Consider the following 144,179-nt stretch of genomic DNA (forward strand, 5'->3'; position numbering starts at 1 on the left):
GAAGAAGATTACCAAATTTCTGTGATTTTTAGGTTATCATTAGATAGGTAAAAGATGGACAAGATGTCACAATGTGTTTTTAAATTATGTTTTGGAAGAGGTAAAAGTTTTGAGAGTGTTTTCAATTTACTTCAGTTTTGATAGTGGATATGTGAGCTGGGCTATATGGAGATAATTAGAGCTATTTTATCCTGCTCATTTTTTGGTGAATTTGAGATTCAAAGTTTGTCTACCAAATGTTTTACAACAAATTGACAACATTGGCTAGCTTGCTGCTTGAATATGCATTAGCTCTTGAAACTTCACCACTTATGGATTACCAATGGAGAATAATAGCATATATATGGTTAGATATTTTATTTTTCTTACTTATATTGTTACTGGTCTTGATGGTGTTGTTTTGGTTGTGGCGAATTTTAAGAAGAATTGATCACGCTCCTTTGGAAGTGCCAGCCCTTGATGCTCAGTTGTGATGTAAAATATAGGAAGATAGAAACCTTTGCATTGTTGTATTAATAATATGTTGTTTTTATTGACTTTTGGGACTTGAAAAAACTTGTTTCCTTCACTGGTGAGAATATTAGAAGGATAATCTATGACAAATAGTGCACAGGACATCGTTTACACAAAATATTTTGCTTATACTACCCTTCACTCTGTTTTTTTCTATCTCTAAAGGCGTTTATCTATCATCTGTATTGAATAAGGTACCACAGGGAGGTTGGTGTCCCTTCCTAGTTGCAACAATTTTTCTGACCATAATGTTCTCTTGGAACTATGGAAGGCAGAAAAAGTATAAATATTTAGCACGGAGAAAACTCAGCATAGAAGGTTTGAATGGATTGCTTGCCATGGTGAATTCACGTGTACCAGGAATTTGTTTCTTCTGCAGTGACCTTATTTCCAGCAATGTTGCCTTATTTCATATCATAATGTACTGATATTCAGTATATAATGAAAATTGTAAGCATTTACCATGTTTTAAATATGCATTCATTTTTAAATTTATGGTAGATTATCTATGCTTTTATTTAGCAGACATGTTGCTCATCAATCTAGGGTGGAGACTAATGAGCATGTATTACCTTTGAGTCTATATAGACCATATGTATGAATCACGATTTGAAATCTTGGCATTGTAGAAGAAGATTACCAAAGTTCTGTGATTTTTAGGTTATCATTAGATAGGTAAAAGATGGACAAGATGTCACAATGTGTTTTTAAATTATGTTTTGGAAGAGGTAAAAGTTTTGAGAGTGTTTTCAATTTACTTCAGTTTTGATAGTGGATATGTGAGCTAGGCTATATGGAGATAATTATATCTATTTTATCCTGCTCATTGTTTGGTGAATTTGAGATTCAAAGTTTGTCTACCAAATGTTTTACAACAAATTGACAAACTGCTTGAATCTGCATCAGCTCTTGAAACTTCACCACTTATGGATTACCAACGGAGAATAATAGCATATATATGGTTAGATATTTTATTTTTCTTACTTATATTGTTACTAGTCTTGATGGTGTTGTTTTGGTTGTGGCGAATTTTAAGAAGAATTGATCACGCTCCTTTGGAAGTGCCAGCCCTTGATGCTCAGTTGTGATGCAAAACATAGGAAGATAGAAACCTTTACATTGTTGTATTGATAATATGTTGTTTTTATTGACTTTTGGGACTTGAAAAAACTTGTTTCCTTCACTGGTGAGAATATTAGAAGGATAATCTATGACAAATAGTGCACAGGACATCGTTTACATAAAATATTTTGCTTATACTACCCTTCACTTTGTTTTTTGCTATCTCTGAAGGCGTTTATCTATCATCTGTATTGAATAAGGTACCATAGGGAGGTTGGTGTCCCTTCCTAATTGCAACAATTTTTCTGGCCATAATGTTCTCTTGGAACTATGGAAGGCAGAAAAAGTATAAATATTTAGCACAGAGAAAACTCAGCATAGAAGGTTTGAATGGATTGCTTGCCAGGGTGAATTCACGTGTACTAGGAATTTGTTTCTTCTGCAGTGATCTTATTTCTGGCTTACTGCCGATTATTGAGCATTATGTAAATAATGTGGGGTCTCTGCATGAAGTTCTTGTCATTGTCACCATAAGAAGGGTTCCAGTCAAGACAGTGCTTTCGTCAGAGAGATTTATGGTTGGAAAACTAGAGCCAAAGGGTGTATATAAATGCATAGCTCAATATGGTTACAAAGATGCCCCAAACATGGAAGGATTTGAATTTATCAACCAAGTTGTTGAAAGCATAGAATATTATCTCAAGCTTAGAGGAACTCATTCCTCCTCACATGGCAGAAGTTATGCAAGAAGAAATATAGTGACAGAAAGTAACTACTGTGTAGATGAGGAATTGCAATAGCTTGAATTGGCAAAGAATACAGGGGTTGTCAACCTTGAAAAAAGCACTGGAAATCAATTCATGAGCCTTGCATCAGATACTAGATTGAAGTTTTTCAGTATGCAAAATGGTGGAAATGCTATCAACTCGAAGACAAAGGAATTGCTTGAGAAGAGTGAAACGACTCAGAGTTTTTTTTTTATTGTTGTTATGATGGGCACTTGTATGGTGATTGGTTGGAGCGCTGACTATTGAAATATCAGGTCTTCCCATAAATGAATCTCAAAAAATTCTTTCATGTCAAACTGGTATCAGCCTGGCACCTCAACTCAATGCTCCATCACACATGTTGATTTTGTTCCAAATTATGATGCTTTTTTTAATCCTGCAGTGTTGTCAGCTGTGCAAGGAATTCAGTCAAGGAACAGTAACATGAGCCAAGGTAAGATGATACAAGAATGCGAAGTAGACACTATTAGCTTGGCTTCCATGAGTATATTGGGATGTAATCAAGTTTTCCAGTATGTGTTAGTTTATTTGAAGGAGGGATGCAACTCCCTATCATAAACATGATATCATCTGTGTGTATAATGTGAATTATGGCATCCCACTTCCTGACATAATTTATGTTTTCGTATGTTAACTCATGCAGGCGTTGTTGTACTCGTGTCATTTTTTTATCCTGTTACTACTGTTCCTTTTTCAAAAACTCGGTACAAGTTAACTTCATGTTCTCACCCATAATGATTGCCTGGTTCGTGACCAACATCATGATAGGACAGTATAATATTGTGAAATATTATCCTGGAGCATTCAAGGCATTCAACCCATATTATATATACTATTACTTTCATGAATATCACTAATAAGGATGGGTGATGCTTGGAGGTGTAGTCTTATGTATAACAGGTATTGATTGATGATATGTGTCTCATTTTATCATATAGTATACTTGGAATTGTTTTCTAACTCAATTGATAAATCCATACCAATGATTTTCTCAAACACAATTCATAACTTCATCCCAATTATTTATGCTAAAGCTATACAAATAGAAACACTAACATCAGTTCTTTGTTTTGACTGGATCCAGGTGTCGAGGCCATGTTTGCAGACTTGGGCCATTTCAACAGGAAATCAATCCAGGTCCAAGCTATATGTCAAGGACAGAATTATTAGTATTTCATCATACCTGTGTGCTTCATCCTCCTTAAGTTTTAGTACCATAATGAGAAATTTGGGTTTTTTGTTGCAGCTTGCTTCTGTGTGTTGGTCTACCCATCTGTGCTTATCACATATACGAGACAAGCGGCTTATTTGATAAAAAACCCAGGGGACATAGGCTCTACATTTTACAAAGAAATACCATAGCCTGTGTATTGGTCAATGTTCATTGTTGCCACTTTAGCAGCCATTGTAGCCAGTCAAGCATTGATTACAACAACATTCTCAATCATAAAACAGTCCATGGCTCTTAGCTGCTTCCCTCGAGTGAAGATTGTGCATACCTCACAAAATTACGAGGGTCAGATCTATTCACCTGAAGTTAACTATGTTCTCATGGTTATCTACATTGCAATTGTCGTAGGATTCTGGGATGGAACACAAATTGGCAATGCACATGGTAAGAATATCCAAATTTATATCTGACAATAGAATTTGGTAGTTTTTATGGATTCTTTTGAGTTTCCAAGGATAATTTTAGGTATTTGGTGGTGCAGGGGTTGCAGTTGTTGGGGTTATGTTCATTACGATGTGCGTAGTAACCTTGGTCATGCTTGTGGTTTGGAACATATGCATGTTTTGCTTATACTACCCTTCACTCTGTTTTTTTGCTATCTTTGAAGGCATTTATCTATCATCTGTATTGAATAAGGTGCCACAGGGAGGTTGGTGTCCCTTCCTAATTTTCTGACCATAATGTTCTCTTGGAACTATGGAAGGTAGAAAAAGTATAAATATTTAGCACGAAGAAAACTCAGCATAGAAGTTGAATGAATTGGTCACCCGGGTGAATTCACATGTACCAGGAACTTGTTTCTTCTGAAGTTACCTTATTTCTGGCTTACCACCGATTATTGAACATTATGAAAAGAATGTGGGGTCTCTGCATGAAGTTCTTGTCATTGTCACCATAAGAATGATTCAAGTCAAGATAGTTCTTTTGTCGAAGAGATTTATGGTTGGAAAACTAGAGCCAAAGGGTGTATATAAATGCATAGCCCAATATCGTTACAAAGATGCCCCAAACATTGAAGGATCTGAATTTATCAACCAGGTTGTTGAAAGCATAAAAGACTATCTCAAGCTTAGAGGAACTCATTCCTCCTCACATGACTGAAGTTATGCAAGCAGAAATACAGTGGTAGAAAGTAACTACTCTGTAGATGAGGAATTGCAGCAGCTTGAATTGGCAAAGAATACAAGGGTTGTGTATGTTCTAGGAAAAATCACATTGAAGACTAATAAGAGCACTGGTCCTTTTGAAGGATTACTGATTGACAAGCTCTACAGATTTCTCCAAAACAATTGCAGGTTGACTCTGTCTACCTACCATATACCACCTGCGCATTTACTTCAAGTCGGAATGGTGCAAGAAATTTAGAGTTTGTTCACACAAAACTGTTAGAAGACAATGAAATCATAAGCTTTTACTCATAATAATCAAAAGATTTTACTCATAATAAAGCTTTTAGGGCCGTAAAGTTCCTGATCACTGGAAAATATGATATAATTTTGTACTATTGTTACTATTTTAATAGATTTAGAAGATTTCAAAATGCGAATTTCCGGTGAGATCAAAAGAAATGAGCATTGAGTTTTTTACCATGCATCTTTGCAATAAATCATGCATCATTTAGAGTGAGCTAGTACATACATGTTTTATGACTCGGTAGAATGGAAAAAAATGATAACAGTTCATTACATTTTAGTTTCAATCCTTCTTTTACAGTAAGGCTCTTATCTTTTGGTGAAATGCAGATCCTGGTAAATTAAAATTTTCAGGAAATCCCAAGTAGAGTTTGTTAAGAGGGTATTTTAAATTTTAATAGTAATTCCTTTTTATCCTTTGTCCTCCAAAATTTGTACACTCTCGAGTTGTCTGGGGCTAAGTACCAGTTCATGTGTTACAGGCCCAAGCCACCAAACAACACTTTTCCCATTTTGGGTCCCTTCAAATTCTGAATCTAAGAAGCCCCATAGGAGTAACAAAATGAAAATGATACCTAGAAAATCACTCTTCTTACCTAAGCCACCAATCCTAGCAAGGCTTAAGGAGGACCAACGATAATTATAAGGATCCCATGCTTCCACTATACTCTCTATTGCTTTATGATCCAATATGTTTCTCGTCTTATCTTTCCATTTTGTTTTGAATGTGGAGTCTTTACAGCCTACAATATAGTATGATGTAAGCCCCTGTAGCAATATTCAAAAAGTGGCTACATTTGCTTTACAGTATCTGTAGATGAGGGTATCCCCCCTTTGTCTGCTATGGCAAAGAGTTGGGCTCTTGCTATGAGTACCTCATAAAACTCACCCTCATATGTCAGTTGCAGTGTCTTATTTGGGGACAAGAACACAGGTCCTTGAGCTGCGGCCATGGTTTTAATATCAATCCACTTTTGACTTCTTCCTTTCTTGGTAGCAATTTACAGAAAACTCTGTACCCCAACAACCAGTATGTTCGAAACCTGTTCGGATCAGACACTAATATATCTAGGGTTTTCAAATGGGCATCTCTGAAATTTTGGAAAAGAAATTGAAGCATTTGGCAAGTTTTGGCCTACTACTCATAAACATCAATCCGAAAAAGGGGTATGTGTTGTAGTATTTGTAAATGAGTAAACATTTAAAATTTAGTTTTATATGCAAAAAAAATTTAGTATGACCAATGAAACATTAAATTAAAATAATAATAATAAAACAGTTTAATTCAATTTGTTATATTAATTTTTCTTTTTTTATATTAACAAAATTATAAACAATTTTTTAGAAAGGAATCATATTATTAATGATTCATCTTCATAACCATCAAAAGTTCATATTAAAATTTAATTAACATGTTTTAAATTTAATCTAAAACCTTACTATAATGGATATATTGTACTCAAGAAAAAGGGGTTTGGTGCAGTGATTATTCCCATTCTACCTAGCTCGCAAAACAATGAAGTTGTGTTAGGACTTCATCTGTAATACTGGGTAATTGGGTCTCTCAGCTGACACATTTACTGTATATGATATGTGGCCTTTTTTTGGAGTTGTGTTAGGACTTGATCTGTAATGTTGGGTAATTGGGTCTCTCCGCTGACACATTTACATTTACTGTATATGATATGTGGCCTTTTTTGGTATGTGATAGGTAGGGGAAGATAATATTCGTATCGTATGTTCTCGGATGGTGTCTTTTCCAACTTATTTCATCGAAGCAATTTTGTTATTGGTAGGAACTTTAGGCCTTGCTACCATGGGCTTTGAATGGAAATGAGTGGGCATAGGTTGCCAGTTAAGCTTGTGGTTGCCACTTTCTAGCATTATTTTTAATTATCTTTGAAAAAAGTGTATCTTTATGATACATTTTAGCCATCATATACAATCAGAGGTATAGATTTTCGATGATATTTCGACTTTTTATTTCATGCTAGTTGCTCTTTCTTGGGCAATCTCAGTATTGTCAGAGGGGTTTAGTTGAAGATAGATAAATTGGCAATTAGACAATCGTCACAAGTGTTTCTGCTAAGCAAGATTTGCTAAATAATGCAGATATAATTTGCATTGGTTGTCTTGAGCGTGTTCTGTGCCTATGTTCCTTATAAAGTTGTGGCTTGAACCATAATTTTCATTTCAAGCCTTTAAAAGTGAGCGTTACAGAACATGAATTGGGATATTAAAAACACATTCGAGGTTTTATCCAAAAGAAAGTTCATAACATCTCATATGAAGTTAGTAGTGAAAAATGTCATTTTAATAGAGTTTTGGCAAGTTAAGGAATTTGTGCATCCCTATATTTACGAAAATTTCACCGAGAGTTTGATTTCAGCGAGGAGTTTGATGGCATTCACTTGTATTTTTGGAAACCCCTAGTTGACAGAACCATGTAGTAGGAAAAGGACATTTAATTTTTACTCTCACGATGGTAAATCAAATTATACAACAAATAAAATCATATTTATAGTCAGTGGAATATTTTGTGACAGCTAGCAACCTTGTGTGCCCTCTTTAAAAGTGACAATTCATTCTTAAATATGTAACATATGGAAAAACAAAATCTCCAAATACAAAAAAAAAAAACTTAAAATAATGTACAAAAACATGTTCACATAAACAACAACTGCTACATGAATAATGGATAACCTCTATATGACATTAACTATAACTCATTATCATCCACCCTTGCTTTCAAGAATGTCCATTCACATGTTGCTATTCTTCCACACACTACTATTACTTATCCATATTCAAAACACACATAACTAATAGTTTCAAGTGTAACTCAATATCATCCACCCTTGCTTTCAACAATGTCCATTCACATGTCACTATTTTTTTACACACTATTATTTACAAAATATCTATATTCAATGTACACATAACTAACAATTTCAATTGCAACTCATTATCATCCACCCTTGCTTTCAACAATGCCCATTCACATGTCCCTATTCACTCTATGCCTTTTGGCGTTTCCTTTGCAACATCAGGTGCAAATGCTAGTATTTTTTTTAATGTGCAAAATGATCTCTTCCTTTACACCTCCATGGTCTAACCAAGATAATGCCTCCTTATACCATCCCACTTGATTCAAAAGTGGTTGTGACTAGACTTTGAAGTTATCTTAGAAAGCCTCTCATTGTCCATGTGGTTTAACCTTTTAATAGTCACGCTCTCAATGAAGAAATGATTTTCTTCCGTAAAAAGAGTAGAATAAAATGTTTCCTTTAATTTGGATTTTTTTTTTTTAATATGCTATATCTTTTTTCAAAACTTCCTCCATATCCATAATAAACTTTCCAAACTCTAATAATCTTATTCCCAATGCATAATTCTAGTTGAACTTGTGTTATGAATTTTGAAATAAATTTGAAATTCCTCAAAATATTGTTGGTTGTTATATATCCAAATATTATAAATGATTTTTTTTAAATTTAATTTTCATGATTTTCATTTTGTGAATATCAACAATCATACTCAAATCTTAGAAAATTCTTAAATGTGTATAAAGATGAATATTTTCCTCAATTTAAAAGGAAAAAATAGTGATTATATTTTAATGAAAAAGTATTATCAAATAAATAAATAAATAATTTGAAAATATATTAAAATCATATTCTCTTTAATTGTTTTTCCTTTTTCTTTTAAAATAATTTGATTTTTTTATTTTTTTTTAATTTATTTATATTTCAAAATTCGATGAAGTAATGCCCAATATTTTATATTTTAAAATTAAATTACAAATTTAAAAGTATAAAATTATTAAAATTGGTATGTAAAAATTTGACAAATATTTTAAATTAAACATAATTATGATGATGATGATGGTTAACGTCCATGGAGACCAAAGTTTGGTTTGTCAACTTAAAGAAACCAAATTATTTAGTTTGATTTAAGATTTTATTCCTATGCTCAAAAAGCTTGGAGAGAAGCCTCCCGAGCTCACTATAATTTTGACATCGTAAAAGGTTAGGAAAGTGAGTATTGCAACAAAGATTATGAAACTTAGATCTAATGTGGTTGTATGTCGGGCACTCTAAGAGGAAGTGATTTTCATCCTCGATGTTATATTCTCATAGAAATGGCAGATCCTTTCCATCCATGGTGTTTTAAGAACTTCCCAACCACCTATTTCACTATGAAACTCATGAGAGTTTGTTCTAATCTTGTTAATTTTTTTAATTTATAAATACAAAATATTTAACTATTTTAAATTAAAAAATTTAAACCACTTCCTCTTAGAGTGCCCAGTGTACAACCACATTAGATCTTAGTTTCATAATCTCTGTCACAATACTAACCTTCCTAGCCTTGTAAGATGTCAAAATTATAGTGAGCTCAGGAGGCTTCTCTCCAAGCTTTTTGAGCATAGGAATAAAATCTTAAATCAAACTAAATAATTTGTTTCTTTAGGTCCGATAGACCAAAGTTTGGTCTCAACGTTAACCACCATTATCATCATCATCAAAATTGAAAAATAATTAAAATAATTCCGAGTGATATAAATGATATTTAAATAATACTAAAATATTATTATTATTTAATTTTTAATATAATAAAATATTATAATTTATTTTTATTTTTATTTTTAGATAAATATTTAAATATTAAAATGTTAAAAACATACCTATTTAAATCTATAACTCAAAAAAATAAATAATTTTTTATTATTAAACCATTTAAATTATATACATTAAGATAACAAAATCAATAAGTTAGACACACAGTGTAGGTTCACGAAATTAAAATAAAAATAAAAAATTAGACGCTGGAGGAAAAAGCCCAGAGAAAGTTTATGAAATTTTAAAAAGTTCAAAAAGTTACACGCGCGAGGAATGTGGTAGAGGAAGTTTATGAAATTTTAAAATATTCAAAGAGTTACAGCCGGGAGGAAGGCGGTAGTTGTATCATTGGAGTGTGGATGTATCATTTCTTTTGAGTGCACTGTTAGTATCGACGGATTACGAGGCACGAAGTGCAGCTGGACGGACGGAGTGCTACGCAGACGGTACAATCGTCGAGGAAATTAGAAAAATCCGATTGCATCGCAATGTCAATGGGTATGTATGTGTATGACATACATACCCATGTCACATCACCCCCTCAAAGTCCCAATATAGACGACTCCGTTTTGAAATTCCGATCTTATTGGTCAGTGTAATATCTATCTACATATAATATCTTCTTGGTCAGTGTAATATGTATGTACATATAATATCTTCTTCCAAAGAGGCTGATTTTTTTAAAATTTATTTTATAAGATATTATATATATATATATTTGTTCTGGAAAAATTTTGTTCATAATCAATATTTAAATATTTTTTTGTTTATTAATATTTATTTTAAATGTCATGTGTCAATTTTAAAGTAAGTATGGATGAAATTATACATCACTTTTACAATGGGAAATTTAAGATTCCATATTTTAGTAATAAGATTTTGTTTTAATTTTATTTTGTAAAACTTTCATTATGATTGATATTGATATATTATGTATCAACTCTATATTAGACATATTACGATTCCTATACATATGTTGTAGAAAATACTTAATAATACAAAAATATTCTTTATATTAAAATTTAAAAATCACTATTAAATATAATAATAAATATATTTAATAATAAATTTAGAAATAATTGAACTAATTAAATTAAATAATTTAATATTTTAAGAGATATCTAGATAAATCCCCATAATAGGAGGAATACATTTACGGTATCCGTCACCATCTAAATCTTTTTAATAAAATAACTACACTGGTAATTGCCCCAAAGGTGCAAAGAGAGGCTGATAGGATTGTTAAATTGGAATTGTTGAATTGCAAAAATTGTACTTTGATTTGAAATAATAATTGTAAAAAAGGAACCCTCATCAAATGAGGGTGAAGGGAGTCCATTTTCATCATCTTCGGTTGATGATGAAGGAGAATGTGACAAGATATCTTGCAACATGCAAAATGACTTATACGAACAAAAATGTTTTTTCAAGAACAAAAAGCCCTTCTAGTAGAGCATAGGATGGCACATTACCATGCCTACAATTGCTGTCACAACTACATTAACAACAGTGTTCACCCATTCATCTTCAACTTATTTCCAGCCACTGCAGTATACCATAGAAGCAATAAACACATTTTTGGAGGTTCTATAGTTTAAATGTTGTAAGCAAAATAGTAGTAAATAACCAGGGTAGCTATAAATACTTTTTTGAACCAACTCTGGAAAAATATGAATAAAATGCTACCTGTTTCTCTTAAAAACAAAATTGTAAACTTTTCGCAGTATTCCTCCTCTTCATAACCATAATAAGAGAACGCACGATGAATTGCAAAACAATACTGAAGAGAGATTTCAGGTGGGAGCCTTAAAAGAGGTACCAAATGTTATTGAGTCAGATAGTGAGAGTGATGAAGACCCTGTTCAAGTGAGATTGAGGCTTTCATTGTCACAGAGGACACTGACTGGAAAGAGAAAGTTGAGATCTAATGTAAGGTAAATAATTCCTTTTTCCAAAACATTTCAATCTATATATGTATTGGTTCATTATGAAATGCAAGTTTTGGCAAATGTTTTTTGAACCTCATACTTGATTTGTGTATTCATTATGTAAAATTTGTTTCTTGTTTGGATATCTTACTAGGCACAAGAGAACTGCGCTATGTTAGTTAAATCTCTTGCATGTCAAGAAGCTAACTTCAGGTATAAGATCTGATTTGCCTCTGATGAAGTGGATTAAGTAAATTATTTAACTCTTTGTTAAAACCCTAGTTGTTTTCCTAACAACACTGTGACAACTCGGGAAGGCGTCAATTTGGGCACCATTTTTTCCTAGCAGATTCCACTGATGGAACTTTATTTGAAGGATATTGAAAGGAGATCTGATTTTCTGATGGTTTTGCAGGCGGCCTGTTGGCCATTTCCCTTGTTCGAGCACTTCCTCTTGCAATAGGTAATTTTGAAGGAGGGCATTCGTCATTGCTTGTTGCATCTAATCTCTAAAGTTGGTCTGGAATCAAATGAGACATGGCTACAGTTGTATGAAAGGAGTGGGGATGCACAAATTGGGTAATATGGGTTTGTTTGAAACAGTAACAGAGCAAACTAATTTTAACGAACGTGGCAGACCTTTGTTCGCCATGTTATTCACAGACATGTGGAGGCCCCAAGTATCAGTGTGGTGGGAGGTAGCCATTAAGAATGGTACCGCTCGTAATGCAGTGAATAGTTAGTGGAGTCACCCTCAACACCAATGGCAAGGCCGCAATAGATTCATATATCGCTGACGGTTTTGGCAAGGCAGTCGGTGCACTCAGATGGAGAGAATGCCAAATTGTAGTGTGCTCCCCCGTAGGCATTGGGTGAGCCCTGCTGCCTGCAAACCACAACTTGTATTTATTTTTTTTCCTGTTAAAAATTTTCATTCCAACCACAATGAGGCTTTACTGAACATTGTTAACACCACAACAAACATTTTGTAAAAGCTTCATAAGATGTCGTCTCTATTGGAGAGATAGAGAATTAAAATAAGAGGGAGCTTTTATTTGTATTGAAGATTACCTCAAGAGGTGATTAACCTTGTTGAGGTTGGTAGGTTTCAAACCCCAATTTTCTTTCGAGAAGTAGCTTGACCCTTGAAATGGATTTTTCTACTTCACATACTACTAATTTTGTGCATTTGAGAACATTATCTCATGTCGCGAATGCCATCTAGGGGAGCATCAATGACTTCAATGTCAATATAGACAGTCTTGCCGGAAACTGTGACTGAGTAGTTGCAATATAAGCCAAGGGGCTGTGAAGGATGACCATCCCATGCACGAAGAGTGATGGTGGACAGGGATAGGTTAGGGGAACCAAGTTGCTTCCAAACACTGGCAACCATCACATAGGTGGAGGAGCCTTTGTCAATGATACACCGCTGAACAGTGGCGTTTCTAATGGAGACTGGTATTTTAAATACAACGGATAAAGGTAAGGGGGGATTTTATGACTTGTCAACATGAAATAAAATCATCTGATCGTCTTGAGGATCCATGCCACCCAAATCAAATAGTATAGATTTCTATTGGGATGGGCACATTTAGAGGACTTCCAAAATTGACATGGCAACAGGAGACTATGCCAAGTCATCTACTATGCTATATGTAAGGGCGGCTTTGGCAGAAGAAACATTTCGACGTAATGGACCTTTGGGGATCTTGGGAATAACCTCGACCTTCGGCTGAGGGATCTGTAAGGTATATTTGGATGACGATAGAGGCTCGTTGGGACATAGTCATAGACTTAGCAGGTGGCTTGTTGTATTGGTGTGATTGAGTCTGAAGGTTGACTTGCTCGGTATTGACCTCATCGGAATTCATTATAAGAACTGATAATCATGGTGACCAGATGGTGGAGTTGGTTGAGTTGCCTGACGTTGTATAGGTTGGGTAGCTATATATCCTTTGTGAGGGAAAGGATTAGTAAGCACTGCAGATTGAGATGAAGTAGGAGAGGGAGGAGGAGCGGTAGGTTGCCATCCTTGAGAAGCTACTTGAACTTCCCATACCTGACGCATCTGAGGTAAAAGAGGACACTCATGGGTATAATGACCATATATGCCACAAAATTCACAAGGTTTGTTCGTACGAAGACCCTTGTTTTGCTTGGGTTGACTACCCTGTTGCTAGGTTGCGGGATTAGGTTGAGGACCCTGAGGGGAATTGGGTGGAGGACCCTAGTTGCCTTGATTACCTTGAGACTGTTGGTTCTGATTACCCTTCCCCTTGTTCCTTTTCTTTGGGTTAGGGGGATTGGGTCCACTCTACTAAGCATACACTTGACCTTGTGGAGGAGGTGGTTGTTGTGGCAGAGGGGGAGCAGGCATGGGGGGCTGGGGCGTTGGTGCCGGAGGGGATGGAGCGCTAGGTGATGCATACTGATAATAAGGAGATGGGGCAACATTGGGATAAATAGGCGGTGCAACAACTAGCCCTGGCATCTATTGATGTGGATGGGGATATGCATATGGTGTGTTGGGACCTGGATAACGGTTGCCTTGTGGAGGATTGGGGGAGGGATAATTGTAAGTGGAATTGGTCCCTCCCTGAGATGGACCATAACTCATATGAGGTGGAGCATATGGTTAAGGGTGAGAAATGGTTCCAATTATGCCATCCACAGATTATCTGACAGTTTTTTATTGTTGGTTGCAACAAAAGAAATGGCTAAAGAGTAGCTGAGACAACTTATCCACCTACATTTAGATGATTATTGTAAATTCAGAAGTGATGGAGAGGGGAAGTAATTAAATTTTGTTTGCAAATGATGGCCACTTTCAAGAAAGTTTTAAGGCATTTAAGGCACCACAATAGCCAGGACAAAAATACAAAAAGATTGTTGAAACATATCGTCTTCACACGATGTTTCTTGCAATGGTCGATATAAGGGATGTCTTGGTCAAAGTGGCAGACATATTTCATAACATGGGGATCTTGCAGTTATACCTTTTCAAGAAACAACAATTTTCTAGAGACAATAAATATTCTTTCTACTATGTTAGCCAATCAATTTGGAATCTGGTGTTGGAAAGTTGATTTAGAAGACCTCTGCTTCAAACATTTGAAATGAAGGAAACTTCAAAGAGATTTTTTCCAAGCTTGTTGAAGGTTTTAGAGAAGAAACTATCATGTCTCTAGTCCAAAAGTTGAATGAATCTCTAAAGAAGGAGAATATTTCTTATTATGATTTACGCGTTGGACCTAAAAGTCTATGTAGCGCCTACTAGGAGATGTTGATGAATAAACAAAGAAATAATAGGATCCCTGACCTGTGTGATCTTTGAATATTGTCTCGAATAAGACAGACTATTATGCTACACCACATATTTTTTCCATTTGTGGCCAAGTATTCCAAGAAGCTACAAGATTATATTAAGTGCCTAATTTTAAAAATAATATCATTTTTTTATATTTTCTTCATGCGGGTGATGATCTTCCATTGTAAATAAAAATGTTAATTAAAGAAATGCACCCCAAGCTTCACTACCATACCTTGCAAACTGTGTTTACAAATAACACATTGGGAGTTTCATAGGTCGCTGTCAGAAGTCACCATGGAAGACCTCAACATCTTTTATTACAAGCAAGGGTAAGGTTTTGATTTGTCTATAGTTGCATAGTGTTTTCACAAGAGCTCAGATGCAATTTCTTCATTGCTTGTATTTATTTTAAGAAGTGAACACCATGCTCTATTTGTGGTATTTTCTTGTGGTAGTTTGTTTGAAGATGATGACACATGCAATAAAAAAGAAGAAGAAATATGCTTGAAACAATCGAAACATGCTTTGGTAGCCACTGAGGATCCGAATGTATTCGAGAATTTGTAGGAAACAAAAGGAGGGATCATATCAATCCTTTTCAAGTTTGGTGGAATTAGAGATGAGTTGTTTGAATACCTAAAAGTGAGGCTTGTCACACAACTAATTATGATAGTGAAATTGCAGAGGTCATTTTGGGTCTACCAAGTGTAGATCTTGTTTGGGAGATGATCTATGTAGTTCTTCCAAAGCTCGTAGTTTTACAACAACAAAATTGCCATGCGTTGGCTACTTTTCTTGAATTGGAAATACAACTAAATATAAGTTTGCCAGTTTTTCTATTGGAATGATGCCACAAGGTTATATTATTTGTTATTCTTCATTCAGATGCAAAAGAATTGGTTGCTATAATGCAATTATATGAAGCCCTGACAGGATGAAGAGAGAGAAATAGGGAGTGTTAACCTTCTGCGGGTCTTCAAACCAAAATTTGATGGTTAACTCTATGGTGGATTATTGGTTACTATGAAAACATTGAAATTTTTTCAAAATTTGAAAATCTGAGACTGGCATTGTGGAAAACGATCAACAAGTCGGATATCAATTCTAGGGAAGAAATATCACTGGCAGAATGGTCATGAAGAATTTATAGGGGTGAAAAAAGGACCATATATCTCCAATTTTGCTTTGGTGTCTTGCATCATAGCAATGGGCTTCAATATTTCAGGGTTTGACTTTGAATAGCCTGGATTGGTGAAAATATTATTGAGATAGACATACAAGTGTAAATATAATAGACGACTCACATTGTTTCATACTCAGATCAACAAAAATTCACCGTGGCTTCAAGAATCCTCCTCTGGCCAAATTCATACAATCTACTAAATCAGAGAATATCCTTTGTTGTACTAAAACAAAACATTTCAAAGTACAACACAAAAAATTTGTATTTCTGCTGAAAGAATATTTTATCCAGTGAAAAAAAACAGATCAAACATCCCTATTCCTTGGTGTTTCTTAGCTGCAAACACCCACAAATTAATTACCAGTTTAAAAGAGTACACAATTTCTATCCGAGAGATAAGAAATTCCATTTTATAACTTCGTTATCTAGATCTTCATTAGCAAGAAAATGTACGCACATATGATACAGAGAAACTGAACTGGTAGACAAATATATAATGGTGGAATGATTATCCCAATGATGAAATGAGCATTTAACTAGTTTAGGGTAGGGACAATGCCTGATTTTGAATTCGGCTAGACCTTGTCAACGACATAACACTTACCTGTACTTGCTTCTCCCCTAGAGAAGCCTCTCTTTCATTTGCCATAAAATTCGCAGATGGAGAAGAATCAATAGAAATATCTTGGGAAACTGCATTTTGTATCACAGTGGACACCATGATTCTTCTTCAAGATCTTCTCTTAGGCCTGTGCACAATCTCATCCTCTGTTAAGAAACACTGCCCATGGTTCACTTTTTCATTTGAACTACTCATCTCTACTGGAGAATACTAAAAAATGAGGCTAACGTTAGGCTTGGAGATATGCTTCTAAGGCATGGGGCTATCCTCTAATGGGCTCAAAGGAAGGTCTCGTTTTTTAGAACATGGAGTTTTCTCTCACTGCCTTCGATGCCTTCCCATGAAGCTTTGATCCAGGTGGATTGGAGGCCACCCTCCTATTCCACTTGGACCCCCAACACTGTCTCTTTTAGTTTTTTTAGTTTCCTTAATTGTAGCACAATTTAATATTTTTGTAGTTTTTAGGGTCCTGAACTTCAGGAGTTGTTTTGAGGCCCTAAACGACGTTTATAGGGAAACAGAGAGACCAAAATTTTCCCAAAAGGAATGGTCCATTTTTTTCTGGCCTACTCTTCGAGATATTCAAAATGAGGTATTATGATAGCCAAATAGAGATCGTATCCCAAAGTTATGACCTCGGGAAATTGATGTACCAATTTTCCCAAACAAGACCCACAGTTTTGGCGCTTCATCTCCTAGGGTTAGGTTTCTGGACGTTTAGGGTTTTCCATTGTTTCTCAATAATAAATAGGCCTTGGAGCCTCATTGTAACATAGTTTAGAGGCATGTAGCTGCCACATCTCTTCTAAGAGATAAGCTACCATTGCCCGAGCTAGTCTTATTTCCATTTTGTTTGTAAGCATATTTCATTATTTGATATTAATGAAATGAAGTGTTATTTATGTTGCATCTTTGTATTTATGGTTATATTTGTAATTTGTTGTGTTCCTATTTAAATTCAGATCAGTGGTATAAGAGCGGTCTGCTCTTTCTATGTTTTTCTTTGCATGTCCCCAACGAGGTCGGGATATAAGGAGTTAGGACTTGAACTGGTCGAACCTTTGCAAGAATAGCTTCGCAAATCCCGACGACCTCCCATGGGGGAAGAAAATAAAGATGAGGGGGTAGGAGATCCTTTCAAAATCTTGCTCGAAGAAGCCCTCGAGCGACAGAGGAACACTATGATGGAAAACTTTGCCCAGATCCTTCACCGACTACCCAAGGGAAACACATCTACTTCCAGCAGCTACTCTGGAAGTGCCACACCCTTTATGGCACACGTTAACTTTGGCATTCACATATTTGAGGGTCAGATAGATGCGAACACCATAGATAAATGGTTAAATCTGTTAGAAGGATATTTTTCTGTTCATGATTTTTCCAGCCAAGAAAATATTATTTTTCCTCTTCTCAAATCCGCCCCCCACTTCAAGGACTAGTGGGAAACCTACTGTGAGCAGAAGGATGAAAGTACGCCCTCACTATTTTCAGTCGCACCCACTTGGGATTCGTTCCGAGATGCCATCAAGAACAGTACTACCCTGTCGGGAGGTATGAAGATAAATACATAAAATGGACCACACTGCAACAAGGAAGGGACGAAGACATGTTGAAGTTTACCAATGTTTTTCATACCCTTCATATGAAGTTGGGTATCGAGGATTCTGAGAAACATTTGGTATTGAAATGTCATGACTACCTACACAGGTACATACAGGATGAGATGGAGTTCCTGGACATCTCCTTGCTCGGTACGATGTACCGATACACTGTCAAGATCAAGCAAAATCTTAAACAGAAAAAGCGAGACTTTGGATCTGCAAATTCGAAGCAAGGGAAAGGTGCCCGCAAACCATAGAGAAAAGGGTAAGGCCAAGGCGGGGTGACCCAAGAGAACCCACCGAAGCCACAAGAAAATAACAACACCACAAAGACAAAGAAGGACACATGAAATTGGTGTGAGTTTCATAAGAGCTCCACTCACAACACAAGTGAGTGTCTGGCCAAGTAGTCACTGGTGGCCGAGCTGAAGGCTTTTGAGTCTGACGCATGTTCCGACTCTAAGTCAGAACCCGACAAGGGGAATGACAAATGGAAGCAATCATTGACGCTGAGCCCAGTGCCAATGTGGCCACCACCAAGATCTAGAAGAGGGGGAGCACCTATTCCACTCATAGATGTGGGTGAAGGGTTCTCCACTGTAGTTCATTATCGACAGTGGGAGCCAAAAGAACCTCATTTTAGCAGATGTCATGAAGCGGTTGGGCCTATTGACTACAACACATTCACAATCGTATACCATCAGGTGGCTTCATGAAGGACGATATCTTTGTGTCAGCCAACAGTGCCGCCTTCCCTGCAACATCAATCCCTTCACGGATGAGGTACTGATACTTATGGAAGTGGCATGCTGTATATGAGTCTAGACCTCACTCTGTTATTATTTCTTTGGGTACTAAGTTATACAGGATACCGGAGGTAGCCCCATCTGTTAGCCTCACTCTCTTAAAAATCGATAATAAATCCAATTATTAAATAAAATAAATAAAATCATGAGAATTCCTCAAACTAAGGAGTCTAGTTTGGATGAGAGATTCTCTCCAACTAGCTCTCCTAAATTAGTGTGTAAGTTGAGAAATTGTCTCAACCAAGTGAGTCTAAGATAGACGCACTATCTTAAGACCACTTACTCATGTATTTAAATGTATTATTAAATTTTTTGAATAAAGAGGATTACATGAGCATGAGAGACCACATGATGGCTCTCTGCCTTTTCCACCAGTTCAATTTTTGTGTGTTAATTTGTTGTGCATATGGTTATATCGATTTGTGATTCTTCTTCATGTAGTATCAGAGCGCGGTGAGATTTGTGAGAGCCCAACATGAGCTTAAGTTTTGAGAGTCGAAGAGTTGCGCTATTGTTAATGAACATCAATGGGGAATCTATACACTGGTGATAAATATTTCTTTAGAAATAAGTGATGCCTATGATACTTTGGATCGTGGATCGAAGAACATAATGGTCATTTTCCATGGAGCTACAGATGTGTTGGTGAATCCGATTGCGTGGAGCTATAGAATATTAGGGCAATCGACAACCTGCCCACAATTGATAAACAAAGCTGCAAATTGCTCTTCCGTGACCTGCTGATCAATGTCTGAGACATAAATAGTTCTCTAAATGTTGTCTTCTCGTTGAGCTCGGCTTGTTCTGCTGTTCAAATCTGTGTTTTTTCAAATCTTTGTTTTTCCTTACGTTGTTGGTTTTTTGTTTTATTTTTTATTTTTTTCCCGGGATAAGATAAGACGGAAGGCGATCCACGAACTGCAAGAGAAAGCGGAACAAATTCCTTGGCTAAACGATTCAATTTCGAGAGCAGATCAACCAATTCTCTCATGTTTTGGTTCAATTCCTTTGGAGGCTTGCCATTTTCCTGCACATCTAATCCATTTTCGCTCTTTTGCAACATTTGCTCTGAAATGTGTTGTGAATTGTTACAAGTATTTTGCTGCAAATTTTGTACACTCTGGTGTTTATTTTGTTGCAAATTTTTCTCTTTGCTGTGCTCATCAATGTGACGGACATTTTCAAGAAGAATCTGACTAGCATTATCCTGAACATTTTGATCGATGCTCTCATTAACATTACTGCTAACTTTTTCATTTTTATTATCATAATTACTCAACATATTATTTTCATGCTGAAGAATATTTTGCACTGAACTCTGCTCTAATTTCGGTGCACTTTCCTGGACATTTTTCTGCTCATTTTGAACCTTTCTGTGGGACTTTCACCTTCAACACACTTGCTAAGCAAGTCGTGGCAGTAGCTGTATTGTGGGGGCAACTGAAATCTGGTTAAATCAACACCAGGTTTCATGGATTTAAATAGGTTCCAAACCCGGGTAACGATATTTTGTTGCAGCTTGTCTCCTTGTCCATAACCGGATGTAACCTCAGGAGACAATGGAGGTGTGAGCACCACATTAAGGGGAACCAATGGTTGATCTACTGTATCAACAATTCTTGTTTGAATTTCTGTCCTCTATAAATGAAAAATATTAGCAGAAGGGCATCCTCGAATAGCCAAGGAAGACGAAATTTGTATTTCTAGCCATAGATCCTCTGCCTTCGAAAAGGATTTTACAGTTATTCTACAATAGGAACACCATAGAATGCGGCAAATTACAGCAACGCGACCTAAAATCTGGAGACTCCAGAGCACACTTCGTTCCCCAAAAGTCCAAAGATTTATACAAGTTTACATGTTTCTTTTTGCAACAGCTCTTTCCCTGCAATAATTCCATGCATTTTTAATTGCAGATCAAACAAATCGATGAAGATCACCAGACAACGTGGAATCTATTTGCAACATACAAGACCTGCAACGTGGAAGTGGCCTACGTCCAAGTCAAAGGAAAAACAATTGCATGAATAAGGTCGTAAGTTTTTTTTCAATAACGTAAAGTTTAAAGTTGGAAAATCATTTTTTTTAAGGGTTTAAAAAATTAGTTTAAAGTTTAAGGTGGACCTTTATTATGATAAGGAAAACTTTTACTTTATGTTAAAAGTGTGGAGGTAAACTTTTACTTTATGTTAAAAGTGTGGAGGTATATTTTGTTTTTAAGTGGAGTGATATGGTTATAAAGTGTGATTTTTTGAGAGATATAAAATGTGGAGAAATAGGGTATACTTTTTAAATTAAATGAGTGATTTTTAGGAGAGATAAGGAGTGGATAAAATATTTTTTATGTAATGGAGTAATAAGTGATTTTGTGGAGTGATAAGGTGAAATTATTTTGTATTTGGAGTGATAAGTGTTTTGTATTGGGAGTGATAAGCGATTTTTTGTTTGAGAGAAAGTCATTGTTGTAATCCAAAGTAATATTTTACTTTGAGAGAAATTGAGTCATTGAACATCTAGTTTTTGAAGACAATTTGACGCCAAGGAGTTCTCAGTCTATGCTTGAGATGCCTCACTAAAGACATTGTCATCATGATGCATATTGAAGGTTAATAAAAACATCTCTTTTTGTGGTGATCGTGTCCTAGATCCGCCCCAAAATCTAATAAGGGGATCATAGATACACTCTATGTCATGAATGTGCTTGCATGATTTGAGTCGAATTTATAAACCACTCTCTTTATTATGCTTAAACAAAACAACTACATGCACATAAGCAAGTTTAAGTATAAGAATTCTTATTCAAGCTCCTGAAATCAAAGCTCCCATAATCAATTAAGTTCATAAGCACAAAGTGTCACATCATCGACTTGATAAAAGTAATATTCCACAGCAACATCTCACAATAGATAATTCACACCATCAAGTTAAGGATGCTACAAATCAAGCATTTCAAGCCAAGATGACATCAACATCATCAACACTTTTTGTATCACTTGCAGATAAACATTTTTTAACTGAATTGTTTGGGTGCATTTTCGGTTGTAATCGACACCCTAATTTGACTTGTTAAGGTGAATACATTAAGTCAAGTAAGTCTTCAACTGAGTCATCAAGATTGAACTTGTCATTTGTATCTTGGGTGCATTTTCGATAGTGTTTGACACCCTTCCTTTTTTAAAATCATCACATTCAGTGAGTACATTCAAGCAAAGTAATCATCATCAAACAAGTGTGAATTCTAGTATTCTATTCTTCAAGTGAGAAATAAGCGATAAATCAAGCGAGCGTGAAAGAAAGCAAGTGTGAGTTCAAACAATCAATTGTTAAAACAAGTTCAAGCGAGCATGCAACAATCAATCAAACATCAAGCGAGCAAGTTCTACAAATCCAGTAAGTATTAAAAGAAAGCAAGCGTGAGTTCCAACAAGTTCACATGGAAAAAAGCATTCAGTTATTAACTATTATTAATAAATTGATCCTCTCAACTACTGAAGACATAGTGCACATCAGCAAAACCACTCTTGCTGACATTCAAGTGCATATTCAACATGCACATGAAACGATTGAGTTCCTTCAACTGGAGTCACAACTGCAGAGAAATGAGTTGCAAGAGAAGCATGTTGCTTCCAAGTTTTTGACCAATCCAGAGACAGCTGATCGTTCGTCTTCATTCATCCAACCAGCTTCCAGTGTTGAAGTTGTTCCAGTTCAACTTTCTTCCAAACCCATCATCAAGCCATGGGAAGAAATTCAAAGTAATCGAAATCGATGCGACTTAGGATATGTCAAAGATAACGAAAACTTACATATCCCTGATTGTTCAAATCCCATTCAGTTCGTCAGTGCCGGATTACTTGAACAAATCACCTCAGCAAGTTTTCAGCAACTTGCAGACCGACGTCAATGCACACAAACTGAAGTTGCAGACAAACATAAATACACACAAACTCAAGTCGTAGACAAACCGAAATGTTCTCATTGTCAAAGAACTAGTCATCTGTAAAATCATTGTTTTGATCTTCATCCTTGTCACCATTGTGGCAAGAAGAATAATTCATCAGAGAAATGCTACAAACAAGACCAACTTGCCAGATTAAAGATCAATTATGCATGGATTGATCCTTGGGAATGGTCGTCAACCGTAAAACGATTGTATAAGTTTTACAACAAAATTCAATCTCAACTCTTGCAGCCAACAATCAATTGAAGATGGTACTCTCATGCACCTGACAGTGGGAGTACACAAGTTAAACACTCCTATACCTATAGGGGGGGAGTTCAGATATCTTTTGGAGAAGATTGCCTCTCCTTTTAGCTGACAAAGGGGGGAAAATGTCAATGAAATTGACAAGTGGTTGTCAGACTGAAAGTCTCAACAACATCAACGAAGCAGCGAGTGGGCGATCATCATCAGCAAATACACCAGTGGGCATTCATCAAATTGTGACAGTGGACACCCGATGTTGTTTTTAAGCGAAGGAAAGTTGGATCCTTTTGTGGCTTGGCACATGATGGAGTTGTCAAGCGAAATTCAGAGATGAATCAGTCATGCAATTGACTCATGGTCTCTTCATATTGTAGTTTCTTCAACATCCAGCTTTGGTGGTTTTTCAGGAAAATGTTTTTTGAGGATCAACTTGAGAACTTGGAAGATGGTTCCTTGTTCATTTTGGATTTATCATTGGGGGGGGGGAATGTTAGCCTCACTCTCTTAAAAATAAATAATAAATCCAATTATTAAATTAAATAAATAAAATCATGAGAATTCCTCAAACTAAGGAGTCTAGTTTGGATGAGAGATTCTCTCCAACTAGCTCTCCTAAATTAGTGTGTAAGTTGAGAAATTGTCTCAACCAAGTGAGTCTAAGATAGACACACTATCTTAAGACCACTTACTCATGTATTTAAATGTATTATTAAATTTTTTGAATAAAGAGGATTACATGAGCATGAGAGACCACATGATGGCTCTTTGCCTTTTTTACAAGTTCAATTTATGTGTGTTAATTTGCAGTGCATATGGTTATATGGCTTTGTGATTCTTCTTCAACATCTACTGCCATCTCTTTGATCTTTGCTAAGCAATGTAGTAAGGTCATCTCCCAGACTGGGAAATTTGTTTTCTTTCTGATTCGCTCTCAAAGTAAGGGGAAGGTCGTAGCCACATCCATGGCCCCCGGGAAGGGTTCCTCCAAGCAGCAGAAGTAGGTGGATACGGTCGTGGAAGAATACAGGGACATCTTCTCCTCACCCACAGGGGTACCCTTGCATTTTCAGGTCAAGCATTCAATCGATTTGACTCCCGGAGCACCTCTACCCAACGGGCCAATATATCGTCGCTCCATTTTGGAAAATGAAGAGATCAAGTGGAAAATCCAGAAGTTGTTGCAGAAAGGGTGCTTCCGACCAAGTTCCTCGCCTTGTGGGAGCCCGATTGTACTTGTATAAAAGAAGGATGATACTTGGAGGCTTTGCATTGATTATCAGGCACTAAACAAAATCACTGTTAGGAATGGGTATCCAATCCCATAGATTGATGACCTGCTAGACCAACTCAAGGGAGCCAAGTATTTCAGCAAGATCAATCTGAAGTCTCGTTATCATCAGGTTCCAATAGAGCCCACAGATGTATGGAAGACCACCTTTGAATCCAAGGAAGGCCATTTTGAATGGTTGGTTATGCCCTTCAAGTTGACAAATGCCCCTACTACTTTTATGAGGCTAACGGATGGCATATTAAGGCCCTTCACCAACTCATTCGTGTTGGTTTATCTGGACGACATCCTCATCTTAAAAAAGAGTTGGGAAGAACACTTGCAACATATTCGACGGGTCCTTCAAACCCTTTGACAGCACAAATTGTGTGCCAACTTAGAGAAATGCACCTTTGGCATGAGCTAGGTCCAATACTTGGGTTACTTCATAGATGCATGGCATGCATGTGGACACGACCAAGATCCAAGTCATTCAGGATTGGCCAGCCCCGACCACTCTAACAGAGTTTCAGAGCTTTTTGGGACTTGCAAATTTCTATCAGAGGTTTGTGTTGGGATTTTGCCATATCACTTGGCCTTTGAGTCAGATTACTAAGGGTAGGGCAAAAGCAAAAATTTCCTAGTCTGAGTCCCAACAGAAGGTGTTCGTTGAGTTGAAGCACCACCTCTGCCCTGCACCGGTACTCACACTGCTAGACCAGAAACAACCATTTGAAATCGAGACAGATGCCTCAGAATATGTTATTAGTGCAATCCTCACCCAAAAGGGAATCCAGTTGCCTATCATAGTAAGACACTTTCCGATACAATTTAGAAGTAGCCCACCTATGATAAAGAGATGTATTCCATCATTCAGGCTTGACGATAATGGAAGCACTACATTATGGGGAAGGAGACGATCATCCATGCCAATCACCGACCTCTTCAGTTTATACATACACAAGGGAAGTTTTAGAATGATTTCCATCAGAAGTGGCCTACATATCTGCAACAATTCCACTTGAAAATTAAATGCAAAAAGGGTAGCATCGATCATGTTGTAGACTTCCTTAGTCGACCCCTAGTTGCAGCACTGACTATTGTTCTCAAATCTTGTGGTCACGAGACCTCTGGATGGCCGCAACTATACAAAAATGATCCAGAGTTCGCTTCAACATACCAAATGCTAGTAGTTGGCAAGCAAGTTCCTGATTTCCACCTCCAGGACACATTATTATGCTGGGCCACCTTTGTGTTCCTTCAAGTGAGCGTGCCAAGATGATTTGGGAGGCGCACTATAGTCGCGTCGCATGACACTTTGGTAAGGAGAAAACTACACTTGTACTACAAAAGTACTTTTATTGGCCCAAACTCCGACTGGATGTTGGGAAATATATCAGATCCTGCACTGCCTGCGCCATCGCCACACTGACCATCAATAAGCAAGGCCTGTACACTCCTCTGCCTACTCCCATCCAGCCATGGGAATCCATCTTCATGGACTATATGTATGACCTCCCTTCTACCAAGCATGGTAATGACTTTGTATTTGTGGTTGTGGACAAGTTTTCTAAGGTGGATATATTGGCGGCCTGCAAGAAGAGTATCATAACAAAGGGCACTACCAAACTATTCTTTGAATGAGTATGGGTACATTTTGGGATCCCACAGACCATTATATCATATCGGGATAGCAGGTTCCTAAGCACATTTTGGTCAAGCCTCTGGACACTATTGGACACCAAGCTCACCAAATCGACTGCCTTCCATCCCCATACTGATGGCTAGATGAAGGTCGTCAATAGGATGATAGTGCACATACTTTGCATGTACAACTCCAAGCATCCTCGAACCTGGGATGAGAGTCTTCCATATGTACAACACAGTTATAATATATCTCTCCATAGCTTGACTGGTCGTAGTCCCTTTCAAGTGGGTCTAGGATTTCAACCATTGTGTTTGATTGATGTTGTCATGCCTCATGCGACTACGCAGACAAAATCCACACATGTATTGTCCGAGGCTGATAAAGTGACCAGATTTATTGAACACATCCAACACATCCACCAGTAGGTTCATGACATCCTGGAGAAGTCAAATGCCAAGTACAAGCAATGACATGATCAACATCAGGTACCACACAAGTGTCAGGTGGGTGACAAAGTCTAGTTGCATTTGCATAAAGAACGCCTTACCTAAGCCCATTGGAAGCTCAGACCACTCCGAAATGGTCCTTATGCCATTACCAAGGCTATGGGAGACAATGGTTTTTAGCTCAACATTCCCCCATTCCTTGGCCTGCACCTAGTGTTCAATGTGGGCTGCCTTCGACCATACTTCCCACTATTGTTGGACACATCAAACATTGCAGAACAACTCACACCAACAGAGTTAAACCCATACTGCATGGAAAATGCTACAACTGATTAGATTATGGACACACAGGTCAAGAAAACTCGCCAACAAAATATCCAACTGTATCAGGTTGTCAAAGATGGCCAACTCCTACACCAAGGTAAATGGCTCACCAGGGACCAAGTTCAACAGAAGTTTCCCCACATCATGGATGCACTCAATGCAATAGGGACCATTCCTTCCTAAGGGGGGATGACTGATCCAGGTGGATATTAGTGGCCACCCTCCTATTCCACTTGGACCCCCAACACTATCTCTTTTAGTTTTTTTGTTTTCTTAATTGTAGCTAAGTTTACTATTTTTGGCAGTTTTCGGGTCTTGAACTTTCAGAGCCATTTTGAGGCCGTAAACGATGTTTTTAGGGAAAACAAAGCGATAGGAAAATTTCCAAAATGTAATAATTTTTTTGGCCTACTCTTTGAGATCTTCGAAATGAGGTATTATAATAGCCAAATAGAGATCGTATGCCAAAGTTATGACCCCAGGAAATTGATGTACCAATTCACCCAAACGGGGCCCATATTTTTGGCACTTCGTCTCTTAGGGTTAGGTTTCTAGATGTTTAGGGTTTTCCATTGTTTCTCAATAATAAATAGGCCTTAGAGCCTCATTGTAACGCAATTCAGAGGCATGTAGCCACCACGTCTCTTCTTAGAAATAAGCTACCATCGCCTGAACTAGTCTTATTTCCATTCTGTTTGTAAGCATATTTCAGTATTTCTATTGCATATTTGTATTTATGGTTATATTTGTAATGTATTGCATTCTTGTTTAAATTCAGATTAAGCTTGGATTGCTTGCCAACATTTTTGTGAGCTGTAGAGTGCGCTGCATAGTGCTCCAATTACCATCCTGTCTCGATTGATACAAAACCCTCTTTCCATCATGATCGACCCGAATTTCAGATTAGGCCATTTGAAGTTACTGCCGCCAGGTTCATCTTTGTGTTCTTCGTCATCTTGCACAAGATTCCAACATAAAGCATTATAAATCAAAAGGGCCTTCTTCACTAGTTTTATGTTTGACACAATAAATGCATCTCCATCCATAGCACGAAAAACCACCATTCCTTTGGTGTTGGGTTGTGTTATATTCTTTCCACGACTAGCCCACGTAGTTAATTGGGGGGTTAGAGGGGGGGCGGAGCCCCCCTTTCATTGCACTGATTGTGTAGCGGGGGGGGGTCACAGGGGGCTTGAGGTGTACCCGTAACCCCACTTTATGGGGTTCGGGGCAACGCCCCGGAAAATTTTGGTTTTGGACCCTATGTTAGGTTGGGTGGACCCACCTATGGTTTTGTGCATGATTTTTGCACATGTTTTTTGAGCGCGATGGTTTTCGGTCCATGGTATTGGACGCGATGGTTTTTCGGTCCATGGTATTGGATGCTTTAGCATGTAGAAATATGTATTATAACATTGAAAGGAACATAATGAAAAATCAAGCCGGTAGTCCCGGTTTTTGGATCTAGGGGAAAATCTCTGTATATATGTGTTTTATGTTTTATGCTGTCGCATTGTTTATTTTCTATGTTTTAGAATTCATATGTAGGTAATTTCTGTATGGGGTTAAAACCTACATTTGGTATCAGAGCAGTTTTGGCTTCAAGCGGGGGCCTTTGTTGCTTAGGGGTTTCGCTCGGGCCTGTGGTAGACCCTGTTCAGTGGGAGATCTGCGAGATCGATTCTGGTGGTGAAAGAAGACGGTGAGCAGTGGAAAGATAGAGCTCGAGAAATTTAATGGTTAGAGTTTTGAGTTGTGGAAACTCAAGATGAAGGATCTATTGGTGGATAAAGATCAGTGGATCGCGGTAGATTTGGGTACTAAACCAACGGGAGTGTCCGATGAAGAATGGAAGAAGTTGGATCGGAAGGCAAAGAGCACAATACGATTGTGTGTCTCAGATTCAGTATTGCTGAATGTATCAGGGGAAGCTACAATGAAGGCTTTGTGGGACAAGTTAGGGACTTTGTACCAATCTAAGTCTCTGATGAATAAACTGTTCCTGCGGAAAAAGCTATATAACCTGAGAATGAAAGATGGAGACTCGGTGATAGAGCATCTGAACACATTTAATACTGTGGTAAGTCAGTTAGCATATGTTGATATTAAAATTTCAGATGAAGATAAGTGCATCAATTTGTTGTGTTCTCTACCAGATTCGTGGGATACTCTGGTTATTGCAATAGGTAGCAATGCAACTGCCTTGCAGTTTGATGAAATAGTCTCATCCTTGCTGACGGAGGAGATGAGACGGAAAAATATGGAGAGCCAGAATGGTGATGCCTTGTCTGTATGAGGATAGTCCCAGAATAGAAACAAAAATAAGTCATCGAGTGGGAGATCTAAATCTAGAGGGAGATCTAAATCTACAGGAAAACCTGTAAAGGTGGTGTGCTGGAAATGCGGAAAGGAAGGGCACTACAAAAGGGACTGTAAATCTAAAGCTCCTGATAAAGGAAAGGGATCTGATGATGCTCCTTCTGCAGAGGTAAAAACCACCTTAGATGAAGGTGGGGATGTGTACTTGGCTTCTTCAAGTACACATGTAGATCATGAGGCATGGTTGATTGACTCAGGTGCATCCTTTCACTTCACTCCCCATAGAGAGTGGTTATGCAAGTATGAGAAATACGATGGTGGTGATGTCTTCTTAGGGGATGATAGGAAGGTTAGAATCATTGGTCAGGGAAAAGTAAATTTGAAGTTGCAAGGTGGAAGGCTTAGAACACTTCCGGGTGTTCTGCATATTCTTGCATTAGCAAAAAATCTGATTTTTGTAAGCAAGCTGGATGAAGCAGGTGTAAAAACAGTGTTCGAGAAGGATACCTGCAACATGGTTTGGGGAGCACTGGTATTGACGCGGGGAGTTCGAATTGGAACTCTGTACAAGCTGCAAGGTAGCATTGTTACTGATGGGTGCAATAGTTCTGTGGTTCCTGAAAGTGGAGCAGAAAATCCAGTGGTCTCTGGAGAGAAGACCATGTTGTCGCATCAAAGGCTTGGAAATATTGGAGAGAAGGGCCTTCGAATACTTCATAGTAAAGGTATGGTAGAAGGTATGAGTAATAGCTCTCTGGTTTTTTATTTCTGTGAAAATTGTGTATATGGGAAGCAGAATCGGGTGAGTTTCCCCTCTGGTAGTAAGAGGGCGAAACATATATTAGAACTTGTGCACAGTGATGTGTTTGGACCTGTGAAGGTTCCATCACTGGGTAAGTTTGTGTACTATGTATCATTTATAGATGACTTCTCAAGGAATACATGGATATATTTCCTTAAGAAGAAATCTGAAGCCTTTGATAGGTTTAAAGAATTTAAGGCTCTTGTGGAAAATCAGACAGAGAAGAAGATAAAGGTGCTGAGGACAGATAATGGTGGAGAGTTTTGCAACAAAGAATTTGAAGAATTTTGTAAGAAGTGTGGTATAGCACGACAGAAGACTACTCCATATACACCTCAACAAAATGGAGTTGTAGAAAGAATGAATAAGACATTGATGGAAAGGGCAAGAAGCATGCTCAGTGGTGCCGAGTTAGGACAAGAATTCTGGGTAGAGGCGGTGGATACTGCATGTTACCTGGTCAACAGGTCAGCTTCATCAACGTTGGAGGATAAGACTCCACAAGAGGTATGGACTGGTCAGAAATCCTCTCTTTCACATCTGAGGGTATTTGGATGTGATGCGTATGTACATGTTCCAAAGGAGAAACGAACCAAGTTGGATAGTAAATCTGAAAAGTGCATCTTTATTGGGTATAAGGATGGTTTAAGAGGTCATAAGCTTTGGAACCCAGTCACACGGAAGGTTGTGTACAACTGAGATGTGGTGTTCAGAGAGGCAAAAGATATTATTAAACATGAAGTCCAGCCAAAGGAACCTGAGAAGATAGAGTTTGAGCTTAAGGAGGAAGAATCAGACTCTACGGCAAAGGAGGAATCAGAAGATGAAGAGCCACAAACTCTGGGTGTGAGAAGATCAGTTCGAGAAAGAAGGCAGCCAAAAAGGTATAGTCCCTCTGCTTTCTGTTCAAATTTTGCTTTATCTATTACTGACGATGATCCCAGAACTGTGAAGGAAGTAATAGATTCAGAGGATGGAAAACTCTGGAAAGAGGCCATGGATGATGAAATGGCATCTTTGCACCAAAATGAGGATTGGGATCTGGTGGAGTTGCCGGCTGGAAGGAAACCCATTGGTAGCAAATGGGTGTTCAAGAAGAAGACAAATGCAGAAGGAAAGGTGGAGAAATATAAAGCTCGGTTGATAGCAAAAGGTTATTCCTAGGTGCCGGGAATTGATTTTGGTGATATTTTTTCTCCTGTTGCCAAGGTAACTTCTATTAGATTACTTTTATCTGTTGCTGCTACTTTTGATTTTGAGGTAGAACAGATGGATGTGAAGACAACATTTCTTCACGGGGATCTGGAAGAGGAAATCTACATGAAGCAACCTGAAGGCTTTGCGGTGAAGGGTAAGAAAGAACTGGTATGCAAGTTAAAGAAGTCCCTGTATGGGTTAAACCAATCACCAAGGATGTGGTATCAGAAATTTGATGCATTTATAGACTTGGCTTCACCAGAAGCAAAGTAGATCACTGTTTGTATTTTAAATTAATTGGTGATTGTGTTATTTATATGGTCTTGTAGGTGGATGATATGTTTCTGGTTGGAAATGACAAAGAAATTATCCAGGATTTGAAGACCCAATTGTCCTCCAAATTCAACATGAAAGATCTTGGTGCTGCAAACTGTATTTTGGGCATGGAAATTAAAAGAGATCGGGCAAAGAGGAAGCTCTGGTTAAACCAGAGGAAGTATGTCGAGACAATACTATAGAGGTTTAATATGCAAGATAGTAAACCAGTGAAGGTTCCTATTCCTGTAGGTGTGAGGTTATCTGTTGAACAATGTCCCAAGACACAAGAAGAGGAAGAGGACATGTCCCGTGTTCCATATGCAAGTGCAGTCGATAGCTTGATGTATGCAATGGTCTATATTAGACCAGACATTGCACATGCAGTGAGAGTATTGAGCAGGTTTATGTCAAAACCAGGGAAGGAGCACTGGACAGTAGTGAAGTGGGGTTTCAGGTATTTGCGTGGCACTAGTGATTATGGTTTATGCTACCAAGGAAGAACAGGATTGGACAGGGTGTTGGATATTCATGGCTTTGTTGATGCAGGATGGGTTGGAGATCTAGATTAGAGAAGACCTACAAGTGGGTATGTGTTTAACCTATTTAGAGGTGCAGTAAGTTGGATGAGTAGGAAACAATCTGTAGTGGCACTATCAACTACAGAGGCAGAATACATGGCAGCCACTCATGCAAGCAAGGAAGCAGTTTGGTTGCAGAGATTGTGTTCAAGTATGGGGTTAGTACAGGGAGCTATAAGGATAGACTGTGACAGCCAAAGTGCAATTTTCTTGGCAAAGAACCCTGCATATCATTCAAAGACAAAGCACATCGATGTTCAGTATCACTTTGTGAGGGATATGATAGAAGACAAAAAGGTCTTGCTGGTAAAGGTGGACACTTTGAAGAATATTGTAGATGCATTGAAAAAATATGTGAGCTCTGAGAAGTTCTCTTGGTGTAGAGAAACAATGGGCATTACAGGGCTGGATAAATGACTAAGCTCTCTTGTGGCCCCCTATGGAAAGAAAACAACAAGTGGGATAATGTTGGGTTGTGTTATATTCTTTCCACGACTAGCCCACGTAGTTAACGGGGTTAAAACCTACATTTGGCACTCCTATTGGATCTAGATTCTTAACCCCTCTTCCACTTTGCTCCATTTGATTCGGTGGTATCTACGACACTTAATTCATTCTTTGGATTTTTCAGGGTTTTGGGCTACTATCGCTCCTTGCTTCTCTTTCGGGGGTTGTAAAACCATCATTCTCACCAAAAACCTGACTCTTTGGCACAATTTGCTTTCTGGTATGGTTTGGAATGGCCGATGATCCATTATTTCCATTGTTTTTTGCTGTAGACTTTTTATGTGAAGAAACACTACCAGGATGTGTTGTCGCTTCTTGCCTGGAAATGGAATTAGAATTATTATTTTTTCCAAAGGTATTTGGAGAATTCTAGAATGCCCACTAGATCCGTTTCTCTTTGGAAGAAATATCTTGTTCCAGTTTTCTTTGAGACTCTGAAGGGTTGATTGGCAGGAGAGGAGGGGATGGGGTCATTGGAGAAAACGCAAATGCTGAAAATTGAGATGTGAAATGGGAGATTGGGGAAACGTAAATTAAAGTAGTTGGGCATGAGGCGGAGAATCCATGTGGAGGAAATACAAGCGACACTGAACGCAGAGGCGTAACCTATAAATATGGGGAAGATGAAGGTAAGGAAAATGATGGTTTTGGAGAGGAAATCAGGGGTGGGTGGTTACCCTAAACTTCCCTGGCCATTCTGAGCCATCTGATGGTTGATCAAGAGTGTTCGTGAATCCCAAGTGTCATATACAAACTGCAGTAGAATCAAAATTCTGAGTGTGCCAAGTAGGGTTCGAGATAATTCCGTGATGTTAAACAAATGTCCAATTATGAGCAAAAGGTGTCAAGGTGAGAGGAGAAGAGTGGGCATAAAAATGTGTGCCAGATGTCAAATGGAGAGGAGAAGTGTAGACAAAAATGAGAAGTGAACTGATTCAAAAGAAAGGCCTATCAGCCTAAATATATACATATAGTGAAAATGTGATGCTCATTCACATTTTATATCATTAATATATGCACAAATTTTTGTTATATATATTATTGAAATTTTGCATTGTTAAGAAATTCGGTAGTCCTCTATTTTTCCATCAGTTAGCTATCATCACATTAGATGAATGGTATGATTTATAAAAAATGGTTTATTGTAGGAATTAGTCATAACAAATGGCTAGGTTATAATTTTGTTTGGATGGCGAATTTCTTATTAGAATCAGCTGACAAATTCTTCCATTATGGGAGTATTTAAATATTTTTTTTATGGTGAAAAGTTAGACACCCAAAATCTTAAAAACTTACATTTTCGAAAATCTCCACCAGATTTTCTCAAAATCACCCTAAAATATCTATTGTTTTAGCGATTACCACAAGGAAAGGCATGACACAACACGACACCACGCCCAGTGCTAAGTCCGACCCTCCGTAATGTTTTGTCTATGAGCGTTTTGATAGTTTTGTTTTTCTAGCCATCGAATCTAACAATGTTTGATACGTTTCTGTTACTGCGTAGATTAAACAAGCTAGATTTTTGCTCAAAAAATGTTGAATTTTTAGGTGGTTTTTAACTTAAATCTGATTAAAATTAAGAAAAGAAAAGAAAAGAAAAGAAAAAAAAAACATTACCAGTTGTGAAATTTATACTCTCCTGTGATTTTTAATGACATTGAATCCATTTCAGTGTTAAAAATGTAATTAAAACACTAAAAATTTAAAAATTTGCAATCCAAAATTATTAAATTCTAGCCCCAAAAAATATACCAGAGAAAATTATCACCTCAACAATTACGAACACTATGTTGATGAGTCCTCACCTTTATATATAATGGATGGAATCTACCTTTTACTTTTGTACTTCAAGTGGAGACTGGTCAGGCAGTAAGGTTGCCACGTTAAATGAAATCATGAAATATTTGACAAGAGGAAACGAAATGCAAGCAAAAAATCAAAACACATCGAATAATTCCAAAAGCTAGTGAATGGAGGTGCCCAGGGGTTAAATTTGATGGTCCCCGGAGAATTTTTTAATGACAATTTTACTTTTAAATTGTACTTCACATGACTTTTGATATTTACTTTTACTCTGCAGAATATTTTTCATATAAAACATAATCAATAAAAAACCATCATTTTTATGTAACACTTAATGACAAATACAAAAATTTTCAATAAACAATTAAACACAACTCTATATATATAGGTGGCATTTTGTTTAGTATTGAGAAATATTGAAAGTTTCCACTAACATAAATATGTTAAAATCCAAAAGCATCAACATTAACCAATGGTTACTAAGATACAGGTTAACATAGTTTGGTAGAAATCCAAAATCAAGAGCAATAATCAATTATATCATTATAGGAGCCTCTTGGCATATTGTTGTGTCTGATTCATAAATGTTTAATTTTTTCTTGCCAATAGAATTATCTACAAAGAAATTTCTTAAAGCATCTTGACGAATACTTTTAATACTAATATGTTTTCTCTGTCATGGATTTAGGAGGATGAAGTAAACTCTACATTTATTTATTGTAATTGATGAGTGCAAAGTGGGCTAATTAACACAACACTTCATGCTAAACAATGATCATTGGTATTCACATCTATTTAAGCTTTTTGGGACTTCACCTTGGGAATCCTCAACTGTATGTATTGGTCTTTTAGTTAAGACAATCATGTAGTTAACGATAAAATTTAGGATTAAAAATGCATATTGATGCATAAATGTGGGAATCGTAAGACTGAAAATTCACGTTTTGATTTTATGGTAAGATAAATATACTATTCAAAGGGTAAAAAATCAAAAGAAGATGATTTAATACAATGATCATATCTTGGACTCCACACACAAACCACCAACGAGAGCTTCAATTTTTAATTAAATGCAAAAATTCTGAAGCGAATACATGAAATAAAGGGTTGCGTATCATTTGATGAAAAACATGAGTAATTTGGGACATGAGAATGAACTTTGAAATGAACTCGCAACTGGAGTTTTCGTTGTCTAATTAAAATGCAAAATTCCTATCTGACAAGATCTAAAGTAAAGAGTCGAGGCTTGTTTTTCCAAAAAATTCATTTAATTCGCCATAATAAATTAAGTTTGACATTGTTGCATACGAATAGAAGTGAATAAATTAAGTTTAACATTGTTGCAGACAAATAGAGGTGAGTTTGAGTACTTCAGAATTATTTGTTTCTCATTTCCGCAAATTTGATTTTAATTACTTGGAATATTAGGACACTTTTACGCTGATTTAAATTAAATTAAGAAAGAAAATATAACACACTACGATCATCTTAATATTTTGGCATTTTTACTTTTTTTTTTTTGTTTATATTAATTTATTTATTAATTAAAAAACAAAAAGTTTAAGCGGCTCCCACTTTAATTGACAAATTAAATTAACCTTCACAATTGGACATAATGCACATAATACCAGTCACAAACTAGCGTAACATAAGGAAGATATATATATATATATATATATATATAGATGCCAAACTAGAGAAATAAATAAAGCAATTCAGACCCTTTAAATGACAGTCAACTAACTCAATGCTACAATGCCAAGCCATGCCCTTAAATTCAATAAGATAATTGAAATGACAAAGGTAAAGTAATCACAAAATAACAATGAAATAATTGATTTCAAAGTAAAAAGGAAAGTAATATAAACAATTGTAATGTACTAAATAGCTCTCCATTTGGGCCTTCTGTGTTTGCCCTGAGGTCAAAAGTTTGGCCCGCACTTCCACTAGAAGAATCGAACTTGTTTCTCATGTACATGTAACACAAGATAAGCACTCTGCTCTCAAGAATGTAACCGTCTAACAAACCTCAACCTTTCCTTCTCCGCTACGCCCTGCATCTAAGAGAAAGTGATTCCTACCTCCAAATTCATATTATAGGCAGAACTGACACCTGAAGTCAAGTTATTTATGTATCCTCCATTCAAACAAAAGCAAGGAGAAAGGATAAACCTTTATAAGGATTTTCGATCTGGTTACACAATGAGACCAAGTAGAGTGCCCCTCGGATGCTTTCGTTGTCCACACTAAGATTTCCTTAGTCCCGAGGCGCCTACATTTTACAACCTGCATCGAAAGGAGCTAGAAACACACCAATGATTTATGTGGATTTCGTAGCAACAACATACACACTTGACACCAACAGGGGCTCACATTTTTCAAACACCAATGGCTCTTTCTAAAATATCAACACCCACAGCATATTCATTCATTGATCATAGTAACAAGAAGAACACCCCTTCATTCATTGATCATCCACAACTCCAAGAAAAACCTTCCTCTGGATTTGTCCAGCCCAAGCCTCAACAATCATCTTTCAAAAGCATACACATAGATGCCATATAAAGGAGATGGACATCTCTATGAGGAAACAAGGGTTTCCTATAGCTAGGAGTGCAGGAGGAACATGGATAAATCAGACTTGATTAGGGACTAATTGGATATAATATCAATATCATGTCTTTCTCCCCCCTTTAGGCCTTCCCATGAGGTGTATTATATCACCCCAAAACAATTTTTTCCGTTGGGATATAGTTAGGCCACGTGGTCCTGTAGGTAGGCTTCCGCTGTAACCGTAAACCCTGGCCATAAAATAGGGATTTTATATTTTTTCATATTTTAAATCATATATGCAGGTTGGGTATAGATGGACCCGTGTGTGCACGCATTTTTTGAAGGGTAGAGTCATGTATGGAATTTAAAATAATGTTTTTTAATAATTGTACCAAGTTTGAAGGGAAAGGGTTGCCCAAGGCCATGGCTCAGAGCATCAAGTATATAAGGGTGATAGATGATGCTATAACAGATGCCCCCTAATATATGAGGTCAAAAGGGGTACATGATGGTTTAAATGTATTAAGTGTATAGAAAGAATCATGCGAGTACTTGGGAGGAGATCACCAAATTCCAACTTGCCAAACTAGTGGAAGAGAGTAGAAAGAAAGCTCGTGTATGAGGCAGTCATACCCAAGCTCATAGATAGTAAAGCACGTCCGCATATCAAGTGTAAAGCGGATCCAATATGTATACAAGTACAAAATAAACTAAGAAATACATAGTGGATCATCTGATCATAGTTGCAAAAGTATATAACAAGGCCATGTCACAATATCACATATAAATGAACCGATCAATGATGCTGAAGTAGGTATTTGATCACTGATGTCACATAACTGATCCTCAAAATTACCAAGTCAAAAAGTGGAATAATGGTACTGCATGCAACTCAGGTGCCAACATATAGGATGTTTTGTGATGAACTACAACATATAAGGTGGATGGTGTCACTGGAAGAAAACTGGAGGGACTGACAAGTGAACCAACAAAATGCTGATACAACCCGAGGTCTTCATCGACCGCCATGGTACATTTCTACACTATGGGAATAAATGAGTTGAAGTGAACCATGTGAGAAATCATTTTATCATTGTTCATTGATGTATATCATTAACAAATGCGAGACAACTCACCAATAATGATGATGAGAGTCAAGGTACCCTAGTATATTCTAACAAGTGCAAATAAATGAGTTGGAGTTGAACACTTGAGAGAATCTATCAATCATGAGACAATGATGTATTCTCACTATTGATAGTGAAGGAGTCTACCACTAATGACTAGAAACCCTAAGATACTAAAAAGGGACTCTATACCTTATTCCCAGAGTAATGAGTTGGAGTCGATGGGAAAAGATCTACTGGAAGGAAGGTATTAAGTCATCCCACATCAATCCAGTGCGAGTGTAACCCGTAGGCCAATAATTTGGAAGGAATAAGACGAAGAAATATGAAGTAACCATATCGAAGCACGTTTCTGGTGTACAGAAGATGTGGCTAGCACATGATAAAAACCCTCAGAACCAACCAATAATGAAAGCTGACACAAAGGCAAGTTATCCACCAATAGGGTCAAATGGAAACCAAAGTACCGCTCGAATCCCAATGTGTGATAATGTAAGTTGATGTCAAACACAAGGGAAACCACTCAGTTAAAGACCCATGACACTGATCAATGCTGAGCACAAGGTCACCTATCAATGATGGAAATAGGGCCAGGGTTCGGTTCTAGGCCTACTCTTAGAGCAATGTGTCAAAGTCGATAAGAGAAGACCCGCCAGCAAGAAGTCATTGGAGACCTTCTTAACCAGCAAAAGCAAAGGACCAAGTAACTAATATGATACTGAACATAACTCTAACAGACCGGATATGGCCAACTAAAATTGAGTCAAGAGACACTGCAGAAAGGCCGACTTAGGTTTTCTTCCCTTGAACAAAAGCACAACTCAAATCTGACTATATGGAAGCATATGATAACTTTGTATAAGTTTGTTATGCAGGAGGTATAAACAAACTCTCCACATTATTGGAAGAGATAACCAACCAGAGGAGTACTAACTCAGTGACAGGGTTATGGCTCTCCTAAGTCTAAATAAATTCCATACCAATGGAGGAAAGACTTGCTTCGATTGCTTTGTTCAATGGTGACACAATTGACTCTTTCTTCCATCAATTATGGAAGTAAAGTCCCATTCCCTCTATTTTTGGAATACATAATATTTTTTATCTTTTTCATATTTGGAAAGCCTGAAAAAGAATAAAAGAATGCCTATGGTACAGTGGAAAGAACAAGTGTCCAAATACAGATGCGCTAGTTCTTGGGAGGGGAACATTCCTGTGCTCAATGCAAGGTGACGAAACAGGTCAATGAAACTCAAAGGAATGTTCTTTCCATGGGCATAAGGTGTCAAGTTGTAGAGGCTAAGTGATTGCAATGTTGATTTTGCAGAAAGTCATGGTGAAAAAGTGGCTTATACATGAGTCCAAGTGAAGCCGGCTTAAGGCCAAAAGGTACAAATAGTCAACATACAATACAATGGTACAACTCAATATGAGGGAGCCTCTAGGGTATAAATCCCTAAAGATAGTGAAGTGAAGAAGGAGCATGAAGCTTCATCGCAAAAGTCATGGCGAGACTAAAGAGGACTCTTGAGCCTACTCAATCTTTACAGCATGGGAACATATGTTAACGAGGATCTAACTAGGAAGCCCATGTAAAGGAATGCTCTACCATCATGTCATGATTTTATAAGTCAGCGAGTGAAAATGGTTTAAGAATCATAACACAATGGGGTCAAACCTATGGCAATATATCGCAGTATGGAGGCCAGAATGCATAATGCAACGGAAAAAGTGATCTTCCCTAACCTATATGCCAGTAATGAAAATGATACTTGCCATGACGAGTCAGTGGTCATGGAATCAAAGTGGTAGAAAAATTCTCAAAGTCTTCAATTGAACTTGAAAGACAACCTATCCCAGAACTCAAAGCCAAAAGGTCACAAAGTTTATAAAATTAAAGATAAAACATAAACTTTTCAAAAGTGGGTTTTTAAAAGTTTTTGAAATTACAAGTTATAAATAGACCTTTTGACTCAACAAAACTCATTTTTGATTTGAACAATTGAGTGAAAGAGCTATGGAGAAAAAACCGACAACCATAATCCACCCCATTTCTCGGCCCGAACAATTACCAAACTTCCAGGTAATCCTCAAATTCGATTTCTTAATGAATTTTTATGCATTTCAAGTATTTTTTAAGAATTTTACTGTGATAAATTTGTTTTTAGATTTTTATTCTATGCGTACACGGGTTGGGAATATCGAAGTGGCGTATCAGTAAGCCCTATATGCGACTGTGTATGGAGTAAACCCGCGTGTGCGCAGTGAAACATTTTAAATGATGAATTTTAATGGATAAAAATGCTTGAATTGTAGGATGACTATCACATGGAAGGAAAGAGAGCACAATGAAATTGATAATGAAGTAATGAATGACCCATTAGCACTCGATGCACTGAGAGGGTGTGGATTATTGAATATTTTTAAAATTCCAAATATGAAAACCAACACAAGGTTTCTAGAAATGCTTGTGAATTACTGGGATCTAGAAGAAGATGCTTTTATGATTGATCAAATGCTCCTGAGAATTGAAGTAGAAGACATATACTTCATCACTGGACTTTCCCAGAGAGGAGAGCCAGTTAATTTGTAAGGGAAGGCCCAAGGAAGCCTCAGTGTAGATGATTACATTCACATCTATATCCCTAGAAACAATGAGAAGGTAGGGACACATATCTCAATAAAAAATGTGGAGAGTCCGCCCATCAGAATTCTCCTTTTTACCATTGTGAGGGTAGCAGGTTCAAATTCCTTACACCAAGCATCACGTGTTATAATGAGCCTAGACGTTGATTTCCTCACTACATCCTTTGATTGGTGTATAACCCTCCTAATCAATCTGAAAAAATAACTCACTTCTATTAAGAAGAGTAATACCAAACATTTTGGGTATGGTACTATCCTTTGCACTTTCTTCTTTGAGAGGCTACGAGGACTTTGACCAAAAGTAATGTCCACCATTAGTAGCCTGAGAGATCCACAGATAGGTAAATGGGCTGACTTGATGAAGAGACTAGGGGGTGGTGAGGTCCTTAGAATGACATTTGATGACGAGTTTTTCCTTTGGTGGGAACGACAAGTCATTGACATCGAGGACTAACCCTATTTCGGAACCGATCCAGATCTAGTGCTTGCACGTGCGCTGAATTGGGTACCATTGGTAAAAAAAAATTAAGAATATTGTTATTTGATATTTTTGGATTTCAAAATTATGAATTGAAATTATTTTTGATGAAACAAAAATTCTTACAAAATTGTTTGATCATGATATAGATGTGGGACTGGTAACACATGAGGGTCTACCTAGGCATAGGCGTCATGGAAGAGATGTAGAGAGTGTCGAAACTAATAATGAGAGAGTCCTTCATACCGTACATAGGAACTTGGAGAGACTGACTCATGAGGTACCTATGGCAATGATAGAGGATCTACTAGAGGCTATGCTGAGATGCGTGGTAGGAGTGTCACAAGATTGGGTGCACTCTTCCGTCGGGTGGCTATTCCCATCATCTTTTTGCAAGATGCACATCTAGGGTTAGACCCATAGATATAGATTATAGATGTCCAGATCCTTTAGTAGACATGATTGGGCTTAAGCCCTAATTTTGTAGGACATTTTGTCTCGATTTTGTATAATATTTTTAACATGAAACTTCTATCTATATATAGACGATTTCATGATGTGATGATCATATATACAGAAGATTTTTTATTATTTTCTATTTTAATGTGATGAATGATTAATATGCCAATCTAATGTTTGATTAGCTATGGAATCAATGAATGAATTTTCTGATTGTGGAATATGAATAAATGTGATAAAATTAAATGATCTTTGTAATAAATGCACTCTCAGAAATTGGTGATATAAATAAGGATCTCTCACACGATAGATGTTATTTCACTAAGACACCACCTGTTGTGAATCCAAGTATACCACTAACAAATCGATACCAAGAGATATTTATTCAGATAGTAGATTAACAATAACAAATTATTCGACAACATTGTTTGAAGCAGGGATGATACATATGCCTCTTGAGACCAACAACTGACTGGATAAATGGTAAATCACCCAATCCATGGAAGACAAATTCCGGGTATGTCGACTAGCACCATCGGTGAACCCTAGATATACCAGATCATCCATCGATACCTGCCAAAGCAGATAAAAAATATCGATATCACTATGAAACCTATAGAAATATATGCACAAGTATATACAATATCTACAAGAAATAAAATGTTAGGCAAAAGCCTAGGCATAATACTTCTTAAGATAGAGCACATTTCTGAGCTCCTCCAGTTCGTTTCCATCAAAATCTACCAATTCGTAAGATCCTTTTTTCAAGACCTTTTTAACGATAAAAGGACCATACCACATGGGTTTAAAATTACCTGCCACCAAGGCATCTTTGTCTTGGTTATAAACCAAGACAAGGTCACCTTCAGAGAAAACCCTAGGACGCACAACCTTATCATATTGGACCTTCACTCTCCCTTTATAAGATTCGTTAATTGTGGTTGCATCTCGACATTTCTTGTCAAGACGTTCCAAATAAATGAGGCGCTCTTCAAGACTGGAAGTGTCTGGAAGAAGTTCTAGAACTAATTTAAGAGAAGGAATTTCACATTCCACAGGAAAGATCGATTCCAAACCATAAACTAGTTGAAAAGAAGTGAAACCCATAGTGGTCTTAGCTAACCTCCGATATGTCTAAAGTGTAGGATATAACATGATATGCCAATTGGATTGAGCCTTATTAATTTTCCTTTGCAGGATAACTTTCAGGGATTTATTCACAGCTTCCACTTGATCATTGGCCCGAGGAAAGTAAGGAGACGAATGCTCCTGCTGAAAACCCAACTTGAGAGCCAATTCAGCCATCATCTTGTTATGGAAATTGATGAGCCCCAATTTTGGTACAATTTGGGCTCATTTTGGCCTATTCTACTTGCTCAAAACCATTCATTTTTATTGCTTATGCATGCATTTCTTAGTTTATTCATGTTGTTTGTAGGAAGAAGGTTAGGCACTCTCTCTACGTGACTAATGCATTATGATTCCAGGTTTTGGCACTAAAGGGGAGCAAAAGACAACGAAAAAGGAGATAAGGAGACAACGAGGTGGCACTGCAGGTTTCTAGGAGAGGATGTCCACGGTTCTAGGGACATCCCTCGTGATTCCCATCAAAAAATCCGAGCTCTAATCCATCTCCCCTCCGAGCTTACAAGCAGCCAGCTGTTCTACAGGAACAACAGTTATAAACTGCTCTACAGGAACAACAGTTATGACCATCCTACAAGATCAGCAGTTAAACTCTAGTTGGACAGCCGAGCTCCTAAAATCAAGGACACTTGTTGGATCATCGTTTTTGTATAAGTATGGAGGCCTTAGCCTTAGATAGGTTGTTGAAACTCTCGTATTGCTATTGTAATTTTGGAGCACAGTTCAGTTTTCGTTCCTTTTTGTAAGCCAATTTGGCATGACATCAGATTATGAATAAAGAAGGCAGTTTGTGATCTAGTTCTGAGTTTCTTAAGGAGACTATAGCTCTCAGGTTAGGGCCCAACCTGAGAGCCATAGATCCCCTCTGCTGTAGTGTTGTTTCCATTTCGTTTTCAGCACTTTGAGTTTTCATTTGCACATGCAATTCGAATTACAGGTTGTTAAGTTGGTCTTTTTCATGAGTTAGATAGGATTTGCTTATGGTGAGTTTGTTTACAGTTGTTTAGTGTAGCAGAGGATAGATATAGTCCATTGGAGCTCCAACAAAAAGGTTGTTAAGGCTCACTGCCGTCTCATCTGGGATTGGAGTGAAGTCCATGACTAACCACCAAAAATACGCATTTCTTTATTCCATGATTGCTGCAAACACAGTCACATTATGTTAGATGCTTCCACATGATTCACACCTGCACCACACTCCCTTACCATAGCTTCATGCACATTCTCCTTCGCGTTTAGATTGCTGCTCATTGAATTTACAAGCACAGGTAGTTTAGGTTAATGCATTTTTGGTTGAGTGACAGTCATAAGCATTTGTTTCATTTACACTGCTCTCTCTCTCGTTCTATCACTTCGTCCTCCATCTTGATCACGCATGCAGACATATCTTTGACCCCTACTCCGCTCTGTTATCTCCCAAAGTCTTTCACTCCTCACGTACTCCCATTCTCTAGCCCTTTCGTTGACATAGCCCTTTACCTTCCAACCTACTCCCTACACTCACTTCCCATCCTATTCTTCCACTTCCATAGCCATCACCAGCCTCATTCCTACCTTACACATCTCCCCCTACCATTCCATTACTCCTCCATCACTCCAAACACTCATGGTAGGTCATCCTGTAGCCATTTGTAGACATCCTGTAGAAAACAGAGTATCCTGTAGGATCCTCTGCAGGGTTCCTGTAGGAGGCCGCTCACTCGGTTGCCGAGCTTCTGAATGTGAGGGACCTCTGTGGATGGATGCTAAGGATCCCTAGGAACCTCTCCTAGCCTCCCCAACCTATCCCACGCTTTCCTTCCTTCTCCATCCCATCTGCACAACCAAACCCTAGTTAGCACAAGATCACAATCATTCCACACACTTAAAGGAAAAATACAAAAACATAACTTTCATGATGCAAGTAGTCTAGATCCATGCATTTTCATTTATTAGAGGTAATGACAGCATTGGTAGAAGTTGCATTTACATTCCTTGCATTGTAGAGGTCAGACTAGTTAAATTAGGGTTTCCTAGGTTTACATGCTTTGATTTGCTTTCAGTTCATTTTTGTCAAGTAAAGTAGCTTTCCTTTGAGATTAGCTTTCGTCCATCAATTAGCAAGCTTCTTCTGAGAGCCTATAGAAGTTGGCTTGAGCCCTAGCGGACTTGTGCCAGCTGACCAAGTGACAGCTGCGACAAGAGCTAGTACTTGTGCATATAGCACCGTCGCTTCCAAGTTTGTACGAACTACCGGGTTGATAAAATGAGAGACAGGAAGCCCCAGGAGTTGTAGCATTATTGCTACAATACTGGAGCTCACCAGAAATCACTTTCATAGTCAGTGAAAATCTCCTTTGGAATACGAAGTGAGAAATGACTTGGTTGAATAGAAACAGGGTTGTTGTTTCACCATCATTACTAACAGTGGGCATAGCTTCAACCCACTTAGTAAAGTAGTCCACTGCTACAATAATATACTTATGATGCTTTTTTGAAGTCTGGTTACAAGTTGTAAAATCAATGCCCCACTTTGTGAGCAAACCAATGGTAATAATAGAAAAGGGAGGAGCTCGATGAGCGTGCATTTTCTGAGTATAAACTTGTCAAGGATGGCATTTTTTGACTGCCTCAACACAATCTTTGAAAATCGAAGGCCAAAAATACCCTGCATGCAATATTTTTTGGGTTGTAGCAAGCCCAGATAGATGACCACCATAAGCTCCACTGTGGAAATAATTTAGCACTGACTCAACTTCTTCTAAGGTTAAGCAACACCTAAGGATTGAATCAACCCCGTGACAATATAAAGTGTCATCAATAATAACATAACTTTTGGCTAAGTTACGCAATTTTCTTCGCTTATCCTTTGAAAAAGTGAGAGGAAACTTCGAAGTCTGAAGATATATTATAATATCTCCATACCAAGGATCTTGTGAAGAAATGAGGAAAAGATGTTCATCAGGGAATGATTCCTCATAAACCATTTCTTCTTCACAAGGAAACTCTGAGATTAATTCCACAGATACTAAATATTTCTTAGATTTGGATAACAAGAACTCGAGATTGAATTCTTGTAAAATAACAATGTATATGTTATATTTTCCCCCAATCACTCGCCTATGGAGAACAAAATGAAATGGGTTGACAGCTGCTAAGACAAAATTTTTCTGAGCAAAATATAGTGTCGAAGTCACTGGACAGCATGAACAGTTGTGAAAGCTAATTTCTCTACAGGAGAGTATCGTAATTCAGGACCCACCAAGCCTTGACTCAGATAATAAATCATGTGCTCATGGAGAAGACCGTCTTCCTAAACCAGAACCATACCGATGGTTGATTCTGCCGCTGCAAGATATAAGAGGAAATCCATGCTATAATTGGGTGGACTCAGTAAATGAGTAGAGGTCAATAATTTTTTTGAAGCATCGAACTAGCGCTGAGTGAGATCATCCCATAGAAATGGAACTCCTTTCTTCAGCAATTTTTTAAATCCCTTTCTAATCTGAACATAATTGACGATAAATCTCCTCAAGAAATTGTCTTTTCCTTGGAGACTTTGAAGTTGAAGGATGGTAGATGGGGGAGGCAATTGAAGTATTGCCTCAACCTTGAAAGGATCTACATGAATCCCTTCAGTAGATACTATGAATCTAATAACCGATCGGATGTGACATTGAAAACACATTTATTCAGATTCAACCGGATTTTATAATAACAACATCATTCATAAATCAATCGAAGATGATGATGATGATCAATTATCTTTCGAGAACGAGCAACTAGGTCATCCAAATAAGCTTCGATGATATGTTTGATATCGTGGAAAGTGTAGGACATGGCCCGCTGAAAAGTCACTCCAACATTTTTAAGGCCAAAAGGCATCTTTTTGTATGCAAAGGTACCCTAGGGGCAGATAAAAGTTGTGTTATGTAGATCTTCAGGACGGATAGTAATTTGATTATAACTCGAGAAACCGTCGTTGAAGGAGAAAATCTCATTTCCCACACATGCATCGATAATCTGATCAATAAAAGATGCGGGGAAATTATCTTTAGGACAAGCCTTGTTTAAATCCCCAAAGTCTATGCATACGTGGATCGTTCCTTGTTTTTAATCAACTGAGACTGGATTCAAGACCCACTTAGTCAATGGAATGGGGTATATGAAACCCGCCTTAAGCAACGTCTCAACCTCGGCTTTGATAGTTTCCATTTTCCTAGGGTTGACCGACTGAAGCTTTTGTTGTATAGGCTTCAAATTTTCACAAGTCTTGATCTCATGTTGGACTATTGATGGATCAATTCCAGGAATTTCCTCATAAGACCAAGCAAACACATCCCAAAAACCTTTAAAAACATCGGTATAAATCTGAATCTCTTCAGGGGAGCATTTGGCTCCGATGAAAACATTCTCAATTATATTGGGATTCCTTGAAATGTTTACCGAAACAATGTCTAAAATGAAAGACATGTTACCTTCGACAAAAATATGTGCTAGATCCAAAGGGTTTAAAATTGTGTGAAAATCACCAGTTGACAAAGGACTAGATAAATTTGATTCTACTTCACGCGAGTCTGGGAGAAAATATGACCGATGATGCAATTGATCCCATGGTTTGTCTATACCCGTCATTGCTTCTATGATTTCTTCCTCAGATGGTAAAACAATATTAAGGCAGTCCATATAAGAAGTAGAGTCAAGAGTCCAAGTCGGAGCCACACCTCCATCCAAATCCTCTGGTGCAAGAGGAGTAGGATCAGAATCTGTAGTGTTAATTATAAATTAATAAGAAATTTTGGCTGCAGACATAGGATATGCCATTCCACCCTCTTGCCCATCTTCAAACATGGCTGTAGAAGAGGGTAACGGCCAAGGATCCAAAAAATAATGAGTTCTGAAGAACTCTCTTCGAGAAGGGGCCTTGGATGATGAAATGGAATTTATTCGAGCGATAGGGTAAGGAAGTTCAAAAGTACCCATCAACGAGGAATACATTCCGACTCCTAAATTCTCAACAGGCTGCTTGGAATTCTTCAACAAAGGAACAATTGAATTAGAAGATGTATTGGTTTCTTTATGAGAATAATCCATCTGATCAACAATAACAATGCTACCTTCATGGGGAAAACATAGGATACAAAATAATGATGATACAATGGCATCCATTTCATAAATCCAATTTTGTCCCAATAGAATATTATAATCAAAATTTGCATCGACTATTTCTACCTAATACATAAAATACCAACCTTTGGTCATCCTAGTTATAAAGAGTTGATCATTGTATTAAGAAGGGATTTTTACTGGCCAAACGTGAAAAACGAGATAACTAAATATGTAGCTAGATTACTTGAGTGTCAGCAAGTCAAGGCATCTTATCAACATCCTCTTGGGTTGTTGCAACCTTTTCCCATTCCAGAATGGAAATGGTAAACAATCTCAATGGATTTCATCATTGGATTGTTGAAAGCCTGAAAACAATGTGATTCCATTATGGTTGTGGTTGTCAAGTTAAGTAAATAAGCACACTTCATTCCAGTCAAATCCACCTTTAAGGACATAAATACTACAAAGATATTCATCAGGGAAATATTTAGACTTAATGGGATACCAAAGGTTGTAATTTCAGATAGGGATGCAAAATTCACTTCCAAATTTTGGAGAGGGTTGTTTGAGAACATGGGAACCAAGTTGAAAGTGAGTACATCATACCACCCTCAAACTGATGGTAAAATAGACAGGACCAATTAGATATTAGAGGATATGCTAAGGATGTATGTAAAAGATAAACAAACTAAATGGGAGGATCTCCTATACTTAATAGAATTTTCTTATAACAATGGATATCAAACGTCTTTGAAAATGAGCCCTTTATGAGTCATGTATGGAAGAAGATGCAAAGTACCCTTAAGCTAGGATCATCCAGAAGACATATTGGTACTGTTGTCATTCTATATTTCTGAGGTTGAGGGAGTAAACACATACGACAACATAAAAACCACTTCGGAAGCTGGGATCTAGCCCTACCAGCTTCAGAGAGGGATCTCTGTGTAAAATTTATCTATGTTTGATGTAAATTTTAGGCTAGTTATGAATGTACTTATTGTTTTTAATTGGATTGTTGGGTTGATTAAATTTTTATAATTCCATTGGGCTATGGAGTCTAAATATTAACTGGATCTGCATCAAATTTTGAAGGAGTTTCATACGGTAAGCTAGGTTGCACTAGTTGGATCTTTCATAATTTTAAATGAATTATGAAACAGAAGAAATGTAAGATTCAGTAGAAACTAAGGAGCAATGAAGAATTCCTTAATTTGACTTCAACAGAAAACATATAAATTACTAACAACCAGAATAGGGTGTTCTGTATAACATATCCTATTCATCATAGATTCTATTATGTAATTAAGCTTTTCAGAAATGACAGGGAAATAATACAATGATTAAACACATAAACATGAGAAAAAACATCACCAATTCGTACACCACATGAATCCTGTGAAGAAGTTCCTTGTATTATTGATGCTTCCAGAAACTAGAAAAATTACAATTTGCAGGGGAAATTATGCTCAACAATCAATATCTCTTACTTCAAATGATGAAATATTTATAAAAATTCTAAACTAAAATATCTTGAAAAAATATCAAGATTTGTTACAAATATCTCAAACTGTATTACACAAATAGAACTGAAATATAGGACATTCAAAACTAATGAATCTACTTGGAACTATCTTTGTGGATTTCTGGTGACAAATAAGAGAAATTTGAATTTGATAGAAACTCTTATTTGATGAGGTGGCATCCAAGTCACTAACTGTCTTTGAACTTTCCCCCCTGAAATTCTGAAAAATAGGGTCCTGTAATACCTTTGTATATCCCAAGCCATAATAGTTGTTAGAAAACTGAGAGAGTTTTTTGTAAATGATGATGTTGGAAACAAAAATTCTTTCATTTTTTGAAAATTCACTTCCACCTGCTCGAAAACCGCATTTGAAAACACTGACTAAAAATAGGAAAATTCAGGAAAATATACCTGCAAAGATTCACCCAAATATCCCAAACCATAACAGAGGTTACAAAAATGAGAGAGGTTTTTGTGCATAAGGATGTTAGAAACAAAAACCCTTTTCCGATTTTGAAAGTTCATTCTCAGTTAGTTGTAAACCATGTTTGAAATTAATGTGTTATATAGGGAAAAAAACATAATTTCATTGACCATGAAACAAACATATGACGTGGAGGCGGGAGGTGACATGGAGGTGGAGGATGATGTGCAGGCACATGGTTGGTGGAAAGGAATTGCGGTCCGCAAGGGTGATGTGGATAAATGACATGGACGTAGGGAAATGGCAGTTGAGTGGAAGCGGGGGGTGACATTAGCGGGAAGGCGAGTTGCGGTGGGATGGAGGAAACCGCTTTCGGAGGGGGGTCAAGGTTGTTTGTGATATTGGAGGGGGGGTCCGAAATCATGAGGGGAAGACACGCAATGGTGGGGAAACCAATTTTTGGACCCCCCCCCGCCGTTAAAGAGAATCATAGTGGTGGGAGGGGGGGTCCAAAAAGGCTTAAGAGCCACTGGATCAAAACAAGATCGTGATCGGGCGCGGGGAGGAGTGCAGAATTTAACGCTGACAACCCCACATCATATCTCGCATACCTTTTTACAATAAAATCAAAGCTCTAGTACCAAGGCCTTATTAAAATTTATTTAATCACATTTAAATGATGTGATTAATTTAATCTAATCATACTTAATTATCCTCTAATGATGCATTTTGACTTGCAAGCATATTTTTTTATTTTTCTTAAGGTTTTGACATTTTTTTGGAAATAATTTACAACATGGAATATTATTTACAACATTTCAAACATAATAATGATTAGCTATAATCAAATGATCCTATAAAAATTATAGGACCCTAACAGGTACTGTTATGAAACCAGCTCACAAAAAGATAGAAAAGATAGATCAACGCCTTAGAATTTAGCCTCTTCAAGGGGGTAACCTCCTTTACATTTCACAAATGAATGATTCTATTATGATTCAAATGGCAAAATCTCCTTTTTATATATAGGAGTCTACGAAGTCACAATATAACCTAGCCGACCTAACAATAATAATATAAAGGCACAAAAATAACAATAGAGAGAATATATGGGGCACAATAATAACAATATGGGGACAATAGGGGTACAACAATATTAATAAGGGATATAACTACAATAGTAATGGGGTAATCACTAGTATTATAGGGACCTAACATGCCCCTCTCCTTCAAAAAAGTGTTGTCCTCAACGCTTGAGTAGTTCTGGATGTTTCTGTATAAAATTCTCATCCTCCCATGTGGAATCTTCAGTGGATAAGTTCTTCCACTTGATGAGATACTCCGAAATTGATCGATTTCGTAGCTGTCGAGTTCTTGTTTCTGTGACTGCTTCTGGTTCCAATATAATTTTTCCTTCCTCATCAAGTTTTGGCAATATTTTTTGAACTGGGAGCTTGTCACCTATAACCTTCTTTAAACATGAAACATGGAAAACTGGGTGCACTCGAGAAGCTGCAAGAAGCTCCAATTTATATGCCATAGTACCAATCTTTTGCAACACCTTGTACGAACCGTAATACTTTGGTGATAATTTATTATCCTTCTTAGCTTGCTTGATGGACATTTGTTTATATGGTTGTAGTCGTAGGAATACCCAATCACCTACATCAAAACTTCTTTCGCTGCGATGTTGATCTACCTATTGTTTCATTCTATTCTGCGCCAACACGAGGTTATCCTTTAAGAGTTGGAGGACTTGTTGTTGATGCTCGATGTGATGTTCCACTGCTTGAACCTTAGAATTTTCTCTTAAATATGATGTGATGGATGGTGGCTGATATCCATAAAGTGCCATAAATGGGGTCATTTTTGTTGCTGTATGGAAGGAAGTGTTATACCACCATTCAGCCAGAGGCAACCATTTGACCCATTGTGTCTGTTTATCAGATACAAAGCAACGAAGATATCCTTCCAAACATTTGTTTACTATCTCAGTTTTCCCATCAGATTGAGGATGATAAGATGAGCTATGAGCTAACTGAGTACCGAGACAAAAAAATAATTCTGTCCAAAAATTTCCAGTGAAAATGGGATTTCTGTCACTTACAATAATCTTTGGGTTTCCATGTAGCTTTTGAATTGTTTCCATAAATGCAGTAGAAACTGTACTGGCTTTAAAGGATGTGATAATGCACAAAAGTGTGCATACTTGGTAAGTCTGTCAACTACCACCATGATGACACTCTTTCCCTCAGACTTGGGTAAACCTGTGATAAAATCCATTGAAACCTCCTCCCAACGTTGGCTTGGAATGGATAAAGGTTGTAATAGACCCGGGGTCTTAATTGTTTCAACTTTATTTTGTTGGCAAACCAAACATTCTGCCACAAACTTTTGAATATCCAATTTAAGGCCATCCCAAAAAAATTCCTTCTTAACCCTGTGGTAAGTTTTTAAAAATCCTGAGTGCCCTCCTAAGGGAGAAGTGTGCAATTCCATAAGAATCTTTTGTTTGAGTTGGGAATTCTTACAGAGGTATAAGCGATCTTTGTACCATAACGAATCATTTTGCCAGCTAAATGTATCAGATGTACTGGAATCTTGTTGTAACTTTTGAATAAGTGCCCACACTTCTTCATCATTCTTCCATTCCTCCCTTGCTTCGTTTATCCAATCTGGTTGGATAATAGAAATGGCGCACAACAATGCTTCCACATCCTCATCCTTTCTTGAGAGTGCATCTGCCACCACATTTTGCTTCCCTTTTTTGTAGATGATTTCAAAGTCATAACCCAACATCTTTGTGACCCACTTTTGTTGCTCTTCAGAGGATAATCTTTGTTCTAAAAAGTATTTAAGGCTATCATGATCCGTTTTTACCTTGAAGTGTCTTCCCATTAGGTAGGGTCGCCATTTCTTAAGTGCATGTAGTATTGCCAACATTTCCTTCTCATAAATAGCTTTGTGTAAAAACTTTCCCTTGATTGGACGACTTTCAAAAGCAATGGGTCTTTCATCTTGCATTAAAACAACACCAATTCCATTTCCTGAAGCATCACATTCCACAATAAAGGTTTTTGTGAAGTCCAGTGTAGCTAAGACCGGTGCTTGGCACATTGCCTCTTTAAGATGTTCGAAGGCCTTTGTTGCTTCCGGAGTCCATGAAAATGCATCTTTCTTCAATAATGTTGTTAGAGGTGCTGCTATTCTCCCATAATTTTTAACAAACTTGCGATAATACCCTGTCAACCTAAGAAATCCTCGCAGATGCTTTATGGATGTGGGGATTTTCCATTCCTTAATGGCTTTAATTTTGCTAGGGTCTACCTTAACTCCTTCATGAGATACAATATGACCCAGATATTCCACCTCTTGTACTCCAAAGAAACATTTGGATCTTTTGCATATAATTGTTTCTCCTCCAATATTTGTAGCACCCTGTCAACATGTTCAACATGATCCTTCCAAGACTTGCTGTAGATTAGTATATCATCAAAAAATACTAACAAAAATTTTCTAAGGAAGGGTTTGAAAATGGAATTCATCAAACCTTGAAATGTAGAAGGTGCATTGGTAAGGCCAAAAGGCATGACCAAAAATTCATAATGACCCTCATGAGTTCTAAATGTTGTTTTTGGAATGTCTTCAGTCTTCATTCTGATTTGATGATATCCTAAATGAAGATCCAACTTGGTGAAGTAAATTGATCCATGCAATTCATCCAGTAATTCATCAATGACAGGAATGGGAAACTTATCTTTAATAGTGAGCTTGTTGAGCTCCCTATAATCCGGACACATGCGCCATGATCCATCCTTCTTGTGCACCAATACTACTGGAGCAGAGAAAGAACTTTGACTAGGTTGAATTATACCAGCCTCTAGCATTTCTGCAACCATACGTTCAATTTCACTCTTTTGGGCATAGGGATATCTGTACGGCCTGATGTTTGGAGGAACACTTCCTGGAATCAGATGAATAGCATGATCATGATCACGAATAGGTGGGAGACCTTTGGGAGTCTCAAATACCTTGGAATGATTGTCCAAGACTTTTTGGAGATCTGGAGAAATAGATGATTTCGTTGTGGAAACATCTAGCGAACATAATTGTGCAATTACACCTCTTTGTTCCTTTTTTAGAAGCTTTGTCATACCGTTAGAGCTGATTATCTTTCCCGATTTCCCTGCAATACCCCTTAATTCAACTTCCTTTCCTTCCGCAGAAAATTTCATGAAAAGTTCTTGAAAATTAAAAGCTATTGTACCCAAGGATTGTAGCCATTGGACTCCTAGTACAACATCAGCACCTCCCATTGGAATGGAAAGCATTGGGCTAGTCAATACATATTCTCCCATGGATAGCTTGATATTATGGCACTTTCCAGAGCAATTTATTGTTCCTCCATTTGCAACCATCACTTGACACTCTGGTGCTGGATATAGGAAGCAATTCAATTCTTTTGCTACCTTACAATGAATAAAATTGTGGGTACTTCCTGAATCAATCAACACTATTACCTTTTTCTTCTTGATTTGTCCTTCTATCTTGATGGTTTGAGGAGTGGTAATTCCTGCCAATGCATTACAAGATATGGTCGGATTCATTTCTTCTTTATCTAGGCTTTGTTCCTGGAGTATATCCTCTTCTTTTGACCTTTCTTGCTCCTTTTCTTCTTCCTCTTCACAATCTATGTAGAATAATTTCTTCTCAGCACACTTATGACCTTTAGTGTATTTGCTATCACAACTGTAACAAAGCCCTTTTGCTCTTTTTTCTTCCAATTGTTGTGGTGTCAACCTTATAGGTTGTGGAAGACTAGGGGAAACAACACTTCCATCTTTATAGTTGTGAGTGGTATGCTTCCTGGTTGCCATAATTTTGCTTTCCATTTTTCTTGCTAACCTGAATGCCTTCTCTAATGAATCAGGTCCCAAAGGCGAACATCATGTTGGATATTATCCTTTAAAGTCCCTATGAACACATCAATCCTATGCTCCTCTGAATATTTTTTACCCTTATGTTCAATTTTTGGAACTCCTCAATGTGCTCCATTATTGAACCCTTTTGTTTGAGACTTATCAATTGGCTAAAAAAAGTGTTGCTTTTTGTATCCTCATAATGTGCTATCAATTCTTCCGTAAAAATTGCCCAAGTGATAATTTGTTTACGAGAGCAAAGCCATTGATACCATACAAACTGATTTGGTTCCAAATATAAAGTTGCAATACGTACCTTTTGTGTGTTTTGCACATTATTGAGATCGAAAAATTGCTCCATCTGTAATATCCATGTTGCGGGATCCTTGCCATCAAACTTCCTCATATCGATTTTTGGAATATGGTGAGTCTTCGATCCAACATTAGAGTCTATGAAATCATGATTAACATTTCTTTTGTTCGCATCATGAGTTTCCTTTACTACCCTTTCACCATTTGTAAGTATTTCTTGTAGAAAATTTGTCAAATCTGTCTTCAAATCTGCCATGTCTCTCTTCAAATCTGTCTTCAAATCTATCTTCAAATCATCCATCTTAGCTTCCATTCCCTTTATCTTAGATTCCATGCCATTTATCTTAGCTTTTGTTAGCTTTTGTGAGAGTGACATTTGTTGCACTTGGTCTTGTAATTTTGATATATCATGTAGCATTTCTTCCTCTTCTTCATGAGTCATGCTAGAGCTTTCAGGTTGCTTACTAGGTGTTTGCATTTTCTTTCCTCGGGGCATCAGTTACCGATAATAATGCTCTACTATGCCCTTTGAATTCCTTCAAAATAATTTTTCAAACCAAGCTTAAGCAAAAATTTAAAAAATCTACACACATTTTTTCACTTTGTAGGAGCTCGATATTGCCTCTGATGTATCTCTGTAATTTCAGATCATCCAGTTCTAAAATTGCGACCTGCAGTAGCCCTATGTGTCCTCTTTCCAATGCCACCAGTCTGATCCAAATTGGATTCTCCAAGGAAGAGTTATGCCAAATCTCCCACTATGACCTGATTATAGACTAGTTCAGTAGAGCGAACTTGTACGACATGCCACGTGTCCCTGTTTCGAGCTTTGGATCTAAAAAATATACACAAGAAACTAAAATCCGTCCTCTTTCTATACCTTCTTATGAAACCTCAATCCAATGCTCAGAGAGAAAGTTATGACAATTTTCCCTAGGTCACCTGTTTGGAATGTAATTCAGGAGTCTGCAAAAAAGACCAACTTCCTCAGATCATATCTCTGCAAATATAGCACGAAAAGCTTTGAAATTCAGACCCAAGGTTCAGTGTGATTTCTTATTAAATGGGTTTTTTTATTTTTCTTCTGAAACATCACAGAAAAAAAGTTATAGCTAAAATTCCACGATGACCTATTTGGAGCAGCAAAACCCTAGAATCCCAAGCTCTGATAGCAAATGTTATTAACCAACTCACAAAAAGATAGAAAAGATAGATCAACGCCTTATAATTCAGCCTCTTTGAGGGGGAAACCTCCTTTACATTACACAAATGAATGATTCTTTGATGATTCAAATGACAAAACCTCCTTTCTATATATAGGAGTCTACGGAGTCACAATATAACCCAGCCGACCTAACAATAATAATATAAAGGCACAAAAATAACAATAGAGGGATTCTATGGGGCACAATAATAACAATATGGGGACAATAGGGGCACAACAATATTAATAAGGGATATAACTACAATAGTAATGGGGTAATCACTAATATTATAGGGACCTAATAGGTACTAGGACCAAACATGTTAAAAGAAATGGAAGAAATAATCAAACAAGTTAAACAAAATCTGGAAACAACTCAAGATCATAAGAAAAGTTGTACGGATTTGGAAAGGACTCAAAAGGAATTTAATGTGGGAGATCATGTATACTTAAAATTCAAGCCTAATAATATTACACTTAGACTTGGCAACGATGCTAAACTATCTCATAGATAGTGTGGACCCTTTGATGTGTTAGCCAAAGTTGGACCTGTTGCTTATTAGCTAGCCCTACTAGCCAACATTAAAATTCGTAATGTATTTCATGTTTTGTTATTGAAAAATTATGTACATGATCCATCTCATATAATTGATTGACATGTTGTACATGTGGAACCAGAGGGATATTTCCAAGCAGCACCATTGCATATTCTAGACTAGAGAGTAGTTACGCTCTAGAATAGAGATGTAGTTCAGTTGAAGGTTCAATGGAAACACTTTACTCTGGAAGAAGCAACTTAGGAGTTGGAGGATGCTTTAAAGGAAGCATATCCTTCTCTATTCTGATAACAAACTAGAATGCATTCCAGAATGATATGTAGAAATTTCTACAAATATAGCTTTGATACCATGTAGAAATTCCTTGTAGTTTAAAACTAGTAATTGTAATATGCTAAAACAATAAGCTTAAATCTACTCTACTCATTGGCTAAAACAATAAAATATCAAGAAAATAATGAAGCATATAAGAGATAATTCAATCACACATAACACAATAAGTTTTTGGGGAAATCCACAGCTAAAAACCCCTGCTATTTGTATATTGCATTAGTTAAAGAATCTAGATGAATACAATATGTTTTGCTCAACCTTAAGCTCAACCTGCACAAGTATTTCCTATCCTATGCTTGACTGATTATCTTTGGCCAATACTTAGCCAAATTTCCAAGCCTCCAAGCTCCTAATTCCTTGCCCTCACAAGCTCCACACACAAACTTGTGCTTCCTATTGCTTGGTCTCACCAAATCGTGCTCACCAAAAAAATGATTAAAATTGTGCCTTCATTCCTCCTTTTAAAGGCAATTTGAATGGTTAAAATTAGTCATTTTCCTAATTAAGGAATGATTTATTTTAGGCCTTCTTCTGACTGCATGCACCATCGGTTTAATTTATATTATTTTACAACTGATAGTACACTGTCCCTGAAATCCAATCTCAACTGGGTCTTTCTATGATCTGACAAGCATGAGTTAATTATGAGTGAATCTTCAGTTTACTGGTTGATCACTGCAGGCAGCACCACACTGCACTTCAAGCAGCACCCCAATGTTCGATAGGCATCACCCCACTACTGCAAGTTACACCCCACTACAGTAAGTTACACCCCACCACTGTAGGTTACACCCCACTACTACAAGTTACACCCCACTACAGTAAGTTACACCCCACTGCTGTAGGTTACACCCCACTACAGTAAGTTATACCTGACTACTGCAAGTTACACCCCACTACTAGACCTTCCACTAATTCCTCCATCAGTTGGAACTAGTTTAATTGACTTTAACTCAGTTGGACTAAATTAAATAATTACAACTAAAAATAAACTCAACTAGTGCTCCTAATTGTAGGAGACAATCTACATGACTCTAGTTAGACCCTCAACTCGAATTAACTGAGCTAACTAAGTCAAATTAACTTAGTTAACTATCACAAGTTGTCATGAGATGTGGAGTTACAATTTTATTCCTAATTTAATTCAAGGAAAAATTAAATTAAGATTTTTCTTGATGTTATTTTTAACATTTCTTTTTTCTATTTTCAACATGATATGAAGCTAGGGAGGATGTAATATCCTCTGGCTTGATGTTTTATGTATTTATTTGTACATAGGTGTGTACTTTTCCTCTTTATATTTGAACTAGGAAAACACTTATTGGATTTAATTATTAGTAATTATTACTCATAATGATCAAATTATGAATTTGTATTTATGTTATTTGTGAATGAATAAATAAATATGGATTTTTTTTTTGGAGTACATATGGTTGTATGATCTAAGGCTGCAAAATTCTTACAAAAAAAATATTATTATCACCCATCGCTAAGTCTTAGGCATCTAATCTGGGATGGTTATATTATTAAATAATTATGAAATTGACCAATTAATGTCTTTCCTAAAAGGAAAGGGGTTGTCTTTGGGAGTGGAAGACAAAAACTCATTATTGAGCTAACAACTACTTGCCACCTATTGAGAGGTGGAGGTCATTGCTAACCACCAAGGAGAGTGGTAGATGGAAAGAAAAAGGGATACAACTTTTTCTACATGTTTCTTTTGTTTTTCACTTTGTGAAGGAAGGGGAAAAACTAAAAAGAAGCAAGGAAAAAAAAATTGTAGACCTGACGAGATCAGGGAATATTGGTTGTTAGTGGTATTATGTTCAGGGGGAGCTGAGTACTCTAATTATAAATTTTCCAACAACATTTGACCAAGTTGGTATCCTGTACTCTTAACCTTGTTTATGAGAACTATACTTGAAATAATAGGTTATATGATCACGCCACACATAAACACCATGAATTGTGGAGAGACTTAGACCCCTAGATTGCAATCCATAGGTTGGAATTGGCCTATAATTCAATAAAGAGTTAGATTATATCCTTGTACTTATGTTTCATTTTATTTATATTATTAATTCTCACATATTTTGTTTTTTAGCATTTGTATATTGCGACTACTTAAGTACACTACTTTCATGGCCAGTATGTTGATAATACCGATCTAGTTATGTAGTTGTGTTAATAAATTACAAAAATTGTGTGAACCCACCTTGCAGTTTCTGTACTTGGATGGATTTTCTTGTGGTTGTACTTCTGGATTCTGGCATAAAGTGCTATAGCCAAAACTGGATTGTATATATAAAAACCATATATTCCCAAGTGTGAAGGCTAATGAAGCTTGAGTGGATAGACATTGACAACATCATGAAGACTCACCTATGGTGGGAAATCCAAGCGAAAGGAATTAGGAACCACTTGTCAAGTGATTGTATATGGCCCATACTAAATTAGTTTGAGCTTATGATGATTCTTTTTCTTGACTATCTACTTATCTAACCGAATTCAAACACAAAGGAAGAAGTTATATTTTTGCCCTTTTTTTGATGGGAGGTTGCTAATGAAGAAAGGGAGACTAGAATCTCATAAGTAGAAAGGGATTGGATCCTATAATAGACTGATGTTGGTCATGAAGTGCTTCTTACATATCATGTGTTTGTTGTATAATATCATGAGTTCAAGCATGAGTTTTGGCTAAATTCTGAAGAAAGGAACAAGATTTATCTTGCTTATTTTCTACATGGTTGTAGTTGGTGATGAAAAAGTGACTAGAAGCTCATAAGAAGCAAGGGGCTGGAAGCTATAACAGGTCTCAAAAGGTGAGTTCCCCATAGAGACATGTATTTCTTGATTGTAGCTATGCTGCAAGAAGTGAAAATAGTTGTCACATTCTCTATTTTTATGGAAATACATGTGGAAAGCATAGACTAAGGTCATGCTAACAACCTCAGTTCGACCATCAATTTTAGGATGAAAGGAAGTAGTGTATGACTAAGGTCATGCGAACAAATTCAACTCAACCATCAATTTGAGGGTGAAAGGAAGTAGTGTACATTAACATACAACCTAGCAACGTCCACAAAGAGTACCAAACATGACTTAAAATATTAGACTCTAGACTCTTGGTTTGAAATGATGGTTCACATTATATCCCAAAGTGGCGCCAAATAGGGTTAAAGAACTAATTTACAGCTTATGGAGAATTTGTAGACGTTATAAAACAAATTAAAACTACCTTATTTGGAAATCTGCATACAGTAAAAAAATTGAAGTCATGTTTCCTTCAAGTGGTTGGAAAATCACTAATGAAATCCATGGAAATAGATTTCCATGGCATGGATGGAAACTGAAGGGGTTGGTATAGATCAAGCCTCCAATTAGAAGGATTGGATTGGTTACAATGAGAGGACTGGAAATTGTATTATGATGCTTGTTTTTCCATGGAAGGTTGTTAAAAGTATCATTGGAGGTGTTACAACATTATGTCCCAACATATAGTCTAGTTATTGTTACAACATATAGTCTAGTTACTGTTAGTTCTTACAAGTTATTAATTATGCACGAACTTGTAGTATTGTTTTTTTAATGAAACGAATGCAATGCATCTGCTATGTAAATGCAAGGTCGATATGAAATGCAATTGTGCAAGAATGTCGTAAAGAACCAATTTAACGTCACAGATAAAGAAGGTATATAAAGCAAGAAAAATAGTCCACTAACTACCATTGAAACCATAAAAATAGATTGCCAAGAGAATAAATGTTCTACATGAAAATGTTAGACAGAAATTCAAGAGAGACATGAAAAGAGTAGGGACAATGGTGCACAATCTACCATTTTGTGAAAAACCCAAATCATGTTGTAAGTCATTGTGAGTTAAATCTAACAAGTACTGATGTATAATACAAGGAAGCATAAACATTGTGAGCAAGAGAATAACCCACAAGTCATAATATCCACCCTTGTAAGAACCAAGAAATATTGTGAATGGGCAAAATAGTCCACAATCATCAACAACTTTGCAAGAGTACGAAGTACAAATTAACAATATCACTGTATTCAACATTTGAAGACAATTTACAATTTCCAAATGAGGAACCCCTTGCAAGAGTGAAAATATATCCTTTATAGAAAGTCCTAATGACTTTCCACTTCTACCTACTTGGCCCTTAGCCCTCCACCTTCTTAGATTTCAGCCTTTCCATTCTATTTTTGTAGCCTATTTTACAACCTTTTTTCCTCGTTTCAAATAAGATGATGTTAACATATTTACAATAAAAATAATTAAAATTACAAATTTATCCACCAGATTAGACTCTAGAGTCTTGGTTTGAAATGATGGTTCGCATTATATCCCAAAGTGACACGAAATAGGGTTAAAGAACATATTTATAGCTTATGGAGCATTTATAGACTATATAAAACAAATAAAAATTGCCTTATTTGAAAATCCACAAACAATAACAAAATTGAAGTCATGTTTCCTTGGAAAACCGTTGATGAAATCCATGGAAATAGATTTCCATGGCATGGATGGTAATTGAAGAGGCTGGTATAGATCAAGCCTCCAATTAGAAGGATTGGATTGACTACAATGAGAGGACCAGAAATTGTATTTTGTTGCTTTCTTTTGCATGGAAGGACAGTAAAAGTATCATTGGAGCTATTACAACATTATGCTAAAATGGATGCCATTTAAAGAAGACAGGCTTCTCTAAAATGTAGGTGAGCAGGCCTTGTTGGAAGACAACTTGAGCTTATATAAAAAAATACATATATAATAGTATAGTGCATTAAATGTGTCTGGTTCATAGTTGTTGGTTGTTGTAGTTCTTTGAAAATAGGACCAAGGTGAGGATATGTTGGGACTGAACATATGACATATAATATGTGGAGTACCTTGGTAGGAGGTTTGTTGAGAAGATTCACACACCTTATATTTGAAGGTTTCCAAATGGTAGCATAGATTGGGTATCCTTACCTAGGATGATAATAGCCAACATATGCTACTTATTCTAGCTTCCTTCTAGCACAAGTAGTGGATCTCCAGTACCAAATATCATGACATATATGGTATTAGTCCTATCATTCCAACCAAAAGTAGATTTAGGCATTATGACCCACTTTTTGAGTGATTCTATATGGTCCATACTAAATTATTTTGAGCTTATGATGTTTCTTTTTCTTCATTGTCTACTTATTTAACTGAAGTCAAACGAAAAGAAAGAACTTATATTTTTCTCCTTCTTTTGATGGGATGTTGTTGTTGAAGAAAGGGAGGCAAGAATCACAAAAGGAAGCAGGGGGTTGAATGTTATAACATACTGATGCTGGCAATGAAATTCTTTTTACTTAGAATGTGTTTGTTGTATAATATCATGAGTTCAAGCAAGAATTTTGGCCAAATTATGAAGAAAGGAACAAGCCCTATCTTAATTATTATCTTCATGGTTGTAGCTAGTGAAGAAATAATGACTGGAATCTTATACACAACAAGGGGCTGGAAGATATAACAAGTCTTAAAAGGTGATTTCCCCAAGATACATGCATTTCTTGTTTGTAACTATGTTGCAAGAAGCGAAGATAGTTGTCACATTCTCTGTTTTTATGGTGATACATGTGGAAAGCATGGGTTAAGGTCATGCTAACAACCTCAATTTGACCATCAGTTTTAGGATGAAAGGAAGTAGTGTATGACTAAGGTCATGCCAACAACCTCATATTGACCATCAATTTGAGGGGAAAGGAAGTAATGTACCTTAACATACAACCTAGTAGCTTCTACAAATATTACCAGCCATGATTAAAAAGACCAGACTCTAAACTGTTGGTTTGAAATGATGGTTTGCAGTATATCCCAAAGTGACACCACACAAGGCTAAGGAACAAATTTACAACTTATGGAGCATCTAAAGACTTTACAAAACAAATAAAAATTGCCATATTGAAGTCATATTTCCTTCAAGTGGTTGGCAAACCTCTAATGAAATCCATGGAAATAGGTTTTCATGGCATGGATGACAATTGAAGGGGTTGGTATTGTATTCCGTTGCTTACTTTTGCATGTAAGACTGGTAAAAGTTTCATTGGAGAAGTTACAACATTATGCCGAAATTGATGTCATTTAAAGAAGACAGGGTTCTCTAAAACGTATGTGATCATGCCTTGTTGGAAGACAAAACTCGCTGAGCTTCTATAAAAAAATACATATATAATAGTATAGTGCATTAAATGTGTCTCATTCATAGTTGTTGGTTGTTGTAGTGCTTTAAAAAAAGGACAACGGTGAGGATATGTTGGGATTGAACATCTCACATATAATATGTGGAGTACCTTGTTAGGAGGTTTGTTGAGAAAATTAACATGCCTTCACATATTTGAAGGTTTCCAAATTGTAGCATAGTTTGGGTATCCTTACCTATGATGATATCAACCTGCATATGCTACTTCTTTTTTCTACCTTCTAACACATGTAGTGGATCTCCAATACCTAAAAGCAAGGCATATATTGTATTAACTCTATCATTCCAACCAAAAATAGATTTAGGGGTTTAGATGAAGCTATGTTAAGAAATTTAGGGTATAAAGAATGTAATATTTATGTATAAGGGTACGGGCCTACCTCTATGTAACAAACAAATAGAGAATGCATTGGTAGGAGCTTTACTATGCATTGGGCATTAAACATTAATCATTGCAGATCTGTCTGTAGCGACCAGAGGGCCAACAACCATTGAAGTCAGTTCCCGATTTCTATAGTGAACAATCTAAGCGACTGTATCAATGCTAATAATACAAGTAACAAACTATTCAAGAAAACAAAATTGAAAAAATGAATAGGACATCATAGTTTTTTAACAACTACCTGGGACCCAAAGAGAGAACATAAAGCATTCGAGGAGATTTAAAAGGTTCGAATAAATAGAAACGACAATCACATTTGATTTCTTGATCATTACAGAGGGTCCGCTCAGAAATACTTTGTAAATAAAAAACAATCCCAAATCTCCCTTTCCCCAGCTTCACTGAATCGTCGAACGAGTTGCTAGCGCCCTTCAATTCGCTATCACCAAACCTTTGAATCCTAACTCCAGAAAAATCATAGGAATTGATTTTGTTTCTCTTCACATGACTGTAATACAAATAAAGACTGGGGTCACCTCTACCTCCTTCCGGCCCGCATCATCCAGGCCATCAACAGTATCACAGCAAACTTCATCTGGGGAGCCAATGCAGAAAGGCGTAAACTGCATCTCGTCAGGCTGGATCTCTTAGCTCGGCCAAAAAATCAAGGCGGTTGGGGCCTGTTAGATATAAAAATCTTTGGGGCTGCTCTTCTTTGCAAATCCCTCTGGCGAGGCATCTTCGGCACCTCCCCCTGGAGCGATATCATCCGCCAGAAATATCATCTTGGTCGCGGCATTGAGTTCTGGTTCAGGCTTCACTCAATTGGTTTGCAGCACGGGTCCGCCATATGGCTCAGTTTCAAAAGGCTCCAGCTTTACTTCCTCAGCAACCTCAAATGGAAAATCCACTCAGGCCGAAAGATTCTGTTGGGCATTGATTCTTTTGCAGGTTTCAGGGGTTCTTCAGCTGTTCCTTCTTCAATCCTTTTTCATCTTCACAGGGCCAGAATGTTTTCATGGGACCGAGTTATTAAACACTGGAATGGCTCCTCTCCAATGCTCTTGGACGCTCCCGATGTCGGTATTCCTCTGGATCTATTTCCACATTGGAACCTTCTCAAAACCTCTCTCCTCCAGGGCGGCTTTGTGCGTTCAGCATGTTGGGGATTTTTCTGTCAAAATCCCAAAAACAAAATCACAGAACACAGAAACAATGTTCTGTTTTAAACACAGGATCTTTAACACAGCGGAAACTTAAAAAAATTATTTGCAGCAGACAGAGTTTTCACACACACCACAAATTTCTATTCATTAATAAAAGTAACTGCTGTTACAAATTTCTTCCTCTCTCACAGAGGGATTCACCAAGAGACTGCTTAACAAAACATTCAAACTGTTACAGAACAAACATAAACATTTCTGCACTACTGTGCATTCCTCTCACATTGCTATGCTACGCTGCTGCATATTACATTAACATCGCACTGCTGTGCATTACAATTCATTTACACTGCTGTGTATATTTCATACGCACTGCTGCGTTCTTCCCTCTTCTCACACTCTACTTACACAAAAAAAACATTACACAACATATATATGACAACAAAAGGACTTACACATGTTTTCACTTGCCATGCTTCCGTAAAAAAAAAGAATTAAATGTTTTTACCAGCCTTTACGTGTGCCCATACTCCCACTGAAACAAAATTAAAAACTTCACCAAAACTTACCAACCCACAGTAAATTCCATTTACTGCTTTACTGGCGGTCAATAAATGTAACTTTTACTTCACGTCAAATTTATTTAATGCTGGCCCATACTTCACCCATTGACTTCATTTATATCGCATCGCAAAATCTCTTTTAGCGGAACACTAAAGTGGAGCACACACACATTAGTGCGATCTGCGATATGCGATCAGATCGCATCGCACCATCGCGATCGCAGAAATCACAACACATAACGGAGGGTGGCAGGATGTGATTGTGATTTGCGATATGCGATAGATCGCATCGCAAAAATAAAGCTTCAGTTGAAATTATTATTTCAACACTCCCCTTTAATTTCAACTGCTGGGTTATCAATCATACCCAAACATTTCCTCAAAAATTCAAAGCTCTTCTGATCCAGTGGCTTGGTCAGAATGTCTGCAACCTGTTCCTGAGTGCTGCAATGTTGCAAAACAATTTCTCCGTTGTTCACCAATTCTCTGATGTAGTGAAACCTTGTATCAATGTGTTTCGTTCGCTTGTGAAACACAGAATTCTTGGACAACGCAATAGCTGAGCTATTGTCGCAGAAAATAACTGTTGCTTTTGCCTGCTCTTGGCCTAAGCTTCTCAACATTCTTCTCATCCAAACTCCTTGACATGCTGCTGCTGTAGCTGCCACGTACTCTGCTTCTACTGTAGACAACGCCACAATTGGCTGTTTCTTGGAAGCCCATGAAATTGCTCCTGAACCCATGTGAAAGACATAACCGGAAGTGCTTTTCCGATCATCCACACTTCCAGCCCAATCGCTATCGGTGTAGCCAACTAAATCTGAACTTTCTGAGAAGGTATATAAAATGCCAAATCTTTTTGTACCTTTGACATACCTCAAAATTCTTTTTGCTGCCTGCCAATGTGCCTCTTTTGGCCTCTCCATGAATCTGGAAATCAAACTAACAGCATGCATTATGTCAGGCCTAGTTGCAGTTAAATACATAAGGCTGCCAACTATGCTCTTATATAAGCTAGGATCAAAATCCTTGTTGCTGTCCTCTCTGCTGAGTTTTAATCCCATTACTGTGGGAGTGATCGCTGCTTTGCATTCTTGCATGTTAAATCTGTCCAACACTTGATTTACATATCTAGCTTGTGAGATAAAAATTTCTTTTTCATTTTGATATACTTCTATGCCTAAGAAGTATCTCAAGAAACCCATGTCAGTCATTTCAAATTCCTCTTTCATGACTGGTTTAAAATTCTCAATGAGCTGATCATCATTACCTGTGAAAATCACATCATCAACATACAAGACAATAATTAAAATTTTACCATCTTTTTCTTTGATGTAGACGGTGGGTTCTCCTTCACACTTGTCGAATTCATTATCCAATAGATATGAATCTATCCTGCTGTACCATGCTCTTGGCGCTTGCTTCAGCCCATAAAGAGCTTTCTTCAATTTGCACACTTTGTGCTCTTCACCTTTCTTCTCATAGCCTAGAGGTTGTTCAATGTACACCTCTTCTTTTAACACTCCATTTAGGAATGCTGACTTCACGTCCATTTGGTAGACTTTCCATTTGTTTTGTGCTGCTATGGACAGCACTGCTCTCACGGTTTCCATTCTTGCAACCGGTGCGAAAGTCTCCTCATAATCTCTCCCATATTGCTGCTTGTATCCCTTGACAACCAACCTTGCCTTGTGTCTTTCTATTTTACCTTCAGCATTGCTCTTGGTCTTGTAAACCCATTTGACTCCAATGACTTCTTTGCCTTTTGGTAGCTCAACCAAATCCCATGTCTTGTTTCTTTCTATGGCATTCATCTCCTCATCCATAGCTTCTATCCATTTCTTATCTTTAATAGCATCTTCGAAATGAATAGGATCATCAACTTGACAATACAAGGCAAATAAGGAATTCATTCCTTCATCATAAATGTCACTTAAGTTTCTGAATTTCTTACCTCTTTCACTTGGTGTGCAAGTGCTTGAAGATGCACTTGAATTTCCTCCTTGTGGTGTGCTTGGAGAAACACTCTCATTTCTCCTCAAGGGTGTTCCTTGCTGTCCTTGTGTTGGCGCTGCTGTTTGGGGATGTATTTCAGCAATCTCTTCATCATCTTCATCATGAGACAAACAGTTTTTAACATTCACTGTTTTCTCTATGCTTCCATCCCAAGCTTCCTCTTCAATGAATTGAACATCTTTGCTGACAAAAAACTTCTTGGTGGATGGGATATACAGCCTGTAGGCTTTGGATTCCTCACTGTATCCAATGAAAAGGCATTTCTCCCCTTTGCTGTCCAACTTCCTCCTTAGCTGATTTGGAATGTGTGCATAGGCCACACATCCAAAAACTTTCATGTGGGTGACTCCTTGCTTTCTCCCACTCCATGCTTCTTTCGGCACTTTGTTCATTACAGCTTTTGTAGGACACCTATTCAAAATATATACTGCGCAATTTACGGCTTCAGCCCAATAATCATTTGGCAAATGCTTTGCCTTCAACATGCTCCTCGCCATATCCATAATGGTTCTGTTCTTCCTTTCAGCAACTCCATTTTGTTGTGGGGTGTACCTTGCTGTAAACTGCTTATGTATTCCATTTTCTCTGCAAAAACATAAAAATTCTTTGGAGATATACTCACCTCCTCTGTCAGTTCTCAAAACTTTGATGCGCAGCCCACTTTGATTTTCCACAAGTGCTTTGAAATTTCGGAATTTTTCAAACACTTCCGATTTGTTCTTCAAGAAATAAACCCAAGTCTTTCTTGTAAAATCATCAATGAATGTTAGAAAATATTGACTGCCTGCTAAAGATGAATTTTGCATTGGTCCACATAAATCTGAGTGGACAATTTCTAAGGGTGCTTTTGCCCTTATGCTTTTCCCGCTTGGAAAACTTTCTCTATGTTGTTTTCCCAATATGCAGCCTTCACAAAGGCTGTCCGGTTTCTCTATCAATGGTAATCCTCTTACCATTCCTTTTCTGCTCAACAAGTTAAGCCCTCCAAAGTTGAGATGTCCAAATCTCAAATGCCACAACCAATTTTCATCTTTTGGTTGGCTTTGGAAAGCCTCTTGGGTAACTGCTGCCATTGCATCTTTGTTTTTCAAATCTGCCTTTATTCTGAGGGGGAACATTCTGTTCCTCGTCATCCTCACTTCAGTAATGCATCACTTGCTGGGTGGAATATCGATGATGGTGCATACATCATTTTTAAAGAAAACATTGTAACCCTTTTGAACAAGCTGTCCAATACTCAAGAGGTTACATCTCATTCCAGGAACATAATAGACATCTGCTATGGTTTTCCTTTCACCTTGCTTTGTAAATATTTTAACTTCTCCTTTACCCATAACAGAAATCTTGCTATCAGTCCCAAGTGTGACTTGTGACTTCACACTTTGATCTAAAGCAGAAAACAAAGCTATGTTTCCTGTCATATGGTTACTGCAACCGGAGTCTAGAAACCATATATCTTCACTATTTGTTTCAGCCATGTTACAAGCTAACAATACATTATCTTGGCTGACATTTTCTCTAGTAATATTTGCACTAGAGCTATTATTCACATCATGTTGCTTCTTTCTACATTCACTGGCATAATGCCCATACTTTTTACAATAATTGCATTGGACATTGGATTTTTCATACCTTTGTCCTTGAGAATGTTGTTGTCCTCTTTGTTGGCTGCTGCCTTGGCCTTGGTTCTGATTTGGATTGCTGCCTCTTCCTTGTGCATTTGCTGGGCTGTTCCTTCCACCTCTGTTCTGGCTTCTGCCTCTTCCTTTCTTGTTTCCTTTGCCTTGACCTCTTCCTCTTCCACAGGACATCTGGGTCTTGAAGGCTTGCTCTAGAGATGAGTTTTCATTTCTACTCAACCTCTGCTCATGTGTGATCAGTGATGCATGAAGCTCATCAACTGAAAAGTTTGAGAGATCCTTTGTCTCTTCTATGGTGGTGACAATCACATGGAACCTTGAGGGTAGGCACCTCAATAGTTTCTCCACAATCCTCCTTTCTTCAAGTATCTCTCCATGAGATCTTATTTGTGTGACTAGGCCAATTACTTGAGTGAAGAATGAGTCAATATTGTCTGACTCCTTCATGCACAGGTTCTCAAAATCTTTCCTCAGCAACTGTAGCTTTGCTGTCTTCACTCTCTCCATTCCTTGATAGGCTGTTTTAAGAGTTTGCCATGCATCCTTGGATGTTTTAGCAGCTGCTAACCTTGGAAACACGCTTCCATGCACTGCTTGATACAAGAAGAAAAGGGCTTTTGAGTCCTTCTTCTTGCAGCTCTTTAACAAATCTTTCTCTCCCTGAGTTAGTGCATTAAACTCATTCTCATCTGCTGGTTGTTCAAAACCATCTTCAACTATTTCCCATAAGTCTTGGGAAGCAAACAAGGCTTTCATTGTTATTGCCCAATAGTCATAGTTTTTACAATCAAATAATGGGAGCTGCATACCCATGCTATTGCTGGTGCTGGTGCTAGCCATTCTTGCACTCTTAACTATGCTTCAAATACTTCACTGTGTATTTAAAATAACAGACTCTCTTCAACAGCAACACAAAGAAAACTTGAGAAATACCTTGGATACTTTTGCCTGAGTCTTCACTTTGCTGGAGAAGCTGCTGCAACAAGAAACCTTCCTTCAACTTCTTTGAACCCTTCAAAGAGCCTCGATTAGCTCTGATACCACTGTTGGGGATTTTTCTGTCAAAATCCCAAAAACAAAATCACAGAACATAGAAACAATGTTCTGTTTTAAACACAGGATCTTTAACACAGCGGAAACTTAAAAAAATTATTTGCAACAGACAGAGTTTTCACACACACCACAAATTTCTATTCATTAATAAAAGTAACTGCTGTTACAAATTCCTTCCTCTCTCACAGAGGGATTCACCAAGAGACTGCTTAACAAAACATTCAAACTGTTACAGAACAAACATAAACATTTCTGCACTACTGTGCATTCCTCTCACATTGCTATGCTACGCTGCTGCATATTACATTAACATTGCACTGCTGTGCATTACAATTCATTTACACTGCTGTGTATATTTCATACGCACTGCTGCGTTCTTCCCTCTTCTCACACTCTACTTACACAAAAAAAAAACATTACACAACATATATATGACAACAAAAGGACTTACACATGTTTTCACTTGCCATGCTTCCGTAAAAAAAAGAATTAAATGTTTTTACCAGCCTTTACGTGTGCCCATACTCCCGCTGAAACAAAATTAAAAACTTCACCAAAACTTACCAACCCACAGTAAATTCCATTTACTGCTTTACTGACATTTACTGGCGGTCAATAAATGTAACTTTTACTTCACGTCAAATTTATTTAATGCTGGCCCATACTTCACCCATTGACTTCATTTATATCGCATCGCAAAATCTCTTTTAGAGGAACACTAAAGTGGAGCACACACACATTAGTGCGATCTGCGATATGCGATTAGATCGCATTGCACCATCGCGATCGCAGAAATCACAACACACAACGGAGGGTGGCAGGATGTGATTGTGATTTGCATCGCATCGCAAAAATAAAGCTTCAGTTGAAATTATTATTTCAACACAGCAGATGATGACCATTTGGTCTGGTCATTATCTCCTTCCTCCTCTCATGCAATTGTCAAGGATATTTACATGGATCTTACAGCACTCTCAAACAGAATGATCAGCAAGCGTTTTCCAGCACTCTGGTGGAATCTAGGCTGCCCTCTCAAAGTGACCTTATTCACGTGGTTGGTGTTCTCAAACAAAAATCTGACTTGGGAGTCCTTGCGAAAGCGCTCTTGGCATGGGCCTAGTAGATGCGCCCTCTGCAAGATGGACGAGGAAACCAATTTTCACCTGTTTTTCAAATGTCCTGTTTCTCAACAAATCTGGTCAGATCTTGCTCAGCTCTTCTCTTTCCCGCACCTTTGTTTCATTTCAGTTGAGGCAGCTTTTGCATGGTGGGGAAGACAGATTGCCTCCCTTCGTCCTATCCTTCCCATCGCTCTATGGAGCCTCTGGAAATGGAGGAACAATTTTTTTTTTGAAGATTCATCCCTTTCCTCCTTATATGTCCTGTCTCTTTTCTCCGCTCTCTTTTCCCCTGTCCGCTGATGCTGTTTCGTTGCGGGTTTTTTGTCCATATCATGGCTGCCTATGCTCGCAGCCCCTTTTGGGTTCCCTCTCTTCATTCTCAGATACTATACATTTTGATTATCAGCTTTCTCTCAGGCGATCCATGCTACAAATCCATCAGATCAACAGATCTTCTATGTCTGTCTCTTTTTTCAGATGATCATCCATCGCTCTTTTCAGATCTATCATGTCCATTTTGTATATATTCCCTCAATATAATATAAAGCTTTTTCTTCTAAAAAAAAAACAAATACAGAAAGAAATATTGAGTACAAACTTGGGGAGCGGTGGAAAGCATGAGAACGTAAGAGCTTTCTGACATGGTTTTCGTTAAATCTTTTGATTATGTAGAGTATGGTTTCAGGTTGATGGACTTTCAAACAGGTGTTTGTTGAAAAAAACCTGCTAATATCTTTGTCGTCCTCTCGATGGTGGAACCTACGACACTCCTGTTCTGAGCAACCCGAGCTGGTTAATTCGTCGGATTGTAATCCATATGGGTTGTTGTCCAACTGGACGAACCAAGACTTTCATTCACCTTACAGAAGTTAAAGCTCACTTCAGGACAAAATTGTTGTAGGTATTTCACCTCGAGCCCTCCGACGCCAAGACAACAGTAGTTAAAGCTCGCTCGTGCTTTAGGTCTTCAATTTTAGTGATAAGGACAATATGGAGGACTCTTTGGCCATGACGTGCGATTTTAGTGATGAAGATAGTATGAGGGATGCAACTCGCATCCGCATTGGCCTATCTAATCCTGATGTGGCGACTGTGCTTAGAACATTTTCTTCAAGAAACAAACTTAAGGTTTATTATTGAAACTCCATGGTTATTTTGCAAATCTTTTTGTATGTAAATAACTAATGCAAAACCATAAATCATAGATGTCAGTGACATAAAAAAATATCACCTTAATAAACATTACATCTATTAATGGTTTGTAGATTTTTGTGGTGTGGTTTTTGAGAAACTGAACTCGGATATTCCATAGTGTTCATCTTTTATTAGTGGACGTTTTGAGTCTAGACCAAGACTCATCATCAGGACTGATTTACAGAGAAGTGAATTGTGAGCAATAAATATGGTATAGATGATTTGTCAAGTTTGTAAGCCCACTATGTGAATGAATAGAACGTTTTAATTTTATTTATTTTTATTTTTATTTTGTTTAATGATATTTTTATAATTAATTCTTGTAATAGTTTAATATTGTTTTATTTAATTAATTTAATTAATTTTAAAAGTTTGATTTGTAGGTTTATTAAAACTAGGATTCTAAAACTCCTATGTGTTTAATTTAATTAATGTATTTTAAGTAGCTCTATTTAATATTAGTTTGTGAATTGTTTTTCTTAATCTTGGATTATTGTTTAACCTAATTTAATTTTAGTTAATGTTTATTGGTTTTAAGCTTGTGTTTATTTTTAGGTTCTCTTTAACAATTTTTTTATGTTGATTAGGTTTTATTATTATTAATGTAATAAGTTTTATTATTTTTATAAAATAAATTAAATGTAAAATTAGTTTTATATTGTTTTATTTAATTAATTTTACTAATTTTAAAAGCTTGATATGTAGGGTCATTTTAAACTAGATTCTAAATCCTATGTTTTTGAGTTAATGGAATATCTTTAATGTATTTTGAGTTAATGGAATATCTTTAATGTATTAGATATTCCATTAAATAGAGCTACTTAAAATACATTAATTAACTTAAACAAGTAGGAGTTTTAGAATCCTAGTTTTAATAAACCTACAAATCAAACTTTTAAAATTAATTAAATAAAACAATATTAAACTATTACAAGAATTAATTATAAAAATATCATTAAACAAAATAAAAATAAAAATAAATAAAATTAAAACGTTCTATTTATTCTCATAGTCGGCTTACAAACTTGACAAACCATCTACACCATATTTATTGCTCACAATTCACTTCTCTGTAAATCAGTCCTGATGATGAGTCTTGGTCTAGACTCGAAACGTCGACAAATAAAAGATGAACACTGTGGAATATCCGAGTTCAGTTTCTCAATCACATCTATTACAAACACTAAGTTGGTGAGTCCTAACCTCTATCCATGATTGATTAAGTCTACCTTTTTAGTCCTTGCCATAAGGCAATAAGGACTATTGTAATCAATATGCTTTGGAATATCGACGAGCATTAAAAAAGCCAAATGATTAAAATAAAACTAGCCAAACTTTTGCTGTACATGTGTTCTTTTGCTTGTTTATTAGCCTATTAAACACTACAAATGTTTTATGTTAACGAATCAAATGATTTGAGTTCTTATTTTTCCTCTTCCTAAGGCGGAGAGCAACAAAACTTTGGGTTAAAATGAGATTTATTGAAAAATTTAGGGATAATTGAGTAATGCTAGGGTTAAAATTAAATGTTATCAGACCATGCATTACTTGACTATGACTATCTGGATGCACTCTATCCATCTGTTGCCGTTATCTCTGGACAAGCGACTTCAGTGAGTGAGGCCACAATCACAATCTTCTAATCCCTCCCTGATACATGGGACCTATTTCCTGTTCTACTACTACACAACTTTTTGTTTTTCTTTGCACGTATCTTCCACCACTTCAAAAAACCCTATATGGCAGCCTGCCAACATTTAGCCTTCATTAGAGTTTTGTGGAACCCTGAGTACATACAATCTTGTTCCTGTTCATGTTGTTCTCTTGCTATATGTTGTCTTGTTGTTGAATAAAACGGTACGACTCTTTGTCATAAGCTCATATTGATTAATATTGTTTTGAAATATGCTATTCAGAGTTTTGCAATATGATATTCAATAATTAATCATATATATATTTTTTTTATCTATATCTAATACAAATTATGCGCATTTAGTAGTAGACAAAGCTTTGGTTGCTAAGGTATCAACAATTTTTTTTTATGTTAATATATAGGTTAAAAACTACAAAATCAAAATTTCGTACCATGGCCACTTCAATTTCCCTGTGTCAATTCCCTAAGTGTTGTTATCCATAATTTCCATGTTGTATCCTTACAATCCAAACTGTAGCATATATCCATTTGATCCTTCAACTGCCCTGTATCTTTGTATCTAAACAACGGCTTATTCGAGGCTGCATTTTCCCTTCTCTTCACTAGGATCAGACTTAATAACCAGATAACAGACTTGAGTTATCATGTGGGAAAGGTGCTTGGCCATTTGAAGGTATTGCTAGTTTCAGGGTACGACGAGGTTAGCGGGTCGGGGAAACTAAAAACATGGCCCTTCAATTCATGAAGAGAAGGGTTCTCCTCCCGCTATCGATTGATCAGTCGAGGGAGAACTGGCTTGGTTGGACTTGCCTGCTTCAAATAGTAGTAAGGCACAGGCAAGTTCTTTAACAGTGTTGGATCTGCCTTTCGAGGTTGAATTTAGGTATGCCGATAGCTGCTAGGAATTACGTCCCCACCCTAATATCAAGTTCCCTCGCAAGCTCGGGATAAAGAATAGTAATTTAGGGATTGATTTGGCTCTTGGAAGCCGAGGTCCCTGTTAGAGCCTAGATTTACCTTAGGCTGAAAAGGTAAGATTCTAGGTCCACATCAAACCACACTCAGCCTCGTAGCTAGCCCTACGAGGACAGGAGAGGGCTCTCTCTAGGTCGATCTCGGCAAAAGACAAGTGATGGGGCTTGAGATGACTGAAATAAAAGCTAATTTTAGGCTAGGTATGAAGTACAAGGGTTTGATTTGAGTTTTTGGGGATTTTGTGCTGGAAACAGGGAAAGGCAAATTGGGCTCGGGGATGAGGCACAGTTTCTGCAGAGTTCTGATTGGGGCAAGGAAGGCAATCATTTTGATGCTTTAAAGTGAGTGAATGGATAGATCAGACTGGTGAGGAGCTAAGGAGAGCAAGAGAGTCTCAATAATTCTCCTTAAACAGATGAAAACATGGAAATTTAAACAAATTCAAAGGCAGAGCATAACAGTTAATGGATTCTACCTTAATCACTCATTTGTTCAAATTCAGAAGAAGAGACAGGAAAATGATACACATAACACTAATGAACTTACAATTACTTAGAGAAGAACACCATCAAAACATAAAGCCACATGGATCCCAAATAGTGCTGCAAAACCCTGGTCTTTCCTTAGCCAAAAATGCAGAGATAGAATGTACAATGATATGCCAAAGCAATCCCTAGTGTCCAACCCTGAGAATGACTTAGAAATTACATAATATAGACAAGCCAAACCTATTCCCTTGCCTCTAGGGGTCGAGCTCATCATTCTAGGAGTTGTTTGAACCAATTCTAAACAAGGAACTGAAAACTAGGTAGTCAAACAACTTACCCCTATATGCTAGGAAACTGATTCATTCACTCACATTTCACCTTTTGGTGAATGAATCTTCTAGAACAAGTAAAAATGTGCCAATATTACATCATGGTTGTCAAATTAAATCATGAAAAGTCAAGAATAACTTCAAGAAGAAAAACTGGTCAAAACTGGGTGAATTGCTGAGCTGAACAGTGAAAAACAAGCCAAAATTCTCTATGCACCGCGCCAAAATCTGTATGCGTCGCGCCACTTTGGAGCTGATTTTGAGGCACTTCCTGAAGTCCAAATTGAGCCCAAGTGTTCTTGTTGGAAAGCCCTGCCTGTCTACTTTCCAACCCAAGTGGAATTTCTGAATTTGGATGTCATTTGCCCCTCCAAAACTTCAATCTCCCAAGACTGCTTCCTGTGTGGCAAAATAGGGGCAGTGAGGTCATTTTTTGAGTGTTTTTGACCTCCTGAGGACTCAAAACTTGCCCAAACTTCTTGGCCATGCACCAGCAGTCATGATTTTTCATGCAAAATCCAAAAATGTAAACTTTTTGCAATTTGGAGCTCCCTAGGAAAAGCGCGCGCCACGTGGCGCGGCGCACAGGGAGAAAAACCCTGTTTTTTAGTGCAAAAAATTTCAAAATGTCAAAAATTGCTCCAAATTTCTTGAAATTTGGGCTGGAGCTTCTTCATTAAGTGTCATGCTAAGCTAAAGAGGCTTCAACCAATATCTGAAGACGATCAAGCTCCCTTTGCCTCTTTTGCCTCCTTATTGCCTTCCTCAATTTTGCCTTTAAATTCCTGATTCGTGCCTTGCAGACCTTGTTCCGTGCCATGTAGTGGAAAGCCATGTGTCTCAGCAATGCAAGGTCCTTATCGGCCTTGTCCAATAGTCCTTCCAAGTGAATGTTGACTCTCTCGAGCCAAGACTCTCGATCAGCGTTGATTTCTTGCTCAAGCAAAGTGAACTCCACCCTCCTTCTTTGGGCAGCTTGGCGGTTTTTCTTTATGTTTTTGCCATCTCTATGAGGCCTCCTGGGTGCATGTACTTCTATTGGCGAATCACTGTGGGTCTCCTCCTCATGATCATATGACGGATCAGATGCCATCTCTACTAGTGGATGAAATGTCTTGGAGCTGCCTTGAACTGTCTTGATGCAAAATAGGTGATTTTATGGTGTGCCTTGACCTTTGCCACCAAGGGGAACAGTGATAGGTGGGACTGTGGAGGGAGAGGGTAAGAGGGGTTTTAGGAATATTTCCGATTGGAATTTTGGGAATAGAAGGGTTTTAGGGATAGTTTTTAGATTTTGGGATAACAATTAGGATTTAGGAACATGTAGCTAGGGTTTGGGATAATGAGAATTAGGGATATAGCGATTAATGAGAATTAGGGATATGGGGTTAGGGAATGGGTTTATGAAATTGGAAAATAAATCAGGGAGGGAGTGATGAAGTGGACTTGACAACAAAAGCTCAAACTGCAAACCCTAAGCAATTGTTTTTGAGGAAAAATTGCAAGGAGGTAGGGTTTGAAAATTTTCTCACTAAAACACCATAAACACGAAGGTAACTCATTCATTGGTCATGGGAGAAATGTTAACTTACTTGAACACAAGAAAATTGAGCAAATTTTTCAATTTGGGAGAGTTTTTTGAGTGAATTTCAGGCTTTTTAGCCCAATGCGCCGCGCCTCCCCAGTGCGTCGCGCCAGTGTAAATTTACACTGGAAAATTTCTCCCAGTGCGCCGCGCCTCCACAGTGCGCCGCGCCTTTTTCCAGGCGACTTTTGGAGGCCTTCCCGATGGTGCAGGATAGCTCGTTGGAAAGGTATTTGAGTCTACTTTCCAACCCAGCTGGAATTTTTCAATTTGGAGTTCATTTGCCCTGTCAAAAATCAAATCTCCCAAGACTGGTCAAAATGTGCCAAATGAGGCTGCCTCAAGGCAGAGTGTTGTTTCAGTCAACTTTTGAAGGTGTTCTCAACTCCAAATTGAGCTCATGATAGCTCATTGGAAAGCTCTTTGTGTCTAGTTATCATTTTACGCATCAAGAAAGTCATTTGGCCAACCAAGCTATGAGAAAACTTGATTTTCCCAAGGTCACTTCAGAGGTGCATCAATTCTCCCGAGGCAATTGTATTTTTGACATTTCTCTAAAACCATGACACCTGTGTAAAAAGTGAAGGAGGTTTTTCTTCCTTGGCCTATTTTGGACAAAAACCTCTCTCATTTTTCCCAAATTCATCTTTGATTGCTCAGAAACATCATTTGAGTAAAACCTACCCCGATGTGTGGAACAAGGGATTTGTCGAAATGAAGTGAAACAAAGGGGATAAGGGGCTCCTAAATTCTTGAGGAAATTTTGAGAAGTAGGGAGGGATGTTAGGACATAGGGGAAAGTGGAATTTCAAATATTGAGTGAGGGGAAGGGGTCCAAAAGGGCAAAACACAGGCCTAGCCTTGAAAATAGGGTTTGTAGCAAGAAACTAGGGTTTGTGCGAAAATGAGGAATTTGGGGAATCTCAGTGACGGGAAGTGTTTAATAAGGTATATTAAGGATAGGGGAAGGTGTATGAACATCAGGATACAAGTTTTTCTAATGATTTGACCGTCCAAGAGAAATTTCCTTCAAAACCCTAGGAGAGGGAAATGACCGTAGCTAGGCGCAACTGAAGCATGAACAAGGTGTAAAATGACCCATTGGAACCTGACATGATGATGAAAACCCTCTGAATGATGGTAGACTCAGCTGAATAGTGACATAGACCGACATTTGGACAACTTTGAAAGGAGTGAAAGCAAACCCTAGACCTAATTCCTAGTGACCAAATTTTACTTGAAGACGCACTGAAATGATAAAATTTGACCTTGACACCTTAAAATCACTTTGTAAGAGCATGTTTGATCACTGGAGGAAGGCTGGAAAGACTGACACTAATAGTCCCGAGGGTTGCTTTATTGAATAGGAACTTTTGATTTATGTTTTCTTTCTTGGAGCAGAAATCATTGGAAAAGAAATTCTTAGGAAATTTTATCAAATCCCTATCGAAAGCCCTCTCTCTTGGGTAAGAAACAAGTATGGGGAAAACATGATAATTCGAGTTGCGATCATTTCCAAGGGCTTCGACGTCCTCAATAGCCCATAGCGCCAACATGATGCTTCCTTCAGGATAGGTATCCTTCAACCATCACTCTGAATATCTTTGTTATCGCTTTAACCCTTACCTCTTCCTATGTTAGTGATGCAGGAGCATCTGAACACCTTAGTGGAAAAAAATTAGAGAAGGAAGACACGTGGACAACCAGGCCAACCATGAACAAAATTCAGTTAGTAAACAAATTTCAGTTAAAACTGAATGCATGTATAACAATATATTAAGAATTCATTAGTGAATGAAGAAAGGGAGAAAAAAAGACCTGTGCATGTGAGAGAGAGGAAGGAAGAGGATACAATGTAGCTGCTGAAGAATTCATGATTAAGGCTGAGATGCCTTAAATTGTAACTGAGTTTGTGTATAATGAAAAGCGTCTTATGAGAATATGTGTCTGTGTTTTTTTTTTTTTTTGAATTGTTTCACCAGCATTTGGCAGACAAACTAGACCTGTCTGTGTCTGCGCTCCAATACATGATGAATGAATATACTGGTATTAAAGAAGAGAAAATGCGTGCGGCAATTGGGAAATTTGGTTTGACAGGAAAAGGTCAGATTATGCCGATGCAGAATTTATCTGATGGACAGAGGAGTCGCGTGATTTTTGCATGGCTTGCTTGGAGATTATCACATCTTCTATTGCTAGATGAACCAACTAATCATCTTGACATTGAAACCATTGGTTCACTCGTAGAGGCACTGAATGAGTGGGATGGAGGACTTGTTTTGGTTAGCCATGATTTCAGGCTCATAAACCAAGTGCTAAAGAGATATGGGTTTGTTAAAATAAGAAAGTCACGAGATAGGGAGGTAATGGGTTCGAAACTTGCCGCGGGGCTTACGGCCCAGCAAATTTATCTTTGCCATAGGACTTGGGGTTTGCTTCAAGAAGTTTCTGCACAGAAGACGGCTGAGGCTTTTCTGGTCTCTGTTATTTTCTTGAGGAAGATAAGTGTCCATGGAGTCCAGGGTTCTGAGAAATTTGACTCGGAAATGAAGTATTCCAAATAAGGCAAGTGAGATCAGAGTAGCATTTGCGGATAGGCTTTGTGGGCCCATAACCCACAGGCTTCAAGAGCGATTTTATTGGGGAAATGGGACTTTGGGTTCACCCCAAAATCTCATCCCCATCAGTTAGCACATGGGAAGTCACTCTGTCGTGACTCAGAGTGGGCTTCTTCTTGGATTTTTTTGGCTCTTCTGGGAAGATTAAGGTTATAGGAAGATTCTTATTGTAAGTGTGTGTGCACACTATTAGCTAAGGTGTTACAAGGTGGTTTCTTCCTTATGGTAAGGAGTACAAGGTGGTGGCCTCATTAGAGTAAGGAGTCGGTTTAGTGTTTTGATCCAGAAGACGATTCCATACGAGAACTAGTTTTTTAACTGACCTGTGAGAACATGGAAAATGGGAAAAATGGGTAATGCACATGTAATGCATGTAGTTGGATCCTCAGACTGGTGGCCACGGTCCTTTTGTTCCATGAGGACCTCATATCTTTTATAAAATATAATTAATATAATTCATTTTTCTAATTTCCAGTTTCTCAATTATTTTTTCAGGGTCTCAAACAAATTTATTTGGGTGTTCAAAGAAAAATGTGGAGTATTGAAATGCATGGATCATGAATCAAGACCAGTGAGAGGGATATGAATCATACCGAGTTGTTCAAGGCTTCTCTGGGCTTCAAGTTCCTGCATCACTGCAAGTAAATTGGGAAGGGCCTACAACTGCATCAATGCCTTCAAAACTGAAGATTAATATTTCAACATTTTTCAATTCAGGTTTTGCATCTATTGTTCTGAGTCGTTACTACTATACATATTCACTCATATTCACTCTAGATGACATGCCATCTCTTTACATTCTTATAGTTACTAGGTCATAATGCTGATGGCCTATTGGGTCATAACATATTTTGTTTCACTTCAGAATGTCATCCAATGTTGTTTCTTTCTCATCCATATTATGTGGATTGTTGAAGTCCAAAGGTCCCCAAATGTTTTATTCCGAGCTTCTTTTCCACGCCATATCTCTTGCACTCTCAACTAATTTTAATTCTTCCTCTGTAATCGAATTCTACTGCAGCAAATATAGGATAGTATACTTTAGCTTTACCCCTTAAAGTGTGAAAAAATTCTTAAAAACTTTTCATGCATATTCATGGCACACACGGGCATACAACTCCCTAACATTGGAATCGAATCTGAACCTAGGATCTGAATCCTAAATGACAAGATACAAATTCTATCTCAGAAAGGAGACCCCTCGAGAAAATTGACTGAATCCTAAATAATTGGATCTAGATTGTCGATTCCGCGATTCCTTAATGATTTGGATATGGATATGGGGCTAGGAAGTTTGAATTTGGTAAGTCCGGTTAACTACCATGATAACACCTTGCCTTCTATTACTATGTTTTCATACAATTTGCCAAAAATCTTGATGAGTGCTAGACTTTTTTATTAAAAAATGTGAATTAGTACAAATTTTGTTTCATGAAAAAATAAATTCAGGCTTAATCAAAGAAATTATTATCACCTACTTTCTGATATGTAATCAAATTTATTATTTGCACAAACTATTGAGAGGCTACAGAAACTTGTCCAAATTCTCTTTTCTCATTGTTATAGCAGATATTTTGAAATCATTGTGTGCTATATATTATCTGGAACAACATTCGCTATAATCATGAAATAAATTTGTTGCTTATTCTATGTTCATCATAGGGTCACATGAGAGTTTATAAAGTGAAAAACTAGGTTATAATATCTATCCAGGATATAGGTTATTCATTATTATGAGAATCGGATGAGTCATCTCTGACTTTAACCATATCATAATTTTTGTGCCAACTCAACCTCTGGTCATCTCAACATACTACTTGGATCAGTTTTTTCCAAAAACTGACAACTTAGTAGACTCTGATAGCACTAATTTTTTCCATTTAAATAGTGCTATACTTTATGAACTTGGTGTTAAACTAATTCATAGGGTTTGCTATTTCTAATGCTTGAGATTCAATCACTACTTTTCAAGATCATGGATAAAAGTCCAATGGGTTCACCATTTTTCAGATAAAGTTTGTACTCTCTTGCCATGCCCTCATTCTCTTCTTGGTCATCCTTGCCCTCATTCTTCTTGGGTCATAACATATCATGTTTTTCATGTCTAAGGTGTATTCCCTATTTTTTTTTACGTCTGTGCCTTTGTTTTTGACATTCACATATGTGAGGGGTGAAAAAATAGGTGATCGTGCGATTTTAAACAATCAAGTTCTCAATCATACAATTGATTGAGAATGGCTTATGGGTTGGAACCTTAATATCCATACCATTTTATGAAATTTCATGTTATCAATATAAATAATAATCTGATTTTAAAGTCACAGTAGGGAACCAAACAATTATTCAATTCATGTTGATTGGCAGTGTAAGAAGCCCCTTCTTTCTGTGACAGAGAACCTCCTTTGTGTAGTGAGAAAGAATTTGATTTGACTCCTAAAGTCTAGGGAAGTGTAAATACCCAACACTTCTTTATTGCTTTAATTGTTCATGCAACTACTGCATAGGCACCTAGAATTAGCTATGATAGGAATCCATAGAGTGTGCCCTTACAAGCTTGGGTGAAGATGAATCAACTTAGTTGTGAGAAGAACAATTATTTTCTCGGGCAATGAGGTAAATTGAATTCACCTTTATGATAGCATGAATACTAGTATTATTTCAATGATTTCTAAGGCATTTCCATTCATATCTTACGATAAATAAATGCCTTTCAAAATCCAAGCCATGAATTCTCCAGACTAGTACTGGATTGCACACAGTGGTAGTGGCATGCTTAAATATAAAGTATACCTGAAAAATGCCATGAACATATTAGATGGGTTCTATTTTTCTGTCTTTTCATATACGTTGTTCATATAATAGAGATAAATATCGAAATAAATAGTTTTCTAATTTCTTCCGAAGACAGCAAAAATATTTGAGATCCCCCAATTCACCAGACTAATTAGTTCATTGGTCCAACTCCTTCTCCTCAATCTGAGAATTTGAAGATGGAGTGTGAATGAAAGATGGATTTGCACAAATAATACAACAATCACACATGCAAAAATCAACATAGTCAAGTTGAGTAGTTTAAACATAGAATCTGCAAGGAAAAAAATCTACAGGGAACAAAAGTTTACAACAAACAATCTAAGGAGAAGACTCTACAGACTATAAGTACAAAGATATGTGGGAAGAACAAGATCTGCATTGGGACATTTTAATATGTACCATATACTCGTGAACTAGGAGATGCAATTTTCTTGGCTGCAGATAAATATAAACCTACAACAGGAATTCATCAAAATTCAGATCAATAAAGTATGATGCTTGAGGAAGTCTACATATAGAAGACCTACAATAAATAGATTGCACAACCAACAAAAATGTGAATGGCTATGCCACATCAATGCTAACATATAAATGAGTCAAAATCATAGATAAGAGGATGAAAACATATACGAGGTACATGATCATCTCACAGATGAGGTGTTTTTCAGTGCATATGTGGGGCAACAAATTGGGGAGATATGAGGATGAAACCATGTACCTGACATACGTGAACTTGGAGATGCATTATCCATAAATAGTGCTGATATAATAGAGATAAAAATGAATATCAATAGGGTATTTATTACTTCCAAAGGTGGTGAAATTTTTTTTTTAATGGTTTATTGATTCTTATGACATATTTTGTGTGACAAATATTCTTTTAAAGCTGCATTTTTAAATTTTTTAGTGTTGTCCTTAAATATATATTGGTATAGGAGGATCCTAGATTCATGGTTATTAGGACTTAGTTTAGTAAGCATGTATGAACACATTGTCTAAACTGATCACTCACCCACTTTAATGTGTTTTGCTAGAGACTTGGTCAACTTTGATCATTATTCTCACAATTTTGTACTATATACAGAGTAACACAAATGAATGTTGAACATAGGTGCAGTTCCAACAATTGACTCTTTACTTGCATACTTGCCGAGTACTTCTTTGCTTGAGTGTGAGTCATTCTCAATTTTGGTAGGTCTCAACTGCACCATAGGTCCTCTTCGGGCTGGGGTTTGCTAGATGAAGGCTATAAGGAATCTAATTCTAAGACTCTTAATGTACTACTATACATCATAAGACCAAGAATCGATTTTGCATTTTCTGTTATGGTAAATAGTCTTGTAGGAGCCTTGTTCTCACAATTTTGTACTGTATACAGAGTAACACAAATGAATGTTGAACATTGGTGCAGTTCCAACAATTGACTCTTTACTTGCATACTTGCCCAGTACTTCTTTGCTTGAGTGTGAGTCATTCTCAATTTTGGTAGGTCTCAACTACACCATAGGTCCTCTTCAGGCTGGGGTTTGCTAGATGAAGCCCATAAGGAGTCCAATTCTAAGACTCTTAATGTACTATTGTACAACGTAAGACCAAGAATCGAATTTTTATTTTTTGTTATGGTAAATAATCTTGTAGGAGCCTTGGTTTAGCACTAGTATCAAGCTATAATAGGTCTAGTGAATAGCTTAGGATAAAGGAGTCAGCATAAGGATCTTATCTATTTTTAAATAGTATAGTCTATTCCTACTAAAGGATTGAAGCTCTTAAAAATCCCTATTGCTTCCCTCATCCCTTAGGCCTGACACTAATATTACAATGTGTCTTAATAATAGTAGAATAATGTTATACTATTGTCTAAAGGGTGAAGATATGGATAAGTAGGGTAACTGGCTACTCCTTGTAATTAGTCATTGTAATCTTGTATCATAGAGATTGTGTTTGTGGGTTTCTATCCTTCTTGTGATTGTTATTTAGTAGCTTATTTGAATTCAATCCCTAGTTATGAATATTTTGCACACTTAAGCACTCCATTCTTTTGTAAGATTTCATTAGAGACCCTACTTCTGCTTTGATGTCCAACCCAAGGACCAAACAGATGCTTTGTTCTCATCTCAATCATCATATAGTGTTTGATAACCCTGTTGAGATAATTGAATCTTCAATTCCTAAAAGAAATCGTAAACCTCCTTTCCCTCTCTCCAAGGTTCCATCCATAATCTACATTTCTTCCATTGTCCATCTTCCATGCTAAAAAGTTAAATTCTATAGTTGGGCAATGGATAGTTGAACTCTACATGCCAAATTGCTATTGGCACAACGTATCCAATCAAGGAAGTCTAATAATCGTTAATCCTAGGCTTTAAGGATTCTTTAGAAAAAAGGTGGTTTTTGTAGGTCAATCTCCAACCCTTGATTAAAGGCTCCTCTCCACATAAGACAAGCCAACAAATCTACTTTTCCAAATAAGAACTTCAACTGTAGTTGTAATCACAAGTATATGTACTATGCTTTAACGGGGCTAAGTGGAGCTTGATTCATTATTCAAAGGGATTGACCTTGTTAGAAGTCTCCATCATCCTTTGGGACTCTAATAACACCATCCAGCATGTGTGTCTTGGTACTGCCCTCAAGGATCCAAACCTTCAGTCCATCTATTGAAGAATTTGAACTGGCTTGATTTGAAACTCTAGTCCATCTATTGAATAATTTGAACTTCCCTGGTCTTTATCTAAGAGGTGTGATCCTACCATGTCTCAAGCATTTATAATTGGCTCACATACTTCTTTGCATGTCAGGTGGAAAGTCAATTTTATGCAACCTTGCAACTGAATGACCACATCTTATTCCATCCAACCCCATAGAAAGTTCTGTCATGACAAATGATTTTATCATCGGACATCACTTGAGCACTTGGACGTTCACCTCGTGGATTTGATCAACAGAAGGAATGTGGCTCTCTGTAAGATGATTATCATAGGAAGTATTGGATGTCTTACCTCACTATTTTGGTAGATATGGTAAAGTATGAAAGTGTTAATGGTTAGTCACACGAATTCTTAATGGCTGGGATCTTAGGGCCTCTTCACATGAAGCCTTCGATTTTTATGTCTCTTACAGGATCAACTGCTCTCCACTATGGAAATTTTAATTGAACTTGGCCAATTGTTTCTATGTATGATGAATCAATAGCCTTCAAAATCAATTGGAAAATTTACAACAACCTGGCATCAGATCTTTTCGCTCCTCCGAGATTTAGTTTAATTTTCTAGGATTTTGTCCTCTTTTTGGTTATGGTATACTAAGACGTGTTAAATAACTAGTTCTAATCAAAATTTATATGGAAAAAAATGGCAATAACATCATTTTTTAATAAGCATGCATCTTATTCTTAGATTTATATGCTAATAATCATATTTTTTGTTTATGGGTGTCTTTCTACTAGAACAACTCAATAGACACTTGCTGAAGATTCACTGGAACAAGTTAGAAGACATTGACACTTGCAATTTAATAGGTACACAATATACATGCTACCATTTACAGTTACATTGACATAATAAACATCACCATGTGTACATCATGTCAAAAACAGAATTTGACATTTTTCTTAGAAAATAATAACTTGTTTCAAGTAAACAATTTCTCATATGGGATTGGAGACTGTTTGTTTGATAGTTTACAACTTTTACTACATTGTACATATACATCGATAGAATTAAGAAAAGGAACATTGAAGTATTTTAGAAAATGTTTGGTAGAAAAAGATAAGGAGGCAATTATGTCTTATAAACATGAACTCCATGAAGAGTCATTAACAGAAATGCACAACATCAATAATCACGATTTGTATTTAGCAAAAATATCTATATTAGCTTCAATTGATATACCTAGAGAATATTGAGGGCTATGGGGAGACATTTTTTGTATACATTGGTTATCAAATTGGTTGAAAATTCCAATTAGAATTTGGTCCAAAACAAAAATGAAAATGTATTTGTACTTTAATTCAACAAATGCTTATGACATACTATTTCATGATGAACATCCTATAAATGGCCACTTTGAGCCATTTCTTTGTAAAAACGACCCTTTCATGGATTCTTCCTTTTGGCAGCAAACTATTGCGTATGAACAAATTAACTTATGCATCTTTGAACATCGAACATTTAGGGCCATGAAAAACCTCGATAGAGTGCCCATGTTCAATAGCATATATGGTGAGAGTGCATTTTAAACAATTTGTTATCTTCTAGATAATGAATATAGTGTATCATGCCTTCGACTTATCATTGCACAAACATTTTGCAATGCATTTGTTCAAAATGACCCATTTGTAATTAGATGCATAACGAAGCATATATCCTTTAGTTGTATAGAAATTTACAAAACAATAGCTACTTGGAAGGAATACATAAAACAATTAGCATTTCCCTATAACAAAGGAAATTTTGAAGGTGATCTATTTGTATTTGCTTGGTTAAGAAAAATGCTAAACATACCTTTTGTCATTTGGTCTATAGTTACAATGTCCATATTTAGGAAAATATGTAATTAAGAAACAATACTTAGAACTTTGAATATATTGAAATTTGAAACAAGTATAGGTCATGTCTACTATGAACCTTTACAACAAATAGGAAAAATTGAAAGTCGGATAATAGGTGAACTTGGTGCAATTGAATTCAAAGCATCTGAAGCAATAGCTGATATTGGTGCAACCCAATTCAAAGCATCTTGTAGCTTAAACAAGTACAACAAAAGTTTATCTTTGCATCTTGTTAAAGACATTATTCGAAGGAAATTGAAAACACAGAAAATCAAACTTGCCTATTACAGAACAACAATGAAACAACACATAGTGCAAGAAGATTTAGAGCATCAGCCCACAAAAATATCTCATGTTCCAATTGACATTAATATTGAGGATATTTTCATCTTTGAATCAATGCAGTATTTGAAAAGTAGTGTTGTGAACAAGTCTGAAGCAATAAATCAACTAAATGCAGGCAAATTCAAACCATATTTTTCCTTAAACAAGCAAAAGAAAAACATGTCTTAGCATCTGCTTAAAGACACTATTCGAAGAAACATGAAAACAAACAAAATACAGCTTTCATATAATACAACAATAATGAAACAACAAGTAGTACTAGATGATTTGTGTCAGTCAACATCAAGAAAAAGATTAAGGAACAGGTCAACAAAATTATCAATGGTTCAACAAAAATATCGAGCATAAATAAATGATACACCTATCTTTCATTGTTGAATATGTCAAAGAAATTTCTTTAGAATATATGTTTTGTCGATGAAAGAAGTGAACTGAAAAACACATGAAAGACCATTCGAAAACCACTAGCTTGTTTCCATGAATTTGAAAAGCCTATGTTAGGCCCCTATACTACTAGTGTAACCCCCTATTGTTGTTAGTATAACCCACTTATTATATTGATGTACCCATGTAGTGCCCATATTGTTACTATTGTGCCACATAGAAGCCCACTATTGTTATTATTGTGCCCTTACATTATTATTGTTATGTCGACTCTGATTATGTTATAACCCCTTAGACTCCTATATATAGAAAGGAGGTCTTTTCATTTGTATCATCCAAGAATTGTTCATTTATGTAATGTAAAGGAGGTTTCCCCTCGAAGAGGCTGAATTCTAAGGCGTTGATCTATCTTTTCTATCTTTTCTTGAGCTGGTTTCATAACATTTGGTATCAGAGCTTTGGATTCTAGGGTTTCGCTGCTCCAAACAGGTCATCGTGGCATTTTCGCTATAACTTTTTTTCTGTGACGTTTCAGAAGTCGAAAAAAAAACCCATTTGAGAAGAAATCGCGCTGAACCTTGGGTCCGAATTTCAGAGCTTTTCGCGTGATATTTTCGGAGATATGATCTCAGGAAGTTGGTATTTGTGCAGACTCCTGAATTACACTCAAAACAGGTGACCTGGGGAAAATCGTCATAACTTTCTTTTTGAGCATCGGATTGAAATTTCGTAAGAAGGTACAGAAAAAGGACGGACTGTAGTTTTTGTTTATATATTTTTCAAAGTCAAAGGTTGAAACAGTGACACGTGTCACTTCATACAAGTTAGCTCTACTGAACTAGTCTATAATCAAGTCACTGTGGGAGATTTCGCATAACTCTTCCTTGGAGAATCCAATTTGGGTCAGACTTGTGGAATTGGAAAGAGGACATAGAGGGCTACTGCAGGTCACAAATTCAGAACTAGGTGATTGAAAAGTACAGAGTTACAGTCGTTTCAAGGTCGAGCTCCTAAAATCAAGAAAAAGCAAGATGAGGAAGTTTGATGGCAAGGATCCGGTAAATTGGATACTTCAAATGGAGCAATATTTTGATCTACATGGTGTACAACTGTTACAAAAGGTATGTATTGCATCTTCATATTTAGAATCAGATCAATTTTTATGGTATGAAGGGCTTTGTTCTCGTAAAAAACTTGTTACGTGGTCAATTTTCACGGAGGAAATGATAGCACATTATGAGGATACAAAGAGAAACACCTTCTTTAGAGCAACACCACAAAAATTGGAAAGAGTAAAAAGGCTTTGTGACATAATGGAAAGAAAAATTATGGAAACTAGGAAGCATACCCCTCACAACTATAAAGATGGAAGTGTTGTTTCTCCCAGCCTTCCACAACCTACAAGGGTTACACCACAACAATTGGAAGAAAAAAGAGAAAAAGGGCTTTGTTACAATTGTGATAGAAAATGCACTAAAGGTCATAGGTGTGCTGAGAAGAAATTATTTTACATAGAATATGAAGAGGAGGAAGAAAAGGATCAAGAAACATCAAAAGAAGAGGATATACACTAGGACACCACCCCAGAGAAAGAAGAAATGAATCAGACCATATCTTGTAAAGCATTGGAAAGAATTACCACTCATCAAACTCTCAAGATAGAAGGACATATCAAGAAGAAAAAGGTGCAAGTAGTGAAAGATCACATCGAGAAAGAAGAAATGAATCCAACCATATCTCGTAATTCAATGGACGAAATTACCACTCCTCAAACTATCAAGATAGAAGTACACATCAAGAAGAAAAATGTTCAAGAAGTGAAAGATCACATTGAGCATCAAGAAATGAATCCAACCATATCTTGTAAAGGACGGGAAGAAATTACCACTCCTCAAAAGATAGAAGGACATATCAAGAAGAAAAAGGTTCAAGCAGAGAAAGATCACATCGAGCATCAACAACAAGTTCTCCAACTTTTAAAGGATAACACCACTTCGGTGCAAAATCAAACGAAACAACAGGTAGATCAACATCGTAGTGAAAAATGTTTTGATGTAGGTGATTGGGTATTTTTACTGCTACATCTAAAGCAAGCTATTTATGAGAAGGAAATTTTGGCAATATTACATGCACTTAAAAAATGGCGACCTTACCGAATGAGAATACTCTTCAAGGATGAGGATGTGGAAGCATTGTTTTTTGCTATTTATATTATCCAACCAAATTGGATAAACGAAGCAAGGGATGAATGGAAGAAGGATGAAGAAGTATGGCCACTTATTCAAAAGTTGCAAAAGATCCCAATTCAAGCAATATTGTCAGAAATTGAAGAGGAAGGAAAAATCATATTGGAACCTGGAGCAGTCACAGAAACAAGAACCCGACAGCTACAAAATCGATCAATTTCAGAGTATTTCATCAAGTGGAAGAACTTACCCGCTGAATATTCCACATGGGAGGACAAGAATTTTATACAGAAGCATCAAGAACTACTCAAGCATTGAGGACAACGCTTTTTGAAGGAGAGGGGCATGTTAGGCCCCTATACTACTAGTGTAACCCCCTATTGTTGTTAGTATAACCCACTTATTATATTGATGTACCCATGTAGTGCCCATATTGTTACTATTGTGCCACATAGAAGCCCACTATTGTTATTATTGTGCCCTTACATTATTATTGTTATGTCGACTCTGATTATGTTATAACCCCTTAGACTCTTATATATAGAAAGGAGGTCTTTTCATTTGTATCATCCAAGAATTGTTCATTTATGTAATGTAAAGGAGGTTTCCCCCTCGAAGAGGCTGAATTCTAAGGCGTTGATCTATCTTTTCTATCTTTTCTTGAGCTGGTTTCATAACAGCCTAGTTTTGAAAATGTGAAAAATAATAGTTGCTTCATTTGTAGGCTTTGAAAAAAAGCATTTTCAGATGACACAATTCCTAAATATGCAGCTCCTGCAAAAATAAGAAGAAATAAAGGCACTCGAACACTTAGTAAACTTAATGAACTAGAAGAAAGACTAATGGCATTACAATTTCCCTTTTTGCAAATAAACGAAATGAGCCATTGACATAAAAAACCATAGCTAGGTTTAACTGGAGGAGTCATCAATGTCCCAACTAATAAATGTAGAATTCAATTTACGTTGCCTTGAAACATAAAACACACTGACACAGTGGCAGTTGTGCTACAAAAGCATTTAAAATTAAAAAGTGTCTATACATTTGGTCGGGTTAGTTCACATAGTCATGAAAACATTAAAACAATTATGCAAAACAATGCTTTACAAGTTAGAAAATGCCAAGATAGAAAACAATTGGAAACAAGTGTTCATAGAAAACCAAGGAGCATATGACAATACATATGATATTGAAAATAATGAAAATGATAATCAGGATATTAATGAACCGATCACAAAAACATTGGTTCATGGTTTCACTGATCCACATACTATCCATGACCTTGTAAATAGGAAAATTAATATTGCACCTCCTGCAGGCTATGTGCCATTAGGATTTTTCCAAGATAAACACTTAGAAGAAATGAGTTTTCCATCATTGTTCTATGGAAACAAACATCCAAGTGATCTGTTGAAAAACTTTACATATAAAAAAATCTATTAATGGGAAATCTTGCATAAAAATCATGACTTTTCTTACGATACAACTAACCTATTTTATAAAGCAATTCACATTATCATAAACCAAGTATTGAATGTTATGTGGATTAGAATTAGAAAAGGTGAGTTGAAAGGAAGAAAATTACTTGCAAAAGATGTCAAATCCAAACCAAATTTGGATTTCATTTTGAAATCTGACATTAGGTACATGGATTTAAAAAAAATTGCACTTCACCAGACTACCATCAACAAATACGTAAAAAACAATATGCAATGATTCGACAACTAGGTCCACCTACTTTCTTTGTGTCCTTTAGTAGCATAGAGCATCTTTGGGAGCCTTTGATGAATGCATTAAAACATATAAGGCAGAGTACTACAAGGCCAAACAAAAATGAATTAGAAGAAAATGAACCACACACATTAATAAGAAATGATCCTGTAACTTGTGCACATTACTATAGATCTAGGATGGATGCTCTGCGCCAATTAATAGCTCATGATTGCAAGTATTATGGAGAAATTGATGACTACTTCTACGTCACAGAATTCCAAAACAGAGGAATTAAGCATGAACATGGTTTATTATGGGTAAAATATGCACCGATCTATGGTAAAGACGCAAACATTGATCTTGAAAATTTTGATGATAAATAATTGTCAACTGAGTCATCAATTCTACCAAAATCTCTTAGAACCGTCCAACATCATTGTCACATAAGAACCTGTAGGAAACATAAAAAATCTAATTGCAGATTTAATTTCTCGATAACTCCAATGAAAATAATGAAAATACTTGAACCTTTGGAACTTGATAGCGCTAAAACGAAAACAAATGAAAAGCTAATATTTGACACAATAAACGATGTCAATTATGATCAAAAGGATACATTTGATAGCTTCTTGCATAACATTGAATTAACAAATGATGAATACATACATGCTATCCAATGTACACTAAATCACATAACTTAACTGCTATAAAGAAAGTCATCTGACACCTGGAAAAATATCTTTGCTCGACACATCCTGGAAATTTGGATTGCAAACACTCACTCTCAATTTGTACTTGATTCATATGTCATTGCGATGTACTGCAATTCCTATATGGAAAAATAAGATAAAACACTTACATCAACCTTCAAGAACATATGCAAAAATTACCTTAAAACAAAATCTGATATAATGGACACTATTAATTGTCTAGGAAAATATTTAGTAAGCATGCAACAAATGTTTGAACAACAAGAAATTTACATTGTGCTATCACTTCCATTAAACTGTAGTTCACGAAAATGTATTTTCGTTAACTCTCCTACAGCGGAACGCGCATTTGTTTTGAAAAGAAAAAAAGACTTGCTAAAGGAACTAGATGACTCTGAAGACATAATGTGTCCATCAATTATTGACTATTATATTCTATGAGCTATAGCTATTAATGCTATATGTTTAGCAAAATTTGCATCTAGTTATGCAAACAAAGGGAAAAAACATAAACAAGAAAATAAGGCATATGTCATTCGGTGCGTGAGATATAACAAATACAAAGACATTGAAATTTTTTGTAGAGAATAGTTAATGTTATACTATCTGTATCGAGTCAATGGGACTACGATCAAGCAACACCACCCAAGTTGGCAATCTGCATATGTTGCATTGGAAAAAACAATTAGGCAAAATGAACAAAAAATTAGGTTTGTTATAGGACCTACATGGGGTGACATAGATGATGAAGTCAATGCAATAGAAACACAAGTGGAACAATTATTTGACATAGATACTCTAAAACCAAATGAAACTGAGAATACAAGATTTGATAAATCCATCAATGAAAAATACAAAACCTATGATTTCCAAAGTGATGTGCAACATTTCCAACATACAAAGAACTTGACTCTACTATCTACAAGGCCATATGAAAGTGTCAAACAACAAAATATACTAGAATACATAGAGTATTATAAGTTAATACGATAATTAAACCCAGAACATGCAACATTAGTAGTTGACGTGATAGCAAGAAAACTATATAAGCCAGATGAACCAAATCATTTGTTCTTGAAAGGACACGCAGGAAGAGGAAAAAGATTTACAACACTAGCAATTTTCTAGTCCTTATTACGGATACATAATGGCACATTGGCTTATAATCCAACACAGCTAAAATGAATAATCACAACACATACAGGAAAAGCTGCATTTAACGCAGGGGGTGTCACATTGCATTCTGCATTCTATTTACCCTTTAGCATCAATGATTGTTCTTCACTAAACAATGAAAAGTTAGATACATTATCAAAGCGCTTCAAACAACTTTGTGTAGTTCTTATAGACGAGGCATCACTTGTTGGTGCAACAACGCTTTATCAGATTGATAAGTGACTCCGCCAAATCCTGCATATACCAACTTCATATTTTGCTAATGTTGACACGATATTCTCTGGTGATCTCTACCAAGTAATCCCTATAAGAGACTCTATTATATTTTAAAACCCAAGAATAAAAAAAAACATAATTCCATATGGCTTTTGGACAGAGAAAATAAAATGTTATCAACTATATACTCAATGTGTCAAAAAGACCCGATCTTCATCAATTTCCTAAACAGGATGAGATTAAACACGCAAACTGATAAAGATATTGCATACATTAATGAAAATTTCCATAGGCCGCCACCTTTAGATCCACTTTTCCCAAACATTTTCTACCGAAACAAGGATGTTCATAATCATAATAAAAAAATTCTTTCATTGGCATATGGTCAACAAATAACACTTAATGCTATTGATGAGCATGAAATTATTGGATCAAAATATTTTTCTTTTGAAAATAAAATAGCATTGATGTCAACAATAATAGTCAAACAAAACATGTTAGTTGAGTTATATGCAAGAAAATACAATACCAATGATGGATTAGTCAATGATGCTGAAGGCATTCTCACATGTTACTCATCCAATAACAATGGAAATGACATTATTTGGATAGAATTTCCAGATGTAAACATTGGAAAGCATCAAAGAAACAAATTCAAGGAGCTGTATGAGATAAATATATTGTCAGCATGGACATCAATTTTTCGAATTGCAAAAGCATTAGCAATGTCCCACAACAAATTGCAAATCACAATACGAAAACAATTCCCAATACAATTAGCTTGTGCATGAACAATACACCGAACACAAGGACTAACATTGGATCAACTTGCATTTGACCCAAGTGGTGTCACCAAACATGGGCTAGTCTATACTACACTATCACGTGTTAAAACTATTGACTCGTTATACTTGATTAACAAGATAACACCCCAAAACTTTGATGTACAGAACAAGATATTATATGAAATGAAACGACTAGAAACAATTGCTTCATGGAAACTGGAATTGACGAAAAAAATAACCTAACAACCCAAATTTTTTTCCAATTGCAACTTTAAATACACATAGTCTACATGCACATCTTAGCGATGTTGTCCATGAAAAAGACTTATTAGACAATATGATTCTATGTTTTAAAGAAATGCACTTGTACATTCCACCCAAAAACAAACAATTCCTACCATCCAAGTTTTCCATAGCAAATTACATGCATGGCATCCTTACTTGTGTAGAGAAGAAGATATTGATCAAAGAAACAAAAAAAAGTTGTAACAACAAAACTGAACTCACGCTAATTGACATCTACTTCCAACAACCAATTTTATTAATCAACATTTATGCAACTCCATTCGAACAAGTGTCCACAATAATAGAAATGATTAGAAAAGAAAAATCACAAACTACAACTGTTAATTGTGTCTTCTTAATCATTGGTGATTTTAACATTGATATTCAATTAGAAACAACTCGCAGTCGAGCTCTTACAGAATATATGAAAACTGAGAACTTGAAAGAAATAACAATTTATATCCACGATAAAAGACAACAATAGATCATATCTGGAAAAATTTACCTATTGAGCAATGTGAAACCAATATTGAAAATGCATATTGGTCAGATCATAGCATAATTTATGCTTTTATACAACTCTAATCAAAACATGGTATATGCTTTGTTGCATTTCTGGTCACAACAAAAGCTAGATTTGTGTGCATCCCTCATGTGCAACAATCTAGGTACAATAATGTGCCTTGCCTTAGAATCGTCAGTGCATCTAATTTGTTCTCTGTCTTCTGATTTCATAGCCTTCTATTTTCATTAGGAAATTTGTTGTGTCAAAACTAAAATATATTTACGTTACACAACTAGTGTTTCAAACATATAACTCTTGTGAAATGTTTTCACTAACTGATTTACAATATGTTTGTTTCCTTGTTGTGTTTTCATAAGTGTACCAATAGAAAAAATGTCAACTCGTAAAGCAGATAGTACAACAAGAAGAAATTAATCCATTCATAAATAAGATAGTGCAACAGCAGCAATGAATGCAATCATAAAGCAGATAGTGCAACAAGCATAAATGAATCTAGCCATTTGGACAAACGGTTTACTCTTTTTCCTTTCACAATCAAGAACAAACCAACCAGTCTTTGCATTTATACATTAATTAATTTATACATTTTCTTTTTCCATTTTACTATTTTTAGTATTCGTATTTATACACTAATCAATTTCGCTTTTTCTTTTTTCGTTTCACTCTTTCTAAAATATCCAGTAGGCAAAAGAAAAAACAACAAAGCAAGAAATAGTAGCATCGTCCATAATGTACATTTGCATGGGAAGTTTAACAATTATATTTGAAGGTGATGTGTTAGTGTTATATGGTCCTGCATCTACTCCAGTACCCTCCTCACCACAGAAGGCACAAGTTGTACATGTCAACCTTGTTGATGTGCATGGACAACTTACAATAACCATCAACATAAGCGATAAACTAATATCTCAATTTTCCTCATATTTCTCTATTGGAAAAAGTGTTCGTATAATAGGATTCAACGTCACTAAGAAAATAAAATATGAAAGAGATGATGCTAACCACTGTATCTCATTGAATTCAACATTTGTCGTTGAGACAATACCCATGCTTTGTTCTTAACGTTGGCTTACTCCAGACACTACGATTGCTATGCTTTTAGAGGAAAATATAGATTATTCAGTTGGAAGCATCGCAACACTTGTCAAAGGATATTGCCAACAGAACAATCATCAATTTGAAATATATGTCAAAGGTGGTGAAACAAATAGTGACTGTGCTTCGGTATTGTGTCAAATCTTCTGTTCTATTATGCTTAGCTTTCTATGTGTCCATTTTTTTTTTCTCTTGCTAAAAGAATTTATTTTTTGATGCTTTTTCGATCACAACTAATCAAAATTTTCACTTGAATTTCTTTCAAGTGTATTTCACCGAACAACACAAACAAAAATTTGTTGAACTGCAATATGATATAGTAAGAGGAAAGACAATCTTGCTTCTCTTCAAAAACATGGTTCGAATTGGACCAAGAGAATCGCATACCATACGTACATGTTTATCAGGCTTGTTTGAGCCACTTAATGATGAATTGACAAAATCTTATCTGCATACTCTTGCCAAAACAAAGCTCCAGGAAGGTTTTCAATTGCATTTCAACTACTTCTTATTTTTAGACTCTACCAAAAACAAATGTTCAACAAAGTTTTCAGCTGCATTTGAACTTTTTATAAACATTTCTCTATTTCTTCTTGAACTATTTACTTTTTCTCTTACTATTTTTTCTTTTCCTTACATTATTCATCTACTATAAACCTAACAAAAATATTTGTATTCCCAATTGAACTATTACAGATTAATGGAATTCTCAAACTAGTTGATCTGTTTTTCCCGCCATACAAGCCATTCTACAGTGAGTGTAAACAACAGATTAGAACAATAGATTGTCCAATCAATAACATGTTTTATTGCACGAACTACGGTGATAAAAAGTTATTTTCTTATGAACACAGTCTACAATGTACAATAAAAGATGCAGATGGAAAGCTAGATTGCATCCTTCCAAAAGACCTTCTTAAAATCTTCTTTTCAAGTCTTCTGCAAATATCCTTTGCAGAATATAAACAAAACATCTCTACAACTATTTTCATGTTACGTGCATTTTCACTCAAGGGAACCTTCACAATTTCGATGGAAAATATCATTCTTGATATCAAGTAGATTTGTTTTTGTAACAGGCATCTTAACAATGGTAAATATGAAAAATTTTGTATATATCTTCAGAGTTTTGTTGTTCAATGAAAAAAGATGTATCTTCTTTCTCTTTGTTTTCAACCTATCTCTCCATTGTAATACTTGTTTTTAGATATCATTACACTTTTTATTGTTTCAATTTTGTTCCCACTTCTATTTGCATTTTATTCTATTTATTATAATTTAAAGAGTGACATCAATCTTAACCACTATATCATATAATCACCTGATTATTAGTTGTTACCCTAACCTTATTTGGCAGGGGTTGCGAACCGATTTCTTTAAAGTCCGAGAGAGAATAATTTTCCAACTTGCTCCCTTCTGCCCCGGTTGTTCATGCTTACCCGACTTTGAAATTTATTTTGATAATATTTTTAGTTGTAAAAGGTCCAACTGCTATTAATGGCTGCACATGCATGATGCCTTAACTTTCTTAAAAGGTTTTCCTTCTCTGACAACTTTTGCAATTTTTATTTTTGCAATGTACTTGGTCATGGACATGTGATGTCTTATATTGAGGATGATGATATTGTAGAATTGTGGATGATCTCAAGCACTTCAATGCATCCATGCTCTTGGCCCAGAGGAAAATCGAGTTTCTTGACCGACCATCCAAAATTTGCTGAAGACATACTTACATACAAGCATATATATGTAATTTGGTGTTATGGAATTTAGTTTTCTCTATTATTGGAGATTTATCCAGATTATTTGTTGATCTAGTTTTTGATTTTTTTTTTTGAGGTTCATCCTATTTTGAACCTCAAGGTTCGAATTTGATGACCTCCATGACATAGTCTTATATACCAGATGTTTCTTTTTATGAAAATACTAGGCATAGTGCCTATTCTGGTGGCAGTAATTAGACAATGGAGATCAAGTCTCTCGCCTGTGTCTACTCACCACACAATCACAGCATATGCTGGTAGTTTTAGATGGTATCTCCAATATTTTACTCGCTCTGTGAGTGTTAGTTCGAGGTACTTTACCTTTTTCTTTCACTTGTATGAGGCATATCAATATAGATTTAAATTCTTCTTCTGAATCGGCTGAAATAGCTTCTTGTTATCAGGATGATGCTAACACACAGATTTAGCATTATGAGGTATGAAATGCACAGTGATTACCATTCCATACAGTCCGAATTCTCTCACAATTCATGGCTATTGCTTTCCGTTCCGTTCTACTTCTAGGAGTAGCTTTCTCTCATTTCCCCAACATGATAGAAATTTGAGTTCTCTGATACTTGATAATTTGAATTCCACAACTAAATGAAAACTCAAATAGCATGAAGATTCAAACTAGAGTGATAATTCAAACAAATTGATCATTCAAGCCACAAATAATTTGGACTTTCTGTTAATCCAGATTTCACCCAAACGCATCTGAACTCCACCCAAGAAAAATAAAACAATAGTTCTGCGCTTCCACTGAACTGGAAACCCACCACATGCCAGAAAAGTGTCTTGGTTGCAAATATACTTTTATCCTTGAGCTTGAGACCAATATTGAACTTTCGTGGTTAAATCTTAAGTATATATTTTCACAAGTGATACTGATATTGCATTTGATTTGGATATATTTTCCTTTCCTTTTCCTTCATCTCAAAAATTCCAACACATGGAATTTATATTATTCCTTCAAATGAGTATTTAGATTATCACATTACCAATAATTGCTTAATTTGCTTCGGCAGAAATGCATTTTTTCCACTTATTCCTGCAGAATAATATCGTGATTATGGCTTTTGTAATGTTGAAGAATTAACTCATTATTGACTTGGACAATTTTCTTGGTTAATTGTGTTTGTATCTTAACCAAGTAGTCATTCTAAGAAGTTCAGCTAACTTATGTCCAGGGCAGTGTCAGTTCAGCCATATAAAAGGATTAAGCCTGCATATTTGTCATGTGCGGCACCTCGGATACTATCTTCTCCAAGAAGATATCCTAAGCATGCACTGCCTATTCCTTAACTTGTAGCAGAGGATGATGAATCTGTCTGCCAATTTAAATTTGCTTGCACAATATTGCGTGGAATGCCTCATATAAGCCTTCTCATAAATGTCTTATTATTCTTTCAGCTTAGTGTCTTCCCATGTTCATGTTGTATTCAGAGTGTAGTACAATTAATAATGAAATAGTGTACCGGTATTTCATATTTGATTATATAAACTAGACTTTGGGAAGCATGCTTCTCCATTCAATAAAGTCTAATTTTTAGTAAATTGCGGTATGTACTATGTTGATTGTTAAATCTTTGGGTGGATCCAGAGTCATTTGAAATTGCAGTAGGGGATATCTAGGGTCTTTTATGAGATTGTGTTACTTTGTGTAATGCACTATAGAGCTTATGCTAGACAATTATGTGACGGAAAGGATAATGTGCTCTGCAGAATCATTTAAGTAGTAATCACTTTGCAAATAGCTGAGCATGTTTTGGCTCATCCAAGTATAGCTTTTTGAATGATACCAACACTTATAGATCAGATAGCTCACGATGATCCAAATGGCCATCTTTAAGTAGATTGCAGATTCCCCAAATATTTGGGAATCCAATGGATATGGACGTGGTCAATTTTAACCGCTCCATATCCATCAAATTATCGAATATTCGGGAAATCTGCAATCGACTTAAACTCACCGGATCCGAATAAAGCAACCCATTTACCATGATCTCAGCCACTTCAGTGCATTAATGCTTCTTAACAAAGAAACATACTAATTTTCATGGAGAGTTTCAGTGCATTAATGCTTCTTATCAAAGGAAACATACTAATTTTCAAGGAAAATTCATAACAAGAGTGCTAGACCACAGGGTTGAGCATCTAGAAGCAGACTAACTCAAATAAGATAGCCTATTTGGCATGGAATGACATCGAATTCAAAAAAAATAGTTCACCTGTGCTTATATCTTCATTGACCTGTTCCTAGAAACACTACACATTGGTGATCATGTCAACGTGGCATATGTAAAGTTCATTTCAAATACACGGGTAACTCATCTTGTAACTTTAGTACTTGAAGAGTGGGCAGGCAGTGGAGTCGCCACGTAAAATGAAATAATTGACAAAAGATATGAAATGCAAACAAAAAAATAAAAAAAACCAAAACACATCGAATAATTCCAGAAGCGAATGAATGGAGGTTCCCACACATCAATCAATTACAACCCCGCGGTATGACATTAAATGTCGCATGGGGTCGTATGTATGCACCGGATTTAATTCCTGCCGGAGAGTTTCCTTGCCTATAATCTTAGTCCTCGCATAGGACTAGTGTTATGTTGCTTTGTCTACACGCATTGCAGAGTGTTATTTTCTTCTTGATAATTGCGTATACCACTTTTTTTTAAAAATTTTCCTCAATATAATTAATATGTCTAGCACATCTATTCTTTTAATAAATTTCTATATTTACACTATCTTATTTTTTATTTCATAATTTGTATGCACACTAATTTAATAACTATATTAAATAAATGTAAAAAATTATAATACATGATGTTAGAATTTAATTTATTTTTAATAATATAATTAAATCGATAAGTTTATTGATGGATAATTTCGTCTTTGTTTAGTTTGAAGTTGAGACATGTTTTAAAAAAAAAAATATTTTAAATAAAAAAAATATTAGCAATAATAAAAATATAAATAATTGTTTATGAAGTTTTGGATAGATGTTGATTTTGTTAAGACACTCCTAGATATTAAGTCCCCAGTTCAATTCCACTCCTTGTTTAAGCATTATTCTTAAGCATGATTAAGACATAGCCTCATCAATGAGAAACTTACAAAAACAAAACAAAAAAGCCTTAAATGATTATACATATTTGGTTAGTTTTAATTAAAAACATTATAAAATATCAATAATCTCATTTTCATTGAGCTCACTTGGTTTGTTATTAATATTACAATTTAGTATGGAAAAATGTAAAGTGAAAATATTTCACTTTCACTTTTAAAGTTATAAATAGAATATATCTATGTTTCCGTAAGGGTATATGTGATCCAACGTTTCGGATAGGACCTCCATGAGAGTAAACGAGTATTGGATTTCCTTTTATAGGAACTTCTTGGATTATGTATTCTGCAGTAGAAATATTGAATTTTATCATCTTTGATGAAAATTTAGATAAAAAAAATGAATGAGATGATTTCATTATGGACCAAGGTTTGATTAGAAAATTAGTTAATTAATTTGAATGTGAAGGGAAAGAGAGAGTGGAAAAGTGATAGTTGAAGTAAATTAAATATGAATAAATATTAACCAAATTGAGAAGAAAAATTATGTTATTTTTTGGAATTAGAATAAATGAGTTATTTTCGAAAAGGGACATATAAATAAGGAATATTTTACCCTATGAATTGGTTAAATATGGAACGATTTGGATGAGCTTTTTGATAATTTAAGAAATAGGAGAATGATAAATTGTAGAAAATTAAAATTAAATTTATTGAAAGATTTTAGAATGAAACCTAGATAAATATAAATGGGAGGATAATCTAATGAAAAATCAAAGGATTATAATGCAAAAGGGAGATAATGAGACACTAGGGAAATTTAAGGACGGGAGAAGAAATTAGAGCAAGATAAAAAAAAATAATTTAAGAAGAGAAAGTGAACGGAGCTAGGATAAGGAACCAGAATTCTATAGGGATACCTGAAGGGGGAGGGAGGGGCACAGAGAACAGGGTCGGGTCAAGAGTCAAGGGTGAAATGGTTGATGACAGATTTCCACGATTGACTAAGCTTGTAACCATCTTCCCTATCAAAATTATGAGGGTTTTTCTCGATTTCGAGGGCTTCTCGAATTATACGAGAGTGGTAAAAAGGGGAAGAAGTAATGACTTTAGCTTGGTTGAAACAGATTAGGTGTTTGGTCTTATAAGAGTGCTCTGCAATGGTGGACTTTGAAAGACGGTTATGGTTGGCATCAACAATATGTTCCTTGAGGTGGGCTTTGAACGGGCGACCTGTTTGACCAATGTAAGATTTACTGCAAGAATAAGGGATTTTATAAACCCTTGATCCTAGCATTGGATTTGATAAGTCTTTGGGTGAGCGAAACAATTTCTTGAGGGTTTTATGGGGTTTGAATACAGTTTTAATGCTTTTCTTAACCATAATCTTGGTAATAAGATTAGTGGTCCCTTTTATGAAAGGGAGGGTGACTTGGCAACAAGAGGGGGAGGGGTCCATCTTTTTAGGTTTAGGGTGAGCCATAGACTAGAGTGCTTTGGAGATCTGAGCAGAGGAATAGCCATTGGCCTTGAAAGCCTTGACTAGATGAGATTTTTTAACTGAGAGAGAATGCGGGGCAGATATTTTTAGAGCTCGGGAGAAGAGTTTTTTGAGGACACCAAACTTTTGGGATTGGTGGTGATGGGAGAGGACGTGGAGATAACGGTTAGTATGAGTCTTTTTTCTATAAAATTGTTGGGAGAGGGTGCGATTGGGGAGGTGAGTAACAAGCACATCAAGGAACAAGAGGGATTTTTTGGATTCAATCTCCATAGTAAACTGGATAAAGGGGGAGATGCTATTAAGATGGCTCTGAAAGGCATCAAGGGTGTGGCATCCGTGTTGCTAGATGACAAAGGTGTCATCAACAAACTGGAACCAACATTTGGTTTTGAGATGCCAAGATTTGATAGCTATGGCTTCAAATTGCTCCATAAAGATGTTAGCCATGACAGGAAACAGGGTGGAAACAGGGGGGAGCCCATTGTTGTACCTTCCGTCTGCTCATAGATACTACCTTTACAGGAGAAGAAGGTGGACTAAAGGAAATTTTGGATTAAGTTTAGGATTTCTTGGTCAACTAACTGGGAGATAAAGAGAAGAGCTTCGAGGATAGGGATCTTGGTGAAAAGGGAAACAACATTAACCAAAAGGTCATTCTCATCAATCATAATGGATCTAGTCTTATCAATGATGTTCGCGAAATTCTTGATGTAAGAGGGAGTGGATCCCACAAATTGTTGAAGGTTGGAGGCTAGATAATGACTCACCGCATGGGTAGGAGTTCCAATGGAACTAACAATGGGGTGGAGGGAGTTATCAGGCTTATGAATTTTCGATTGACCATAAATTTTAGGAGTTTGGGGGGCCTAGGGAATGAGCTTGCATTGAATGAAAGTAGGTATAGAAGAGGATTTTATAGCCTTGGAAACCAGCTGAGAGATATCATTTAGGGGGTTCTTAGGAAGGATTTTATAAGAAGAAGAAGACAAGAGATTTGTCATCTTGGACTCATAATCAGAAGTGTTCATCACAACCGAAGGATTACCTTTGTCAGCTTTGAAAACAAGGATATTAGGATTATGATTAAGGCGCTTGATGGATTGGAATTCCACTTTAGAAAGGTTAGGGATGGGAGGCTTGGCGCACTGCAAAATTCTACCACAGTCTTGTTGGATTTCTTCAGCAGAGTGAGGAGGGAGGTTCAGGGTCATCAACTCAATGGAGCAAAGGATCTCTTCCAAGGGAATCTTGCGAGGAGAAAGAGAAAAATTAAAATATTTTTCTAGGAGTTGGAGGGTATGGGGATCAAGGATGAGCGAAGAGAGGTTTACCACAAAAGGAGGATGAGAATAGGAAGAAGAGGTTGATGAAATAGAAGAGGATGAGGTCTTAAGAAGAAAATTATTAGAATTAATATTAGTAATCAAAGAAGGGGAATTACATTTGCTAAGTGCCTTAGAATTAGAGTCGATAGAGGGATTACTAGGGATTTTGATTTGATTAGAATGAATAGAATTATAATGGACCGATATGGAATTAGAGAGAGAAGTAAGGGAATTAGTGGGAAAGTCGAACCCCATCAAGAGGTTAGGGTTGGTTAGGTTCGAAATGGGTGCAATCGACTTAGAGAATGAATTAGCATGCAGGGAGGGGGTGCAAGTTAAAAGGGAGGAGCGGTCGAAATAGGGCAACGATGGTTCGAAATTATGTGGATTGACAGACACACATCTTGAAGGGAGGGTGGGTGAGGTTGAAATGGACGTGGAGGGAATAGTAAAAGCCAGATTCAGATTAGTTGTAGAGGTTATTAAGTTAGGAGCGGTTAATGAATTATGATCATCATTTATGATGGCTGCTAGTGGTAGCATATTAACACTAAACGAAACGATGGAGTCTAGATTGGGAAGCGACGTGCTAGAGGTGAAATCCAAGCTAGATAGGACAGAGCCGGATGTAGTGTTGCAGTTAGTACATTCGACAGAGGATTACAAGGAGGCGTAGTCGGCTTCAAAGGTGATGCAGTCGGCTTCTGAGGTGGCTAGATGTATCAAGGAAGGGCAGGTAAGTTCGAGCTGTCGGTGAAGGGGATCAATAGAGGGAGAAGGCTGCGAAGAGGTGGACAACTACGAAGAGGGGGAACGAGGGTTAATGGGGAGGGTGAAGAGGCGGAATGCGATTGCAGGCTAATGAGCATTCAAGGGGAGGAAAAATTCCTGCTTTGATCACTGAAGGGTGAGGTCCACAGTCCAGATGAGGCGGAAGTAGGAGGGTGGGTGTCAAGCCCATGATTCAGTGGTTGATGTGTGGCAGAGTGGGGTGACGCACCCTTGATTAAAAGCGATGAGCCAGGCGAGCGACGAGTCGGTGAATGGGCAAGTAGGTTTTGACGTTTGTTGCGACGATGGGACGAGTTGGTGTTGCGACGAGCTAGGGCGGTTGGTTAAAGGTGCCCGGGACACAAGTTGCGACGAGCCAATGAAGAGTCGAAAAACTGAAATTTGGCTAAGTGTGGAGACTTTGCGGAGGTAATATTATACGGTGCAAAGTTGGGCATGTGGACCCGGCGGGGTGGCGACATGGGCAAGCTGACGTAAAATGGGAGCGAGTTTTCTGATTTGAGAGGTCAGCCTGGGCAGGCCAACCCACGATGAATCCTTGGAGAATCATATAACTAAGTGGACGCCATGGTGGAGAGAAGCCATCAAATCAATTGAATTTCAATCATTCAAGTGTGAGTTCAAAGATAATGTGGACGAGCAAAGGAGTGGGCAAACTGAGTTAAGGCAAGGTGCAGGTGGCTCTAGACCAAAGCACCGAGCCAAAGAAATAGAACACATAGTTTTTGGTTTCACAAATCGCAAGTTGGGCACGTCTGCCCGATGGACGAATTGGGTAGGGCGTTGTTGTACGCAGTGGGTATGTCTACCCGACGGGTGACTCGCAGAGGGAGTGCTGCACGACAGGGCGAGATGGACGAACGACGAGTTCTACGGTGTGACTGCGATTAAGGTTGTAGTTACAATTTTGGTAAGGCACGCGGAGGTGGGGGCGAAGCATCGGGTGGTTGGACAAGCTACGGATAGGCGCTGGGAAGGGCGACACGCCGGAAGCGAAGACCGAATGGTGTGATGAGCTGCAGAACTGGTTTTTGCGATGATTTTGTGTGGAGGGTGACTCGGGTAGGGTGCCTCTGCCCGATGAGTTGGGCGACCTGACCTGGCAGGGGTGGGCGCTCCTGAACGGTGCTTCAGGCTGTACTGAATGGTGCAGGCCGAACTGTGTATTTTGACAGAATAAAGTAATAAGGAAGTTGGGGTTCCTCTTCAAAGACTGTACCTATATATTTAGTAAAGATTATTATTATCATTGTGGGAGGTGTTATCTCAAAATCATGCCCTGGAAGGCTGCAAACCAGGAAGACTTCAAGTAACTGTTTCAAACCAATATTTTGACTAAGGCTTAGCCTCCTTAGCCTGAGAGGGCTCTCTCAAAAAGGGTTATTGATTTTGACTATTAATAAGATGGCTAACTCTTGTGAAATAACAATGAGAAATATGAATGCTGGAAAAACATTAAACAAGTTTCCATTGGGCCTATGGAGTTAATAAAACCTCAGCAAATAATGATACAGCTTTTACATAGAAGTCAGGGCATGTGGCATTTAAATGTTCAAAACACAACTCTTATAAAACCACAGTTCATGAATGTGTACAGGAAATCAGAGTAGCATAAGTGAATTCTGAGTGATTACACATCTATGCAACTGTAAAATAAATCAAGGATAAAGTAAAACCATACATCTTGAACATAGAAACACTTTATGAATCCTGAGAAGAAAAGCAGTTCTATTATATTACTGAACTCTGTCTTTCTACATAAGCCAAAACAGTACTCTGTTTTATAAAATCTCCAACCCTCATTACATAGATGTTCCAGCTATATATAGAATCCTTATTCTAACTACTTTGAGCTTCCTCCTCTAGCATGAGGGGAACTCGATAACTGCCTCTAATGACACCTATTAGCTATTGAACTAACTAATAATTACAATAAGGAACTGACTGTAGTGTTTAAGAGTTCTAAATTAACTATGACTCTAACTCCATTTTGCATGCATAATGACTTCTTCTTATTCTCTGACACCTGGTCCTCTTTCGACTTGGCTGAGCTGGATGTTTAATACTCCATAGTGATCTTGAACGCTGAACCTTTCAACTGCTAAGAAGTATTAGGAGATTTCCCTTACTTCTCGGCTCCAGTTTTCCTCAAAATGCTCGAATGTACCAAGCATGTTTCTAGCCTTTAATAACCCATAATATGGAACACTGCCACGTTCTGGATGTGTTGTGAGCTGCATCGATTGACATGTGTGCAAGCAAAAGGTCCTTGTATGCAAAAGATTTGCTACCTCTTGAACGATGACAACGGGGATATCACAGAACTTTAAAAATGGGTTGAAATATTTCACCTTTTTAAATCCTCCACCTGTCTTGTTTTGATTGGCTATTGTCGTTCCCGCTGATATCTTGTATACCCTTTTGGCGTTTCCTTTTCAAAATTTTCGCTCAAAAAACAAAACTGCCTGTTCTGTGTTAAAATCAACACCTACAGTAGTTACGTAGCGTGCTACGAAATTGCTGAATTATTTAAAACAGCATACCTTTACCCGAGACCTTTATCACCGAAACATTTGATTGCCAAAACTCCCTTCGACTTTTCATATAATAGCAGGAATTTACATGTCTTCAAAAACAGTAAGACTAAGCAAATTTTACAAAAACTTGGAACAAAACCTCCCTTTGAAAAAGAAAATTCATTTGGCAGCTAACTGGCTTAGCTGTACCTTCAGGTCTTCAATCTTCTTCTTCAGAGCTTTATTCTCAGCTCTTAATTGCATATTTATTTTTCTAACGAACTTGGCCTCTTTGATGGCTGGCACTGTCCATGTGTGAAATTGTGCATGGCCATCAACTACTGCATTCATCTGTTCTTGAAAAGCTTTAGTCTCACCCCACAGAGCTTTACGATATTTTGTATACACATCTGCATGTTTTCTAACTGCTTGCTTCAATTTGGCAATCTCATACTTGGCTGCTTCTAATTGGCTCTTCATGACTGCTATACTATCTTCTTGAGAGGTGATGATTGTTCTGCTTGCATTATTTTGCCTAACTCTCTCGATTGCCTCTATCTTTGACAATGCTTCTTTTACTTGCTTCCTTGTAATAGGTCTTCTGGGTTTTAAAATGAATTCTTCACCTGGCTCATCGAACTTGAGCTTTTTTGAGGCTTTAGACTTTTTGGCAGTTTCTGGTGATGACTGTGTCAAATCAATATGGACTGGTTCAAACTGCTCGAATTCAATGGCCTGTAGTAAATCATTCAAGCTTGCTTTAGACACTGGGCTCTCTTCAACAGCTATGGCTTTTCCCTTTTCCTTATTTATTTGACCTCTTGTCCTTACCCTTGATACTGCTTCAGATTTGCTTGTTTCAGGTGCAGTCTTCTTATTCTGAGGTTGTTCTTGAATGACTAGTGGCTTCACTAGTTTTCTTGGCTGTGACTTGTTTTGCTTTTTGGCTCTTGCCTCTTTTTGAAGTTCAGCTATTGTGAGTTCTCTGACTGGTTGTAGAGTAAGGCCAGTCTTGCTTTGGAATCCAGCCATGAAAATAAACGAATTCCAGTCTCTGCCTATCTTTTGGAGGCCATCCAAAACAAGCAACTTGATTAAACCATGATGAAACAAAGAGGTTTCACAGTCTTCTTTCCTTAACTGCACCTTGTCACACATCTTACTCAAACTGCGAAATAAATAAAAAGGAATATATATGGAGATTTTTCCCGTGAAATGCAAGAGCAGTTTGAAATGGTAAGAATAGACCTTATTGTACCTTCCTTCACAGGTCAAGTATTTCTGAATGCAGGTGAGAAGAAGAGCATAATGTTCCTTTACATAATTTCTGGGCACTGCTTTTGTTAAATCTTCATTTACATATGCCTCCTTTAAAAACTCTTTACAAGGGTTCATATCAAATTTAAAATTTTTAAACCATTCTTCCCGTCCTCTTGGGATCTCTGTCACAGCAGCTATGGCTTCTGGAGAAACTTGGACTTCTAGCATAGCTATTTTTGAATTTAAACCAGTGAAATTTAGCGCAAATTCTTTGGTTACCTGCGCATGTCCTCCTTGTAGCTTCTTGCAAAAGTTCCAGCAGCCGGCATCTTTGAATGCTTTCTTCACGCCTTCATCCCTCAACGCTATATCCAAGCCCTCAGGTTCAGTCCTCTGGCATTTACCGGATCTGTGCTCTTTTCTCTCCATTTTCCTTTCAAAATCTTCACACACACAGAGTCTAACAGCTTCAGTTGCAATGGTAGTTCAGTTCCTTTTAGTTCAGCCTCGCTTGAAATCAGGCTCGCTTGAAAACAGCCTCGCTTGAAATCCAAATTCTTTGTCACTCATGCAGCACTTACGACTATCATTAAGTACATGCACGGTAAAATCCCTTAAGAATGATATTTCTGTGCATGTTGACAGAGCTAGTAGTGGGATAGTGGCAAATGAGGGTTCAAACGTGATACGAGAGGTACAAAAACTGACATGAGTGGACACAACTGATGACTCGGATAACAGACTTGACCTTTCAGGAAAGATTCGCTGCAAAACGCACAAATCCATGATTTCGCAGCGCTGTTAGTTTGAAATTCTAATAATGCGCTGCGAAACAGCCTAATCATGACGCGTTGCGAAATTGCTAAACCATAATTGCGCTGCGAAACTGGCCAATGGGATTTATGCTGCGAAATCACTAAAGGACACGATGACTCGGCCATGGATAAGACATGACTATGGAACAATGATGGATGAATTAGAACCAATGGGAGTCGAGTATGGTTTAAGTTAAGAACTTTAACACTCAAATCCTAAGTAAGACATATAAAACGAAATCAACTTGACACAGACCTTTGTACTTGGACTAGGACAAACAACTATATGCATGAAAAAATTTCTTTAGTTCCAAGTGATAACAGTGGCTCCACTTGGGATAGTGTGCTCCTGTAGTACACTAAGAACTCGTAGGTCCAGTGCTTTGTTCAATTTATGAAAACATAAACGGAGTTGACAAGCATTCCTTTCTAGCTTTGTGGGCCTTCACCTCGGGCTTAAGCTTCCTGTTCAGCTTGTCATTTATTTTTAACAAGAAAGGCTAATAAAACGGTTATATACAATGTTTATGAGACACTTGGCAGAAATTCAATCAATTGTAATGCTTTAGGAACCTGCCATTAACAGGTCCTCCAGCATATGGTGTTCCATCAACCTCCTGCAGAATGTAGGTGTTATTCCCATGAAAAGCAGAAATTTGATATGGCCCTTTCCATAAATTTTCGAATTTACCATGTTTACCTTTCTCTTCAATTCTAGCTTCCCATTTCAGGACTTTATCATGAATCTGGAATGTTACCTCTTTGATCTTTTTGTCAAATGCTCTCTTGATCCTGTTCTGGTTTTGTTGATGACTGTCAAACACCTCATTTCTTTTCTCCTGCAAAGCTATTAGCTGATTGATCCTTCGCTGTATAGCATTTGGTTCCTCTTCTAATCCTTGAATCAGCTTCATTACTGGTACTCCGAGAGATGTTGGAAATATAGCCTCTGCCCCATACACAAGCTCATATGGTGATGTTCCAATGGACCTCTTTATGCAAATCCGGTTAGCCCACAAGGCGTATTTCAATTTCAAATGCCAAGCCTTTTTATTCTCTTGCAGCAGCTTTTTAATGATTCTCACAAGACTCTTGTTTGAGCTTTCAGCTAAACCATTTCCCTGTGGATAATAAGCAGTGGAATGTCCAAGGGAAATGTGATATTGATGACAAAAATTAATCATTCTTTTGGACTTGAAAGCCTGAGCATTATCTGTAATGATCTTGATTGGACAACCAAACCTTGATAATATGTTATTTTCTAAGAAAGAAATAATCACAGAATCATTTGCTTGCCTTGTGGGTATTGCCTCTATCCATTTTGTAAAGTAATCAGTGGCTGTGAGAATCCAGCGATGCGGTCCTGATGAGGGAGGATGGATTTCCCCTATAAAATCTAATCCCCACTGCTGGAAAGGTGCTTCAACATAAATGGGAACCAAGGGCATTGGCATGAGCTTTCTCTTTCCCTCAAACAGTTGACATTCATGGCATGTGGCTATCTTTTTATAAATATCTCTAAACATGGTTGGCCAAAAATAGCCAGCTCTCAAAACCTTGTTTGCAGTGGCTTTCCAATAGTGATGACCCCCACAATCCCCTTTATGAAACTCATCAATTACTTTATCAGCTTCTTCTTCAATGAGACAGTTTAATAATATTCCTCCTGCATCTTTCCAAAACAGATTTTGGTCATACACAAAATATCTGAGAGATTTTAACTTGGTAAACCGAGCTTTGGATTTTGAAAGGTTATCAAGAGCTCTATTATGCTGCAAGACAAATGCTACATCCTTATACCATTCTGAGATCAAAAATTTCTCATTGATTTGGACCAAGTCTTCTTCATTTTCAGAAATTTCTGAGATTTCTGTGCTTAAATTAATATCAATACAGTCTAGATTTGACTGAGTCAACAATTTGGCTAGGCCTTGACCCTTTACCAGCTTGGTGGGTTTGATCTCGATGTCATACTCCAACAGTTTTGCTATCCACTTTCCTCTTTTTCCATCTGGATCAGCTTGTGTAAGAATATCTTTTATAACAGCATTTGGCACGTATGCAACAATATGAGAGTGCAAAACATAAATTCTGAAATCCTTAATTGCTTTCACCAATGCATATGCTTGTTTTTCTAAGATATTATATTTCAATTCAGCATTAGCCAATGTCTTGCTAAAGAAAGAAATGGGTTGTTCAGTACCTTGACCTCCTTTTTGCAGTAAGACTCCAGCAATTGTGTCTTCAGAAGCAAATGTGAAGATCAGAAATTCCTTGGTAAAATCCAGGCTAATGAGGACTGGTGCTTGAGTGAGTGCTTTCTTGATCTCTTCAAATGATTTCTTTGCTTCAGCTGTCCATTTAAAATCTGCTCCTTTCCTTAACATCTTTGTTATGTTCTTGACCACTTCAGCAAAGTTAGGAATGAATCTTCTAACAAAGTTAACTTTTCCAAGAAAGGATTGAATCTCCTTCTTACTCCTTGGTAAATCTAACTTTTGAATTGCACTAACTCTATTAGGATCAATCCTAATTCCTTCTTCAGAAATAATATGTCCAAGCAGTTTGCCAGAAGTTAAAGCAAAAATACTTTTGGTTGGGTTTAAAGAAATACCAAACCTCCTACACTTCAGTAGGACCCTTTCAAGGTGCTTTAAGTGGTCTTCTTCCTTTTTTGAAAAGACTGTGATATCATCAAGATAAACCACCACTGATTTGTCCTTTTCTTCAGCAAAAGCAATATCCATTGCCCTCTGGAAAGTTGCTCCTGCATTCATGAGGCCAAAGGGAATTTTTGCATACATGAATGTTCCCCATGGTGTAGTGAAAGTTGTTTTCTCCTGATCATCTGGGTGAACAAGGATCTGATTGTACCCTGAGAAGCCATCAAGCATAGACATCCTTTGTGAACCAACAATGTTTTGCAGAATGAAATCCATTTTTGGGAGAGGGTAGTTATCTTTCAATGAAGCTTTTTTTAAGTTCCTGAAGTCTATACAAATTCTGATCTCCCCATTCTTTTTCCTGACTGGTACCAAGTTAGCAAGCCAATTTGAGAATCTGATTGGAACAATAATTTTGGCATCAAAAAGCTTTTTCACTTCCTTTTCGATCAGTGGCATTAGAAGAGGATTAATCCTTCTTAGCTTCTGCTTGAAAGGTTTCTCATTCTGCTTAATAGGGATGTTGTGCTGTATGATTGAAGAATCATATTGTTTCAAATCAGCATAGCTCCATGCAAAAACATCCATGAACTTTTTCATCATTTCAACATATTTGGTCTTCATATCAGCTGAAAGGAACTTTGAAATCTTGACTATTTTAGGCACAACTGAGTCACCTAAATTACAGTTTTCTATTTCTTCTTCATTAGCTTGCAGCCTTGGTGCTTTGAATACATCATTTTGATCAAATAATTTTTCCAGGGGAATGAGGCCTTTAGGGATTAAGTTATTTTGTAGCTATAAAACTTCAGAACTTCCCCTTGACTCTGTTAACATATTCTGCTGATCTATTTGATTGTGCTCAAACTCTTCTTTTAATTCAATGAAATTCCTTACCTGCTGATCATCCTCAAAGACTTGCCAATTTATGATATTATCTGGTATGACCGGTCTATGGCGAACCTCTATTTCATAGCTTTCAGAAGAATGCTTGGGAATAATAAAGAGACTAGTTGAAACAGCAAGAGAATCTGCAATAGAATTTTGATCTCTAGTTTTGATGCTGAAGGAATAGGATTGAAATTTTTCCAACAGTTCCAACACTAAATTTTTGTATGCCCTCATCCTTGCATCCTTTGTTTGATATGTACCTTGTACTTGTTTAATGATCAATTCAGAATCTCCACAAACAACAATGTTTTTTGCTTTCAATTTTATCAAGGTTTCCAAACCTAAAACCAGAGATTCCTACTCAGCCATGTTATTGGTACAATCAAAGTTTAGTTTGTATGAAAGAAACTTACTTTCTTCAGTTGGACTAGTGATCCAAATTCCAGCTCCTGCCCCTTCCTTTCCTGCTGATCCATCAAAGTATAATGACCAGCAACCCGTGATGTCTCTTTCATCTCTTTGCTGTCCTTCTTGACACTGATTTTCTGCATGCTCATCTTGTGATTCTTTTCCAACTGCTTCATTGAAAAGGATAGCTGATCCAAGACCAGTATCACATGAGTAAATAGGAAAATTCTGAGGCTTGTCTTTGCTGCTTACCATGTAGGCCATCCTTGTTTCACGATACAACCTTCTTTGTTAACCAAACACTGGGATGGTAGCATATGTTAGATCCATTTGCATTGTACCCTTAATTTTTGCTGCCCATGACCTTGAGAGGAGCATCCCAAACTTAGGTGGAATATCTGCAACAACAATGTCCATGACAGTTGTTTTTGCTGGGATTTGTGTGAGTGCCACAACAACATCCTTTATTAAACCAATGCAATGAACTCTCTTTGAATCAAAGGAAAATAAGTCCTTGTATGGTCTAGTTACTTCTAACCCCAGTCTTTCCATGATTACCTTAGGCATGAGATTATGCGATGCCCCTGAATCCAACATAGCATTATGTAGAGTCATATCATGAATATTAATGCTTATGTAAAAGGGGGGAAACTCATCATTTTGTTCATCCTCAAGTCTTGGACCTAAACAGATAATAGGATTATCCTCTTGTACATTTAGGATATCAGCCACTCCTGGTGGAGAATTAAGCATTTCAACAATCTTGCTTCTGTATTTGTCTACCTTGAGAATTTCATTGAAAGGAACTGATATTTTAATTTTTGCAATCTCATTCTCAATGTTAAAAACAGAAGTAGACTTTTCAATTTCTTTAGAAGGAGAAGGAGTTTGAATATCCTTTTTATCAAGAGGGGAATCACCTTTACCTTCAACCACCTTTGATTTTTCCTTTTTATCCTCAACTGCCTTTGAGATATTCTTCTTGGGCTGTGCTTTGTTTGCTGTAATAGGAACATCTCTATTCCTAAGATTGTACTGCTTCTGTATCTCAAATATAGCATGCTGATAACCCTTTAAGAAATCTGAAGGCTCTTCTTCTGATTTTATCATGCTGGACTCATCATGTTCCTCCTTAGTTAAGAAAATTCCTGAATCTTCTTCATCAAAGCAATGGATAGATTCCTCAGGGACTTCAGGTTCTTCTTCTTCATCCACCAAGTTTTGTTGGAAAGGAGGTCTCATTGGAGGATCTGCCTACTGATTTCTGTTGTCTCTTGGCCTTTGCTGATTCTGAGGCCTTCTGAATTGAGGGTTCCTAAATTGAGGTTCTTGCTGTGCTTGGGGAGCAGAAGTATTCCCAAGAGCTAATCGGTCCATCAATTTCTCCATGGTTTTCATCATTGTTTCAAACTTGTCTTCTTGAGCAGAGGTAGAAGGCTTCTCTTCTTCCTTTATCTTTGTCTTTGCCATCTTTGATTTCTTAGCAGCAAGCATATTAACTTCTACCTTAATTGCATCATTTTGCATGTCAGCAAGAGTGGCAGACTCTCTTTCTCTGAGTAAAAGAGAGAAATCTGAATCAAATGACTCAGCATATCTCAACTGTGCCAAAGCTCCAGGAGGTTTCAAATGTGCTGGAATAGAATTATATGTTTTATTAAACCTCTTAGAAAAGTTTTGGACAGTTTCATCTGGAGCTCTTCTTAGATTATTGTATTCGGTGAGGGCTTGAACAGGGTTGGTTCTGTTTCCCCATTTCCTCAGAAAGCTATCTTCAAATTCAGCCCAACTACGAATGCTACCAGCTCCAAGGGCTTTAAACCATTTTCTGACTTCCCCAATGAAAGTTTGAGCAAACAGTCTTAATTTTACATCTTCATCATCCACTTCTTCTCTGTCAACAAAATCATTGAACCTATCCACATGTTCCTCGGCTGTAATATCTTCATCTCCTCCCCATGTTGGAATTCTGGTAGCATATTTACTAGGAAGATCATGCAAAACAGCAGGGAGAGCTAGAGGGGCATACCTAGCAGGTATAGCCATAGTGAATGGAGGGGCAATGATAACAGGTATTGTATGACCAGTGGAACCAGAACTAGTATGAGATGTTGTCTGAGGACTATTTGGACTAGCAGAGGCAGAAGATAAAGTATGGGTACGAAAAGGGCTATTTGGACTTTGTAAACCACAGACAAAAGAACTCCAATTTGGGAGAGGTAAACCAGTTTTAGTTTTGAGCAAAACTTCAAAAGGGTCAAGCTCTTTGAGCTGATTCAAGTCCTCTTCCTCTAATAGCAATTCTGAAGTAACAACCTCCCAAAACTCTTCTTTATCCTTTTGTGACACTAAAGATGAAGTATCAATGCCTCTTTTTTGTAAATCCAAGATGATTCCAATAAGCTCTTCTTCGTTCTCAGACCTCAACAATACCTCATGAATTTTATCATCTACAATCTTATCTTCAGGACTTCTAGAAAATTCAGGGAACAAAGATTTTGATACAGATGAGGTACCTGGTATATCAGAAAATCTTTGCCTGCTCCTTGAGATGATGTTTGGGTTATCCACAGGAGTAGGTGGATCTGGGTCAGGATTACTCCTTGTATATCTTCCTCTCGAAGCCACCTTTTAAACTTTAAGATTGAATGGAGTCACCAAGGTAGAATGCAGCCTCGAAAATCCTCTGAGCTCCTGCTACCTTCAGAAGTTCAGCTTCATAATATCGGGAATGAATAATCTTCAGACTCCCGGCAGACGCACCAAAATGTTATCTCAAAATCAGGCCCTGGAAGGCTGCAAACCAGGAAGACTTCAAGTAACTGTTTCAAACCAATCTTTTGACTAAGGCTTAGCCTCCTTAGCCTGAGAGGGCTCTCTCAAAAAGGGTTATTGATTTTGACTATTAATAAGATGGCTAACTCTTGTGAAATAACAATGAGAAATATGAATGCTGGAAAAACATTAAACAAGTTTCCATTGGGCCTATGGAGTCAATAAAACCTCAGCAAATAATGATACATCTTTTACATAGAAGTCAGGGCATGTGGCATTTAAATGTTCAAAACACAACTCTTATAAAACCACAGTTCATGAATGTGTACAGGAAATCAGAGCAGCATAAGTGAATTCTGAGTGATTACACATCTATGCAACTGTAAAATAAATCAAGGATAAAGTAAAACCACACATCTTGAACATAGAAACACTTTATGAATCCTGAGAAGAAAAGCAGTTCTATTATATTACTGAACTCTGTCTTTCTACATAAGCCAAAACAGTACTCTGTTTTATAAAATCTCCAACCCTCATTACATAGATGTTCCAGCTATATATAGAATCCTTATTCTAACTACTTCGAGCTTCCTCCTCCAGCATGAGGGGAACTCGATAACTGCCTCTAATGACACCTATTAGCTATTGAACTAACTAATAATTACAATAAGGAACTGACTGTAGTGTTTAAGAGTTCTAAATTAACTATGACTCTAACTCCATTTTGCATGCATAATGACTTCTTCTTATTCTCTGACACCTGGTCCTCTTTCGACTTGGCTGAGCTGGATGTTTAATACTCCATAGTGATCTTGAACGCTGAACCTTTCAACTGCTCAGAAGTATTAGGAGATTTCCCTTACTTCTCGGCTCCAGTTTTCCTCAAAATGCTCGAATGTACCAAGCATGTTTCTAGCCTTTAATAACCCATAATATGGAACACTGCCACGTTCTGGATGTGTTGTGAGCTGCATCGATTGACATGTGTGCAAGCAAAAGGTCCTTGTATGCAAAAGATTTGCTACCTCTTGAACGGTGACAACGGGGATATCACAGAACTTTAAAAATGGGTTGAAATATTTCACCTTTTTAAATCCTCCACCTGTCTTGTTTTGATTGGCTATTGTCGTTCCCGCTGATATCTTGTATACCCTTTTGGCGTTTCCTTTTCAAAATTTTCGCTCAAAATACAAAACTGCCTGTTCTGTGTTAAAATCAACACCTACAGCAGTTTCGTAGCGTGCTACGAAACTGCTGAATTATTTAAAACAGCATACCTTTACCCGAGACCTTTATCACCGAAACATTTGATTGCCAAAACTCCCTTCGACTTTTCATATAATAGCAGGGATTTACATGTCTTCAAAAACAGTAAGACTAAGCAAATTTTACAAAAACTTGGAACAAAACCTCCCTTTGAAAAAGAAAATTCATTTGGCAGCTAACTGGCTTAGCTGTACCTTCAGGTCTTCAATCTTCTTCTTCAGAGCTTTATTCTCAGCTCTTAATTGCATATTTATTTTTCTAACGAACTTGGCCTCTTTGATGGCTGGCACTGTCCATGTGTGAAATTGTGCATGGCCATCAACTACTGCATTCATCTGTTCTTGAAAAGCTTTAGTCTCACCCCACAGATCTTTACGATATTTTGTATACACATCTGCATGTTTTCTAACTGCTTGCTTCAATTTGGCAATCTCATACTTGGCTGCTTCTAATTGGCTCTTCATGACTGCTATACTATCTTCTTGAGAGGTGATGATTGTTCTGCTTGCATTATTTTGCCTAACTCTCTCAATTGCCTCTATCTTTGACAGTGCTTCTTTTACTTGCTTCCTTGTAATAGGTCTTCTGGGTTTTAAAATAAATTCTTCACCTGGCTCATCGAACTTGAGCTTTTTTGAGGCTTTAGACTTTTTGGTAGTTTCTGGTGATGACTGTGTCAAATCAATTTGGACTAGTTCAAACTGCTCGAATTTAATGGCCTGTAATAAATCATTCAAGCTTGCTTTAGACACTGGGCTCTCTTCAACAGCTATGGCTTTACCCTTTTCCTTATTTATTTGACCTCTTGTCCTTACCCTTGATACTGCTTCAGATTTGCTTGTTTCAGGTGCAGTCTTCTTATTCTGAGGTTGTTCTTGAATGACTAGTGGCTTCACTGGTTTTCTTGGCTGTGACTTGTTTTGCTTTTTGGCTCTTGCCTCTTTTTGAAGTTCAGCTATTGTGAGTTCTCTGACTGGTTGTGGAGTAAGGCCAGTCTTGCTTTGGAATCCAGCCATGAAAATAAACGAATTCCAGTCTCTGCCTATCTTTTGGAGGCCATCCAAAACAAGCAACTTGATTAAACCATGATGAAACAAAGAGGTTTCACAGTCCTCTTTCCTTAACTGCACCTTGTCACACATCTTACTCAAACTGCGAAATAAATAAAAAGGAATATCTATGGAGATTTTTCCCGTGAAATGCAAGAGCAGTTTGAAATGGTAAGAATAGACCTTATTGTACCTTCCTTCACAGGTCAAGTATTTTTGAATGCAGGTGAGAAGAAGAGCATAATGTTCCTTTACATAATTTCTGGGCACTGCTTTTGTTAAATCTTCATTTACATATGCCTCCTTTAAAAACTCTTTACAAGGGTTCATATCAAATTTAAAATTTTTAAACCATTCTTCCCGTCCTCTTGGGATCTCTGTCACAACAGCTATGGCTTCTGGAGAAACTTGGACTTCTAGCATAGATATTTTTGAATTTAAACCAGTGAAATTTAGCGCAAATTATTTGGTTACCTGCGCATGTCCTCCTTGTAGCTTCTTGCAAAAGTTCCAGCAGCCGGCATCTTTGAATGCTTTCTTCACGCCTTCATCCCTCAACGCTATATCCAAGCCCTCAGGTTCAGTCCTCTGGCATTTACCGGATCTGTGCTCTTTTCTCTCCATTTTCCTTTCAAAATCTTCACACCCACAGAGTCTAACAGCTTCAGTTGCAATGGTAGTTCAGTTCCTTTTAGTTCAGCCTCGCTTGAAATCAGGCTCGCTTGAAAACAACCTCGATTGAAAACAAATTCTTTGTCACTCATGCAGCACTTACGACTATCATTAAGTACATGCACGGTAAAATCCCTTAAGAATGATATTTCTGTGCATGTTGACAGAGCTAGTAGTGGGATAGTGGCAAATGAGGGTTCAAACGTGATACGAGAGGTACAAAAACTGACATGAGTGGACACAACTGATGACTCGGATAACAGACTTGACCTTTCAGGAAAGATTCGCTGCAAAACGCACGAATCCATGATTTCGCAGCGCTGTTAGTTTGAAATTCTAATAATGCGCTGCGAAACAGCCTAATCATGACGCGCTGCGAAATTGCTAAACCATAATTGCGCTGCGAAACTGGCCAATGGGATTTATGCTGCAAAATCACTAAAGGACACGATGACTCGGCCATGGATAAGACATGACTATGGAATAATGATGGATGAATTAGAACCAATGGGAGTCGAGTATGGTTTAAGTTAAGAACTTTAACACTCAAATCCTAAGTAAGACATATAAAACGAAATCAACTTGACACAAACCTTTGTACTTGGACTAGGACAAACAACTATATGCATGAAAAAATTTCTTTAGTTCCAAGTGATAACAGGAGGACTCATATTCAGGGAGTTTCCCCTCCCATTAAAGATTGTATCCGATGTGCATATGTTATAAATGATAATGATGATGAAAGAAGATTAAATGAATGTTTCCACTCTGTTATGAATGTTAAATTCTTATAAATTGAAAAGTAGACTAAGTATGGAATGTTAGTCGTAGTCCACATTTGAAAGTATTGTTGAAAAGAAATCGGGTGGTGGTGCCGCACTTGCCTATGAGCGGTTGAAAGACTATCGCCAAGATAGGGGCGTGATAGGTGGTATCAGAGCTTGATTCAGTTGAACCAAATTTACAGATGAAGTGATACAACTGCACTTTGTGGCAGTTGGTATTAGAGGCTTTGATGATTCAGTTAAAATTTTGGGTTTTGAAGGCTGATGACTGTTGAAGGTGAAGCAGGTGTTGAAGACTTGCTGAACAGATGAAGATGGTTGAAAAGGCACTTCAAAAACTTGAAGACATGACTGATTATTGGAAAGACGAAACATAGAGACACTATGAAGCTCTTGTTCAAGAGTGGGAACTCTTGCTACATTTGGGAAGTAGGATAGCAGACATGCGAGAGGACTTGAATAATCTTCATGGGAAGACTGATGAACTCAAGGAACTTGATGAGGAGATACGACAGGGTCATCATAGACTCCAAGAACTCATGGATGAATGGGTTCGACTAAGGGAGAAGAGCACCATGGCGCAAGCTAAAGTCAAGGAAATTGAGGATGAAATTAAGAATGACTTTCTTGGCAGAAAGCCAGTTGTGATAGAGCAAGATGAGCTCGATTACATTGGCAGACTTGGGGACTATCATCGAAACATGTAGTAAGATGTTTAGAAGATTGGTTCACTTCGAATGGAAGGAGTCAATGTGTGCTTGATTGGTACACTTAAGCAGGATGAATGGAGGACAATCTTGAAGTAAATCAAGCTGAACTAGGATAGAATTGCTTAGATGAGCCAAACAAGGAGTTGAAGTACCTTAAGAAGGAAGTCAGGTCGAAGCAAAAGTTGATAGACTCTTCTAAGGCCGAATTGTTGAAGAAGGTTGCCGAAGTAAGATGCAAGATCAAGCCGAAAGTTGATGGAGATGCCTTGAAGCTGAGTTTTGTGCAGGTGACCATACATGGCAAAAGGTTTGCAGCTTTGGTGGACATGGTAGCTACTCATAGTTTCCTTAGTAGGAGCGCAAAAAATTCTTTTCAGAAGAAAGCTGAGGTGGGAGGAGAGTGGAGGGCTTTCAAAGAAGTGAACTCTACCATGAAAGCTGTGACTGGTGTATTGGAGAACACTTAGGTGAGAGTGGGCTCTTGGTTTGGAAAGTTGGACTTGAGGTTCATTGACTTGGATGATCATTTCATGGTGTCGGGGAAAGACTTTTTGAAGGTTGCACAAGCAATAACAATGGTGGACCGGGACATTATCTTGATTACAGCTGAAGGGAGAAACATGTTGGTTCTGATGAATAGGAGAATTTTCTTGGGATATAGACCAAGAATGGATTCTATGACTTTTTATCCAAAGGATCTGAATGTGAAGCATGAACATGTGGAGCAAAGAGGACTTGGATGTATGAATCAAACAACTAAGGAAGGGAAGTTAGTAGACTTCATTGCAAGAGCTAGGAGGAAATATGGAGGTAGAAAATCAATTTCACACATCTTGAGACACTTGAAAGGAGCATCTTCTACGAAGGATATTCACCATGGAGTTGTAGATGGAGGGAGTTAGAATACTTCTTCAGTGGCAGTGGTTGGGGAATATTACACAGGTTGAGATCCGACTCGCATAGTGGAGTTTTGCAGGTATTGCATGGGCATATATGAATTTCAGTTGACGAAAGACAAGCTTGATAAGCTTGGTTGTACACATGAGGAGGTTGAGGTTGTGCACAAGTACTTGAGAACGTAGCATTAATCAGATACATAGGTGGATGAGAGTTAGAGAGGAAATTTCCTGTCCCTCCTTTCTCGATAAACAACCTTGGAGATGGGTTGGTGCAATGGCCTTGACATTTAAGAGGGTTGCACCACCTTTACAAGGGGCCTTGGTGATAAGGATTCTTTCTTGATTGGTTGATGATGCTTGGATGTATGCGACTGCATAGCAACACATTGGCATTAGCATCATGGGAAACATGTTGCAGATGAGATGGGCACACCATGGACCTGAGCATGGCTTATTTTAAACTTGGATGGATTCTTGATCGAGTTGAGATTGTGACAGCATGCTGAGAAACAACCAATGGTGGCATGGGGGAGGTACATGCTCATGGGTTGAGCATTATGGTTGGATTAGCAACCCAACTAGTTTGATGACATGGGGGCATGCAGTGCACCGAGTTTGTGTCAGATAGGTGTCTTGGTTTCGACTGAGATGTTGTGTTGGATGGAGTATTATGAAGAGATTCACATGATGGGCTATACATGATGGAGATAGTTGTGATATATATGTTGCAGGGATGTTTGCAAGATATGGACTGGCCGAAGTCATGGATTAAGGATACTTCCTATTTATGAGCGGATAGACTGATGGTTTATGTGTGACATTGGAGCGGAGGTAGGGAGCATGAGCATCTTTGAGTGTGGTACCTAGTAGCACTTTACGACGATGGTTGGTGGAGAGAGTTGTCAAGGATGACAACCATTTAGAGTGGGGGAGTATGTCAAGCCAACGAGTTAGTGATTGATGTGCGACAGAGTGGGGCGACGCACTCTCGATTAAAAGTGATGAGCCGAGCGAGCGACGAGTCGGTTGCAACGATGGGACAAATTGGTGTTGCGATGAGCTGGGGCGGTCGGTTAAACACGCTTGGGACATGAGTTGTGACGAGCCAATGGATAGTCAAAAAACCGAAATTTGGCTAAGTGTGAATACTTTGTAGAGGTAAGATTATACGATACGAAGTTGGGCATGTGGACTCGGCGGGGCGATGACATGGGTGAGCCAACAAAAAGTGGGGGTGAGTTGGCCGAGTCGAGAAGTCGGCCTAGGCAGGCTGACCCACGATGAATCAATGGAGAAGTGTATAAGTAAAAGGATGCCATGGAGGAGAGAAGGTATCAAATCAATTGAAGTTCAATCATTCACGTGTGAGTTCAAGGATAAGGTGGAGGAGCAAAGGAGTGGGTGAACTGAGTTAAGGCAAGGTGCAGGTAGCTCTAGACCGAAGCACCGAGCTGAAGAAACAGAACACAGAGTTTTCGGTTTCGCAGATCATAGGTTGGGCACGTCTGCCTGACGGGCAAACCAGGTAAGGTGTCACTGCATGCGGTGGGCACTTCTGCTTGGTGGGCAACCCACGTAGGGCACGCTGCACGACAGGGCGAGCTGGGTCGAATGATGAGTTCTGCTGTGTGACTGCGGTTATGTTTGTGGTAAGGCGTGCGGAGGTGTGGGCGAAGTGCCAGGTGGTTGGACAAGTTGTGGACAAGTGTTGGGAAAGGCGCCATGCTGGAAGCGAAGGTAGAATGGTGCGACGAGTTGCAAATTCGGTTTGTGCGATGAGTTTGTTCGAAGGGCGACACAGGTAGGGTGCCTCTGCGCGATGAGTTGGGCGACCTGACCCGGCAGGAGTGGGTGATCCTGAACGATGGTTCGGGCACTGCTAAATGGTGCAGGCCGAACTATGTATTTTGACAGAAATTGTAAGAAGGAAGTTGGGGTTCCTCTTCAAAGACTGTACTTGTATATTTCGTAAAGATTATTATTATCATTTTGGGAAAACTCATATTCAAGGAGTTTCCCCTCCTGTTGAAGATTGTATCCGTTGTGCATATGTTATAAATGATAATGATTATGAAAAAGATTAAATGAGTTTTCCCATTGTGTTATGAATGTTAAATGCTTAGAAAGTGAAAAATAGACTAAGTATGTAATGTTAGGCGTAGTCCACACTTGAAAGTATTTTTGAAAAGAAATCGGGTGTTGGTGTCGCACCTGCTTATGAGCGGTTGAAAGACTACCGCCAAGATAGGGGCATGACAGTGGGGGTGGGGGTCCACAATCCGGAAGATATTGTGCTCTGATTTTTGAAGGGTGGAGAGGAGGCGGAAAATTTTTTCTTCTCAAATTGGTTCATTTTATTAATATTTTAATTTACTTCAATTAACATTTTTCAATTCTCTCCTTCCCTTCACATTCAAATTAATTAACTATTTTTCTCATCAAACCTTGGTCCATAATGAACCCATCTCATTCTTTTTATCTAAATTTTAGTCCAAGATGATAAAAATTCATTTTTATTTCTAGCATTATTTCAACTGTTAATCATCGAACTCATAATCCAAATTCATTTTAATAATGATTAGGATAAAATAATTTTAAATATAGTTATATGTCCCATTTCAAAAAATGATTTACATATTCTATTTCCAAAAATAATTGTAGATAGGCCTATATGTCCTGTTTTGGAATTGGATTCATATTTTTAATATTTATTAATCCCCCTTCAACAAACATATTTTACTATCTCCTCCCTACCGACGTTATACTTATTCCAATTTAAATAACTAAATTTCTAACCTTGGTCTTATCTTGATTATGGTGGACCGGGACATTATCTTGATTACAGCTGAAGGGAGAAACATGTTGGTTCTGATGAATAGGAGAATTTTCTTGGGATATAGACCAAGAATGGATTCTATGACTTTTTATCCAAAGGATCTGAATGTGAAGCATGAACATGTGGAGCAAAGAGGACTTGGATGTATGAATCAAACAATGAAGGAAGGGAAGTTAGTAGACTTCATTGCAAGAGCTAGGAGGAAATATGGAGGTAGAAAATCAATTTCACACATCTTGAGACACTTGAAAGGAGCATCTTCTACGAAGGATATTCACCATGGAGTTGTAGATGGAGGGAGTTAGAATACTTCTTCATTGGTAGTGGTTGGGGAATATTACACAGGCTGAGATCCGATTCGCATAGTGGAGTTTTGCAGGTATGCCATGGGCATATATGAATTTCAGTTGACGAAAGACAAGCTTGATAAGCTTGGTTGTACACATGAGGAGGTTGAGGTTGTGCACAAGTACTTGAGAACGTAGCATTAATCGGATACATGGGTGGATGAGAGTTAGGGAGGAAATTTCCTGTCCCTCCTTTCTCGATAAACAACCTTGGAGATGGGTTGGTGCAATGGCCTTGACATTTAGGAGGGTTGCACCACCTTTACAAGGGGCCTTGGTGATAAGGATTCTTTCTTGATTGGTTGATGATGCTTGGATGTATGCGACTGCATAGCAACACATTGGCATTAGCATCATGGGAAACATGTTGCAGATGAGATGGGCACACCATGGACCTGAGCATGGCTTATTTTAAACTTGGATGGATTCTTGATCGAGTTGAGATTGTGACAGCATGCTGAGAAACAACCAATGGTGGCATGGGGGAGATACATGCTCATGGGTTGAGCGTTATGGTTGGATTAGCAACCCAACTAGTTTGATGACATGGGGGCATGCAATGCACCGAGTTTGTGTCAGATAGGTGTCTTGGTTTCGACTGAGATGTTGTGTTGGATGGAGTATTATGAAGAGATTCACATGATGGGCTATACATGACGGAGACAGTTGTGATATATATGTTGCAGGGATGTTTGCAAGATATGGACTGGCCAAAGTCATGGATTAAGGAGACTTCCTATTTATGAGGGGATAGACTGATGGTTTATGTGTGCCATTGGATCGGAGGTAGGGAGCATGAGCATCTTTGAGTGTGGGACCTAGTAGCACTTTACGACGATGGTTGGTGGAGAGAGTTGTCAAGGATGACAACCATTTAGAGTGGGGGAGTATGTCAAGCAAACGAGTCAGTGATTGATGTGCGACAGAGTGGGGCGACACACTCTCGATTAAAAGTGATGAGCCGAGCGAGTGATGAGTCGGTTGCAACGACGGGACAAATTGGTGTCGCGATGAGCTGGGGTGATCGGTTAAACACGCTTGGGCATGAGTTGTGACGAGCCAATGGAGAGTCAAAAAACCGAAATTTGGCTAAGTGTGAATACTTTGTAGAGGTAAGATTATACGATACGAAGTTGGGCATGTGGACTCGGCGGAGCGATGACATGGGTGAGCCGACAAAAAGTGGGGGTGAGTTGGCCGAGTCGAGAAGTCAGCCTAGGCAGGATGACCCACGATGAATCCTTGGAGAAGTGTATAAGTAAAAGGATGCCATGGAGGAGAGAAGGTATCAAATCAATTGAAGTTCAATCATTCACGTGTGAGTTCAAGGATAAGGTGGAGGAGAAAAGGAGTGGGTGAACTGAGTTAAGGCAAGGTGCAGGTAGCTCTAGACCGAAGCACCGAGCTGAAGAAACAAAACACAAAGTTTTCGGTTTCGCAGATCATAGTTTGGGCACGTCTGCCTGACAGGCAAACCAGGTAAGGTGTCACTGCATGCGGTGGGCACTTCTACTTGGTGGGCAACCCACGAAGGGCACGCTGCACGACAGGGCGAGCTGGGTCGAATGATGAGTTCTGCTGTGTGACTGCGGTTGAGGTTGCGGTTATGTTTGTGGTAAGGCGTGCGGAGGTGTGGGCGAAGTGCCGGGTGGTTGGACAAGTTGTGGACAAGTGTTGGGAAAGGCGACATGCTGGAAGCGAAGGTAGAATGGTGCGATGAGTTGCAAATACAGTTTGTGCGATGAGTTTGTTCGAAGGGCGACACGGGTAGGGTGCCTCTGCTCGACGAGTTGGGTGACCTGACCCGACAGGAGTGGGTGATCCTAAACGATGGTTCGGGCACTGCTAAATGGTGCAGGCCGAACTATGTATTTTGACAGAAATTGTAAGAAGGAAGTTGGGGTTCCTCTTCAAAGACTGTACTTGTATATTTCGTAAAGATTATTATTATCATTTTGGGAAAACTCATATTCAAGGAGTTTCCCCTCCTGTTGAAGATTGTATCCATTGTGCATATGTTATAAATGATAATGATTATGAAAAAGATTAAATGAGTTTTCCCATTGTGTTATGAATGTTAAATGCTTAGAAAGTGAAAAATAGACTAAGTATGTAATGTTAAGCGTAGTCCACACTTGAAAGTATTTTTGAAAAGAAATCGGGTGTTGGTGTCGCACCTGCTTATGAGCGGTTGAAAGACTACCGCCAAGATAGGGGCATGACAGTGGGGGTGGGGGTCCACAATCCGAAAGATATTGTGCTCTGATTTTTGAAGGGCGGAGAGGAGGCGGAAAATTTTTTCTTCTCAAATTGGTTCATTTTATTAATATTTTAATTTACTTCAATTAACATTTTTCCATTCTCTCCTTCCCTTCACATTCAAATTAATTAACTATTTTTCTGATCAAACCTTGGTCCATAATGAACCCATCTCATTCTTTTTATCTAAATTTTAGTCCAAGATGATACAAATTCATTTTTATTTCTAGCATTATTTCAACTGTTAATCATCGAACTCATAATCCAAATTCATTTTAATAATGATTAGGATAAAATAATTTTAAATATAGTTATATGTCCCATTTCAAAAAATGATTTATATATTCTATTTCCAAAAATAATTGTAGATAGGCCTATATGTCCTGTTTTGGAATTGGATTCATATTTTTAATATTTATTAATCCCCCTTCAACAAACATATTTTACTATCTCCTCCCTACCGACGTTATACTTATTCCAATTTAAATAACTAAATTTCTAACCTTGGTCTTATCTTGATTATTGGACCGGGACATTATCTTGATTACAGCTGAAGGGAGAAACATGTTGGTTCTGATGAATAGGAGAATTTTCTTGGGATATAGACCAAGAATGGATTCTATAACTTTTTATCCAAAGGATCTGAATGTGAAGCATGAACATGTGGAGCAAAGAGGAATTGTATGTATGAATCAAACAACAAAGGAAGGGAAGTTAGTAGACTTCATTGCAAGAGCTAGGAGGAAATATGGAGGTAGAAAATCAATTTCACACATCTTGAGACACTTGAAAGGAGCATCTTCTATGAAGGATATTCACCATGGAGTTGTAGATGGAGGGAGTTAGAATACTTCTTCAGTGGCAGTGGTTGGGGAATATTACACAGGTTGAGATCCGACTCGCATAGTGGAGTTTTGCAGGTATGCCATGGGCATATATGAATTTCAGTTGACGAAAGACAAGCTTGATAAGCTTGGTTGTACACATGAGGAGGTTGAGGTTGTGCACAAGTACTTGAGAACGTAGCATTAATCGGATACATGGGTGGATGAGAGTTAGGGAGGAAATTTCCTGTCCCTCCTTTCTCGATAAACAACCTTGGAGATGGGTTGGTGCAATGGCCTTGAAATTTAGGAAGGTTGCACCACCTTTACAAGGGGCCTTGGTGATAAGGATTCTTTCTTGATTGGTTGATGATGCTTGGATGTATGCGACTGCATAGCAACACATTGGCATTAGCATCATGGGAAACATGTTGCAGATGAGATGGGCACACCATGGACCTGAGCATGGCTTATTTTAAACTTGGATGGATTCTTGATCATGTTGAGATTGTGACAACATGCTGAGAAACAACCAATGGTGGCATGGGGGAGGTACATGCTCATGGGTTGAGCATTATGGTTGGATTAGCAACCCAACTAGTTTGATGACATGGGGGCATGCAGTGCACCGAGTTTGTGTCAGATAGGTGTCTTGGTTTCGACTGAGATGTTGTGTTGGATGGAGTATTATGAAGAGATTCACATGATGGGCTATACATGATGGAGACAGTTGTGATATATATGTTGCAGGGATGTTTGCAAGATATGGACTGGCCGAAGTCATGGATTAAGGAGACTTCCTATTTATGAGGGGATAGACTGATGGTTTATGTGTGCCATTGGAGCGGAGGTAGGGAGCATGAGCATCTTTGAGTGTGGGACCTAGTAGCACTTTACAACGATGGTTGGTGGAGAGAGTTGTCAAGGATGACAACCATTTAGAGTGGGGGAGTATGTCAAGCCAACGAGTCAGTGATTGATGTGCGACAGAGTGGGGCGACGCACTCTCGATTAAAAGTGATGAGCCGAGTGAGCGACGAGTCGGTTGCAACGATGGGACAAATTGGTGTTGCGATGAGCTGGGGCAGTCGGTTAAACACGATTGGGACATGAGTTGTGACGAGCCAATGGAGAGTCAAAAAACCGAAATTTGGCTAAGTGTGAATACTTTGTAGAGGTAAGATTATACGATACGAAGTTGGGCATGTGGACTCGGCAGGGCGATGACATGGGTGAGCCGAAAAAAAGTGGGGGTGAGTTGGCCGAGTCGAGAAGTCGGCCTAGGCAGGCTGACCCACGATGAATCCTTGGAGAAGTGTATAAGTAAAAGGATGCCATGGAGGAGAGAAGTTATCAAATCAATTGAAGTTCAATCATTCACGTGTGAGTTCAAGGATAAGGTGGAGGAGCAAAGGAGTGGATGAACTGAGTTAAGGCAAGGTGCAGGTAGCTCTAGACCGAAGCACCGAGATGAAGAAACAGAACACAGAGTTTTCGGTTTCGCAGATCATAGGTTGGGCACGTCTGCCTGACGGGCGAACCAGGTAAGGTGTCACTGCATGCGGTGGGCACTTCTGCTTGGTGGGCAACCCACGGAGGGCACGCTGCACGACAGGTCGAGCTGGGTCGAATGATGAGTTCTGTTGTGTGACTGCGGTTGAGGTTGCGGTTATGTTTGTGGTAAGGCGTGCGGAGGTGTGGGTTGGACAAGTTGTGGAAAAGTGTTGGGAAAGGTGACATGCTGGAAGCGGAGGTAGAATGGTGCGACGAGTTGCAAATCCGGTTTGTGCGATGAGTTTGTTCGAAGGGCGACACGGGTAGGGTGCCTCTGCCCGACGAGTTGGGCGACCTGACCCGGCAAGAGTGGGTGATCCTGAACAATGGTTCGGGCACTGCTAAATGGTGCAGGCCGAACTATGTATTTTGACAGAAATTGTAAGAAGGAAGTTGGGGTTCCTCTTCAAAGACTGTACTTGTATATTTCGTAAAGATTATTATTATCATTTTGGGAAAACTCATATTCAAGGAGTTTCCCCTCCTGTTAAAGATTGTATCCGTTGTGCATATGTTATAAATGATAATGATTATGAAAAAGATTAAATGAGTTTTCCCATTGTGTTATGAATGTTAAATGCTTAGAAAGTGAAAAATAGACTAAGTATGTAATGTTAGGCGTAGTCCACACTTGAAAGTATTTTTGAAAAGAAATCGGGTGTTGGTGTCGCACCTGCTTATGAGCGGTTGAAAGACTACCGCCAAGATAGGGGCATGACAGTGGGTGTGGGGGTCCACAATCCGAAAGATATTGTGCTCTGATTTTTGAAGGGCGGAGAGGAAGCGGAAAATTTTTTCTTCTCAAATTGATTCATTTTATTAATATTTTAATTTACTTCAATTAACATTTTTCCATTCTCTCCTTCCCTTCACATTCAAATTAATTAACTATATTTCTGATCAAACCTTGGTCCATAATGAACCCATATCATTCTTTTTATCTAAATTTTAGTCCAAGATGATAAAAATTCATTTTTATTTCTAGCATTATTTCAACTGTTAATCATCGAACTCATAATCCAAATTCATTTTAATAATGATTAGGATAAAATAATTTTAAATATAGTTATATGTCCCATTTCAAAAAATGATTTATATATTCTATTTCCAAAAATAATTGTAGTTAGGCCTATATGTCCTGTTTTGGAATTGGATTCATATTTTTAATATTTATTAATCCCCCTTCAACAAACATATTTTACTATCTCCTCCCTACCCACGTTATACTTATTCCAATTTAAATAACTAAATTTCTAACCTTGGTCTTTGGTGAACCCTTCTAATTCTTCATTTATCTAAATTTTGGTCAAAGATAATAAAATTAAATATTTCCACTGTTAATCACCTAAAAGATAATCCAAGAGGTGCCTATAAAAGGCAATCCAACACTCATTTACTCTCATGGCTCTCATATGTCATTGATTCCGGAAATCTATAACAATATGAATCATGGTGGAAGTCTCCAGTCACTTATAACACACATTTCAAAATAAAACTTAATATACATATTAACTAATATATTTTAATATTGAAAATACTCTCTACTCTAGGAGTATTTTTGTTTATATATATGTTAATGTTGACCTTAGTAAAATATTTTAATATTCATAAAGAAAAAATAATTGGAGGTAAAATAATTTAGTTACTTCTTAATAAGAGAAATATGTATAATCTATTTTGTTTTTAGTATAAAATAATAATAATAATAATAAATTATTAAAAATATAATTTAAACAATAAAAAATTTCATACCTATATACACAGGCCAAAAAACAATTATCGCCAATTTTCCAAGCACTAAAAAATAATTTTTTCTTTTCAATTTGCATTAAAAATGAGATTTAATTTTCTTTTGCGTTTTTAGAATGTAAAATAAGATTTACATATAATGAACATTTATCTTTATTAATTCTTATTAGTTTTCGATACATCTGTGATTATAAATCTATAATTATATTAAATAAAGTAAACACTAAAACCAGGGTGCGCGCATTTTTTCCAACACATTTACAACCTTCCTCACTTGCATGCATAGAGGGGTGGTAGATGTGATATTTCTTTCTTTATTTCTCCTTCTAAATTATCACAAGCAAGGTCTTGCCCTACTACGCAGTAGTAGGTCCGGCCATATGTCTTCTTTGCGAGCGTTCAGACCGTGGTTTTTCTCTACAGTGGTATAACGAGTCAAAATTTTGGGGTCCAGGCAGATTTTTTTTGGATTTTGTAATGATTTTTTTTTAGATTTTGTAATGGAAAATTGAAAAATCTAATTTACAGAAATTTCGGTCATATTTATTTATGCATTTAAAAGTAAATAACAAAGTTTACTTAAAAAAATCATAACACTAATGTAGATTTTGGAAGAGTTAAATTTGATATTTTTACATGACTTTTAATATTTACTTTTATTTTTGTGATATTTTTTTATATAAAAATATAATTAATAAAAAATCATTTTTTTTTTATTTAACACTTAAATTAATAATGAGAAATAAAGAAAATTTTCATAAACAATCAGTTATATATATAGGTGGCACTTTATTTAATATTGGCAGATACCGAAAGTTTCCACTAACATAAATATGTTGAAATCCAAAAACATAAACATCAACGTTAACCCATGTTTATTAAGATATAGATTAACATATATTTGTAGAAATTTAAAATCAAGTGCAGTGATCAATTATGTCATTCTAAGAGCCTCTTAGCAGATTGTTGTGCCTTATTAATAAATATTAATTTTTTTCTTGCCAATAAAATTATTTACAACCAGATTTTTTAAAGCATCTTGACAAAGACTTTTAAAACTAATCACTTCTTTGTGTCATGGATCTCTGAGGATGACATAAAATCTAAATTGATTTATTATAATTGATCAAGTGCAAAGTGGTATGATTAAAATAATACTTCATGCTAAATAATGATCATTGTTATTCACATCTATTTAAAATTTCAGTGAGTTCACTTTGGGAATACTCAACTATATGTATTGGTTTTTCAGTTAAGACTCAGTTTTGCTACACATCGAATTTTTGGGATTATAGATTAGGTTAGTTGTGTTATGTTGAATAGTTATTGGAGTCCAAGAAACTTAAGAAATTGAATCAATGGTTTACCTATTTTATTAATATGTACATTATGTACATTGACATTCTTTGATATCATTTAATATACCGTGGAATTTGGTTTCCAATTTTGTTGTCTTACCATGGTATCATATCAAAGGTTAATTTGCTTTGTCTTCCAGAATGAGCAACGGTTGTATGGCCTTATTATGGAGCATTGGTGAAGCAGAGATCATTGGTAACCAGAGCATGATTGGTGAACTACAAAGACTACGGGCAATGGCGGCCTAATTTTTGTTAACACTTATCTTGATGCAATCACAAGGAGTGCAGAATATGAGGGCAATAAGATGAGAATATTGGGAAGAGTCTGCATTAACTCTTGAAGAGCATGATAATCGATTGATGTGGAACAAGGAGATGAATCAAAATGGTCGAAATATACTATTTTTTTGAGAGGATAATCGACACCACCAGTGATAGTGCGAAAATGAGTTAACTGCCATCAAAACAATAGAACATTGTCTGCAAAATAAAATTGATCGTGGGTATTCCATTTAAGTAAAGGAAAAAAACCTTAGTTAGATTCAAAGGAGGATGTGTGAAATCCATTAAAGCAAACGAAGAATACCACTAACATTTCTCTACCTCTGTATCTATCTTTTCGAAGTGTTTTCCTAGTAAAACCAGTGAGAAGACCAGCATACATGGAAGATGTTGCTCCATCGGTCGTTTTGATAATATTATCTGAGCCATACCCTCATGGAGATCCGACTAGTTTTCTCAAGGATGAGAGATAGAGAAGCTATGAGATAATTTGATCCAAAAAATCCAGATTAAATTAGATTTGGAGATGTTGCTACAAGAATTTGTAATTTTGTGGAATTTTTTTAGCTTCTGGTCAGTTTCGTTTCTGTTATTTGGATGGTGTTAGTTGAACATGGAAAATTTGTGTAAGTCATTTTGGAGACCTCTTGTCGAATTTCCAGTTTGCATGGGAGTAATTAGATTCTTGGGTAATATGACCCGTATATGTATCTCGCCTAGTTTTGATTTCCATGGTTTGGTACTTGACATGTTGACTTGATTTTGACAGCTCATGAACATGGTTCAATTTATATATTTGGGAATGGTATTTTAATACACATGTTGGTTGGATAATGGTATATGTATGTCATGTATCACTTGTGACACGAGAGGAAAATACCCCATAACGTCTGATATGCATGGCGACGTAGCATTAATGCATATTTTTTCCTGTGTGCCTACTTTAATTCACGGTTTGAAGGTACGCAAATGCTCTGTTACTATGAAACTTCACTTCTAGTTTTATCTAATCCATCGAAAATCTAAAATTATTCAACTCCAGAAGGTCACACTGAAAAAAAGGCAGAAAGGTTTCTGTGTTGTCAAGAAGATGTTTCATGTTTCACTACCTTATACGAATGATATGAAGATGAATTTATGGGGGGGGGGGAGGGACTTGATTGCTTTGGACTTCGTAAAGGATATTAATGTATGCTCAAAGTGTGGTAGTTAGCGAGGATGTTGTCTTAGAGAGAAACTAATGATTGTTGTGTCTCAAAGTTGTTGCTTGGCGTATCTGTGTGTCTACATCATCTGAGAATTCGCTGCTCTGAAGATACACTAGTGAAATTTTTTTATACCAATTGAATGTAAAAGAAGTACCAACTACGTAAGTGTGTACCAAGAAGCCGAATGTTTGAGACTACAACACAACAGACCAAAGAAAAGATTACCCCAAGCGATGCAGAATAAAGAAAATTTTATCGACAGAATTCAGAAAAATGTGTAGCCCGTAAATAAAAGGAATTTCATCGATGTCGAGTATTTTATCCATAGAGGAAACAAGCATATTGAGCTCTTGAAGACTACCACTGTAGGTTTTTTGGCTATCAAGGTCAGATGATTTTTGTTTTTTTTTGGATGATTGTATTTGATTTGAAACCTTAACTAAGCTTTTGGGTTTCAAGTCTATTGCAGTAGTGATTACTGTACCTATTTTTTAATGAAGCTTGTGGTGAAAGTTTGATCTGGTAACCATAGTGGGAGACAAACTCGTATTTTTTTGCTCTACTCGGTCTTCACATTCAAATCCATAAATCTAACACCCCCAACAAACGAGCCTTTTCCTTTAGAACAAATAGTAATGCAATTATCTATTGATTCAGGGAAGAAGGTGTAGATCATACTAAACACATTTTCCCTTCCTCTTTTGTACTGATAATCATCTTTCTTGTTGATTTTACATTGTAAATGGGTGCATTTTTGTTAAAATTGGAAACTAGGGCCAAAATCCACATGGGTCATCTTATTTATGACAACTAATATTTTTATTAGATTCCTCTCTCAGAGAGGTGTAGGATTGATCTAAAGATCATCCGAATTTGACATGTACAAATGAAGATATGAATTTATTTATATTATGGACAAATTGTCAAGGTCGTCCAGCAAGCAAAACAGGCACACAAGCCCCCAATTCATCCTCAATGTTGCATATAAAAAGAGGGAGACCTCAAGTCATTTTCACCATCATCTCATCACACATATATCTCTCTCCTCTTGTGATTGGGCACACTATCTGAGGCGGTGTTCTCTCTCTCCACATGCGCGAATTAGGGTTTATGTTTGTTGTGTTGAGCACTGTTGACCGAGTTGATGGGAGGTTGTTTGATTATGTTGACTTAAAGCATTGACCTTTTTTGACTTCGGTTTGGGTGAGGAATCTCTGTCTAAGTAGGTCGCAATTTTGGGCACAAAAATCAAGAAGTTTTGACCAGTGTTGAGTGTGGTTAGGGTTGACCGTAGGTTGACTATTTGACCAAATTTTGACTGTGTAGAATTAGACTGTTTTGAGGGCTATTTCATCTTGTTGTTTGGAGACCAAAGTTGATTGAAGTTGACCAAATCTTTGAGGGTCGAATCTTCCCTGTTGACCAACGTTGAATTTTCTGGTTAGGGCTCTTTTGCTGCTATAAATTATCAGAATTTGTAAATTGTACTATCTCTCTCTACTGAACTATTGAAGACTAAAAGAAGATTTGATCAAGGGTTTCCCCACATTGGGGTTTGTCCCTGGTTGGTGCCACATCTTATGCCCTCTTGCCTTGACTTGTCTTCTACTGTTTATGTTCTATCAACATTTTACTTACATGTTTATGTGATTGCTAAACTGAAATTGATATTGGGCTCATAAATAAATTGAAGTAAAAGTTCCTTAAAGCATAGAACATACCATTGTTGCCTAAAATTAACATGGTATCAGAGATGAGGTGAAGACAAAGCCCAAGCAAGAGTGAAAGAGCAATTGCTAAAGACAGTTGGATAAGGACAACAGACTCAATGGGTTCCTCATCCTACTTCTCGGTTGAAGACAAGCTCCATAATAAATCTTAATATCATGGATGGAAGATGTCTCCTGATTTGACCTTGGAAGAGAAGGAAGTGATGGATTATGTACAAGGTAAAATCCCTGAGCCTCCTTCCAATGCACTTCCTGCGGCGAATACCAAGTACAATAAGGTTGAAGTCAAAGCGAAGAAGATTATTAGGGATTCCATTCACAAGCATTTGGTGGCCTATATCTTTGAATTGAATACCTCCAAGGAGATATACGACATGTTGGTCAGCATGTTCAAGGTTAGTAATACTAATCAAATTCTCTTTCTCAAGAATAAGTTGAAGGATATTAAGAAGGGAAAGGACGAGGACATTCAATCCTATTTCTTGAGGATTAATGAGATCAAGAATGATCTACTCTTGATTGGAGAAGTCATTCCTGACAGGGAACTTACTCTCACCACCTTTGGAGGACTCCCACCTAAGTGGTATGTATTTAGAACCACTATACTCAACAATGATCAAATTCCATGGTTTGAATAATTTATGTCGAGATGAATTCAAGAAGAAACACGAATGGTGGAGCAAGAAATGCCTTCTAATAGAAGAAACCCCACTGCATTCTCTGCTCATGCCAAAAGGAGGAATAATGCAGGGTCTAAAGGTCATTTCCATGAAAAGCCTGGATCTAACGGAGGAAGGAAGGGCAGGTGCTTTGTTTGCAATAAGTTTGGCCACTATGCAAGGGAGTGTCCTAATAAAATGGATAGACCTCGAGATGATGACTCGCATAACAACTCCAGGGGAAACTTCAACAACAACAAAAATGAACAAAGGAATGGCAAGTCCAATGGCAAAGGAAAATGGAATGAGGGACATCAAGGAAATGTTCAACCCTCCAAGAAATCAAGGAACTCCAGGTATGATGAATCCAACGTTGTTAAAAATAAGAAAAAAGAGTACTATCTTATATCGGCCCTCTGCACTGCCTCTCCTCTAGACACTTTAGGAAATTGGCTGATTGATACTGGTGCCTTAAGGCACTTAACCAGATACAAGGAAGCCCTCTCTAATCTCATATAAAAGGAGACAAACTTGGAGATCATCCTTGGAGACGATGCCACCTATCTTGTGGAGGGACTAGGGAATGTTACCCTTCAATTGAATCAAGGTAACACTATTCATTTGCAAGAAGTACTATATGTACGCGATCTCAAGAAGAACCTGGTGTCCATTTCAGTAATGGAAGATAAAGGATTCAAGGTGGATTTTATCGATGGAAAGGTACGTGTTTGGAAAAGAAATTTCAAGAATGCTTTTACTCTTGGGTTCAAGGTTGCCAATTTGTATCATGTTGGAGGAAGTCCATGGGGAGTCATGTCTTGTGACACATCTCTACAATCTAAACTATGGCACCGAAGGTTCGACCATATTCATTATAAGGCCCTATGTGATGTGAGATAGAAGATGACAGGTATGCCCGAGTTCAAAGTAGAGCATGAAGGTGTATGTTCGAGATGTGTCAAAGGAAAACTTACAAGGGGACCATTCCCCTCAAGTAATAGAAAGACCACAAACATATTGCAATTGATCCACTTTGACATATCTGGTATGATGCCCATAAACTCTTTGGGAGGATACTTATATTATCTCACACTTGTTGATGATTATTCTTACAAGACCTGGATCTACTTCTTGAAGAAGAAGGATGAAGTGCTCACTTGGTTCTGACATTTCAAAGCCTTGATCAAAAACCAATCCAGGAAGAAAATCAAGATACTGAGGACTGATAATGGGATCGAGTATGAATCCAATGAATTCCAAGATTACTGAAAAGAAGTTGACATTAAGAAGGAGACTAAACCACCATATGGTCCCGAGAAGACTGGTGTGGCTAAAAGGAAGAATCGCTCTATTGTAGAAGTTGTCCATGCCAAGCTTCATGATCAAGGTCTTTCGAAGTTTCTATGGGGTGAAGCTGCAAATACCGCTGTGTATGTTCAAAACTGATGCCCTCATAAAGAATTAGACTCCAAGACTCCCAAAGAAATTTTCATTGGTAAGAAACCCGATGTCTCTCATTTTATAATTTTTGGAAGCCCCGTATATTTTCATGTTCCGAAAGATAAAAGAAGCAAATTGGGTGCATCTAGGAAGAAAAGAATCTTTGTGGGCTATAATGAAAATTCTAAGGGATATAGAATTTATGTGGCTGGTCAAAAGGAAGTTGAGATAAGGCATGATGTCACCTTCGACGATGTTATTCCCCTTAGGAAGATCAACAACCTTCCTATCCTAAGGAAGGACAAAGAATGTAACATAGGAAATTAGGGTGAAAAAGAGAGAGAAACAATGCTTGATGTTGATGAACATATGGATCCTATTGATCCACTCTCTCATGAGCGTTCCTCCTCCAAGAGGAGACCCTCATGGATTCGGGAGACTCTCGAAGATGATGAAAGACAAATTGCACCAAGGGGGACTTTCCGTGAAAGCAAGAAGTGGAACAAGTACCAAGGATATTTGATCACCATAAGTACTATCGTTCAAAATGAGGCTTCATCATTTGAAGAAGCCATTAAGAAACAAGTATGGAAGGATTCATGAATGAAGAATATGAGTAAATTATGAAGAATGATGTCTGGGATGTGGTCGCTAGACCCTAGGACAAATCAATTATCACTTCTAAGTGGTTGTACAAAATCAAGCATGGAGCTTATGGAAGTGCAGAAAAGTTCAAGGCTCACTTTGTTGCTTGAGGCTTCTCTCAAAAGGAAGGTATAGATTACGATGAGATATTTGCACCTGTTGCTTGATACACCACCATCCACTCGATCATATCCCTTGCTGCCTCGCAAGAATGGAACCTACATCAGATGGATGTCAAGACCGTCTTTTTGCATGGTTCAATCAAAGCGGAAGTCTATGTGGAACAACCCAAGGGGTTTGAAGTTCATGATTGGGAATCTCATGTATGCAGGTTGAATAAAACTCTCTATGGATTGAAGCAAGTAACCTTAGCTTGGTATGAGAGGATTGATAGCTATTTGATGAAGATGGGATTCAGTAGATGTGAACTTGATCTGAACCTTTAATTTAGTGTTGAAAATGATAAACCTCTCATTCTGGTACTTTATGTGGATGGCCTCTTTCTGACATGTGCAAACCCTCTCATTCAAAAATGTAAGAGGAAGTTGGATTTTGAATTTGAGATGAAGGACCTAGGACCGATAGGGTTGGAGGTCTGGAAAAGGCTGGGTAAAATTTTCCTCTCTCAAGGAAAATATGTTATGAAGATATTGGAAAGATTTGGGATGGTGGACAAAAGGCCTGTGACTATTTCAATGGAACTTAACTTTAAGAAGTTATGTGGTAGTGTTTTTGGACCTGAATTGGGAAATTATTTTGAGTATCGTCAACTCATTGGAGAACTAATGTTCTTGGTGAACTCTCGTCCTGACATATGTTTTGCAGTTAACACATTAAGCCAATACATGGTTGAGCTTCATCATATACATTGGATTACCGCCAAGAATCTTCTGAGATAACTTTGGGGCACAATCACTCATGTATTGAGATACACTACTGGAAATGTGAGGCTACATGGCTATTCTGATGCTAATTGGGCTTGCAGTGTGGTGGATCGCAAGAGCACTTATGTATGTTGTTTTTCTTTGGGTTCTGCTTCGATATCCGGGATGAGTAGGAAGAAGAAATCGATTGCCTTGAGCATTGCCGAGGAAAAGTACATAGCTACTAGTATGGCCTCTTGTGAAGCTTTCTGGTTGAAGAAGCTCTTCAGTGAGTTGTTTGGACATGTGTTGGATACCACAGTGATCTTCTGCGATGACCAGAGTGGGATCCGATTATCAGAGAATCTCGTGTTCCATGATTGCTCCATCACATTGGGACTGATGAGCAGGTCGTCGATATTCTAACAAAGCCCCTGGGGAAGGTAAAATTCTTGGCCTTCCGAGAACGACTTGGAGTTGTGGAGATACCCTCTTATGAAGGTCCTGTATGAGATGGACATTGATCTCTGGGAGCTCCGGGGGGCTTGGGGTACTTCTTGGAGTGATGAGAAACCATAGGGTGAGTGGTTCAGCCTTCCCCTAGTGGTTTTTTGTGTACAGGGTGAGTCGTTCATCCTTCACCTATGATACCCCTTGGTGACATATAAGCAGGACGAGGGGTTCATCCTGCTCCTGCCGAGATATACTACCCATGCAGTTTGGGACTCATGGGAAGTACCTCTCATCTGGCCAATGAGTAGGGAAATGAGGATAGGGACTATAGTACTACTGATGGACACATTGTGTATTACCATACTCCCTATGCTAGGATGTCTGATATTGATCTGGGATAAATGGGAACAGACTTCGGGTCAGTAAGAGTGGTATGAGACACTCTCTTTTGGTTGGAACTAACTTCGGGTCAGTAGAGAATGGTATGATACATTCTCAATCACTTCTTCTTCTTCATATTTCAGTAGAGAAAAGCAGAGTAGTGCATGAATGGCAGAGATGGTATAGATTGGCAGATGGATTAGAAGGTGGAGTTCTCCCTAGTTGAGAGGGAGTATTAAAATTGGAAACTAGGGCCAAATTCCACATGATTCATCTTATTTATGATAACTGATATTTTTATTAGGCTCCTCTCTCGGAGAGGTGTAGGATTGATCTAAAGATCATCTGATTTTGACATGTACAAATGAAGATATGAATTTATTTATATTATGGACAAATTGTCAAGGTTGGCTAGTAAGAAAAATAGGCACATAAGCCCCTAATTCATCCTCAACGTTGCATATAAAAAGAAGAAGACCTGAAGTCATTTTCACCATCATATCATCACACATATCTCTCTCCTCTTATGATTGGGCACACTATCTAAGGCGGTCTTCTCTCTCTCCACACATGTGAACTAGGGTTTCATTTTACTACGTTGACCAGCGTTGACCGAGCTGCTGGGAGGTTGTTTGACTGCGTTTTGACTTTGGTTTGGGTGAGGAATCTCTATCTAAAGTAGGCCACAATTCTCGGCATGAAAATCAAGGATTTTTTACCAGCGTTGACTGTGGTTAGGGTTGACCGCAGGTTGAATGTTTGACCAGACTTTGACTGGGCAGAATTCGACTGTTTTGAGGGTTGTTTCATCTTTCTTTTTGGAGGTTGAAGTTGATTGAAGTTGGCCGTATCTTTGAGGGTCAAATCTGGCTTGTTGATCAGCATTGAATTTTCTAGTTAGGGTTCTTTTGTTGTTATAAATTATCAAAAATTTTAAATTGTACTATCTCTCTTTGCTGAACTATTGAAGACTAAAGAAGATTTTATCAAGGGTTTCTCCACATTGGGGTTTGTCCTTGGTTGGTGCCACATCTTGTGTCCTCTTGTCTTGGCTTGTATTTTACTGTTTTTGTTTATGTTCTATCAGAATTTTACTTACATGTTTATGTTATTGCTAAACTAAAATTGATATTGGGCTCATAAATAAATTAAAGTAAAATTAATCTAAAGCATAAAACATACCATTGTTGCCTAAAATTAACAATTTTCGGTGGTGGTCGACACCCCTTTTTCAAATTTAATTGCTAGCTTTTCTTTGATAGGAAGTTGAAGAAAATTATAAGAATCAATGATTTGTTGGAGTTATTATTCAACCTAATGACATCTACAGTTCTTAACATAGTCCAAATTGACAAGAACACCATGTCCGACATTAAAATTGTTTACAAAATGCACAAGAGAAGATCATGTTTCTGCAACTCAAATCTCAATTCCAACAAGATGAACTTCAGCAAATGAGTTGTAAATTTGAGCACGTTTTCGTTGATAACACCATTTCAGGAGTATTAATGTTCAAGAAAGAGTATGGAAGAGTCATTTGCATATTTCCCAAAATCTTTATAATACCGTGGGAAGAAATTGTACACAACAAAAACAGAACTAGTTTGGGATATAATAAGGATGTTCTGGAAGTATCTTTTCATGCTCCTAATTTTTTTAAACCTATACAGTTTTGTAGTGTTGGATTTATGGATGATGTTGTTCTAGAAAAAAATGATCAATGCCAACATTGTGATAGAGTTGAACATGTGAAAGATTGATGTTTTGATCTTCACCCATGTGAGCATTGTGGAAAGCACAATCACCGTTCAAACATATGTTCCAGAAAGAAGACTGGTGCAAGAGAGAAACTAAATTTTGGATGGATTGCTTCTTGGGATTGGTCCAAAACAACCAAGAAAACATAGTTACCGATAAAACAGGAACTATTACCTCAAAAAGGGTACTCTAGTCCAAAAACCCGCAAAAAACATGAAAAAACAAGCTAAAAACGAAAAGTGTTGATGTTAGAATAATATTTTTTTTTCAGCGTACATTTTCAAATTTTTTAAAAATGACAGTAAGAACCAATTTTTTTGGTGCAAAAAACACCCTGAAAACAAAAAGTGTTGATGTTAGAATAACGTATTTTTTGTCAAGGTACATTTTCAACAATTTTTAATAATGACATTAAAAATAAAATATTACGACTCTGAAAATCTTTAAATTTCCAATGATTTTCAGGCATGACATTAAAAATAAAATATCACGTCTTTGAAAAGCCTTAAAATTCCAATGCTTTTTAGGCATGACATTAACTTTAAAATATCATGTATTTGAAACACCTTATAATTCCAACAATTTTCGAGCATGGTGCTAAGAAAAAATACTTATTTTTTTCAACCATAGCATTAAAGATAAAATATCACGACATAGAAAAACACTAAAATATTGACAATTTTTCAACCATGGAATTAAAACCAAAGATTATGACTACAAAACAATCTTAAGTTTTCAAAATATTTCAAGGATGACATTATGGAAAAATTTTATGACTAAAAAAACTTTAAAAATAAACACCTACATGAAAGAGTTATTATACCAAGAGTAATTTTTTTTTAATGCTAAATGTATCTTAGCCTAAGATAACTTGATACATTGCAAAAAAAATTAAAAATCAACCATCAAATTGACACGCAATATAGGTGAACTCGACCCATTGTAATGAAAACTTAAAGACCAACCATGAAATTGACACATTGTGGGGGCAAACTCAATTCATTATAACGAAAAAATCAAAATTAACTATCAACTATTAAAAAATTAAAATCAATTATCAACTATCAAATTGCACGTAAAATTAAGATATAAATAAATAAAAATGAAAAATACAAAAGAAAACAAATATTCAAATATTGGAAAAAAATTAAAACAATAAAAAAAAACACAAAAAATAATACAAAAGAAAACAAAAATTCAAACATCGAAAAAAAATAAAAAATAATAACAAATAATAAAACATAAAAAACATGACATATATATATACGACAAAAAAAAACTATAAAATATAAAAAACATTCAAAATTAACTTGTAAAATTTAAAAATTTAAACAAAAAGATAATAATAAAAAAGAAAAGAAAAAAAAGGAAAATATTTCAAAAATAGACATAATTTAAGAAAAAAAAAGTTAAAGATTAACGAAAAAAATCAGAAACAATAATTTTTTTTTAAGTTAAAAAAATAAAAGAAAATAAAAACCAAATAAAAAATAAAAGAAAATAAAAAAAAGTTACAAAAGTAAAATTAAACATTAAAAAGAAATTAAAATAATTTAAATTAAAAAAATAAAAAATTTCCTCGCCCATCCG

Source organism: Pinus tabuliformis, chromosome 6, assembly GCF_031772625.1.
Source record: "Pinus tabuliformis cultivar Carrire ecotype Pingquan chromosome 6, CPIR1, whole genome shotgun sequence".
Classification (NCBI taxonomy): domain Eukaryota; kingdom Viridiplantae; phylum Streptophyta; class Pinopsida; order Pinales; family Pinaceae; genus Pinus; species Pinus tabuliformis.